Source organism: Eumetopias jubatus, unplaced genomic scaffold, assembly GCF_037043125.1.
Source record: "Eumetopias jubatus isolate StellerSeaLion01/CBP00866 unplaced genomic scaffold, mEumJub1_p1.0 scaffold_3, whole genome shotgun sequence".
NCBI lineage: Eukaryota > Metazoa > Chordata > Mammalia > Carnivora > Otariidae > Eumetopias > Eumetopias jubatus.
Window position 1 is genome coordinate 65,691,176 of NW_028274809.1, and position 130,134 is coordinate 65,821,309.

General features: G+C 36.2%; 1 protein-coding gene across 7 annotated transcripts; it reads left to right on the top strand.

The window, feature by feature from the left end:
- Positions 1 to 43,559: 43,559 nt before the first annotated feature.
- Positions 43,560 to 119,175, top strand: LOC114223140 (sodium channel protein type 1 subunit alpha). 7 transcript variants are annotated; one of them, XM_028121912.2, is made up of 26 exons: positions 43,560 to 43,823; positions 54,681 to 54,799; positions 56,908 to 56,997; positions 58,555 to 58,683; positions 60,590 to 60,681; positions 61,577 to 61,846; positions 65,469 to 65,532; positions 66,033 to 66,174; positions 66,832 to 67,038; positions 69,301 to 69,585; positions 70,531 to 70,911; positions 72,151 to 72,283; positions 73,085 to 73,323; positions 74,874 to 75,047; positions 76,037 to 76,393; positions 77,831 to 78,313; positions 93,901 to 94,021; positions 95,726 to 95,880; positions 97,623 to 97,796; positions 100,291 to 100,413; positions 107,463 to 107,744; positions 110,162 to 110,215; positions 111,731 to 111,868; positions 113,933 to 114,037; positions 115,574 to 115,844; positions 117,998 to 119,175. In XM_028121912.2, the coding sequence occupies exons 1-26, from the start codon at positions 43,560 to 43,562 to the stop codon at positions 119,173 to 119,175; spliced, it is 6,030 nt and encodes a 2,009-aa protein (XP_027977713.1). The 7 variants fall into 7 exon arrangements, with proteins under 7 accessions (XP_027977713.1, XP_087878252.1, XP_087878255.1 ...); XM_088022126.1 differs by having other exon boundaries at positions 70,531 to 70,878; XM_088022129.1 differs by having other exon boundaries at positions 70,531 to 70,827.
- The last annotated feature ends 10,959 nt before the right edge of the window (positions 119,176 to 130,134 follow it).

Consider the following 130,134-nt stretch of genomic DNA (forward strand, 5'->3'; position numbering starts at 1 on the left):
CACCCAATTCTCTCCTGGTGGAAGAAGAAGACAATGCTTTTTTCACAAATTATATAATTTGTAAAGATAACAAAGATTCATAGAATAAAGTGACACTTAAAGAAAAATGCAAAAGCAACACAAGATATTTGCTATGCTTGAAGATAGCTATATTTACTTTTAAACTTTCTCATCTTTGAGTCTTTAGGGGTTTGATATGATAAAGCAATTGGAAATGAAGGAGAAACAAGAGGAAGCAAGAGTGAGAGAGCCATAGGGAAAAAGGGAAAGAAGGAAACGGAGAAGAGGTTGAGAAAGAACACATAAATCAGGCTGGTGAGAAAATATTCAGTGTTTGGCCACTAGATGGCGATGTAATATAAGGTGCTACCTCCACTTTTTTTTTTTTTTTAAACAAGCTATTTGCTGATTTGTATTAGGTACCATAGAGTGAGGCGAGGATGAAGCCGAGAGGATACTGCAGAGGTCTGTGGTGCATGTGTGTGTGTGTGTGTGCGTGTGTGTGTTCGTGTATGTGTGTGCTGCCTCAGTGAGACTGCAGCCCTTGTAAATACTTGGTCACCTTTTGCAAAAGGAATCTGAACAATTGCAACTGAAGGCACGTTGTTACCATCTTGTCTTTGGGAGATGCTGTTCCTCATTGCAGATGGGTAATTTTCCTTTTTATCAGGTAAGCCGTCTGGTTGTTTCGTTGTGATCTTAGTCATATTCATTCCCCCGTTATTCCTGCGGAAAAAAAGCCCGTGGATATACAGTTGGAGCTGAGCAGGAAGTCCATTTTTGTATGTGAATTCGGACCCATGGTCCCCCTCCTCCCTCTCTTCTCCTCCCCTTCTCCTCCCCTTCCCCTCCCCCTCCTCTCTCCACCTTCCACGAACTGAAATCAGGTTTGTTTTGCAGTCAGCATCTTGGTACAAGATGGGATTCTTTGGCCTGAAATAGCTTGGAACCTGGCCAGTTCTTCTTGCCTTTGCTTGCCTTCATCCTATTCAAGGTCTCCTTTTGAAGCCCCCTCCTTCACCCGTGCTTTAGAACTGGACTAGCTAGCTGTGAATAGAGGTCATATTGTTCCTAAGGATGGAGCAAAAATTAGATCTCAGTGTTAACCCCACAGGAAGGAAGGAGGTAGCAGGGCTATGCTGGAGCTCAGCACTGCAGGGGTGTTCAGCCTCCTCGGGCAGAGGCTGGGCTTTGGAGGAGAAATGCCTCCTACCTTGGACAAGAAGGGAACAATGATGCATTCCCCCTAACTCCGATCGAACCACGCCACAAAAGGAGCTTGAGGGAAGTGGGAGAGAGTCCCTTCTTCTGTGGAATGCCAAGCAGGAAACATCGAGTTACTTTTAATTAGACAGAGGTCATGATCAGCAGTGATATTGCAGATGCTGTTCGGTTCCCAGGGTGAACCAGCTGGCTTTTCCAAAGTGCTCAAGAAAGGTTTCCGGGTGGACGGGAGGCTTTTCAAACATCTTTGTTATCATGGATTCCCGCTCTCCTACCTGTTTGAGGTATGTGTTTCAAGACCACCCCCCACGTTTACTTCTCATATTGCTTTTTGTTCTCTTCAGTTACTCGCTGAGAAGCGTCACTCCTCTTTAACAAATTGGTCCAAATAGAGTGGTGGTAGGTGCTTTTTCACGTGTCTTGAGAACCGAGTCAAGCCAAAGCAGGGGAATGCTTTGTCTGTGCGTGTGACTAAATATTTTCTGAGATGCAATAGCAAACTTGCGAACTGCTGGCACTGTTGCTCTCACACTTATAAAATGTGTGTGCTTTCTTTTCCTATGGATTTACAGGTTCACATGGTGTTTCTGATGCGCTAGTGTAGTAACAGGACAGAGGTCTCCATAAAGCCCTTTAAAGCATCCCAAGAGGATGATGCCAAACAGAAATAGGAAAATTCCATGCTGAGGCTGGTGATTCCGGCTTGAGTTTCTCCTGTCCGGAGCAGTGGGTAGCTTACCTTTCCTATTTGCTGCGAGACCCGGCACTCCAGGGTGATGCAGCTCGGGGCTTGGGCACGTTCGCTGGACGCCTGACACTTCTCTTTCCCCTCAGCTGGGCATTTTGGAAGAAGAGTAACTATGGTGAAAAACTCCTTTAAAGCTCTCCTTTGTGGCTGTTGCCCTTGTAATTGCTAGGAAACCACTGCACCCCTCTTCTAGGAGCACTGTTGCCATTTAGGCCTTCCTCCACAAAGCTCCTTGAAGAGATTTTTAGATGGTGTCTATTTTAGGAACATAATGTGTAGACAGGAATGGATGGCCACAGAGATTTACGGGAAAACAATTTCGTGGAGAGGGTGAGGTAACATTATAAACCACTAGGACAGAGAACACTGGCTGGTTATATCACACGAACCCAGCAATGCAATTCGTTTTCATAAAACTCACTGCAACTCCTTTGTTGCAGTGAGTTTTCATAAAACTCACTGCAACTTCTTTGTATGGCTTTTTTTTTTCTTCCCTCTTCACGTTGTTGGTCTGTTTTTTCAATTTTTTTTTTTTTTTTTTTTTTAGGTAGCCAACATATCCGGAATGCTCCTACTAATAAAAGTAATTAATACATTGGATTTGCCGCCAGTACTAATAGTCTCTGTTTACATGGCCCCTTCTTGCTGGGAAATTTGGTACCTGGGAGACTCATTTATTAGAGCAATTTTCCTTTAAGGCATGGTGGAAAGGGTTTCTCCGTCCATGGGAGGGAAAGGGAAGGCACAACTGGAGCCCTAATTAATTATACAGTATCCAAGAAGGCACTGGGGACCTCAGCCAGGATTCTCCATTAGCAACTAGAAATGCCAGGGACAAAGGGAAAGACCAGAGACCCATAAGTAAACCTTATTGCCACCAACATAGGGAATGAAAACTCCAGAATCTCCTAGAGGAGTCCAGTAAGAAATATTCTAATTCCTTGCATAGAGAGCACTGTCAGGGAACCCAGAGACTCAGAGAAAACACAAGAGCACCTTCTCTGGGCGTTGCAGAAAAGGAAGGGGGAAATCTGGGGCTTGTTTGGAGTTACCCCTAGGACTTCACAGACCTGGCAGTCCTCCTGGGATTATACTGGTATGACTCTGACATTTGAAAGCACCCCTTCAAAATTTAGCCTGGGGGCCTGCCGGTACAGGGTATTATAGGCCAAACCCATCACTTCCTGCCAGGTAAACAGCTACCTTGGAAGGGGGAGGGGAGGAGAAGGAGATTACAGGGGAGGGTGAAGAGGGACTGAGAATGAGCTATTGATGCTTTTGCAGTTTTCATCTTTGGGTCAATGGGGCTGTGATTTGTGAGGTAATCACTACCCTTTGAAATTCTGATTAGTCAATTCAGCATGTTTCACATCTCTGTTTAGATTATACCAGTGAAACGTAGGGGTGGGGAAGGGATTTGTTCTCCAAGCAACTGTGGTCAGAAAAAAAAAAATCAAACCAAATTTCCCCAAACTTGCTTTTCCAACTTTTTCTCTTGTCCCTGTTCCTAGATTCCCATTTATTAACTCTTTTATTTAGCAAAGATGCATAGCATTTACTCCATCCCAGCCACTGTTCTGAGCAGACCTTTACAGATATTTTGCCACTTAATCTATGAGGTAGGCGCTATTATTAATCAACACTTTATGGATAAGGAAACCAAGGCCTAATGAGGTTAACTTTCCCTTGGTGAGAGAACAAGTGCAGAGCCCAGACAAACCCAGACAGGCTGGCTGCAGAGTCCGTGCTTTCAACCGTGCCCGATCACTCCTGTGATGGTAGAGCTAGGATCTAGCCCAGATAACCAGGACTCAGGTAGTGCAGCCTGTATATGGCGGCTGCAGTTCTGATGTGGAAACGCTGGGGTTTAGAGCCAACGGGCAAGAAAGAATTCTTGAGGTGACTTTGGTGCAAAAAGGTGGTTTTATTAAAGCACGCAGACAGGACCCGTGGGCAGAAGGAGCTGTACTGGGGTCATGAGGAGTGGCTGATTATACACTTCAAGTTGGGAGGGGGTTAGGGATAGCGTAAGTCTCTAAGGAATTTGGAAGCAAGGTTTCCAGGACCGTGAGGGGCTAGCTGTTGTTGGGAAAAGGTCATTTACTGCTGTCTAGTAAAGCCTCAGTCATGACACCCTTCAGATGTGTATCAGTGGTCCAAATGCTTGGAGGATGATTGCTAACATATATCTTGGGGGGTCGAGATAGAGTTTCCAAAGGAATTCTTATATGTTAAAGGAGCCTCCGAGGATCCTGGAGGTGGGTTGATGTTAAACTAAGATTGCCTTTTGCCCTTAGGGAAGACTTGACATAGGCAGTTGAGTTCCTAGAGGAAAATCACTCTGCCTGTCCCAAGGACCTGTCAATGGGCTGTAAATTGTAAAGATTCTTTTGCCTTTGTTCCCCATGTTAATTCATCTGAAATTTCATATACTTTGATTTAGAATGATTTCCTAAATATACTATACTCATTCATTGGGGAAAAAAAAATGTGTCCTCCTATAGTATAGGACAGTTCCTATACTAGGTACAGGACTATGGTGAATTAGACAAAATCCCTGCCCACATGGTGCTTTCAGTCTAGTGATGGAGTTGGTAGACTTATCAGTGTGTAAGGAAATAGCAGAGAATATATGTTCTTTGAGGAAAAATAAAGTAGGGTAAGGCAATGCTGAGGATGAGGGGGGCATGCAGAGAGATAGCAAAAGAGGTGCAGAAAGCGATTTTTACCTGAATGAGGCGAGAGAAGAGCATTCAGGCCAGAGGGAAGAGAGAGAACACAAAGGTCCCCAAGGGCACAGTGTCTCACAGGTGTAAGGGGTGGTACCCGCCTTGTTAGCAATCCTGAGAGGAGAAGAAATGGAAGGACCTGGAGCCACACAGGTGACCAGCCAGATCTGGGGGGCCCTGGCAGTGTGCTTAGGGCTGTCATTGTCCCTGGCATTTATAAAAACAAACCAAGGAACAATGTCAAGTAAATTTAAGTCGCATATTTAATGGTAACAAATTACTGGTAAAAAATAAAAAACAAAAAACCAACAATATAAACCTAAACCACTCATTTTTACACACCAAAAAATTTTAACAATTTATAAAGTTCTGTGAAAAATTCCGTTTCCTAGAATGCAGTGAAATTGGCTCAAAAAATGTTTAAACGGCGCTACTTGATGAAAAAAATCTGATTGTGATTTTTGGCTAGATGTCTGCAAATAATCAGTTAAAATTAAAAAACAAACAAACAAACAAAAACCCCAAAAAGCAACAATGCCCCAAGCAACCAGTCCATCTTGCTTTACACTTCAGCACTTTCCCCTGAAATGGCTAAATTTGGGAGGTGTGGGCTGATGGTAAGGATGGAAACCCGTCTGTCATCCTCCAGGTTCCTTAGGACACAGTAGACGCTCAGAAGTGTTTGAACAAATCTTTTTTTGCAAATGAATTAACGGGATCTCAAAATAATACGGGAAAATATAAACAGCTTTCATTTTTATCTATATTAAATGTTTTCTTATGTTTTTATTCCTTCGGAATTCACATTCTAATGGTTTATCTTTTTATATCTCCTAGCTGTTTGCTCCCACTCCCTCTCAGTTACCTGCAAACATTGTAATTTCTCTCTAGCAGGTGGGAAATTCCCTTCTTAGAAGGAACCTTGCTTTTAACTCTGTAAGTGGCAAAAATCCTCTCCTTCTCTTAGGGCCTCTTCCTCCTTTGGTGTTCTGCCCACAACCTTAACTTGAACTGTGATGAAAGCATCTATAGTTTTTGGCTTTAATTTTTTCTTTTGTCATTTGTGCTTTTGATGTCGTATATATGAAACCATCACCTAAGCCGAGGTCATGACAATTTATTCCTTTTTTTTTCTATTCTATTTATAGTTTTAGCTTTTACATTTATGTCTGTGATTCATTTTGAGTCAATCTTTGTAAATAATGTGAGGCAGGGATCCAACTTCATTCTTGTGCATGTTGATATCCCTTGTCCTAGCACAAGTTCCTTACAGAACTTGAGCTTGTCCATGCACCTGATACACAGTAGGCCAATGTCTAAGACATGGGTTTTGAAGCAAAGAAAGCTTTATTATCAGAAGGGGAAATCGATGAGAAGGCAGATCATTCCCAAAATTGCCTTGCCCTGTTGAGCCTAGGGACAGCTTCTATATGTTTGGGGAAGAAGATGAATACATGTGAGGGAGGTGAGGCATCTCTTGAAACCTTGAGGCAGGGGAGGGCTTGAAACAGTCTGGAGGTAAGCATTCTTCCAGACAATGAGGTGCCATTTGGGACCTGGTCTGATCAGGTACATCAGATAATTTCCAGACAAACACTACCCTCCGGTACCCATTAGGTTTCCACAACCAACGGGTACACAGGGAATAGGGGTAAAAAGGCAAGGTTAATGAGTGATCATACATGAGGTTAAGAGGTGCACAAAACATAATTAAGTAGGAAACAAAACAGAACGCAGGGCTAAGTTAATACTGCAACTAATACAACTGTAGTTTGGTTTATGCTTTCAAAACAGGTCCGGGACCCAAGGGTTTGGCTTCAGATTGTTGGAAAGACTATTGTTTCCCCAATGAATCATCATGTTACTCTTGTTGGTCATGCTGTATGTGGCAGGCATCTATGTTCTTAGCACCAATTATTATACATCCTGGTGCTATGGCTGCCTTTTTTCTTTAAGAAAAGAGCAGTGAGATTCTCCTTTTTTGAGAATCCATATAACTTTAAGTATAAGAAAATTGGCCCACATACCTGAAATGGTTAAACACTTTTATAACCTAACTTCATGTCAAATTTTTCTCATAACTGAAAGCATATTCATTTGTGACTCCACTGGAAATTTAACAAGATAATGAGTAACGAGCTAATGTTTTTGCAGAAAGATTACTAGTAGCCCCAACTTATGCAAACATTATCCATGTTCTTTATATGTTTCTCGTCTGTTTTTGTTTCATATTTATGAAACCACTGGGGGAAACCGTTGAACTTGAAATAGAGGAGTACCATTCAAGGAGGGTTGCTTGTTGTATTGGTTTGCTAGGGCTGCCATAACAAGATACCACAGACTGAACTACAGAAATTTGTTTCTATGAGAAACAAATTTTGGAGGCTGGGAATGCAAGATCAAGCTGCTTCTCAGGTTTGGTTTTTTTCTGAGTCCTCTCTTACTGACTTGCCAATGGCAGCCTTCTCCGTGTCCCCACATGGTTTTTTCTTTGTGTGTATGCTTTTCTAGCATCTCTTTTTGTGTCCAAATTTCCTCTTCTTATAAGGACACCAGTCATATTGTAATAGAGACCACCCTCACAACCTCATCTTAACTTAGTCACCTCATTAAAGGCCCTGTCTCCAAATACAGTCACATTCTGAGGTTCGAGGGGTTAGGACTTTGACAATGAATTTTTGAGGGGGACACAATTCAGCCCATAGCAGTTGTCTTAGGTACACTCATGACTACTAAAATAATGAGCAAAGAAGATAGAAACTGATCAGTCACTTTTTGTTGTTGATAAAATTATTGTTGTTATACTAATGGTGAGTTTTCATTATTCATAAGTTTCTCCCACTGGATAATGAGGAGTTGTCTGTATATGTGTTAATAGTCCGATAAAGGCAGTTAATTAGGTTTCTGTTTCAAGGGGGGTGATGAATAGCAAAGTGGGCAGAAGCAAAAGAGTGGTGGCATTGATCACACTTGTGTGCCTGTAATGTCATGTTTGTACTCATAATCTATGAGAAGTTTACTTAGCTCAGGCTCTTACTTGTTTCAATGAGAAAAGTGACATAAAAAGATATAAAAATTAGGAATCCATGAAGAATTTATAAATAATTCATTTCAAAGTGGTTCAAATAAGCAACTGAGACTGAGATTAATTTAAATATAAAAGTAATACCTTAGAAAGTTAGAACATACTAACTTTACTACTTACTACATACTAAAGTATGTACTTTAGTACATACTAAAAGTTTCTAATACCTTAGAAAGGAATTGAGGAGTAGTTGAAATCTATACTGGAAATGACAAGAGTAAGGAAGGCCATGATGGTCGGTTAGCCCTTACTTGGGACTTTCTGGTGGTTCTGGTGGACTTTTCTGGTGGTTTCTGCAAGGTGCTGTTAACTCCTAGGATGAATTTATTTGACTACCTTAGGCTTTTTTTTTTTTTTTCTTTTCTCTCTTCCTTCCTTCCTTTCTTTCTTTCTTTCTTGCCACGTGGATTAGAAATTAAAATTCCAGGAAGTGAGCCTCTGGTTGGTCAAGTTTAGATTATAAATCTGATCCCCTTAGTTAAGGGTGAACTGCGCCCTTCCAGTGACAGCCCTACCAAACTATTCCCTGTTTAGGAAGAGTAATTCCACCCAAACAAAATTGAAAACAGTCTACATATACAAAGTTAGAAAAATGGTTAAATTAACCACGGTCCTTACAAATACTGAGATTTTTTATAGCGCCATTAAACGCAATGTTTCAGGAATGTTTACTTCTCTGCACCCAAGGTATAATGGGTACATAAAAAATACCATACATGTATCTAGTATGATCTCAGTAATGAAAAACAAGAAGCAACAGTGTTTTTACTTAGGACAAGAAAAACCAGGGGGCGCCTGGGTGGCTCAGTCATTAGGCGTCTGCCTTCGGCTCAGGTCATGATCCCAGGGTCCTGGGATCGAGCCCCTCATCGGGCTCCCTGATCCGCAGCGAGCCTGCTTCTCCCTCTCCCACTGCCCCTGCTTGTGTTCCCTCTCTTGCTGTGTCTCTCTCTGTCAAATAAATAAAGTCTTAAAAAAAAATTAAAAAAAAGAAAAACCAGAAAGAAATAGTTATTTCCAGTTTGAGATGGTGATTTTTATTTTCTTCTTTACAAGTTTTCTTTTTAAAAAAATAGAATATTACATCTTATTTTTCTTATAACAAAAGTAATACATGCTTATTACATAAAGTAAGAAGGAAAAGTATAGAAGAATAAAGATGATAAAATGACCCCTACTCTATACAAGCAAAATTGTCACTATTATAATTTATTTTATATGCCAAAGTATTTTTTGTACAAGTTCTCCAAAATAAGCAAGTGTTGCTTTAAAACCCAGAATAAAAGTTACCATACAGGGGAGCCTGGCTGGCTCAGTTGGTAGAGCGTGAGACTCTTGATCTTGGGATTGTGAGTTTGAGCCCCAGGTTGGGTATAGAGATTACTTAAATATAATAAAATTTTAAAAAATGTTAGCATACATTATTTTTCAAATGCACTTGGGTAAATCTATTTTGCATAAAGATCCTTATTGGATCTGTATCAAAATAGTAAACTCAATATAAAGTTATTAAATTAACAGTTGAATGTTTGAATATTTTATCAGCCAACAAACTCTCTATGATAAAATTAGTATTCTGCAAATTTTGTAACAACAGATGAGCTTTGGGAAGGGGTCTAATATAAAGTTAGCCTTAAATGTCAAAGGAGTGTTGTTCTAAAAATTGTGTAATTTGGTAATCTAACTTCTCCCTTTAGAATCCAGCAACATTTTAGGAAAGTCATCTTATATTTGTGACACACCTATTATGTGCAATGGATTGTTTTAGTAGAAACTGACCTCAGACTGAGAACATCAAAAACAGACAAAAAAACCCCTGTAAATATTTTTGCAGTTTGTACATAATTTTTTTTAAAGATTGTATTGATTTATTTGAGAGAGAGAGAGAGAGTATTATGAATGAACGGGTAGGAGGGCCAGAGGGAGAGGGAGAAGCAGACTCCCCGCTGAGCAGGGGGCCTGACGTGGGGCTCTATCCCAGACCCCGGGATCATGACCTGAGCTGAAGGCAGACGCTTAACCCACTGAGCCACCCAAGCGTCCTGTACATAAATTTTTAAACTACTTCCAATAAAACTCATCAAATTGGCAAAATCAGTTTATAAGATTATCAAATAGAATAATAAGAATATATTAACAATATGTACTATTGAGCCAGAGGACAGGGTGGAAGCCAGGAGGGTCATCATTAGTATACGCTGCATTTGGAGATGTGGAATTTTTCGTGTGGAGAGTAGAGTGAGGCAAATCTGTGTGAAGAGGAATAGATGGTTAATGGCAAGCCTTAGATGACAATATCTAGATTATTTCTAAGCAAATACTAATAATTTTAAAATCAAAGAGAAATACTGAATACAGAAAAGAAACCAGTGTTCAGGATTTCCAATCATATATTCATAGGGGAGAAAAAGCTAAGAGAATTCTGTCACATGAAATATTTCAGTCTAAGAAATTCAGTGGATTTGAAAATCCTGGAAAGAGTTACTTTGAGACTTGACAAATGCTACCAGGCAGCAGTTTTCCTATTACCCTGGAATGTGATACGCCATTTAAAAAGGCCAGTGGTATTTTGGGCTATGCATGTCCGTGTTGGTTCAAAACCAAAGAGGCAACAGACTGGTTTCAGGTCTAGAATGCCATCATTTCAGTAGGCCTTGGCATTTCAGGTTTCCAGCGATTTGAGGAGTCTGGAAGATTGCACACCAATATTTAAGGCGTTTAGAGGTTTATAGGTCAACCTGTGTGAATGAAGACAAGACTGACTTTTTGAAGACATTCCAAAAAAGGAAGTTAGGACATAATTAAGAACTTAAATAGACATCAGTAAGCAAAGAAAAAAGAAAACACAAGGGTGGGCTCCATAAACCTCCCTACGGAATCACAAAGAATGGAATCCCAGCTCGCTCTCCTCTGGGGCCAAACCTTATCTTATTCTCCTTTACTCTCCTTCGCTCTTTTTTTTTCCTTGTCATTTTTAGGCATTTTGCTGAGATCAAGAGTCGGATGCTTAACCAACTAGGCGACCCAGGGGCCCGTTTTTGCATTTCGTTTCTAACACTCCTTACACTCTGTGGTTACTAAAAATATTCCCACAATCATATTCTCAATATGTTCATAGTCTTTTGATGCATACAGAATATAATACAAAAAAATGGAACAATTATGATTTCAGCAGTTATTCTCCAAAATGTGGTCCACAGACCCCTCTGAGTTCCCTTGAAAGCTTTTAGGGAATCGATCAGGTCGAAACTACTTTCATGATCACACAAAAGAATTTTTCCTTTGTTCACTATATTGACATTTGCCCTTACGGGATACAAGAACAATGAAAACTCCTTAGCCTTAAACTTACCAATACAGCGGCACCAAACTGTGCTAGTCGTCATTGTATTCTTCATTGCCATTAGCTCCCTGTAAAAACAGGTAAATAAATAAATTCACTAAATTAAAAGCCAGTTATAATATTCTGTGTGCTGAAAGGGGAAATACACATAGAGAGTATGCACCACATTCCAAAGCCTGAGGGTGGTTGACTCCAAGGAACGCACTCTGCCGTTGTTAGAGTTACAAACGGAACTGGCTGCTTTTCCATGAAAGATCGTTTTTGCTTGAAAGAATGACTGACAGACAAATTGTGGTCATTCACACTTGGCTATTTGGCAGATGATTTTTTGAAAATGAAGTGAGCCTGTCATTTCAGGAAAAACAACGGAGAATATTTGTTACCAATGGCAGCACTGGAGCTTTCAAGAGAAAATTAGAATTTTTGAAAACTTCTATCTTAACTCCAGCAGCTTCTCAAAACTTAAAGGATTTTCTGATGCGATTAGTAGTGATGTTAACAGATGGATAATGAAATGTTTCAACATTTCAAAGACCTGCATAAGTCAGTCAGTGGATACATTTACAAATGAACAATGGATACTGATACAAAATCACACAGGGATAATGGATCTATTCAAAGTGTAAGATAGACCAATAGATTTTAGTGTAGCAAAGTACAAGTTCATTGATAATGGTTTCAGATTCCTGTTGTCTAGTTTCTGTAGACTATCGAAGAAGACTGTTCATATTTATGTGAAAAGGCTGTTGGGGTGCCTGGGTGGCTCAGTCGTTAAGCATCTGCCTTCGGCTCAGGTAATGATCCCAGGGTCCTGGGATCGAACCCCTCATCGGGCTCCCTGCTCCGCGGCGAGCCTGCTTCTCCCTCTCCCACTCCCCCGCTTGTGTTCCTGCTCTCGCTATCTCTCTCTCTGTCAAATAAATAAAATCTTTAAAAAAAAAAAGGCTATTAAAAATTTCAAACTGCAAATCTATGTGAGGCTAGATTTTCTTCATCCAAATGTAAATTATAATGGATTGAATGCAGAAGCTGACTTAAGAATCTGGACATTAAGCCAGACATTAAAGAAATTTACAAATTTATAAAATAACACCCCTCAGATTTTTTCTTTTAGAACTATGATTATTTTTCACTTAAAATATTATTTTTGAGCATGTGATTGGTTTGTTATTGTTATTTGTAAATATTTTCATGATTTCTCTACTGTAATTTCTATTATCATAAATATCAATAAATTTAACCCACCTAAAAAAAAGCTTTTTGGGGTCCTCAATAATATTAACAATATAAAGGGGTCTTGAGACCAAAACTTTATATGACAAGGATGAATTTGATAATTCATGAGATTCAATGGTACATTTGTGTACATTTCAATGGTACATTTACATTATAATCAATTATATTGATTATATTCATTGATTCATTGATTATAAACAATATAATTGATTATTATAACAATAATGAGATTATTATAATGCAGGTTAACTCAGTCCCTGGAAGTTATGCTGATAGAGAAAATATTTGTCACATTATACCAGTAGGTTTTCCATAACTGTAATATGAGCTGTACACATCATCAGTTTAGTTCAGTAAGTTCTAGTAAAAGTGAACAAAAAGTTTTGCAAAGTAAATCAGAGATCAGAAAAAATAAATGTTCTAACACTTTATTATTGTTATTGTTATTATTATTTTAGGGAGAGAGAGCATGCGCTAGTGAGGGGGAGAGGGAGAGAGACAATCTCAAGCAGACTTTCGCTGAGCGTGGAGCCTAACGTGGGACTGGATCTCAGGAGCCTGAGATCATGATTTGAGCCAAAATCAGGAGTCCGTCCCTCACCCGACTGAGCCACCCAGGCGTCCCAATGTTCTAACACTCTTGTTTGGACTTTCATCATCCTTCAACTAAACCAACACAAGAATGTTCTGTTGGTCTTCATCTTCCCTACTTGGAGTCAGCCCTCCACAGTCAGCAGTGACCTTTCTAACAAACGCATCAAATCACCACTTTTTTGAAACTCTAAGTGACATCCTCGGGTAAAAACCAAATTTCTTTAGGATGGCCTCTGTGAGCTGTCTAGGTTTCTCTCTTCCCCATGGCCTATCCACCCTACCATTAGTCTTGCTGAACTAACTGCATTTCTGTGAATATCGGAAGCTGTTTCTGTCTCCGAGTCTTTGCCGCTGCTTCCTTCTCTGCCTGAAAAGCCACCGCCGCTTCTCGCGAGAAGGACTCCCTTCCCTGCTGTGAGGTGGCTGTGTTGCTGGTGTCAGCTTCTGTCGCAGCAGCAGAGGTACTTGAGTGTGCATGTTTCTCAGCCTCCCTCTGCGGTCCTGTATGTTCTTTGCGACACTGGCCAATCTAGTGTCGGCTGTGACTATCAGCACTGCCTACTTCTTTGATTACTTTCTTTTTTCTCATTTTGAAGCATATGTTGTCTTCTTACTTGAGTCTAACTTTTAAAAAAATTATCCAAGTATTATTTTTTATAGTTGTAAAATTTATAGTCATTACAGAAAACTTAGACTATTTAGAAAAGTATAATGAAGAAAATAATATTCACAATCTTAATATCTTTTACATGATTTTTTCTCACAATAACAATAGGGTATTGTCTTTAATATTTTAATATTTTCCTCTAAATAATTTTTATTCTTCTTTGCATTATAGGATTCCTGCAGTGTTTTAATTTAGTATCAGATGTTATATCTTAAACATTTTTTATGCCATCAGAAATAATCCCAAACTATAATTTTAATGGCTCCATATATTCCATCATTGAGCCTTACATTTATTTCATTATTCCTACAGTCTATTGTTCCATATTATATTTATGATTAGCATATATGCTGATTGCACAGTCTGATGGACAAGTGAGAGGAAATATTGACCAATAACATTGATTTAGCTTTATAATAATATTCATAGTTAATGGACCCTGGAGTAGAACGTTCAGGATGTTGGTCAGAGCAAGAAATAATTTTTCCATCACTCATTTTTTTCATTTACTATTCATTCACTTAACAAATACATATTGAGGACCTACTTTGTATAAGACTAGTGTTAAAGACTATGTGTAAGACTGCCAAGATACTTACTCTTAAGTATTTAGAGTCTAAATAAAAAATATGAGCTGGGTATATAAATATTGTCTTTAGAAAATGGAATTCATTACTTCTTTGAAACTCTGAACATATTTTATACCATCTTTAAGCTTCAATACTACAGATCTTAAAATCAATGTTCATATTTACATGTACTAGTCTCATATAAATTGAGTACTGTGCCTTGATGGGTCATAATGGGATTCAAAATTCCATATTAAATTTAGAACAAAGATTTTTCTTTGTCATAATGCTCAATGTAACACCAAAGATAGTTAATAGACATTCTGTGAGGAGTAATAATTCTTGACTTTAGGAAAAAAGAAAATCAGGTAAAGAAATATATTTATGTCCTTTACTATAAAATGTTCTGTATTTTAGCCATTGTTTGTTATTATAGCTATTGAATTTTGAACTATTATGCTTTTGCACCTCTCACCCTTGAGAGATGGTATTGTTATTCCAGTTATTTTATTGACTAATTCAGCAGCTACTTATTGTGTGCCATTCAGGAGGAAAGAACTTTGTATGGTATATTGATGAATTGAAAGATGGATGCTACTCTAAAACAGAAAAGGAGACATATTCACGAGTAGAGATAAGTAGAAGTCAGCAAGTAATGCAAGAGTTGCAGGTAAATGCTAATGGGAATTCAAAGATGACTTGCTATTCGTTTTGGAGAACTGCCAGTGAATGAAGAAGTTAACAGTCTATATAACAGCAAAAATGCCTCCACATTGGCCTATAAAAGTAGTTAAGGTGATCAACAAAGAGTAGGCACTAAGTATCTGATTGGTAAAAATAAATGAAACATAGGTGGCTAATAAGAAGTATAGCCTGTGACAAAAATAATTATGAATAATAATATTCATTGTACAAGACATGCAGTTACCAATTTATTGACCCTCAGCTTCAGGTTCACCCTTTGGTACCTAGCCAGCCATAGTATGTTGGGCTCTTTAAGCATTTGTCCTTTACAGTAAGTTTTGTCACTGATGTTAAACTGTCAGTAGAGGACACTGAAGGGGCATTGCAAGAGGAGGGGCCTTCTATTTCTTGTTCTAAAAGTTACATTTTGATTTTACCTGCTTCTAGTGCATGGTCCACTAGAGATGTGTGTGTGTGTGTGTGTGTGTGTGTGTGTGTGTGTGTGTGTGTGTGTGTGTCGACATCTGGAGAAGTTCTTCCCAGCCACATACCCAGTTTGGGCAGCCCATTGGTGACTTCACAGCCTTCCCAACACAGACACCACAGGCTCCTGGACTCAGACCCACAGTGGTGCACCATTCCTCCTGAAGGCCCATTCACCAGCCCTGGAGGGTTGTTCTTCCTGGCCCTACAACTGTGGTCCACTCTGGCTCGGGCACCCCAGCAAACGACACGGTCCTGTAGAAACAGGGCTTCAACCACAGAACCTTCCCGTGTTTATCCTCCTTTGGGTGCTCTACCTCAGCCCTAAGACACTCTTTAGGCCTTTCTTAAATCTTCATAGTGATTCTCCTTTCATAACTTAATAACTCTTCATATTCAACTTTCTCTGTTTTAGTATGTGGTTTCTCTCTCCTGATTGGATCCCATACTGTTGCTACAAGTTCTTTTGCTCAGTTAAAATTATTGATTTCCAAGTTCCATAGTTTGTAGCAGTAAAAACTTAAATTTCATGTCACTATCCCTGAAAAAAAAAGTTGGACAGGTGTGACATATAATCTTCTCACTTGGCTTCATGGAAGATGGCTTTTTCACTAGGGAATGTTAAATACAGTCTACCACTCCCATTCAGAAATAAAAATTAGGCATTCATTGACCAAATAAAGTCTCATTAATCCTATTTCCAATTAAAATGCTTAATTTCATATTGAGTTACCAATATAACAGATGTCATAGGATTGTTTTGACCAAAGTAAGCCAAATGAGATGGATTTAAACTATTTTCATATGGTCATAGGTGTGATAATTATTTTAATGTAAAGGGTTTCAATAAAGTATAAGTATGTATGCAAAAGTTTTAATAGGTATGAAGTCTGTAGTCCACAAAGTCATTTGTTAATTATAACTTTGATTTCACTTCTTTCGCCAGAGTTTTCATTTACATTTAGGCCTGGTGTTAGCCATGTTAACAACTAAATTCAGTCCCTCATTTTAATCCTTTGATAAAAGGGGGAGACCCTACATAAAGCAGTTTTAAACATTTTATGATTGATTTTTTTAACTCACAAATGGCAGTTTTTTTATTATTATGTTATGTTAATCACCATACATTACATCATTAGTTTTTGATATAGTGTTCCATGATTCATTGTTTGCATATAACACCCAGTGCTCCATTCAGTACGTGCCCTCTTTAATGCCCATCACCAGGCTAACACATCCCCCACCCCCCTCCGCTCTAGAACCCTCAGTTTGTTTCTCAGAGTCCATAGTCTCTCATGGTTCATCTCCCCCTCCGATTTCCCCCCCTTCATTCTTCCCCTCCTGCTATCTTCTTCTTTTTTTTAACATATAATGTATTATTTGTTTCAGAGGTACAGGTCTGTGATTCAACAGTCTTACACAATTCACAGTGCTCACCATAGCATGGCAATTTTACCTCAAAGATTTTTATTTTTTTTAATTTTTTTTTAAAGATTTTATTTATTTGTTTGACAGAGAGAGGGACAGCAAGAGAGGGAACACAAGCAGCGGGAGTGGGAGAGGGAGAAGCAGGCTTCCCGCCAAGTGGGGAGCCCGATGCGGGGCTCGATCCCAGGATTCTGGGATCATGACCTGAGCCGAAGGCAGGCGCTTAACGACTGAGCCACCCAGGCGCCCCAACCTCAAAGATTTTTAAAACAACCAAAACAGTAACAGCCAGGCTTCAAGTTTATTGACTCTGGGATCTTTTAAATGTGAAAATATTTACCAAGAATACCCACTGGATTGGAGCAAGGTACACCAAGCAAATGTGTACAAAATATTAAATGAAGAAAAGTTCACATTCTTTCCTCTATAGCGAAATTCCTAAAAAATAAGATATAAGACATAAGACATTCCCCCTAGGACTTAACTGAGGTTCTTTGAAACATATCAGAAATAAACTGAGAAATTATCTCATTTCCTTTTAGAAGTGCTCTCCCACAGATGAAGTATTTTCTGTTATTTTTATTCCCTGAGGAAGTACTTTCTCAGGACCAGATATTAATTGTTTCCTTTCTCACCAGCAGCCTTGCACTTTCTTATAAACAGCAGGCTGGCAAGACAAAGTGGCCAGTTCACTTCGAAGATGAGGAAACTTTTCCATTAAGGGTTGTTGACCGAGAAATATCAGCTGAAGATCCCATACAAAAAAATACACCTTATTTTAGCTTTAAGAAGGATTATTCTAAGAGAAGAAATAGAAAATGTTATAAGGATATGGGTGCCAAATGGAACCTTAGGAGTGATCTTATCCAGCCCTTCCTTTTATGAAACTCTCATGTCCGATCAACTTCAACGCCACCTTTTATAGATGAAGAAAAATTAAGAGGAGTGAAATGTTATCTCTGCTCACTCAAGTAAGGATCTGCATTTTGAACAGTTTCTTCTGTATCAACCTCCCAATTCCTCTGTTTTCTCCACACCTATTTTCTCACAAATCTTGATCCTCTGCTTCGTTCTTTTTCTCCAGCATCTAAGATTTTTTTTCCTTCTTATCAAAATGCTCCTTCTCCCTCTATCTAGTTACAGTAACATCTTGTCCTTCTGTTCAATCAAGCTTCTTGAATGAAGACTCATTCTGTGTCTCCATTTCTTATTGCCCACTTACTTTTTAAACCACCGCAATCGTTTTTTGTATTTCTAGCAGTCTAGAACTTCCATACGTTCATAAGATGATGAAGGACAGCCCTGTTGGTAATCCAATGGACCCTTCGCTTCTTCCCATCCTAGATTATGCTGTACCATTAGACAATGGTAATCATTGTCTCTTTCTTACTCTCTCTGCCCCAGTTTCCTCTTCTAGAAAATGGGGATTGTTTCTGCAAAGATTAGCGGTTGAGTCTTAAGAATGAAAACATTCTTTTTTGATTAATGCTTAGTTTCATCATTTTCATAAGAAAGTTATGACAAATTTGTGTCTCTGCTCTTTCTTCTCAGTTCTTTTCTCTACTATCCATAAATACCACCAATAAAATTAACTGACTAAACTGAGTTTGATATCAAATCATTCACTCATTTCTTTCACACAGCAGGTATTTATAAGCAGAGTGCCAGGCACCCTGCCATGAGCAGAGATATATTTCCAGCAAATCTGATATAGTGGAAGAACATACAGGGGCAATCTGATGAATCAGTATTCATATCCCAGCTCTCGCTGAATACTCTATGACTTTGATTAGGGTTTATTTCTTCTGACTTTTGTTTTCTCATCTGTAAAATAGGGACGAAGATACATATTTGCTATACAAATTGTATAGTAAAATCTAAAGTTCATGTTCATCAAGTACATAGCACAATGCTTGGCACTGTGTCAATGTGTTTAAACTATTAGCATTCCATTTTGAATTTTTTTCCTAAGTGATCAAAAGACCATATTAGCCTTACAGGTCCTACATGTCCTCAGCCCTTTTCCTTTGTCTTTCTGGAGAATTTCCTTTCATTTTATAAAACCCATGTCAGCCACCACCTACTTAGGAAGCTTCTCTTAGCAACGTTTCTACTCCGCCCCCATCCCGAAAGAATTGATCATGGCCTCTTCTGTGCTTCCTCTGTGTCTCATAGATAACTTCCTGTTCCACGTACACAGTGTAACAACTGTGTCTCTTCTAATATACCATCCGCTTCTCCCGAAGAGACGCCATGTCTTTCATATGTATATCCCAAATTTGAAATCAGGCTTAGAGCCACGTAGGCAACCCAAGAATGACTTATTCTTAAACAGATTCAACTATGCTTTAAGATGCAAAAGCCTTCCATTATACATAAAATAGACAACATCAAATTTACTGAAGTTTTATTTGGTAAATGATATTTTCTCTATACCTATTACATCTGAATAACACTGAGATATAATGTACTTATTACACGATCTAAATAATTCTGCATATTTTTAGCAAACAAAATTATTTCTTTAATTCAGTGTCTTCTGAATGCTGGCATATATGTTGTGCATTATGAATAAGCGTTTGATATGCTTTTCTTAGAGATAACTATCAGATTAAAATGTTCAGACTTTGGTTTTAAACTAACAAAGATATGCCCAAGATATGCCTTCAGTTTTAAAGTGAGGTTATTTCTTTTTTAAGCACATTGATTCAGATAAATACAGTAAGATTATTTCGTCATTTGTTGTAGTTTTTAAAATTTAAATATTTCTTATTTATGTCATTGTTTTAAATCTCAGACAATAATTTCTTAGCTTTGAAAAACTACGCCAAATTAAGGATTGGCCAGCCAGACTGGTGTTTCGACATGTGATCATTGTCATTTTGGATATTAATATAATTCTTTTTTGTTATTATTTTATGGAATATGCCATCATAAAGCTTTTAAAATGTTAGTATCCTAAAATGTAGAAATAGAGAAGATGTTTGGCTGGCAAATAGTTTTAATGTTCAAGCATATAAATTTACTTACTGGCTTTTATAACTACAAGTGAAGAAAATAAAATAAGAGTTCTCTTTCATGTAACTTTAATGGGTAAAAGCCTTACAAATCATGCACTCATATTGCTAACTTAAAGGGTGGAATGCTCTACTTATAAAAATGTATCTTTCATCATTAATCCCCAGCTTTCATATCAGAAATATGAAGGACTACCACAGTCAAGAAGTTGAACTTTCAGTGTCTTAATGGTAACAGTGAACATAGACTATTAAAAGGCCTTCTATGAAAGAATTTATATTTTATTACATATTACCATATATATAATATAAAAAGAGTGTATGAACATGTGTAAAGTATGCATTCAACATAAATCCAAAGCTGGATTTGGCATTGCAAATTCTTAGAAGCTTTAAAATATCTCTAAACTTTATTTCCCACAATTATTGGTCTATGTCATATTGCTATTTGGGTAATTTCAAGTTATTCAAGATGATTAACACTGATTCCATGATATCCTGGAAAAATATATTATCTATACCCTATTGAAATTAATTCAAAAACTATTACTGTTTGATAACTTTTCACTGATCTGGATGTTGAAATTGAAAATAAAAAATTTAAGGGACATGGAGTAAATGATATTAAGAGCTCTGAGGGATATAGGAATGGGACTAGAATAACCTTGAAACTTTTAGAAACTGGTTTATAAAAGGCAAGAGAGACTCTAGTGTTAAGTTTAACCATAATGTAGTGTATTTTGAATCAAAAAAAAAAACTATACAAACAACAAGATGGTGAAACTGATTCATCACATACTGTAGAATCAACAAGGCTCTTGTGTCTGAAAGAAGTCAGTTATATTTGTTGTTTCTGATTAATAGCAGGAAGAATAGGAGGGTCATAGGATATTTTTATATGTAAAGATCAACTTAAAAAGATCAATTTTCTTGTTTCAGTCCTTTTTAAACAAATATTAAATTGATTTATACAAAGACATAGGCTAAAGAGAGATATTCTATTACTAAAAAACGTTACACGGAAATTTGTACTAAGGGAAATGTATGCAAAAGTCAGGCATTATCTTTATGCTATTCTTATTACCATGTTTCTGTTACAGTGTCTAAGCAGATCAGTGAACTTGGGCAGAAACTGGAAAGGAGCAAATGAACAACGCAAGTGATCATATAGTATCCATGCTACTGGAGTAAAATTTTTTCAGTTTAGCAGAGAGAAAACTAAGGGAGACACAATAGCCACCTGCAAGTGTGGGCAGGCTTGTCATACGGGGAGTATGTGACTGAATTTTTTATCTCTGTAGAAAGACAAATCACTGGAAATGGGCATCACTTGTAGCAAGGGAGAGTTTTGTTTGTTTTCTGTTCTACATCCGAAAATGATTTAATCTGACTTACAAAATCAAATACAATATAAATCAGAATAATAAAGACCAAAGAGTTAAAAAGAGTGTAAAGTAGAAGTTGTTAAAAGCTGAAAAGTGATAGTGCTTTCTGATCTTGAGTTTAGCTTGTGCTTCTAACCGCTAAAGAAAGGGGTCGGGTAAGGGACGTGGTAGATTATGTGGACAGTCCTCATTGTCTGCACAGGAAAGTTAATAATTAAAAGGGAGCACCCTGCAAATCTCTTATAGCCCTATGTTCTCTAGCATTTAACAGCATAGCTATGTGATTTAGTAGTTCCTTAGGTGATTGATTGATTGATTGATTGATTGGGTGATTGGTATTTAGTGATCCTTTTTTGTTGAATATCATTCTACTACATATGCCTAGCAACTGTGTGCCTATGCCAACTGAACAGAAATTTCTGGTATTTTTATCCTATCCAACTTATTTTCTGCATTTGGCCCTACTTTGAAACATCTAAAACACTAGGTATTTTTATGCTAAGATCTTTTGAATTTTGAAGTGCCACATTCTGAATGTTATTCCTTATTGCTGCCAAAAGATTATATAATGATGTATAAAACTGTGACTTTATGTGGAAAATAAATTTGGCTCAATTTAATATTCCGGGCACAAACTTAGTGTCAGCTGCACTAAAACTTGTTCTTTCTGGTAGATGTTCTACAAGATCTGAGTTGATCATTTAAAAGGACACTTTCAAACACTCACCTCATTAAGTGGCTCAGGGATTCCATTTGCAGGCAGCGCATTGTGACAGATATATCTGTATACAGTTCTCCCCCAAATAAGTCATTCTCCAAGTGTCTTTCTTTAATGTTGAAGGTATAATAATAATGGCTGCCTTTTTTTTTTCTGGTCATAATTTTTATCCATCTTTTAAAACATAGAGCTCTGACATCCCAATTAGGTGCTTGTCCAAATGCTTGAGATTATGCTAAAGACCTTTTGCGGAAGATTTTGGCCTGGAAGGATTCTTTTAGTCCACTTTTATGAATAAAATGGGATGGCTCCATTGCTCAGGGACATAATCAGTCAGGACAATAAATGTTTCTAATAAAATATCAGCTGCCTGAATTTCTGGTTTTAAAACAAGAACACTGAACTGTGAAACAGTAGACCCAGATCCAGATCTCGAACTTCCTACAGACTCTCTGACTGAGGCTGGTCACTCCATCATCTGCAACATGACACTCTACCATACTTGCATGTCCTCCTCTGTAAGGCAGGCAGTTAAACTAGAATGTTAAGAACTTTTATGTGCAAACTGTGTATACATGTCAGGGCATATTTGTTTCCTTTTTTTTTTTTAAAGATTTTATTTTTTGAGAGAGAGAGATTGAGAGAGAGAAAGCACGAGAGGGAAGAGGGTCAGAGGGAGAAGCCGACTCTCTGCTGAGCAGGGAGCCCGATGCGGGACTCGATCCCGGGACTCCAGGATCATGACCTGAGCCGAAGGCAGTTGCTTAACCAACTGAGCCACCCAGGCGCCCAGGGCATATTTGTTTTCAAGGATTAAAACCATATTTAAGTTAACATAAGTAAAATGGATTATTTATTGAAAATCCCATAGACCAAAACATAGCTAAGCCAGTGAAGAGCCTGAACTGGAATTGAGAAGTCAGGAACCAAATAAAAATAGCCTACTCTTTGGTTGCACACTTAACTTCTTGTTTCTGTTGATCTCTTTGTTGCTATATTGGCTGATATCCCCTGTTCCCTCATGGCCAGACATCGCTTCCCAGCCTCAGCTCTAGATCACTCAGTTCCGGTTCCCATAACATTCTGACTCACTCAGTCAGTCTTAGTCCAATTTAAACATTCTCCAGAAAAGAGAATCCTCTTGGCTCAATTAAGCTTATGCAGTGGCTTCCCTGGATCAGTGTCCTCATTTAACCTCCCAGGCTATGGCCATGGGAAAGGGTTAAGAAAGTCAGGTGGTACAAAAATGTTTGTCTAGGTTTATCTTTCAGCGCAGGTTACACTTGGGACACAATTTCCAAAAAGGAGTGAGGGCTGGGTAAGCACCTGAAGTGTGTTATTATAAGAATTATTCACATTTTAGAGATAATGGAATTGAAGCTAAGAGAGGTCAAGAAATTATTTTAATGTCACAATTCTACTAAGGACTAGAACCAAAATTTGAACTGAAATACATTCTTATTGTAAATCCAGTGATCTCAACATGAAACTTTCATGGTTGAGAAGATAAAGCTCTAGGTCAGAAGTGACCCCTTCCAACATTTAAATTAACTGTACCATGGATTCATCTCTAGTTAACAAATCAATACTTGCATGAATTAACTCAATTGGTGAGGTGCCAAAAGCTTGCTTTTGATATTTGTAAAGGATGCCTTACCTAGTCTGTCTTTCTATACAAGTGATTCTCCACACTTGCCCATTGATCAAGTACAAGCTCTACATCCTAATCAACTGGACAAGTGGGTTAAATGCAGATGCTGGGCCCAACTTCAGACCACTGAAACAAATTCTAGGGTGGGATCTTGGACTATATGTTTTCTCAAAGCTCCCCAGATGATTTTTGTAAATGCAATGGTTTGCGTCCTCAAAGTTCAGTGTCTATTAGAACAATAAGCAATGTGCCATATTATTTTAATTTTCCACATATTTTCACTTAATTAAAATGTTATGTTACATTCTTGAATTTCATAGAAAGGGGAAGTTTTATTTGAATAGGACTCTGAAAAATTTCATTGTGGCTATATGTTGGGGTTCTCTTAGCTTAGTGAGAACATGCATGTTAGCATGAGGTGGAGAAGAGTGGCATCATACTTCTTATGATCTGTGCACTGAACAGATGGCCTGGAGGAAGCCACTGATTGATTACAAGTTAATTCATGTATTCATTCATTCAAAGAAACATTTACTGAACACAGTGTGGCACACATTTTGGTTCTCCAATACCTCAGAATGATTATGCTTATATTTCTAGGGGAGTTGGAGAAGAACGTAGGACCCAAGAGATTTAGTTGATTTAGTTCTTGTTGATTATTTGCATGATTTGCCTTTTTCCTCAATGCTGAAGTTGTCTTTTCTGCCAATAGTGAAAGGGGTCCTGACTTGCCTGTGCAGCCAGCAAAATTTATCAGCTTGTGAAAATGCTTAAAGTGCTGAGTCATGCCTGCCAATGTAACAGGCCAGTCTGTCCCTTCCCTGCAGCTCAGTGAATGTCCTCTACCGCCACCACGTAATCCCTGTGTTTTCATAACTCTGTTTCTACACTCAAAATGAGCCTCAAACTAAACAAGGCATTCAATAAACTTATCAGTATTTTCCTTATTCAAATCAGGAGCATCTAAGTCCCTCTGTAAGGACCCTCTGCTTTGTTACTAGGTAGAAAAAAATATTTAAAAGTGCTATGTCTCTAGTTTCTAAACATTGCTAAACAATTTCCTGAGGTAAATACATTTCCTTGTAGCCAGTGTTTAAAGGAATTAGGGGCGCCTGGGTGGCTCAGTCGGGTAAGCGACTGCCTTTGGCTCAGGGCATGATCCCAGGGTCCTGGGATCGAGCCCCGAGTTGGGCTCCCTGCTCAGCGGGGAGCCTGCTTCTCCCTTTGCCTGTCTCTCTGCCTACTTGTGCTCTCTATCTCTTTGTCAAATAAATAAATAAAATCTTTAAATTAAAAAAAAGGAATTAAGTTAGATTAGTTATGTGATTTTTCTAAAGGGAAGAAAAAAAAAGGAGAAGAAAGAAAAGAAAATCTCTTTTTCATCTCAGCTGACAGCAAGCAGTACAGCTCCAGAGAGAAATGATTTGATCTCCAGCTTCTCCACAGCATCTCGATAATGCGTTAGTATGCTTCTGCAAAGCTGTGTCTTGTATAACTTTCCCCATCGGGCAGTCAGCTGTTTAGCTCGCCTTCCCATAAAAGTCATTGTTCGAGAAAGGGCAAAAAAATAAAAATACAATGCAGGTTAGTTCATATGTCCTGACATGTTTCATGTAGATTATGGTACAATAAAATGCTTGTAACTGAAAGAGAATGTAATTGTAGCTTTGAATTATTTTGGTAAATTAGGTTATTTTAAAACAGAAATCTTAGGAAAATGGAATTTTAAGCATAGATTATTTAGTTAGGAGTAACAAATAGCAATATGAATAAACATAATCTAATATATAAAATATTAGATTTGTGGTGACCGCTACTATTCTTTTCTGGGTAGAGTGTTACATGGGACAAACAATATTGTCCAGAGGCCAACTCATAATATAATATAAAATATTAGATTTTGGAATTTAGAATATGTTTGGGGATTTTTGCTTTAAATTATGAATTTTATTTAACAATTATTCAATTAACCAAAGGTTTTGGAGGGCCTGTTAAGGGTGTTATTCTTCTGGGTGTTACCAAAGGTAAAAGGGGGTTTGTGGCTGAGGTAAATATATAACATATTAGTTTCATTTTACACGGATCTCTGTCTTGTGCTCACTGAGTGGTAAAGACAATATAAGCCAGGACTGTGGTGACTGGGGAAGGTGTCAGGGCCTGATGGTTCAAGGAGAGCTAAATATTGCCAGATTCTTACTCACCCTTTCCCTTTTGCTTGGAATGCACTTTATCACCTCTCAGACTGTAGGCAGTATATAATTGCTTTATCTCTTAGAGGTTTGTGACTCACACAAGTGTTTAAGAGCATTTTTCTCCTTGTTATTATGGTTATTCACGTTCAGCAGTTTCTTCCTTCATGATCTGAGTTGCCTTCTCTTTCTTTCATTCTTGAGTTTGTACGCATACAGCCTCCTGAGTCAAGAGGAAAGTGATAAAATCAACAAAGGGGACAAGTCACTGATGTAGAAAGACGCACTACCCAAGCCTTTAAGGATTGTTCATACTCTTTATAATAGAAGAAACCTGACTATCTAGTGTGGGAGGAAGGACATATTATCTATGCTATGAATTTGCTTTTTAGAGCCTTCTATTTGACATTTTTGTTAAAAATAGAAGCCAATATTATTCAATTTAACCACCATGATTTACACACATAGTGAGGCCATAATGAAATTAGTAAACTTGATCTGTCTTGCTGTTTTATTTTTATCGCCATCTCTCCACCACTGATGAAAATCTGTTTGTCACTGTTTTAACATTTAACCATTTTCCACTTGCAAAAAAATAAAGCCTACTACTGATGCCCCTCATCAGTTAAGGACTGTCTTCAAGAACAATTCTAGAAGGAGTGAGTTCTTTCTGAGGCTACTACCTTAATCTCTGCCCCCATTCTATCTTTTCTCCCTGGCATTTGATTATTTGATCAGAAAATCCCCACTAAAATTAGTTCATCCATAAGTATCCTTCCACTGAAACTAACAGTTCCCACCCAACTCCACACGATACCTCATCCCACAAAAGAGAATTCCCAGGCCCTCTGTCTGATGGATTGAATCGCTTTGATACAGAGAAATGAGTTAGACATTGAGAAACAAGCAGTCTCTTTAAATTAATTTACGCTGATGTACGAACAATTCATACTTAGCAGAGATATTTGTCTTTTAAAAGGGAATGCTTGTTAACTGAACTAAAATGTTAACTAATTGAATTTTAGGCAATGTGAAAAGAATTTTTAGCAGAGAAGCCTTTCTTCAGATTGAGGGTTGCCAGGTTTAGCACACAAAGGCAGGAAGTGTGAATTTCAGATAAACAATAAATAATTTTTTGTGTAAGTATGCCCAAAATATTGTATGGGATAAGATTATACTAAAACAAGTGAATCTGCTGTTTATCTGAGGTTCAGATTTAACTAGGTGTCGTATTTTTTCTGGCAACCGTATTGAGATTTCTTAAATTATCATGGCAGTTGCTAGTCTCCTCCACGGCTTAAACTGGCCCTGGCTCTCCCTACCTCCAGTCAGGTTAGGATTATGTTTCCTCCATCTAGCTAGCACTCCACCCAGAAAAGAACAGCAGCTATTGCTACAAATCTAGCACTTTTCTAGGCCAACTCTATAACATTTTAACAATAAGAATGCCCTGCCTGCCCAGGAGCTTTGGGACTTTACTGGAGGTGGGAATGGAGTAACAGGCGAGAAATATTTGGGAATTTAAGCAGAAGGAAAAAGAATTTGAGTGTAAGCCTTGGTGGAACGTAATAATGGTATTTAAATTATTTATAAGGTTTCATTTAACGAAGCATATATTTAAATGACTTCAGCTGCCACCTGCTATTGAAGGTAACAAAAAGAAAATTTTTCTCAGTACTTAAGGAATGTTAGAAAACATTTTGAGATGGAAGAATAAAAATGTATCCAAAAAGCATGACTTTTTTTTTTTAAGAATTTGTGTTTTAACTATTTCTTTCCAGTTCTTCATCACTGACGTCTGACAAAAGGCAGTGGCCACCACAAAAATGGTTAAGTGGAAAGAATGTGGGACATGCATTGAACTTTAGGTTTTCTTGTCTCACATGTTTATTAACATTCAGTTTGATGTACCAGAAGTATCTTTAAATGATACAGGCATTAAAATGTGCCTCTAGATTAGAGAAAAATCACTCTGGCCTGATAATTTTGTGTGAGACAGTGAATACAGATGACACAATGGTTGCCCAATTATTAAAACATGGTTTACTGATAAGAACTCAGCACAGCATTGCAGTTCGTTACACACGCGCACACACATTGACTTGACTTGGGTTAGGAAAGATGGCTGGTTTTTCATGCTTCAGTGTTCAGTGTCCATTTCCTTCCTCTCTGGGACTAAAAAAAAAATGAATCCACTAAGATCAGAAATACCTAATTCTGCAAGTGGCCTAAAGTCTATTTCATAAGGCAGCCTACCAAAGAAGTTTGCTTACATTCCAGTATTTCCAATATTGTTCTTTTCCGCCTTGCCAACTTACAGCCTTCCCAGCCCCGCCCAGGACCTTGTACGTGGTATGCAATCAGGAAATATTTGAGGAATGAACAAAACTGATTGCACATCCCACGCGTCACAAACGAGACAGGAATAGACCTGGCTAGGGCTCTGCTCTGACAGACGTGCTGGACATCTGGTAGTGTCCCCACTCTACAAATCTGTGCTCATCATCAGCTGATGGACACTCAATCTATATAAAACTATAACAATACCTAGAGGGTCACTTTAACCCGGACCAGGATTCCACAAAAGGAATATAATCAGAACGACTGAAGCCAGCCACACTACAGACTAAAAGCTGCTACCCTAAGTATTGCATATAATAAGTTAAGCAAATTTTATTGAATAGATAAGTGACATATACAGAAAATTCAATATAGTGAGTTTTTGAATCAGGATGTTATCTCTTTCATCTTTCAAGATCTGTTTTCTGTCAGTTCTTTCAACTTACCTTGTATCTATATGGTTCATCTTTGAACAGGAGTTCACAGCAATAATTGCAGATAATATTATTACTTTGCCTGTAATTGTTCCATGTTCAGATGTTATATATCTGAGGTTGTTTCATATGAATTACCTTGAACGGGAAAAGTAACTTCAAGTTGAGTTTATGCTGAAGAAGAAGCCCCCTGAGCAGAATTCCACACTCCAGGACATTTTCTGTCTGACACCATTTAAACACCCTTCTAGCTACAGCAGCTCAAGGACTGCTCTTGAACTATTTCACACCCTGAGTTGTTCAGACAACACACGTAAAAGTGAAGGAGGAAAGCCATAAATAAAAATTAAAAAAATAAAACCTATGAGTTTTTAGGGACGCTAATACCTAGACATTCAGTAAAGATTCTACCAAAGTCTAATCATGCATGCCATGAGATATGAAAGGTTTATATATTGATTGAAAATATTGCATTATTTCCCTGAAAGGGTTATCAAAGTAAATACTGGTAAAAAAGGGAGCATGACAATTTTTCCCCCAACATCTTGTGTTAAAATGCTAGTGCCTAGTGCTGACTTCTTTTTTCCTCAACAGGAATTGTACCGAGTAAGCCTGATTTTTTCTCTCCCGTTATTGTCCCATAGCAAAGGACAAATGCTGACTCTAGCACTATTTCCCTGGCTGCTCCTTACGGCTACGTAACTCCCACCTTTACTAGCAACAGGCACAAATGACTTGCACTGCCTGAGAGACAGAGCATCAAGAATACTGGCATTCATTCTGTCTGGATCTTTGTGAGATTGATAGTAAATTACTTTTAGGTAGTAGTTTTTGAAAAATATTGAACGGACTGCTGACATTTCTACAGACAGAGGGGAAGGGTGAGGAGTGTGAAGAAGATGAGTAACAGAACTGAGATGAGCGGCTGAGGGAAAGGGCAGAAATGGAGCATCAAGGAGAGTTGGAAGAGAAGAAAAGGAGCAAGGAGAAAGGGAAGGCGAGCAGATGAAAGGACTGGCCACTGTACTTCGGCTCCCTCCATAATCCACTCTGTTGAAAACCTGCTGTGCATAACCTGGACTTAGGTAGGCAGTGCCTCCCTCGGTCCCAGCTACACAGGTGTGGGAGGCTTTCCGTGCTTCCATCACACACTCAGTATCTCCAAATCTCCAACCACAGACACAGCTCGAAGAGACTTCTACTCTCTCTCTCTCTCTCTCTCTCTATCCTCCCAAACCTCTGTGGCCAGACCACTCATCCACCAAAATAAGAGTATTTACTTTCAAACATAGAATTCTTACTTCTTTACAAAGAGGTTTTAATTTAAATAATTTGTTTATCAATAAGGCTCTTACTGCGTATTCTTAATACAAACTAATCAAAGTTGTGCCGGAGAATATCCCTCGGTTATCCTGAGTAGGATGATCAGCAAGAGGCCCTGAATTTCACAAGGTTTATAATGTGGGCTAGCGTCTTCTAAGGGAATAAACCCCATCCTAATGATATTATGTCCTTCAGGCAGAACCTAATAAACTAGAGCAAGGCTGAATCTCATTCAAAATTTGTGTTTGAGAGGTATTATGTTTCCGTATCATTTGTTAAACCAGTTTAGCAATCTGGTCATTGATTAGTGGCTTTTGCCGACAGGTCAGTTAGCTTTGCTGGGTTAAATCCACCCCGAGGTTTCAGTGATGTACAAACTTGTTAGTGGTTACTGGCTGGCTCTGGCAGCTCTGTCCACGGGTCTTCCCACCCAGGACCCAGGCTGAGGGAGCAGCCTCTGTTTGACACATGCCATTCTCAGGAACAAGGGAAAAGAAGAAGGCTGGGGGGAACCACAACATTGCTGAGCTTCCGTGTGGTTGAAGGTTACGTTCGTCTTCTCCCTTCCCATTGGCCAAAGCAAGTCGCCTGCTCAAAGGGACAGTGGGGCAAGGAAGTACAGTCCAGGAACATTGCCTACCCAGTGGGGCTGCGAGTCACAAGGCAGTAGGTGGAAATGTATCCTCCCGTTAGGGGAAGAGTTGATTGCTATCTACTGCAATTGAATCCCGCTGGGGCACTCATTTCACCCCTTTGGGTCCATTACACCTGCTGCAGTGTGCAATGCTCCACGTAAAGAGGAGTTTGGGGCGAGACTAAGGTTCTCCCTGTCATGGATCTCTCCTGCCATCTGTCCTTCTCTGAAACGCTGTCACCTGCCTAGGGCGCCGCCGTGCTCTTCCCCATCTAGAGACTCTAACTGTTCACAGAGGCAGCCCCCCCCAGCTCTCTGCTCTGGGACCTCTAACCTCATGTCTGCAATGCATGTCGGAGTTGACCCAAAGGAAGGAAAGTGTGGACTTCACGCAGCTTCTGTTTACTGCTCTACTAAAATTCATGAGGTGATAAAGACCTTACCATTCAATCTGCTCGAAATGATAAAAATTGTATATATATATATATATATATACATATATATATATATATATATAAGCAGAGCACACACAAACTTATCTTTCAATAAATGGTGCCACCAGGTAACAAGTTTTTTAAAGGCCGAGGCTCTCAGTGCAAGTCGAGGACACAAACGTGCCAGAACTTTCTACCGTCAGGGCATCTTCTCATCAGGAATACACTAAGTACAAGATATGTCCTGCACTGGGTAGTAGTTGAATGGGTTCTGGAATTCAGGGAACAAACTGATGGTAGAGTTAAAGGCATCATATGGAAATAGCAATTGCCGGTAAGACTGGACCCAGTAAAAGACTTTGCCTAATAAAATTTACCACAGGGCAAAGGAAAAAAGAATTGAAGGCAGGATGGTATCTATTAGAGCTAAATTTGAGTAGGAAAGTTCTCTGTGGCACAAGAATACAAGTGTTTGGGCCACAACAATATATGTATGGTCAAGCACGTTGTGGGAACGGATTTGAATGAGTCAGTGTATTTTTTTTTTCCAATTCATTAAATACTGCCTCAAACATATTGTCAAACCAAGATATATTCAAAGTTAACTCCAACTGATGGGATTGGGACTTTAGGTCTTATTTTGTTTTTCTGAACACTTAATTCAATTATTATACAGTGAGGTACAAATGCCTAATAGCTGCACAATTTTATTAATAAAAATGTAATGCATTGTATATTTCTCGATTCTAAACATCCCTAGAATGTAGTGTTTTATTTTGGTTCAACATATAGCACTTTTTATTCCACTCTTTGTGTTAACTTTGCATTAGCATCTGAGGTAAATATAGACCATCTCTTCAACAGAGTAATAAATGATGTCGATGTGAACAAAATAGTTTATTGATATTGGATCGACCAAGGCACTAGTGGATTGAGTGAATTTTGGAGTTTGTGTTTATTATTCAAATGCCCTGAAAAACACTCTTGAAATACACAATGTAGATGTCAATGTATAAGATAGGTAACCTTATTTTAAATGATATCTGCATATAGCATGAAAATTTAGGGATGGATTACAGACATTTTATGGAATGCAATTTTATTTTTACATTTTATTTATTTGAGAGAGAGAGAGTGATCATAAGTGAGGGGAGGGGCAGAGGGAGAGGAAGAAGCCGACTCTCTGCTGAGCCGCGAGGAGTCCGATGTGGGGCTCGATCCCAGGACCCCAGGATTGTGACCTGAGCCAAAGGCAGATGCTTAACTGACTGAGCCACCCAGGCACCCCAAAAATGTAAATGCTTTAAACACATGGATGAAATGTGTTGTTTAGTGAACCTCAATTATAATACTTAAAATGGGTATTTAAAAAACCAAATGAAATAAAGACTTTTTAACACACATACCAAACCAAATTATTTCTAGAAAAGAAATTTGTAAAACAATATTTCCTAGGCTTGTGAAACTCTATGTAAAAAGCAATTTCTTTCTTGGGTGTTAAAAAAAAAAAGAGTTATGTGAGATCACAACCGTAAGAATAACATTTTACCTAGTTATTTTTATTATTATTGGCAGCAACATTTTTTAGTAAAATGGGTGGCAGATACACCACAAAACCAACTGAAACACTTCATGAATTGCCATGCCCAGATGGTCTATGTGCCCAGAATAGTAAGGGACTGTACAGGAGCTGACAGTCATTTTGGCAGAAGTCTGTTCGGTTTCTCCTCAGCATGAAAATCAAACCATTTTAAAGACAGAATTGCAGATATATGAATTTTCCCCACCTCAAATTATACAGTATAAGGTGATCAAGATGCATAAGTGTTGTATAATTATAACTTTGGTGTTAGGAAAGCTTTGGGGGAAATTGAAGTGGGGCAGATGAATTATAGACAGTGATCTGCTCAGTAGATAACTAGGAATAACCAGGTTTAGCAAAACATAAAAAAGTTTTTTAAGAGTGGGGGATGGGCTAGATGGGGGATGGGCATTAAAGAGGGCACTTGTGATGAGAACTGGGTATTGTATGTAAGTGATGAATCACTGAACTGTACTCCTGAAACCAATATTCCACTGTATGTTCACTAACTAAAATTGAAACTTAAAAATATAAATTAAATAAAATAAAATGAAAAGCAAAAAACAAAGGTTACTGAAGTAAAATATAAATTGACTGTGGACCTATAGTTCATCAGGTTTTAAACTGGCATGATATAGTTTCTAAATTTAAATATTATAATCACCTTTTTTTTTTATGTCTCCTGTTTTTCAGATTTTCTAAGATAGTCTCCATTTCTGCCAAAATACTTTATTTACTAGATTTGTTTTGGGTGTCTCTAAGGAATATAATTTGAGTGAATATTAGTTTAATGTGGCTATTTATATTTGCCCACATTTTACTGAGGTTCAAGATCATGTAAGTACTTGAAAATTATTTCATAACTATTAGAAATGGACAGGCACTGGTGTGGGAGTCAGGAAATAAAAATTCTGATTCGAGTTCTGCCATTATTAAACTGTGTGACCCCGGACATATCACATACTTATTTTGGAAGTAGGAAGCACAAAAATTCTAAAAAAAGAAATGTCAATTTTGCTTTGTTCAGTTTTTCTGTTAAGTGAGAGGGATGAATTAGATGATCCCTAACTCTTCTTTAAATGTTTGGCATTTCTTCATTTTATGATGACTTCTCTTTGATGCTCTTAAGACACCTTACTTAACCTTTCAGAAGTTCGGAGGTTGAGGCAAACTAAGTCATCTCTACCTGAAAGCCTCTCTTGTAGACTCCAGTGACCCATTCCTCATCAGCATCAAACTATTACAGTAAGAATTACATCTATTCTCCAGTCTGTAAAGAAAAACTTAGAAGCTACAACCTGAGAAAACATAAAGCTGTATGTTTAGTTCACTCATCAGATGGTCAATTGATTCTTTTCCCCCTGAACATTTTTTCCAGGGCCAGGTAAAGCATAAACTAACAGTAACTAATTTAATAACTCATAATGCTAGAAGCTTGAAGGAGAAGATGAGGATTGTCTCACCATGTTGGTGGCAGGAGGGGCAGGCAGTCAAGACAGGGGATTACTTTTAGGGTTTAAAAACAACATGGGATTTAAGGACACTGGGGAAGCAAAAATACCTCATCAGAAGTTAACGGTTATGCTATTCTTTGCCTAAACCCACGATGACATTAGAATGCAAAGTTGTGGGTATTAGTAGTCTCTTAGGGGGAACATTAAATAGCATCTGTCTTTCTCACCCACATTCTGAACCAAGAGAAAAATTAAACAGAGGACTAAGATAGATATGTAGCAAAATATCACCTTTATATCTCATAGAAGTTTGCTTGGAGGATGTAGCTGTGTGTGAAAGCCCAAAAAAACCCGCACACCAAACTCCAGAGTTAAGCAGAACTGTACACCCAGGCCCAGGTTGTCATGGATACAAGTGCTTTCCAAAAAGAAGTTACATAGTCATTAACTTATAAGAGACCAAACTTCTTCACATACAAAGCATTTATAAGATTGCCTTCATGTTTAAGGCTTTTTGTGTGAAATGCCGCAATGAAAATGAAATGCTTCATTCTGAGCTATTGTAGACATTTCCATTTGGGTGGAAAAATTCAGATGCCCAAAGAAGTCTGAACTATGAGACCTTATGAATTAAGTAAGATTACTTTAAATGAAGCTCTTTTACAAAGGTGATCAAAACCATATCGTTCACCAGTCCGGGCCACCTTAGTATAAAAATCTTTTGGCTGCGATACACAGTTGCCCCAGTCCAGTATGTAATACATACAGAATTTTCTACAGAAAAGAGAGCTACAAAATGTCCAGAAGCAAAAACTTCATCCAGTACTAGAATGTTTATTATAATAATATATGTAAGGAATTTGGAACGTCTTAGAAGTGCTACGGAATATTTTCATTACTAACTTTCTGATCTTACAAAGCCTCCCCAAGAATGTGTAGTATTACTAAAATGTAATTCTAATGGTACTGATTTAGCTTCCCTTTTTTATACCCGTTTCGTATCATCAGAATGCATCATTTCTTTTATTTATCATTTCTACATTCTGATAAATTTCTCCTTTTATTCGTCTTTCACCCACATTAATTAATATTGGGCTATTACTTTATTTCTTTCCAGTCACAAATCCTATTTTATTTTACAACGTTTTTCAACAGCCTCTGGCTTCCATTTATTTTCTTTTGGATTTTTTTTCTTGTCTTCTTTAGGACTTCTTATCTCATTGTTTGCTACTTTTGTTTTGCTTGTCCTCCTAAAGAATCATTCTTCCATTTTTCTTTTTTTTAAGATTTTATTTATTTGAGAGAGAGCGAGAAAGAGAGCATGAGCGGGGGCAAGGGAGAGGGGGGCAGAAGGAGTTGGAGAAGCAGGTTTCCTGCTGAGCAGGGAGCCCGATGCAGACTCAATCCTAGAACCCTTGGATCATGACCTGAGCCGAAGGCAGATGCTTAATCATCTGAGCCACCCAGGAGGCCCTTCAATTTTTCTATTACCCATTATGCTACTTATTCCCAACATTTTTTTTTTATTCTTTCAGATTTGCTCTCTGTTAACATACACTTCCTATTATGTTGTGTTCCTAATTATGATTACTTCTTTTTTTTTTAGTTTTCTTTTTTATTTTGTCTAAATGCATATCCCTATTCCTCTTGAAAATGCACCTGTGTCTTTGAAGTCTTTTCACTAAGAAAGTGAACGTGTCATCTTACCTCTATTGAAAGTTAGCAAGGGCTCTTCTGTCAACCCAAACACACATATAAATGCTGGTTCTCTCATAAAGAAAAAGGTGTAAGCCAAAATCACAGATTCTGTGAGGTTCCCCCCTTCCATATCGAATGAGGTATAATTTCATAAAATTAGGACCATGTATTTAGTTATACATTTTTGCAGCAAAGAATGAAGTTTCCTTTCAAGTGTAAATGAAAAACTCATGATTTATTTTTATATTTTTTAGCAAAGTATGTGCAAATTCCAAATATAATTTAGAAGTTTTTTCTATAGTGTTACTGACAAAATATTAACTTGTATCTGATAGTTTGTAGATACTCCATAAATAAACTTACGGGGTGGGTTATAATTTAAAATCTTTTATTCATATAATTAATATAAGGTTTATTTTTAAATAGATATTTGAATATAATAAGGTCTACTTAGAGTTGCAAAAACCCTTTCATTAATCTCAGTGTGATGTCATTATAATGTGCATGAAATTGCTCATATATAAATGTAATTCCAGTGTCTGAACTAATTTATAATTACACATAATACAGTTGAAGTGATCATATTTATCAAAGTAAAATGCTTTTCTTCTATCTTCCTGGTTGTTTACTTCTCCAGTTGGAACTCATAGCCAGTAATCAGGAAGATTTGTCTGGGGGGCTTTTCTCAAATGGACTATTTCTGGAAAATAGGAAGGCTTTTAGTAACTTTCTGTTCCATCTACACAACTTCATGGGCAATGGTCTCCAGCATAGCATTCCTTTCGAAGGGCAGTGATTGGCCACTGATCATATATATTTAAATGATCATATATATTTAAAATGTAGCTATATACAAAATCCAAACATATACATATTAAGGAAGTTGCAAAAGCAGTGAAATGGAAAGGGTGAAACCAAATGGGATGGTCAAAGATATACCAGATAAATGCTAACAAGAAGAAAGTAGGAGTCATAACACGGTATCAGACAAAACTGTCTTCTTTCAGAAGGAAAGATATAAAAGTGAGACAAGGACGATATATGGTAGTAAAGGGTTCAGTCCACTCCAAAGATCACACCAAATAACATAGCATTAAAATTCATAGAACAAAAATTACAGGGACTACAAGAATAAACAGAAACACATTCAAAACAGACTTTAATTTTCCTCTTTCAACTCATAGTAGATCAAGTAGAACAAAAATATGTACAGATACAGAAGATCTAAACAAGGTAAATTTAACTGAGATATACTGACCTCTATAGCTTTAAAACAAAGAAAACCTCTTCTGTGTTCTTGGCAGGTCATTTAAAAAAGCAACCTCTATTAGGACAAAAGGGAAATCCCAGTAAATTCCAGAGAACAGAAATGGTACAAATTACATTATTGGATTATAATACAATAAAACTAAACATAAATAAGAAGAAATCTGTCATTTGGAAATTGTAAATACTTCCTCTTACACAGCTCTTACAATAGAGAGAAATTTGAAAGCAAAGTTAATTTTAAGAATTTTCTGGTTATTTTTTGTTTATTTTTCCAAGTTTGTGCCGTTCTAAAATTTTCTTGTTATTTTTGTGAAGGATATATTTAATTTATTAATTAATTTAGGAAAATTTCATATCTTTATTATATTGTATTTCTATCCAAGAAAAGGATATGTCTTTCCATTTATACTGTTTTAGGTTTATTCAAAGATTTTTTAAAAATTCTTACATTGTACTTATGAAATATGCATTAATTATGTTTTCCCCTTTTAAATAAACAACTTTTTAGGTTCACATAAAAATTGAGCAAGAAGTACAAAGTTCCCATATATGCCCAGCCCCCATATAAGCACATCCACTGTCAATATCACACACCAGAGTGGTACTTTTGTTACAATTGATGAATCTACATTGACACATTCTTATCACTCCAAGTACACAGTGTAGATTACATTCACTCTTGCTGTTGAACATTCTGTGGGTTTAGACAAAGGTAAAGTGACTTGTATCTACCATTATAGCATCATACAGAAAAGTTTCACTGCCCTAAAAATCCTCTGTGCTTCACATATTCGTTGTTCTTTCCTCACTGACCCCTGGCAACCACTGATCTTTTTACTGTCTCCATAATTCTGCCTTTTCCAGAATGTCATATAATTGGAATCATACAGTATGTAGCTTTTTCTGATTGACCCTTCCACTTAGTGCTATGCACTTAAGTTTCCTCCATGTCATTTTGTGGCTGGATAGCTCATTTCTTTTTAGTGCTGAATAGTATTCCATTGTCAGGATATACCACCATTTATCAATCCATTTGCATTTTCAGGACATCTTGATTGCTACCACATTTTGGAAATTTTTATTAATAAAGCTGGTATAGACATTTGTGTGCAGGTTTTTGTGTAGACATAAGATTTCAACTCATTTGGATAAATACCAAGGAAGGCAGTTGCTGGATTATATGCTAAGAGTAAGTTTTGTTTTATAAGAAGTTGCCAAACTATCTTCCAAAGTGGCTATACCACTTAGCATTCCAGATGGCAATAAATGAGAGTGCCTGTTATTCCACCTTCTTGTCAGCATTTTGTGTTATCAGTGTTTTAGATTTGGGCCAAGAAATTCTAATAGGTGGATAGTATTATCTATCTCATTGTTGTTTTAATATGCATTTTCCTGATGATGTATGATATGGAGCATCTTTTCATATGCTTATGTGCCATCTGTATATCTTCTTTGGTGAATGTCCATTAAGGTTTTTGATCATTTTTTTTTTAATCAAGTTGATTGTTTTCTTGTTATAGAGTTTTAAGAGTTCTTTGTATATATTTTTTTTCTTTTTAACTGAAACAAATGTGTTTACTTTATTTCTAGTGAAGTTGAATAAAAAAACAGGTTCTAAACAAACCTGGGAAGGTGTTGAAGCTAGAGAACCTAGGAAATATGTTACTCCTTAGTTGCAGCCTGGTTGTAGCTACAGGAAGAACTTCAGACGCAGGAACACAATGTAACCCTTCAGTTTTGAAATGTTGCTAAGTCTTCTTGTGCTTCAGAAATGATTGCCCCTGCCCTAAAGAAATGAAAATCATCTCTGCCATTATGTGGAAGGGTGGCCCAGATGGGAGCTTCTTAGTATATTTTGGATAAGAGTCCTTTATTACTTTTATGTTTAGCAAATATTTTCTCCCAGTCTGTGGCTTGTCTTCTCATTCTCTTGACATTGTCTTTAACAGAGCAGAAGTTTTTGATTTTAAATGAAATCCAGTTTATCAATTATTTTTTCCCACGGATCATGCTTGTTGTGTTTTTATCAAAAGAGTCATTCCCCAACCAAAGGTTATCTAAATTTTCTTGTATGTTCTCCTCTAGGAGTTTTATAGTTTTGCATTTCACATTTAGCTCTGCGATCCATTTTGAGTTAATTCCTATAAAGAGTATAAGGTCTGTGTCTAGATTCATGTTTTTGCATGTTGATATCCAGTTGTTCCAGCACTTTACCTTTGCTCCATAATATGGCCTTTGTGCCTTTGTCGAAGATCTGTTGACTAAATATATACGGGTTTATTTCTGAGCTCTCTATTCTGTTCTGTTGACCTGTTTGTCAATACTTTCACCAATACCACACTACCTTGGTCACTGTAGCTTTAGAGTAAGTCTTAAAGTCAGGTACTGTCAGTCATCCAAGTATTTTCTTCTTCAGTATTGTGTAGGCTATTTTGGGTCTTTTGCCTCTCCATACAAACTTTAGAATCAGTTTGTCAACATCCACAAAATAATTTGCTAGAATTTTGATTGAGATTGCATTGATCAATAGATCAATAGACCAACAGAGATCAAATTGGGAAAAACAGACATCTTGATATTATTGAGTTTTCCTATCCATGAGCAGGAAATATCTCCATTATTTAGCTCTTCTTTGAGTTCTTCTATTAGTTTTGTGGTTTTCCTCGTATCGACCTTATCCATAATCTTTCAGATTTATGCCTAAAAGTTTCATTTTGGGGGCACTAATGTAAATGATTTGTGTTTTTAATTTCAAATTCCACTCGTTCATTGATGGTGTATAGGAAAGCAATTTATTTTTATATATATTGATCTTGTAGCCTGCAACCTTGCTGTACTTGCTTATTAGTTCCAGTTTTGTTCGTTTTTTAGTTAATTCTTTTGGGTTTTCTACATAGAAAATTTGTTATCAGCAAACAAAGATACCTTTATTTCTTCCTTCTTAATCTGTATATCTTTTATTTCCTATTCTTGTCTTTTTTTTAAGATTTATTTTTCTTTATTTATTTGAGAGAGAGACAGCACAGAGGGAGAGGGAGAAGCAGGCTTCCCGCTGAGCAGGGAGCCCGATGTGGGGCTCGATCCCAGGACCCTGGGATCATGACCTGAGCCGAAGGCAGAGGCTTAACCATCTGAGCCATCCGGGCGCCCCTCCTATTCTTGTCTTATTGCAGGAATTAAGACTTCCAGTTCAATGTTGAGAAGGAATGGTGAGAAGGGCTATCCTTGTCTTGTTTCTAATCTTAGAGGGAAAGCTTCTAGCTTCTTTTTTTGTGTTTTTAAATGCATGTTGCTCCTGTAAAGAAAATCTATTGAGTTCCTTATGTTTTTGAAACCAGACACTTATTCTCTTACTACTTGTAGGAGTTTTTCAGGTGTTTACAGAATATGCAAATAAGTACAATTTTACTTCCTCTGTCTTTATTATTAAGTGCAATTGTTTCTCATGTCTAATTGGATTAGCTTGTACTTTCAGAAAATTGTTAAATAATACTGTTGATTTTTTTTTTCTTGACTTTAATGAAAATAACATCTAGGATTACTTTGTAAAGTTTGTTGCTGACTTTGGGGTTCATACAAATGAATATATATATTTATATTTTTAGCATACCATGAAGGTAGCATTATGTATTGGTGAAGAAGTTAGCTTATGCTGTAATTAATGTTGGTTGGAATAACTAAGGGAAATAAAGAATCTATCTTATTCCATCTAGAAAACAAATTCCAAATAGACAAAAGATTTAAATTTATAAAATTAAAGTATAAAAAATGCTGAAAATGCAAGAAGAGAACATGATCTATCATATATCCCTCCACTCCCCCAGGGATGGATGCTTTCCTCGACATTACACAAAATCTAGAAGCCAAAGAAGAGTTACAGTTAGATCATCATGTTAACATTTAAATTTCCTAACCTGTAGCACAGAAACGCCACAAACTCAAAAAAAATAGATCTTTTTAAAAGGCCCCAAGTTAAATTGTTGATGCCATATCTAAAAAGTTGATATAGATTAAAAAGGAAAAAAAAATGAAAGCGTGGACTGTTATTTAAATAGGAAGTCACAGAAAAGAAAACTTAAAAACAGCTCTTAACCATATGGAAAAAAGTTCAGCTTTTCTCATAATAAAACAAATGCCAATTAAAACTATAATATGATCCCATTTTTGTCCCAATCAGATTGGAAATATTGAAAATATAATAACACATTATGTGGTGAAGATGTAGACAAATAGGCACAGCATTATATTGCTGTCAGGGGATCCGATACTTGATAGCGAGTAATTTTGCAATAATATCAAAATTGAAGATTCGCGTTTTACACAGCCAAGTCCATTTTTAGAAACTGATACCCTAAAAATGTTCACAGATATGTGAAAATATGTGTATGAAATATATTAGTTCCAGCCTTATTTAAAATAGCAAAAGATTGGAAACAACCTGAGTACTCATAACTGGACAATTAATTCAATAAATTATAGTACATACAAACAATGGAAAACCATGAAGCCAATAAAAAGAGTTGAGGCTATAAAAATTGACAAGGAATGAACTCTAATATATATTTTTAAGTAAAAAATGAGAGGTGCAGAAGAGTTTGTAAACTAAGATACTATGTGTGTGTTTTTTAATAGAAAATGTGTGAATATGCACACACTCATGTGACTAGTGTTTACCTATTACATACCTGGAAAAATATACGGAGACAGATAACAGTGGTTACCTCTGGGAGCAGAATTAAGCATTGGAGAACAGGTGGCAGGAAGAGTTTACACTGTATTTTCTTTTAAATGATTTTGAGTTTATGTCATTTACACATATCTTCTGTCAAAGAACGAATTAGTTATAAAGGGAAAACACCTGTGGCATAATACTTCCCTTATGAGAAAATGCACCACACTTGTTATCCTGAAACTTTTATTTCCAGATAAATAGCTGCCAGTGTTTTCCTGATGCCTTATGGGAGAAGTAGAGTTTTAAGGTAAAAATATTCCTTTTCCATTCATTTAAATTTACTGATTTAATTTTTCTATTCTTCCAGGCCCTGAGCTGATTACAGGTAGACTGTAGGAAGCTCTGAAAGTTTTGTTAGTTCACTTAGTAGACAGAAGGTATAAATTTAGACTTGAATGTCCCGCTTGTTTCTGGTCATCCACTGAAAAGTATGGTCATAAAGCTCACAGCAGTAGGAATGTCCTTCAGTGAAATTTGAGGGCCCTCTAGGACTCCTCACAAAACAATTATGGCTGCAGGTTTATTATTTCAGTTTATATCCACCAAAGCTGCAATTAACTGCATCGTAGCTTGTTGACCTTAATGAGTTAACACAGCTTCCAAATAAAACTCATGGCCAAGCAGGAGCTTAGGCTCTGAGTTTTGGCTCCATAATATCTGTGAAATTTGAGCTCATATTAAATATACCTTGAAACAATACATTTGGGATTTGGCTCCTGGCATCAGATCAGATCTGACTCTGCTATATGGAGTTGAGAGTTTTGCCTCAGGTCCTCGTAATATGTTTAGAACTACAGGACTATAGAATCAGCAAGAATAACATTATTGCTTTAGGGAAGCAAAACACTTCCATTCTTGTTGCGCTTATGGCACCCTGGCTCCTTTCCGCTCATTTTTTCCTGAAACAGGAGAATTCTGCTGTCTTCTCCCACCTGGGGCCCAATCCAGGAATTTCTTCCCAGCTTAGTCTTTTTCTCATTCCTAGTCACATACACGGCATTTGTCCAACACTGAACTGCCTCCTTCTGTGTGTGTCCAAGAAAGCCAACGCTGGCATGGCTAACGACGTGAGCAGGTCACACGCAGTCCCAGTTACCTCCTCAGGTTAGACCAAGACTCAGGTCTGTGACTCAGGCCGTAATGACTATTTGATTGGTTATACAGGCTGGCAGAAGCAAACTGTTTTGATCAGCTTGGCCAGGAGCCGCTTGTCAGGACTGAAGGGCTGGATTTTATATCCTCTCAGAGACAACTCCCTTTCCACTTCATCCTGTTGATAAGCTCTCCATTGCCTCTGTGGGGATACATCCCATCCTCATCTGGGTGGCTCAGGGAGTGAACAGCCCATTAGGGACATGATGGTATTTAGCCTAATGTACTTTAATTAGGGCTATAGTTGAATCACTTTCTTAAGTTATGGCACGGTTCCTGTATCGGCAAAACACAAGAATTAATAAACATGGGACACTTAACAAAACCTGAGCTAGAAAGCATATCTGTTAAGCCAAAGCCGATGAAGCAGAAAGTAGAATGATGGTTGGGGGGTGGGGGTGGGGGGAGGAGAGTGGATAAGCAATGGGTGTGAAGTTGCAGTTATGCCGGGGGAATAAGTACTAGAGAACTGCTCTACAACTTTGTGTGGGTAGCTGACAATACTGTCTTGCACACTTAAAAATGGATTGAAAGAGTGGATCTGGTGTTAAGTGGTCTTCTTACAAAAAACATATATTTAATCATTATATTTCAATTTAGCTGGAAACAAAAATCCATTCCTCTAGTTCATACTTAATGACCAGTGTTTAGACATTAAAATCTTCTCTTAATCTCCTTAGAATATCTCCATCCTTTTTTTTTTTTTAGGACTTTCATATGCAGAGTAAATGGTAATTAAAATGTGCAGGATGACAAGATGGAGCAAACAGTGCTTGTACCACCAGGACCTGACAGCTTCAACTTCTTCACCAGAGAATCTCTTGCGGCTATTGAGAGACGCATTGCAGAAGAAAAGGCTAAGAATCCCAAACCAGACAAGAAAGATGATGACGAAAATGGCCCAAAGCCAAATAGTGACTTGGAAGCTGGAAAGAACCTTCCTTTTATTTATGGAGACATCCCTCCAGAGATGGTGTCAGAGCCGCTGGAGGACCTGGACCCATACTATATCAATAAAAAAGTGAGTGCTTTTTATCAGGCATATTTTACTGCTAATTGCCTACTGCATACCTTGGACTATTATAGCATCAACATGTGCCAAATTAGCAGAAAGTCCTTCTGTTTAAGAAATAAAACACATTTGTGTGTGTTTTATGCATATGTATCCACAAGAAAGAAATTGATTATATCATAACAGATGGAGCTGTCCCAAATGCACCACAACAGGTACCTAAAAATAAATGTATGATGTAGGCAGGCAGCTAATTTAACAAATTAAAAGTTCTCCCCAGAGACTGAATTTCCTATACAATTTTATGTGTTTTCTGCTCTTGAAAATCCTGAAATTATCAAAAGTGATAAAGATTTCAAAAATATTAGTATTAATTTCTCATGGAACAAAATTTGATGCCACAAGGGTTTCAATTTCTATATTATGTTATATATAATAAATCAATTCCCTGCAGAAACTTTTTCCTACTTAGAAAAGAACATTCCTATACAAACTACAGTTTTAAAAATTATTCAGAGCAAATAATAATGTACTTTTTCCACTTGGATCCATGTATCTTTGGAAAGTATCATGTTTAGCAGTAACAGCCATTAAAACTCAGTTGTATCGGGGCGCCTGGGTGGCTCAGTTGGTTAAGCGACTGCCTTCGGCTCAGGTCATGATCCTGGAGTCCCGGGATCGAGTCCCACATCGGGCTCCCTGCTCGGCGGGGAGTCTGCTTCTCCCTCTGACCCTCCTCCCTCTCGTGCTCTCTATCTCTCATTCTCTCTCTCTCAAATAAATAAATAAAATCTTAAAAAAAAACACCTCAGTGTATCAATTAACTGAACTATGAAACAAACAACTGAATTGCTGTATCACAGTGTTAAATCAAAATTTAAATAATGAAAGTTATTCAGCCATTTTTCTCAATATTATTAATACATAAAATAAAATTTTGCTTAAAATATTTTTATTTCAAAAAAATTATTTAGGTTTTTGGTGAAAGTATATTGATACTGGTAAGAATTAACAAAAATATAGTATTCTGGAAGAACTTATAAAATGATATTTAAAAGCCTGCATTTTCTGTATCTGTGCTTGAAATGAATACCTTGTATTAAGGACCCAGTCTTTCATTATGACCATGATTTCACTAAACCAAGAAGGAAAGTGTAGAAAAGGATAAAATTTTTAAAAAGTGTCATATTGATTTTAGATTAAACTTATGACTAGTTAATGTGCAACATTTTATTATCTTTTTCACCTCTGTGAACTCTTCATAGTAGGGTGAGGCAAAGAGATTGTAACTGAGCAAATAAAATTTTTTAGTTAAACATGAGCCCTAAAATATCCTCCAAACTTTTAGGGACCCTCTTGGTTGCTGGCACAGTTCTATATCAAGTTAGTCCTTACTAAATGTGTAAGCTTGGCGATTTTATTATGTGGATTTGAGACAGTTTTACAAATCGCTTCTTATTGACTACTGTAGTTTCAGAGGTAAAAAATCTCACTATGTTCAGATTTTTTTTTTTAACTTTTCAGGATGTAACTAATTTTAGTACTTAATTTCCCTTTTTAAAAACTGCTTTGCCCATTATACAGTAAAGAAAGAGATAAAAATCATTTTCTATAGATTTCATTATCTTTTATTTAACTTCCCTCTTTAACAGTATTGTTAAATCTTAGCAGGTAAGAATTTATCCATTTCATAACTACCATTTAAATTATAAGTTGCACTTATCACTGTCAGTCCTTTGAAAATTAATTTAATATAATATCTGAAAAGCTAAAACCCAAATTAAGCAAATGATGAGGGGTTTATATTTGTATAAGGAAAGCAACAATGCAAATAATTCAATTATACAAACATTTTAACTTACTTGAAATTGCTTCGTTCTTGAAGTAGTGACTGACTCTGATGTGTTTCTAAACAGACACTCACACCGTAGAGTTTGTTTCTTTATTTTTTTAGCCTGTTTAGAGGTGCTGTTATCATGGGTGAGGGGGCTCCATCCTCAGCCAGGCTTTTGCTACCCCCCCCAACATCCATGCCCCCTCTTTCTGGTAATAATCACAACCTAAAAATTATTAAAGCTACCCAGAGTCTACCCCTTCCTCAACAGGGCTGAAATCTAGCATCGCAGCTCATACACCCTGTCCTTATTTGTAAAACAGTAAATGAATACTTTGAGAAAGACCAAACTAATACATGTTGACAAGGGCAGCAATTCCTTATGTGGAAACCAGATTACCCAATCAATCTTTCCTTTAAATTAAAGAGTTTTCTGACTGATAACAGTTGTTGTCTTGAGGGAGTGTCCCCAAACAAAACACCCCTTGATTGGTTTATAACAAATGATACATAAGAAAGGATATGAAGGCAGGTAGAAAAGGAAATTGTGCAAACCCTTTCAAATAGTTAAAAGAAAGGTCTTCAAACTGAGGATGAAAGACCAGCTCTGAAGGAATGACTAGTCAGCCAGATTCTTGTGCTAAAGTAACCCTTATAAACTTTGTTAGGTTCACATTCCAAGTTGCCTCTAACATCATCTATCCTTATCTTCAAATGTACATTGTGTGAGGAAGGAAAAACATTTTGGCATTTTGGAATAAATCACATTGTGCAAGCAGGACAACCTGATAAGAGAAATATTGTTATCAGGAAGGAGTGTTCCCCAAGGTAAGGCAAGTCCGTTGCCTTAACACTGGGCTGACATCAAGCAAGTCTTCAAATGTAATCCATTCAACAGCAATATAAATGAAACTGCAGCACTGAAACCCTTAGAAACTGACATTGCATGCTTAGGACACACTGCTAAGCTATGTGTTTAAAATTTCTTTCTTTTACATTTTCATGTTAAGACTTTCTATAGTTGCCATGACACTGGCTTCCAGTCTTAAATTTTCTTTCCATAATTGGATTATTCCAGTATTGAGGAGTAGCCTTAAATTCTAAATTAATTTGCTCTGACTAAAGTTGGAATGCTTAGAAAATTAATAGTCTTTTAAAAAATAATATTTCTTTTGATATTTGATAACCAATTTTATTTTCTGACTTGGGTATCTGAGATCAGCAGGGTGATCTTCATTAAAACAGTGGATGACACACACACGGTTCACCTGGCATAGACAAAGCATCTAATGGTGGAAATGTCACTGGAGAAAATGCTTCTTGGGATGAAATTTCCCACTATTCCTGATAACGGGGATGTGGATTTTATTGCCTGAGTGAGTTGGAATATACAAATATAACCTTCCCTAAGGTTTAACTCAAGTACGATAATTAATGTGCCATTTATATCTATATACAAAGTCTCTAGTTTCTTTCTTATTAATATATAGAATAAACAAAGCAAGCCTACAATAAAAATGGTTGCAGAATCTATTCCTTGGGTTATATTTTAAAATACAGTGGTATCCATATAAGAAATTTATATGTAGGGAATAGGAACAACACAAACCACACTAAAGCCCTCTGTGATCTTCTAAAAAGACAATGTCAGTAAGCTTATGGAAATGTCATTGCCAATGGTGTATTTTCAGATGGCATATGCCCACATATTTTTATCTTCTTTGCCCTAGTTTAAAATGTGCAAGTTATATAATGTTCGAGAGTTCTACTAAAATTGTTAAAGTAGCTTAATCCATGGTCAGTGATGTTGTAGTAACAACTGGAGAGATAGTAGCAATCATCTCATGAACATTCCTGATGCATGGAAGCATTTCCAGACCCTCAGAGGTTTTAAGCCTTCAGCAGTCCATGGTAAGAACCAAAAAATAAAATAACAGTGCTATCAGAATACAATCACAGAATTTTTCCATCTCATGTTAGCTGTGGTCCAGTGCTCTTCAAAACATGATTCCAGGTTGGGTTCCTTTTGTTTGTTTATTTACTTCAGCTATGTGGCAAGGCACATTTAGCTTGTAAACACACACTTTATTTTTCCTTATTTTTTTTCACTTTTCTTTTCACAGCTTGGGTTAATTTTGTACCATTTGGCTATACATTCAAATTCTTCACCTACTCTTTATTACAGAAAGCTTCTTTCTTCTCATGTTCTTCTAAAAGTTACAGATGACTCATTAGTACCATGGAAGAAAATATCCTTTGTGACAGTGTCCTGGAAATAGAATGAGGTATTTTAGATCTGTAGTGAAAATGGATGTTTGTTAATTATGGAATATAGATATGTATCCAGTTAAAAATGTATTCTTTCCTTGATTGTCTCATGGGCCATCTATGAACAACTTATTCTCCCTTTTTCTCAGCTCTTCTAAAAAAGATGTGTACTGCCTCTTTATTGGAGCTGCATGAAGGGTCATATATGAATTTGTGATTTCAAATTCATGCCTGGTCTGTTATTGCTACAGGAATTTTAAATTGTTATATTGGGTAGAGGGAGTTTTTTGTTTCGTTTTTAATTGGGATTAGGGAGTTTTTCTTGCAGAAGTAACTTAATAGAAAAGTAGTTTAATAGTAATTTAATCAGAAAAGTAGATGGTAAATAAAAGCTTATGATTCCATAAATTGTCTTATGAACAGGCCCCAATTTATAACTTTTTTTTTTTTTTGGCATATCATTAGCTCCTCTAGAACTAGCAGTCCCCAAGGCTCTCCCTTCCACCCAAGGCACTATAGTTGATTTCCAAATCTTTCTCCTCTTCATCCATTATTTCTTCCTTGTGCCCCTTTCTTCCTTGTCACCTCCCCACCTCTGGCTCAGGAACAATCCCCAGATGATGATGATGATGGTAGTGAAATAATGGTTAGCATTTATTAAGCACCTGCTATATTAGGAAGAAACCATTCAATTGAGAGTGACAAAAATCCAACAGAAACTAGTTTTTGAAAACGAACAAGCTAACTAATTAATTAATAAATAAATGTATGTGTGGGGCGAATCTCGTTTTAATATCAAAGGATCCAGCAGCTAAAAGGACAACAGCAGGACACAGTCCTTTTCCATTTTGGGCTCTACTTTCTCCTATGCGGGCTGCATTCACGGGTTGACTCTTGCCACAAGATGGCGGAAGTCGCCACAGGTAGCCGCAAGCTAACATCCTACAGCCTAAGAACCCCAAGAAAAAGCTCACTTTCTTTTTCAAAAGCTCCAACAAAAATCCCAGAATCGGTTCTAATTAGTTCCCATGACCTCCTCTGAACCGGTTCCTGTAGGCTGGGGTATATGATGGGCTCATTGACCAGATTAATGGCACATGTTGACTTACGTTGCCAAGGGGTGGGTCAGCACCACCCGAGCCACACGGGCAGACAGTGTAGAGCAGAGGTGTTCTCCAAAATTTCGAGAGATGGAGCCTGCTGAAGAAGCCATGCCAGGCAGGCAAAAATTATAACTCTGTCCTTAAAGCACTACTATCAGGATATTTACAGTTCCTCTTCAATCCTCATGTCCTTCCAAGATAACTCTTGTCTTTATTTCAAAATAATGAAACTGAGGTGAAGTAATTTGCCTCAGATCACAAAGCTATTAAGTAACGCACACTAGATTTAAAACAGATCTGTCAGCTTCTGTGGCTCATGGCCAGGCCACTTCGGGTGTGCAGTCTTTGCACTGATAATGCCGATGGAAAAGAAAAGTCAGTAATAGAATATAAATAAGCTGATTGCTGCTTTTCCTGCCTCTCTACTCACACCACTTTGCAAGCTGTACCCCTCATCTCCTAGGTTGGCAATATTTCCCAAACCCGACTTGTTGCTTCCCTATTTCTCTCAATCAGGGGCATGTCCTGTCTTTGTAAAAATTAAAATCTTTAAGACTCCCTAGGTTTATATCAACTTCTAAAATAATTAGAAAATTACATTTCCCACCAGATTCTAATAGGGTGATAAACACTTTTTTTTTTCAAGAGGACAGATTCAGGAAACTTAAAGTATGTGCCTCTGTAAAGAAATGCATTTAATTTGGGATTTGAAGGGTAGTAAGGAGAGGAGAGAGAAGTCTTCCAGGGAAAGGGAACAGCGTACAGGCAGACATACAATATAGCTGGGCTGTAATAAGTAGGAAGAGAGTAAGATGTGGTTGGGGAGGTGGGCCAAGGCTAGATAAAGGTGCTCGGGAGTGCATTATTAAAGAGTTTGAAGTTTAAGGGCAAAATGAATTGTCAGTAGCACTTAAGTTACAGGAGTGACATGGTCCACTTTTATCTTTTTAACGATCAAGTTGGGAGTCTTTTTGGAAGCTTGGTCTAGATTTTCGACAATGAAGACCAAGAATAATGGATGGGATTTGAATCTATTTTGGAGGTGTGCAAGTATCAGATGGCATTGTTTTCTTAATATGAAACTTGGGAGGAAAGATCGAGCAATAAAGTTCCAATGTGAAAATTGGTCCTGTTTTCAACTACGCAATGTGTATGAGACCAGACAAACACTTTTAACCTTTTAATTCTCATATTTTTATGGCACTTTAGAATTCACTAAGGGCATTCACATCTTTTCTATTCAGATGTAGAAACCAACAGGGAGTAATCTGCTCAACCTTCTGACACAGCAAGTCTGCAAGAAAACTGGGCCTCAAACTAGTCCTCTCCAGTCAATGAAAAATTGAGCATATAATAATGTACCACACCCACAGTATAGGCTGAAGTTACAGGCTGGAAAATATTTGACCCCCAGATTGTATTTGCACCTGTGGTTACAGTTTCTCCTCTCCCAAGGTGAAGGCAGAGGCAGCTGCAACCCTGACTAAGAGCCCAGCGGGCACCTCCGGTGGGGTTGTCTCCAGCACTGGCCCCACCCGCACCCCAACCATTACACCCAGCTAAAGCCCAGGGACAAGCAACTTTACAGACTCCTCCCTGGGTACAAATTCTTCTCTTTTGCGTGAGCTTAAAACAGAGATTAAAAAAGAGAAGGAAAAAAAAAAAACACTGTGAGGTATTGAGCCCACAAATACATTTGGTTTGACTCATGCAATATTATTTATTTTGAATTAGTTACCAAGATCTATAAATCAAGAGATTACACACACACACTCATGCATACATGCGCACATGTATGATCTGCTTATTTTAGGAGTTCTCTTATAATATCAGGTCTGGCATCACTGGTCTGCATACCAAAAAATTGATAGGGACCTCCCACCACCTAGCCTCTGGGGCATTTTGGCTTGTGATCCCTGGCTTAAAGACTACATGTGTAATTAGGGGAAGGCCAGATACTAAAGCTTGGGTGTGCCACAGGCAGGCAAGTGCCGCAAGTTGTTCTTAGGCTGCTTATCCCTAGCCTAAAGGGAAAAATAGATAAGACCAGGATAGAAAAATAATGTTTAAATATTGCCTGCTCCCTTCAGTCATCAGGTGGTAAACCCGTGAGAAAGCTTTCCATCCCCCAGTGAGCGAGAAAAGGAGGGAAATCTTGGCCTGAATCCCCAGGTTATCACAAAATAGGCAGGGAAGTAGGTAAGACCTTTTAGAATGCCCACAGTGGGGAGAAAGAAAAAAAAAAAAGTATTAGATGCCATGGAGTTGGCAGATGAGGAATGTTGCCGGAGCTATGCATTAATGAAATCTCCTGACTTTCTATGAAGTTCTTTACATCCAGAACTTCTGAAACATCTCTCCTCCTGCCATGTGGCTCTCAATTCAGCCCCTCCCTTCTAAATCTCTTCTCAAACCACCAGCTGAGAACCAGGAAAAGGTTGAATCCTCTTTCTGGCAGAAGAGGGTGCCAGGGAATTTCCCTCGTTCACATGCCAGGGCAACAGCAAGGGGAAAGGTGCATCTGACAGCCCAACTTGGAATTCTTTTGCTATTTGCAAGTCACAAGTTCTTTTACACGGTGATAAGATTTCATAGTACCATTAACACAGGATTCCTTTTCATTAGGAGTTACAGAGGCTTTTGAGTGGTATGTAAATATATATGTCTATGTGTATATGTATGTATATGTATATATTGTTTCTGTGGGAAAATATATTCAAAGTTTCAAACAACTGATTTCCAAATATACTTTTGGAGCATAGCGTATGTACAAGTTGAAAATTGTTTAATTTAGAGGCTAAAGCAAAAATTTAATCAACAAAGAGTGTATTCTATATTTTCTGTTGTTCATGATCATTGCTAACCTTCCTCTGTTACTTTTGCCAGGGCGTTTACTTTAAGAGCAGGCAAATGCATTAAATTTAGAGGCAGTCCTATTATTTTGGTAATTTTTGGATAATGTTTAGATAAATATAAAATTGGGCCTTAGACTGAAACTATTTACTGTAAGGAACATGGCCCCTAGATCGAAAGAAGAGTTAAGATAGTGGACATCTTTAGAAAAAGAGACTGGAAAACTGTGGCTTGTTAAGTTCAGCATCCACCTTGGGAAAAAAAAATTTATAAACAAATCACTTTCTAAAAAACTCAGAGACAAAAATCACAGATTCATAAATAGCAATTTCTACTAAACTATTCTAATATAATTGTTTCCTTATTGACTATACAGCTAGGTCAAGGGGAAGGATTTTATTGCATGTGTACAACATAATCTTTGACACTTTGGGCAACTTTAAGTGTTGCCCATTAACAGATACGGGTTCACAGCTCTGCTACTGAAGAATCACCTAAGGGATTTACTAAAAATACACAATACTAGGCATACTGAACTGCAATCACGGCAACTTTATGAGCTAAGAATATGTATTCCCATTTTTCAAAAGAGACAAATGAGCCACAGGAAAATGAAGTAACTTGCCTAGGATCGCACTGCTGGAAGGCTGCGGAGTCACCTTTGAGCCAGACATCTGACTCCAGAGTCTGCACTCTCAATAACAACAGGAGTTCAAATAAATCCTACTTCCCATTTTCCTACTGTTGCTCTCCAGATTGTCAGACTGTCGAGTAAGAGCGGTGTTTGCCTTTAAGATCAGAACTGGTTGTACCTTGCTGAAGAGAGTTGAAGCAAGCTGGGCAATGCATGGTGTACGTCTAGGTCTGTGTTGCCAAATGCAATAGACATTAGCCAAGTGTGGCTACGGTACTTTACATGTGGTGAATCCAGATTTCGAAGACTCGGAATTGCTATGAAAAGAAAAAAAAGATGCAAAACACCTCAATAACTTTTAATATTGATTTCACGAAATGATAATATAATGGATATAGTAGGTCAAAGAAAACATTACTAAAATTAATTTCACTGGCTTCTTTACTGTTTAAAAACATGGCTCTCAGAATATTTAAAATCACATATGGGCTCAGGTTTGTAATTCACATAATATTTCTATTGGACAGCTCTGATGTAGGTAAACCTTCGCTTATCCTTCTAGATTTTCTTCTGTTGGCTGACATAGTTGAACATTTACTAGTATATAAAATTCTTGGGGTCATGTCTCTTTGTTTTCCCTGTAAACCGTAGCACAGAGCTTTGCAAATATTGTGCCAAACAGTTCATAACCATCTTTTGCACTGAAGTTTAATTAAATTAATATTTGGACCTGAACTAGTTCCATGATACTTTCCAGGTGTTTGCCATGCTCATACATATTAACAGCTTATCATATAGGAGCTCAATAAATGTTACTTGAGTTTAATTATTTATGAAGCGGTAAGTGACAAACCTGACCACCATCTAATGTATGAAAAGTTCTCCTCATACAAATGTATCCTTAAAGTGATATTTCATATATGGAATCTCCTTTCTGATTCAGTCAAAACGCTATGTTTTGAAATTTGTTCTGAGATACATGATTATTCATACGTTAAAATGTTTCATGAGTTTTCTATAGCCATGGGCTCTAAAGAGAAGCCTATTTCAAGCTCGATGCTATTTCTCAGCCTTTTTCCTCCACTACCAATTTTGAACTTTTTCTTTGGTATTGAAGTGACTTCGTGCAGTAAATATTATCCTGAGGAGTTGTGATAATGAAATTTTTATTGAACTAATTAGATTCAAAAGATGCTAGGGTACTTCACTCTAATAAGCCATCCAATACATTCTTTTAAAAAGTCAATACTAAACTATACATTTAGAATTCAGTTAAGATGGTAAATTTTATGTTACATGATTATTGGTAAATGCCTTAAGAAACACAGAGTCAGAATCGTTCATTATATGTTATTTATGTTACTGTATGTTGCCACTTTATTTTTTTGTCTGAACACTGCTAATTGCTTTTAAATATATCTAATTTTTGGAATGTGATTCCATTCGCATTCATGGATCCTAGGTTCTTTGGGGGCTTTGAGCTTTTCCTCCGTGCTAAAAAAGCACTGTATGAGATGAGCAGTCAATTGGGATTAGAATTCAATGTGTCAGCTAACTCAGAAATCCCAGTACAGAATTTAGCACTCCTGGTCAACAGATACTCTCCAGGGAGCTTGGCTTTCAAAAATCAATTATTGGATCGTGTCCCTCTAACTCAAGAGCGGGTTTGATGGTGACTGTTTTTATTTCCTATTACCCATGGAGTGATGATATTTATTTTAAAGAATAAGGGGTTAAAAAATAATTTCAAAAAAATGTATTAGTCCTATTGAATGATTTTGCATTCTACAGGACTAATTTTCAAGATATTTGAATTGGGAAGGCTGAAATCACTACAAAAGGAATGTAGTATCTTATGAGTCTTAGGATGAAATGAAATATGCACCCAATTTAAGATTCTCACTTAACTCAGGTGTTTAAAATATTAAGACAATAAATAAATTCTCTTGGCTAAATACCTTATGTATGATAAAATTGCAGGTAAGTATCAGGTACAAGGTAAGTGACACCCTTGGATGTCCTCTCTAGTTAGAGATCCAGTGACAGCTTGTCTGCATGGTACACATTAGAAGTCACAACATTGGAATAGTTCATTATGACAAATAACAGAAGTAGGCAATAGAGTTTAAATGGTTTATACTTTTATACTTCTATGTTGTGTTCCTATCTTACAGACTTTTATAGTATTGAATAAAGGGAAGGCCATCTTCCGGTTCAGTGCCACCTCTGCCCTGTACATTTTAACTCCCTTCAATCCTCTTAGGAAAATAGCTATTAAGATTTTGGTACATTCATATCCTTTTCAAGTGATCAATGTTAACTATTTGTGTGTAAAAATCTATAAGTGCTTTGTAGCTAGATATAAAACTGGCTTGGGAAATGTCATATTCTATGGCTTTTATCACTCATTTTGTATCTTCTTTTGTCATATAAGCCTTATTCTTACAGTTTATTAGTCACATGGATATCTCTGAAACTTACAAAGTCTTTAATATTCTATACATATATCTTTCAAATATATATGATACATCACTCTGTAACCTTTTGATATATAGATATATAGATATATCTTCCTAAAAAATACTTGTATGGATTGAGTCTTACAAATGTAGTGTAAGGTGGCTATATTTATCCTTACCATCATTGTACCAAGTTTGTGATGATCTAGAATTTGCAGTGAATAATGATATAATAACAGAGAAATCTATTTCCAGAGCCAAGTTTAGACATATCTATTATATAAAGCATTTTAGTGTACCTTAGAATAAACCTTTAAGTATATTTTCTGTGGGAGAATGTCAGGGATCTTTGGCCAATACTTAGTTAATTCTTGAACTTTCCTAATGAAATCCATGAGGAAATACTGCAATATTGGCTGAATTTCAAATTCAAGTCATTGAATTATGGCTCTGTCATGGAAAACTGATTGCTTAGTAAAGACTCTGGAAGTTAATGAAAGAAGCTGAGATTATATTTCCAAATGGTCTTTAGGGATTTGACTTTGAGATTTCCACTGGTGTTAAAAACGGACTCCAACTAAATTAATCTATTCATATTCATTGGCAAAAAAAAACAACTTTATTTCTGATTATGTCTCCTTTGACGACTTTGGTGATAATAAATATAAAAATACTGTTGTAATTTTCATAAACACATACTACCTGATTTTTTTTAAAAAAAGATTCTAAATCTGAAAAGGCCATTCTATTTTTAACCTGATAGCAAGTGATTCCTTGGTGGTATAAATATAATGTTATTAATATTAAAAGATTCAAAACATAAAAATTATATGTTCAAGGTTTTTACATTCGTGGAGGTTACCTTATCCTAGTTTGTACTCCTAGTGCCATCATGTGGTCATTTGGTGAAAACTTCCTTTTCAGTTATGGAAAATTTTTGTTTTGGCAGTAAACTGTAGTGGAAAGAATATTTGATATGAAGGCAGGAAACTTGTGTTCTACTCCTCAGCCAAGTTATCTAATTTCTCTAGAGCTTAGGTCTTATTTCTCTGATTTCTGAAATATAGTGATTACACTAGGTGTTTTTCAAGGTCCCTTTCAGCTCCATAATTCTGTTACGTTTAGTCATTCGTTTGAGCTAACACTTGGATTGTATCTACTAACATTTAGGCCTGTGCCGACTACCCTACACATTTTAACTCATGTAATCTTCACCTCAAACTGACAAGGTCTATACTTGATTAGCTACACTGTGGGAAAGTCAGTGGAGACATAAGATTCCGTGGCAAGTGACTTGCCCAAGATCACATTTATGTTGAATTTTAATTACATTCATATCACTTTAAGTCCTGGCCTTCTGGAATTTTCACTTTTATTCACATTCAGTATGGCTGCACTTGAACAAATCAGTCAAAATGGAGCAATCCCACGCTCAGCACCATGCTGTACTTTGACTACATATTTCTTAGTGTATCAAACTTATTCTATAGCATGTATTTAAGAAATTACAATATTGCATATATGTGCCTTCCTTCCCAATTTACTATTTTAGTCACCTGAATTAGTTCAAATTCAAATTAGTTCAAATCAGTTTTCCCTGCTCAAAATCTGTGCCACTCCAGATTGCACAGTTTTCCCACTAAAGTTCTCTGGGAAGTAAAGATATTGATTCAATAATAGTATCAAAAGCAACGTTTTATACTCAGATCAAGCTTTCTCATACATTATCTCACTTCATCTCTACAACTGCTTTCTGAGGGTGATATTATTGCCACATTTTAGAGATGACAAAACTGAAATTTAAAGAAATTAGATAATTGCCCAAAAACGTGTGAGTCACTGCATCCTGACTAAACTCCAGTTTGAGCTTCCAATGTTAGTTTTATATAATATAGTACATGGATTTGGATTTTCTTTTGTGTGTTCCTTAACAATTACCTACATTATTCAGCATGCTAATTATGTGCACTATTTTGACAAACTGTGTGTTTATGACAATGAGTAACCCTCCTGACTGGACAAAGAATGTAGAGTAAGTTCAACTGATATTTAAACCACCTACTATGTGAGCGCGCGTGTAGAGAGAACTATATAGATATACAGACGTATAGGATTTTGAAACTATGCCTCAATGTACTTTCCAAACAAAACGGAAGAGTGTTTTTATTAAAGCCATTTCTAAGCCCACATACAAAGCAGGAAGACAAATGACATTGGCCCTCGGGCCTGCTGCCATTAGATCTAATATCTGTCGTCCGCCTATATTTGATGGTGATCAGAATCCCCTCACCCTTGTACACTCACCGTTTTTCCTTTAGGATCTATAGCAGCCAAAGCAAATGTGATGAAAGCGATGGCAGAAATAAACCAATATGGTAGATCTGGATTCCAGTTAAATTCCAGATGAAGTCAGTGAGTTCAGAGTTTATCGGGGGCTATTACACAGGCCATAGGAAGACCGTGTTAAGCCTCTTCGAGTTTTCATTGCCATCGAGCACATCCACTTCATGTCAGGCCTCTGTCAGTTTTAAGCGTTGTCATCAAAAAATTCACTGAAAAAAAAAAAATCCCCAAATTTGGGATTTTACAACTGGAAAATTCAATAAACTGAGGGCTACACTAACTGAAGTAAAAGTAATGGTAGTGTTTTTGAAAACTGGAAGCATTACTAACTGCACTGACGGCGTTGCTCTGGGTCACCTCTGAGGGCAGAGAGGCTGGATTTGTGTTACGGGCTGCTGGGGAGGCTCACCCTGCCCAGTTTGTAACTACTATTGCCCTATGGTTGCTGACCCTGAAAACAACAACCACGAGGGCATTCCCAAGAGCCCCTTCCCTTCCTGGACACTTCCAAGTTGGAGCCAATCAGAAACAGAGATCCTACAGGAAATCATAAAATTTACATACAAAGAATACCTAAAGTATTGAAGTTAACATGTGAGGTCCATCCATCTTCAGTCCCCCTGGTTTCTGTGACTTTGATCTCTAACTTCTGAGTAGAAGGTCAAAACTTTGGAAACATCTAAATTTCTGAATTAGCCCAACATTTTATTCTAGGTTAAATTTTCACCTCTTACGACCCTAGAATTATCCCATTTTGAGGTTAACAAAATCCTTTTTCCAAGTTAGTTAACTGTCTTATTTGTAGAAAGACAAAACCACAATACTTGCTAACTTGTCGGTGTTCTCGCATTCATAAAACATGATTGAAATTAGCTTTTTACTTTCTAAGGGAAAATCATTTTATGCTTCTGCAATATTATTATCCATCATGTGAACGTACTGGGTAATTTTCAGGAGGTTCTTTCTATTCATTTATGTCAATACCAAGACATCTCAGACAGTAGCTACATAGACTTTATACAGCATGTATTTCCTACTCTGCCTTTATGACACTTTAAAAACAACTCTTCATATCTTAGGGAGTGAATTTAAATTTAGGGGTATGTTTTATGTCCATGAAAATAACATCAACCTGCTTAGATTCCTTTTTTAATATTCTCTATTCCAATGGCAGAGTGATAAGAAATTGATATGCTATAAAAGAAAACTATTGCTTTATCAGTTCTTTTTGGATACTTACCTCCAGGTACACCTTCACAGGAATATATACTTTTGAGTCACTTATAAAAATTATTGCAAGGGGCTTCTGTTTAGAAGACTTTACTTTCCTTCGGGACCCGTGGAACTGGCTCGACTTCACTGTCATTACATTTGCGTAAGTGCCTTTTTGAAATTGTAAGATAGAATATGGTTTGGCTTTCTATGCGTGCTTATGTTTTTAAAAAGTAAGCTTGCTTTAACTGAAAAATACCTTGGTGTGATTTATACATTTAAGCTCCTGATTTGGTTTAGCACAACAGAGGTCAAAGTGGCATTTCATTTTGGCATATAACCTCTGCAGAGGGTTGAAGTTACAGTTTCCACGTGTAACAAACATGTCAGCAGACCTCAAAGCTGCCACTTGTTCAACACACACACAACCGCCTCCCACATGCACACAATATGAAAGCACAGGTGTATTCATAATCCATCAGTGAAAATGACTTTAAAAAATTATAGCCACAAACCACAGCTGGCTGCACAAATTTTCATTGACCTTATCTATATTATGTATTCTCTCTGTCTTCTTTTTTTTCAAGATTTTATTTATTTTTTTTTTGAGAGAGAGAGAGAGAGCGCGCGCAAGCAGAGGGAGGGGGAGGGACAAGTAGACTCCACGCTGAACACAGAGCCTGACTCATGGCTCCATCTCACAACCCCTGGGCTCGTGACCTGAGTGGAAATCAAGAGTTGGATGCTTCACCAACTGAGCCACCCAGACACCCCTCTTTCTGTCTTCTTTTATTAGTTTGGTAGAATAATGGAAAATAAGCATCTATGAGCATCAAAACCTTCTGACAGATAAAACTAATGGGAAAAAATAAGGTACTTAATATATTATGTATCTAATATAGTAAATTATTATTTCATCAGCAAAGTGATTTTTAAGACTTACGGGCAGACACATTCTCTGTCTCTTCCTATTCCTCACCTGATCCCATTTCTTTCTTCCTCTTTTCTTTCCCTCTGCAATTTTTTTTTTTGTATCATTCTTTACCCTCAACATAAACCTTCTTATCTTCATCTCCCATCCAGATACACTCAGTAATATGCACAATTTTTCTATCCATCCCCCTTTTTTTTCTAGTGGTAAACTCCCCCAAGGAAGAACAGACTCAGAAAAGTAATTGAAGGCCATTCAGGAGTAGGTGAAATTAGTGTGGAGGAAGGTGGTCCACCTGCCCTCACCGTTCCTTCAGGAGCTGATTTTCTTGGTCTTTGTAGGCACAATGGGGTAGACAGGAGGAGAAGTAGGGCTGACATACTCAGGGCTCCAAATGCTGCCTGTCTCATCTTAATTCCATAACTAGTTAGGATAAGCCAATTCTTCCCCATTCCTTCTGGCCACAGTTCAAAAGAAAGCATATTGGGACAATTGTTTTGTGAGACTAAAGTAGCAGTAATAGGAGGGACACCATTGAGCCCTCAAAAAATCTTGTTCTTACCTTGCCCAACTTTCACTTAGGAATTGCACTAGAAAAACCTTTACATGTACAGATAGTCTGTAAGGCAATCTGCTTTTTCCTGCCTAAATTTCTCTTGGATGATTCCGTGCCTTTTTTTGTTTTCTAACTGAAACCCTCAACCTCTAGCCAAGAATTATTTTCTATTTACTCAATTCTCCTTAGTTACACATGATGTTGATTATATTGCTTGCCAAAATAGCAACAGGATTATATACTTTATGAAGTTTACACCTACAAAGAGCCTTAAATTATGTAGGTTAAGAAAACAAAATTATCATTTAGAATCACCAAGAAAGTCTTTATAAAAGGCCCAAGCGAATAATATAAATCCTGCTTAACTCTTGAATAATTCTGAGTTAATTCTACAGGTATGTAACAGAATTTGTAAGCCTAGGCAATTTTTCAGCTCTTTGAACTTTCAGAGTCTTGAGAGCTTTGAAAACTATTTCTGTAATTCCAGGTAAGGAATGACTGGTGTGAAGCACAAGGCTCCTTGTACCTACAGCTCTTTCTTTGTATCCTGTTATTGTGTTGTGTGTGAACTCCCTATTACAGATACGTGACAGAGTTTGTGGACCTGGGCAATGTCTCAGCACTAAGAACATTCAGAGTTCTCCGAGCACTGAAAACAATTTCAGTCATTCCAGGTGAGAGCTAGGTTAAAAAATGGGGCTGACCCATCATGATTTTCAGTGACAGTTTCTTTGCTTGGCAGCATTACAGAAAATCAGGAATCATAATAAAGTAATCAAAATCATAATCAAAATCGAGTGCTTTACAGGAAATAATGCTTATTATTTGGACCTAAGTTTTTATGTTTTTCCACTTTTTATCACCGTAGGAGTTTAGTAGTGTTTTTCATGAGATACTGAAATATACAGTCTGTGTGTGATTTGTATTTAGAGATGCCATGTTTTGTTTTCTTTTTCTCCATGTCAGTTGTACCAGGGATTTGGTCCCTATTGAATGTACCAATTTGTAATTTTTGTTCATTGTAGGTATTGATGATGATGTATGTACAATGTAAATCCTAATATTGCTTTAAAGAAAGGAAATAAGATAATGAAGAATAGCGTGAGTCTGCATAAAGGATTTATTATCTTGAAGTGTAGTTACACCCCAAAGCACCTCCAGAATTATAGCAAAACTTTTCCTACTTATAAATAGGCATTTAAAAATATGTATTCAGGTAATTTGCTATAAAACTGATAACTGACCCTAAGGAAAGTATGGGTGAATTTCATTAGCAAAAAGGAGAAATAGAAGAGCCTTTTCTTAATATAGGCTTCATGAAGACCATGAACCTCCCATTATTTTCTCTCAACATAATGGGATATGATCTTCATTTCATTGTTTGGATCATTACGTTTCTAGAGCTTATCCCCTTAGCACTTTAGCCTACCATGAAGTGTTGCTTCTCCACTAGCATTACAATTATTTTCAGACTTACACATGGAATCTTATGTTTTCAAGAAAATTGTGTGAGGCTTCTGTTATTTCTGACCTTCTAAGTCTTCATAGTCATAGCCTTCTTTCTTTAAGGCCTGAAGACCATTGTGGGGGCTCTGATCCAGTCAGTGAAGAAGCTCTCCGATGTCATGATCCTGACTGTGTTCTGTCTGAGCGTGTTTGCGCTGATTGGGCTGCAGCTGTTCATGGGCAACCTGCGGAATAAGTGTGTACAATGGCCTCCCACCAATGCTTCCCTGGAGGAACACAGTATAGAGAGGAATGTAACTATGAATTACAATGGCACGCTTGTCAATGAAACCTACTTTGAGTTTGACTGGAAATCATATATTCAAGATACAAGTAAGAATTTTTGTTATGTGAATTTATTTTTTCATTGTTGACTTGCCTTCCACCAAGGCATGGAAAATTTTCTCAAAATCATTGCATAATTGGTTGTGATCTCTTAATCACCATATCAATGGTTTGCATATACACTTAATTATTTTACTGATAACTGTTCTGATTTTGACTCCTAAATGCCATTTTCTGTCGTTCCATTATATGGGAGGCTGAAAAATTCAGCCGCAAAGAAAGTAAGTAAAATTTTCTCTTTTATGTAGTTTTAGTATTTGCCAGTGGCAATGTTTCAAAAGCAGACAGAACATAATTCATGGGGAAAGGGACTGTCTTTTTTAAAGAAAAGTATTAAATATATAAAACTTAGTCTTTAGATGGGCTTGTATCTTTGTTATTTTAAGGTGATGAGTAATACTTAGGAAAAAAAATCAAAGAAAAATCCTTAGTGACTGGTTGTGTGGAACAAGTACGATTAGTCATAAAAAATTACTGGTAGTTGGATAATTCTTAAAGTCATGATATAATAAGAAACCTAATCAGTGTCTTTTTATAGTTGGAGATCTAGAAAATCTCTTGGATGATACAGATTAACTCTTTCATGACATTAGTGATAGGCCAACAAATAATTTACAAATAGTTACAAATCTCTAGATTAAGAAAAATACATGTCAAAGCAATACATAATATGTCCCGTATTCACTTCATATGATGCCAATAAGTCTACTGCTGTCACCAACTCCCTGAAATCTGCTATTTTTTTTCGCTTCATCTAAAATCAAGGAACTGACTATGAGGATGTCACTTAGAGTTTGTTCTCTCTAGTGAAAATGTGCTGGACTCTATTTCTCTTAGAGTCAAAGTAAAAGAAATCCTAAATATCTGAGGCATTTTCAGCTCTATAAATTTGTATTCATCATTTTGCCTAACAATACTCCATCTGTTGAAAAGATTATTTTAAATCAAATGCAAATATAAATAAAATGGTTTGTCTTTGAAAGTAATAAAAAATTAAATTTATTAAAATTAAAGATAGGGATGCCTGGGCAGCTCAGTCCGTTAGGTGGCTGCCTTCAGCTTGGGTCATGGTCCCAGGGTCCTGGGATCGAGCCCCATGTCCAGCTCTCTGCTCAGCAGAGAGCCTGCTTCTCCCTCTCCCTCTGCCCTTCTTGTGCTCTCTCTGCCTCTCTCTCTGAAATAAATAAATAAAATCTTAAAAAAAGTTAAAGATAAACTTTATGCCTGAAAGTTGTATTTTCTTCAGATTAAGTTTCTAGATCATTGACTTTAATGGATAAAACTTCATTTATAAATACCTGATATCAAAAATTCATCCAGAAACTATCATATTCCTTTCACTTCATTTCATTTTATTTATTTTTTTAAAAGATTTTATTTATTTATTTGAGAGAGAAAGAATGAGAGATAGAGAGCACGAGAAGGAAGAGAGCCAGAGGGAGAAGCAGACTCCCCGCCGAGCAGGGAGCCCGATGCGGGACTCGATCCCAGGACTCCAGGATCATGACCTGAGCCGAAGGCAGTCGCTTAACCAACTGAGCCACCCAGGCGCCCCACTTCATTTCATTTTAATTGAAAAGTTAACAAATACTATCTAAATTTTCTTGTCTATGTTCAAAGAAGTAAAGACATTAGCAATGGAAATATTTCCCATTATGTGTTTTTGTGTCCTCTATAGAACTATGCATAGAATAAATTTCAAATAAATTTCTCTGAAAATTTAACACCTAGAAAATACTTCTTTTTATAAAATCCAAAAATTTTTCTTCTTAAAACTTGATTATAGGGATACCTGGGTGGCTCAGTCTGTTAAGCATCTGCCTTTGGCTCAGGTCATGGTCCCAAGGTCCTGGGATTGAGCCCCACATCGGGCTCCCTGCTCAGCGAGAAGCCTGCTTCTCCTTCTGCCTGCCACTCCCCCTGGTTGTGCACTCTCTCTCTCTCTCTCCCCGACCCCAACAAATAAATAAATAAAATCTTTAAAAAAACAAAACAAAAAACTTGATTATTTAAATGGCATGATCTCATCCATTTTTATAGCTGTGTAGTATTTCATGTGTGTGTGTGTGTGTGTGTGTGTGTGTGTGTGTCTGTGTGTGTGTACACCACATCTTCCTTATCCATTCTTCTATTGATGGACATTTAGGTTGCTTCCATATCTTGGCTATTGCAAATAAAGCTGCAGTAAACATAGGGGTGCATGTATTTTTTCAAATTACTGTTTTCATTTTCTTTAGGTAAATAATAGTGGAATTAGAGGGTATTATTTCACTAGGCAGTGAAACAAGTCAGATTGGAGGAAGACAAATACCATCTGATTTCACTCATAAGTGAAATCTAAAAAAATATGATAACGAATGAATAAGTAAACAAAAAACAGATTCAGACCTGTGAATACAGAGCATAAACTGATGGTTGCTAGAGGGGTAGGAGTGGGAGGTTGGCCAAGGTGGGTGAAAGGGAGTGGGAGACACAGGCTTCCAGTTACAGAGTGAGTAAGTCACAGGAATCAAAGGCATAGCATTAAGAATATGTCAATGATATTGTAATAACAGTGTGTCAGGACAGAATGTAGTTTTACTTGTGAACGTAGCATAATGTATAAACTTGTGGAATCACTATGTTGTACACCTGAAACTAATGTAACATTGTCAACTTAAATTTTTAAAATGGTGATTTAATTCGATACGTTTCTCTTTTTGTCATCATTTTACTTATTTATTCAATAAACTTTATTGAAAGGCTGCTGGGCCCCAACAATAGTAATATAGAAGTAACTAATGATCAGACTTTCTTTCAAGGAGTAACAATATTTGTAAACAAATAATTACAATATAGGACAATGAGTACAATAATAATGGAAGTAGCTACCTATTCTGGTAACACAGTGAGAAAAGTTCTTAATTTTGCCATTCTTTAATGGGTAGGAAGTAGAGAATATCAAGGAACAATTCACCAAAGAAGTGTCATTTCAACTTGATATTAAAACAATCTAAAGAATTTGTCAGAGAAAGAAAGCTTTGAGACAATATTCACCTCTAGTACTTATTTTAGCCTTACTATTTAATATTTTTCATTTCATTTCTTTTAGTAGTTGACATGATTTATGCATCTTTTGCTATAAACTGCCTATGATATATTCTGGAAGTTGGTAGGTTGTAAGTTATAATTAACTGTTAAACATTTATAAATAGTGTTTAAATATACAGAAGAAAGAAAAAAATACAATCCCTCTATTTTCAAATGTGTGGCCCTTTGGAAGAACAAAGGAATTGCTGTCATGCTTATCTATTTTTACAGCATGAATTTTTTATTTTTCACAAGGTTGGTGGAAAAAACATTGATATCTTTTAAATTTTTCTGCTAGCACCTGTGATTATCACTAATTTTATATTCACAAAGAACAAATGCTTTCTACTATTAAGTATCCAATCCCTTTAATATAATACCTAGTATTTAGAGGGATAAGTGGCAAATACCTGTGTCTCTGAATGAATTATATAATGTATTTTAAAATTACTCTATGAATCCTAAAAGTGAGGCCTGATCTCGCTTTCATTTTGCAGTGTAATGCAAATGCTCATCATTTGACTTTCTTTTTTCTAACCAGGATATCATTATTTTCTGGAGGGTGTTTTGGATGCACTACTATGTGGAAATAGCTCTGATGCAGGGTAAGCCAATAATTTGTGTGTGTGTATACTTTATTAATACTTATTTGCTATAATTAAGGTTACTTCTAAGGTGAGGGATTATTTACAGAGTAGGCAAGTTTTTATGTTTCATAAGACAAGGAATAATACTTTTGCTTTAATGCTGTGTTCCTTAGGATAGTATATGTGTGCTAGAAGACAACTCTAGAAGCTTCATTGTAGGGAAAATGAGCTAGGGTATGCTAAAATGCTAATTATCAAAAGAAAATAGGTTTTTGTAAAATATTATTTAAAATGCTAGGCAATATTTTAATGATGACATCAAGAGGCTAGTCAAACTATGTTATGTCAAAAGCTGGGAAATGTATGTTACTTACTTATCATGCTTCTATCCCTTGAGATAACTTCTATCCCTTTAAATAACCAATTTTCCTGGGTAGACAAGGTTATAAGTATAGCATGCTATCAGAATAAAAAGTCAGCAGAACTTCTTGTAATACTTTCTTTTGTCCCTTTTATAGTCAATGTCCAGAAGGATATGTGTGTGTGAAAGCCGGTAGAAATCCTAATTATGGCTATACAAGCTTTGATACCTTCAGTTGGGCTTTTTTATCTCTGTTTCGACTGATGACTCAGGACTTCTGGGAAAATCTGTATCAACTGGTGAGAATCTGAAGACATACATACCGCATTTGCGTAGACGTGTATAAGAAAACCATCTTCGTTATGAAATCCAGATCACAGCACAATATGGTAGAAGGAACAGAACTTGAAATTAGGAGATTTGAGTTCCTTTATCCTATTGATTATAACACACAGTAAGCATAATGATGACAGGGCTAGCGATTCTCTCTCATTTCCCTTTGGCCCAAAACCTATTTCCCACCCTTTTCCAGACACAGGTCTTCTCAAATAGAAGGTCCATCTTCCCCTCCGCCCCATCTGCCCCCTCAAGTATTATTCCTCAGGTGGCAGGTGATGAAAATCAGCAAGCAGACATAGAAAGATAACTGTGATGTCTTCCTTGACTTTTACCACAGGCTCAGCTCTTTGATGGAATCTCGATGGTATTTTATTTGATTCCGTTTTATTCTTGGTGAGTCCAAGAATTCCCTCCTAGAGATCAAAATGTGAATGCATGAGTTAGGGGAAAAGGAAGCAGAAGAGGATAAAGAAGCAGTCGAGGAGGTAGAAGGGGGTGTGACCCTCATAATTATTATTTATGTCGGAGTCCTACATGACACACAAGTAAGTTGAAAATTGAAGCCACTAGTTAGTGAAATGATATTGAAAAATAATTTTAATTGTTCTTATTGTCAGACGTTACGTGCTGCTGGAAAAACATACATGATCTTTTTTGTGCTGGTCATTTTCTTGGGCTCATTCTATCTGATAAATTTGATCCTGGCTGTGGTGGCCATGGCCTATGAGGAACAGAATCAGGCCACCTTGGAAGAGGCAGAACAGAAAGAGGCTGAATTTCAGCAGATGCTTGAACAGCTTAAAAAGCAACAGGAGACAGCTCAGGTAAATTCACCAAATCAAATATGTCCTGTCTCGTGGTACTATTCTTTTTTATTGTTTTGGTTGTTACAAAACTACCAGAGAGAAAGTGAGAGACAGATAATTGTTTGACTCTACTTAACAGAAGCTGGTAGTATGGTGGATTAGAAATGATTTCTACATATTGATCATCTATAGATCATTTAGTTTAATTTTTCTAAGATGTCTACAATATTGACCACAGTGGAACTCTCTCATGCCTTTTTTTTTTTAACATTTCTTGGTATAATTCTTTTTTTTAATTTTTTTTAAATTTTATTATGTTATGTTAGTCATAGTCACCATACATTACCTCATTAGTTTTTGATGTAGTGTTCCATGATTCATTGTTTGCCTATGACACCCAGCGCCCCATTCAGTACTTGCCCTCTTTAATACCCATCACCAGGCTAACCCATCCCCCCACCCCCCTCCCCTCTAGAACCCTCAGGTTGTTTCTCAGAGTCCATAGTCTCTCATGGTTCGTCTCCCCCTCCGATTTCCCCACCTTCGTTTTTCCCTTCCTGCTATCTTCTTCTTTCTTTGAACATATAATGTATTATTTGTTTCAGGGGTACAGGTCTATGATTCAACAGTCCTGCACAATTCACAGCGCTCACCATAGCACATACCCTCCCCAATGTCTGTCACCCAGCCACCCCATCCCTCCCACCCCCCACCACTCCAGCAACCCTCAGTTCGTTTCCTGAGATTAAGAATTCCTCATATCAGTGAGATCCTATGATACATGTCTTTCTCTGATTGATTTATCTCACTCAGCATAATACCCTCCAGTTCCATCCCACGTCGTTGCAAACGGCAAGATCTCATTCCTTTTGCTGGCTGCATAGTATTCCATTGTGTATATATACCACATCTTCTTTATCCATTCATCTGTCGATGGACATCTTGGCTCTTTCCAGAGTTTGGCTATTGTGGACATTGCTGCTATAAACATTGGGGTGCACATACCCCTTCGGATCCCCACATTTGCATCTCATGCCTTTTTAATGTTTTAAAATTTTTATAACTAAAGGGGAAATTTGATTTTGGAGACTTCTCAGCTGAAAAACTTACTGAATGGGTACACTGGCATTAGGAGAAAATCCTAAGAGCCATCTTTTCTTAGAAAAAAAGTTTTGGTTATCATCTAAAAAAATGTTCATCTGGCTCCTAAAAGATAGTCTGTTCTTTTCTTTAACCAAAAATATATTGACTTTTAATATGGTTGCTTGCTTGCCTTTCTTATACAGTAAATAAAGAAGTGATGAAGTACTAAAATGTTCTGTGACAAAGCAGTATTCAACAGGCATGTGAAAGTCACCAATTTTGTGGAGACAAGGTCACCTACGGATTGTTTGTTCTTATAGTGAGGTGTCGCTGCTCATCGTACAATAAAATGCCTGTCCTGTCATTTCCATCTCCCCTCATGCTTTCTTTGCATACAGCCTCGGTGTCTTTCCTTCAGAATAAAGTTGTTTGGGGAATATTAATTTATTGGCAAGAGTCCCTGTATTGAGGGTACTCTGAGAACAATGGTAATAATCAGAAAGTGCCAACTGAGTACCAGTACAAGCTATGATCAAAAGCATTGTTTTCATTCCATGCCCACGTGTCCAGCAAGAACCAGTGCTGAGCTAAAGAAGCTGGAGATGGTATTTGGAGAAAGGAATGTCTTGTCTTGCTTAGTAGAAACTGTTGACTGCCCTTTCTCCAGTCTTCTGGATTATGGAGGGGCAAGGAAGGGATTTTATCACCTATACATTTGATTGATAATATTTTGGCAGCCCAGTTTCAATAACTGGGCAGAGGACCTCAGCTTTTTATTGCATTCCTCCTACCTTGGGATATGACCTCAATTAAGTCATTAGCTTTTCTTCCATGCTGCAGTTTCTTTTTCAGAGAAAAGACAGTGCTAATTAAATACCAATTTTCAGAGTGAATCAAATCCCAAAAAGTAATATAAGTTTATGTTCTTGTTGATGCCTGATTGATCCTTTTGAATATGTGGCCTTTGCAGTGTGATATAAACACAATAAACGTTAACACAGATAAAGCCACGTTAACCCTGAAAGCCTTCATTAGATAGGAAGTTGCGGGGGGGAGTCCCATTTATACTGCAGAGCTTCTTCTTTGGGCGATCAGCTTGAGTCAGCTAAGTGTATTTTTTAAATATCATGCAAATACTTGAGCTTAAAAAGATAGTCTTCGCTAATGCCATACTAAAACCATTTCTCCTTCATGTAGCAGGCAGCGGCGGTCACTGCCTCAGAGCATTCCAGAGAACCTAGTGCCGCTGGGGGGCTCTCTGACAGCTCATCCGAAGCCTCCAAGTTGAGTTCGAAGAGTGCAAAGGAAAGAAGAAATCGGAGAAAGAAAAGAAAACAGAAAGAGCAGTCTGGTGGGGAAGAGAAAGATGAGGATGAATTCCATAAATCTGAATCTGAAGACAGCATCAGGAGGAAAGGGTTTCGCTTCTCCATAGAAGGGAATCGATTGACATATGAAAAGAGGTACTCCTCCCCACACCAGGTACGGCACCACAGAGTTAAAGGATGCATGGATGAAAATCAGAATGCTGAAGAGAGGGGGAGAATTAAATCAGACTTACGAATTGTCATCTACTGAATTGACTGCTATGTTTATTACATTTAAACCTATCCTTTCTTCACGTAGCTATGAGAAAATTTTACTCCACATATATGTAAGTCTGTGGCTTTCTGTAGTTGGGATCACACTGGGTTGAAAGTCAGAAGACCTGGATTCTCATCCTGATACTATCTGCTGATACCTTTTGAAACTAACGCTGTTTATTCTTTCTGCTCCTCAGCCTCTTTAATGAAAACAAAAACCAACAAAAAATGTGGATACAGGGCTGGCTGATCAATAACTTCTTTTGGTTATTTTATGTTGGTTTTTTTCCCCTAACTTTCTTATAAACCATATGTGCTTCTGAAAATATCAGGTGTGGTGTACATTCCCAAAAAGCACATTACTCTGAATTTCAGAAGTCTGTGGCTTACAGATGAAACAGGGATCATAATGAATGTAAAGTAATTTTAGAAAGATGGCCTAAAACTGTGAAAAGTGTTGGAATTCCTTGAAAGGGAAGAGCAGTAAGAACAAATGTGTCCTTGTGAAGGTCATGCTGCCAGGGTTTATTGAATGTTGATGGTGTCCATAGTATGTGCTAAGGATGGTTCCTTTTGAACTTGAAAAATGGTGATTTGGGGTTTTGATTTTTCGGTATCTTTAAGTTGTGATCTATCTCCCCATTCATAATCTCAAGGACTAGAAATCTTCTCTTACAAAACCAATTTAATTTGAGCACATAAAGTGAGAATGTTAATCAAAACGAGTGAATCACATTCTCTTATGAATACTGAAATGTCCTTCAACTTAATCTTGCAAAATTAAAAGCACATTTCAAGCGGCTATATTAATATGATTGTACTTTTTTTGGTTCCAAACTTTTAGTCTTTGTTGAGCATCCGTGGCTCCCTATTTTCTCCAAGGCGAAATAGCAGAACAAGCCTTTTCAGCTTTAGAGGGCGAGCAAAGGATGTGGGATCGGAGAATGACTTTGCTGATGATGAGCACAGCACCTTTGAGGATAACGAGAGCCGGAGAGACTCCTTGTTTGTGCCCCGACGACATGGAGAGCGACGCAACAGTAACCTGAGTCAGACCAGTAGGTCTTCCCGGATGCTGGCAGTGTTTCCAGCGAATGGGAAGATGCACAGCACCGTGGATTGCAATGGTGTGGTTTCCTTGGTTGGTGGACCTTCAGTTCCTACATCGCCTGTTGGACAGCTTCTGCCAGAGGTGATAATAGATAAGCCAGCTACTGATGACAATGTAAGGAAGTTTTAAATAGTTCAGGCATGGCTGGCCCATTATTGCTGCACCAGCCAGTGTTTCTACAGAATGGAACACTTTGAGAATGATTCCTGGTTGGTCAAGCTGTGAATGCACCTGCATCTTGTAATACATTTAATAGACTAACCAACTAAAACTTGAGGCCTCAACACTCTCTTGCATAACACCGAATGCATTTACTTATTAAACACGCTAAGAATAAATTAGACACAATAATAAATTACTGCCTCCAGTTGGTGGATTTGTTATATACCCATACTGAGCTTAGATAGCAAGACATCCTCTAAAGCTTTGGTATAAAAGTAAATGAATGTTTCCTCTGTTTAAGTATAAAGGGTGTATAATAAATCTTTCCAACAGATTCTTCACTATAGCTCTGACTTATTTTAGAAGATTTTCAAGAACACTGTGCCTACATAGATAGCTTCATTGTTATCTTAAAATTTCTAGTATTCACCTTTGTCTTCCTAAAAAAAAAAATGCTGATATAAGTCTTCTCAAATTGAATCTAAATGACAAGACATAAATAAATCGTTAATACAGACAGATAAAAGAATTGTCTGTACAAACATATGTTACGTGTTTGTGAATGTATACGAGGATGAGGAATTTCTGAACACATGCTGACTCTTGGAAGTATATCAGCATGATGAGGCATGACTAAGTCAGAATTAGATGACTTATTGCTTTGGTACCCTGGATGAAACTGTTGTCCATGCAGCATGTGTGTGTTTTTCACATACAGTTTGTGTTGTCAATGACCATCTATGTCTTGTGTACAGAAAATGAGGTGGCGGCTACATGTGTTGTAATCATTTGTATTTCTTGAAAAATAAATGGCTACCTTTTCAAAATAAAATGCCTGACCATTTATATGACTTTTCAGGTTGTTAGTTTTGTACTATTAGTTCAGAAATGGGGCGAACTGTTAAATATGTCTCTCAAGCGATTTATTAACTATATCAAAATTACACCATGTCTCGTAAAATTACAAAAGTAGAGGGTTAAAAAACTCAGCTTTTTGCTGTATGACTAAATGGTTGACAGTTTGGATATTCCAGGTTAATGATACAATAAGTCAGCAATCTCTGCCATCACTAGCTAAATATGAAAAGTGCATGGTGCATGTGTTTCATGAAATTCACTGTGTCACATTTGGTTCTTTGCTTAGCATATTGCTCAAGTTAATCATTTAATACACTAGCATTTTCTTTATAGGGAACAACCACTGAAACAGAGATGAGGAAGAGAAGGTCAAGTTCTTTCCACATTTCCATGGACTTTCTAGAAGATCCTTCCCAAAGGCAAAGAGCAATGAGTATAGCCAGCATTTTAACAAATACAGTAGAAGGTTCGTTACACATTCCATTTTCATTCAGTTATTTTCACTAAACTTATATTGTCTCACTTGAAACAAATATCTCTCTTTGTAAGTTGGAAACAATACATTCTAAAGAGAATATAGTAGATCTTATTTAAGAGTTATTCCTTGTTATACCTACTCATATATTCTAGGAGCTTTAAAAAAGTTACTTAAGCACAATGATAGTGAAAATCTAAAGCACGTTTTCCTGTGTGTGGCAATTCCTTGAAAATGCAGAATAAAGCAGCTCTGTTAGAGCTGCTAATCTCAGTCATTGTGACCCTCTCTTCTGTTCCATTTAGCTTAGGACTTCAACATCATCCTAAATACTATCAAGATTGGAGGGGAGGAGTGGATCGTTTCACAGAAGAAAACAAATTTAAAAGATGATTCTTGGCTCCTATAGATTCCTACCCTCTCTCTCACAGGTTTAGGTTGACAGTTTAGCCAGATATTGTCAGAGGATTACACACAGTATCTACATTTCTGCAACTCATGTTCCTATTGAAACTTCATTTAAAAGACCATTCACTTCAGGCCGGGTGCTGAGCCATATTATCAATGCGTACGAGAAAAATACTATTCTTTGCTACCTCTGCTCTATGTGTATGTCTGATGAAATATCTTCAAGTGTCTAAAGAATAAATTCTATAGTTTTTTTAAGTACAAAAGAGGTTGACTCTGTAGCAAATAAAAGTGTGTTGATTACTGAAAAACAAGTCTAGTGGATCTGAAATAAATGTGTGTACAAAATATATCTTTTGGTTCTTTTTTTTATTTTTAATTTAGAACTTGAAGAATCCAGACAGAAATGCCCACCCTGTTGGTATAAATTTTCCAACATATTCTTAATCTGGGACTGTTCACCATATTGGTTAAAAGTGAAACATATTGTCAACCTGGTTGTGATGGACCCATTTGTTGACCTGGCCATCACCATCTGTATTGTCTTAAATACTCTTTTCATGGCCATGGAGCACTATCCAATGACAGAACATTTCAATAATGTGCTTGCAGTAGGAAACTTGGTAAGCATATTGGAAGGTAAATGTGTTCAATCATTGAATTTTCTGTTTGAGAAACTGTTTCCATTTAATAATAGCTTAAAGCAGTCTTTCTTCCACCTTTCCTACCTCCTGGCTTCCAAAAGATGAAAATTATATCTAACTAGCTACACCCTACTTTTTGCTAACCATAATAGCGCTTAATGTCAAAGCAAAAACTGAGGAAGAGAGCAATAGGCTTAGGCCTACAGTACTACTTGAAAAGTCAATATTGATATTTATAATTTTTTCAAGATACAGAAGCAATTAAGGACATGCTTTTTGAAATGATACTATCACAGTTTCCCTAGCTGTAGAAGGCTTAAAAAAAAAAAAAAGGTAGATCTTTTTATTTTGCTTAGTCATCATCATTATAAGCAAAAATTTAACAACTCAAAAAGGTATTCAGCTTTTCCACTTCCAAGATCTAAATAGGACCTGTATTGTTTTATCTATCTATCCTATATCAAAACCATCAAATATTAAAAACCTTCAGTACATTTTGTGTATTGTTTGATTAGTAAGGCCATTTTTGGTAAAGGTTGTCACCTAAATCCTTCTCTTCTGTGCTTAAAAAACATGAATTATTAAAGTGTTTGTCAGTTGACTCAAGTTAGGAATACTAGCTTTTATTTGAAAGAAAGCTAGCTTGAAATAGCTTGAAATACTAGCTTTTACCTGAAAGAAAGAGGACTTTAAATTAATGTATGTATTTTTTATATTATTTGTTTTGAGATGTAAGATTTTTGATGGTAAAAAACAAAACATGTAGGAGCACCTGGGTGGCTCAGTCGTTAAGCGCCTGCCTTCGGCTCAGGTCATGAGGGTCCTGGGATCGAGCCCCGCATCGGGCTCCCTGCTCCGCGGGAAGCCTGCTTCTCCCTCTCCCACTCCCCCTGCTTGTGTTCCCTCTCTCGCTGTGTCTCTCTCTGTCAAATAAATAAATAAAATCTTAAACAAAACAAAACATGTAAAGCATCCTGCATTGTAGTATTTACACTTTTAAAGCACTGGTATTTACACTATGGAAGTAAATTTATTTTTTCACATGCTTAACAAATTGATAATAGTAACGCACATATTATAGTAATAGATATACGCGTATAATAACGATTGGATTTGAGGAAAATGGGAATATGCCTATAGATAAATGAAAATGTTCATGGGCAAGATATCATGAGTATCTGTGCTGTATAAGGTCTGGAGGGACAGGCAGTTTGATGTGATGGAAGTTAAAAACAGATTTGGACCCAAATCCTAGTTTTGCCATTTTCTAGTTGTGTGATACCAGGCAAGTCACTGGTAAAGTAATGTTTGTATTACCTGCATTAGCCACTTCATAAACTTCTGTGGCAATAAAATGAAATAAAGTAAATGAGACCTTTCTTGTAAACTATAAATTACTACACAAATATATCTAGTAATAGAATCATTATGAGTAAATTAGTATAAATATTTTGTTCTATGAGCAAATACTAAGTCATTCTACTTTATCATTATCTGATGGAATTAAAGTAACTTTGTTTTGATTGTAGGTTTTCACTGGAATCTTTACAGCAGAAATGTTTCTGAAAATTATTGCCATGGATCCTTACTATTATTTCCAAGAAGGCTGGAATATCTTTGATGGTTTTATTGTGACACTTAGCCTGGTAGAACTTGGCCTCGCCAATGTGGAAGGATTATCAGTTCTCCGTTCATTCCGACTGGTAAAAAAACAAAACGAAACAGCAACAAAACCAAAACCTGTCCAAGAGCCAGGGTTCTTACGTAGTACTCTCATAGGTTTTACTATGCAACTACTAATATTTTTAATTTTTGTGTAACATTTGCATTGTCAAAACTATCCCTAAATGGAAAAAAGAAATTATCCCCACTCATTTAGAAAAATCTTTATTTAAAAAAAAAGCATAGTGAGGTAAAGTTAAATATATAACTCAGTTGCCGTTGTGACTAACTATTATTTCTAGAGATGACTACAGTTAATATTTCTGGATTGAAGAAAATATTTTTAATGAAAATATGTCACATTTTAATAGTAACTTGAAAATATAAACAGCCCTTTGTATGGTGGATGGTAATCAGATGCAATGTGGGCATGCAGAAAATTCCTAATTTGACCTCTGGAAAATATGCTCCTTCCCTAAATAAGAAGAGAAAAATCTGTAGGATTACTTACTATGCCCTTTGATTTATATATATGTCCTTGCAAATCAGGGAAATAATTATAGGTGTGAGAAATCTCCAAATTTTTAAATGCAGGCATCTAGCTATGTCAGTACCCCAAAGGAGTATTAATGAATAATAAACAATTTCCTCTGCTTATAGCAAGGCTCAATATGGTGTCGTTTTGCATGCTATTGATAAGTGAGTATCTTTTCAACAGAGATTATAGTGATTCAGATGTTAATATTAGTGTCAGGCCTGGTATGCCTTAGACCCACTTTCACCAAGCAAATTAAAGACTGTTGGACCCCAAGTAATCTTGAAAAAATTCACTCTTAGGGAAAATGATCTACATGATTAAAATATGGTTGGACAAGATTCTTCCTAGGGGGTCCAAAAATTAGCCATGAGCCTGAGAGAGTTCAAGGGAAGGGCAGATGTTGTAAGAGATTCAGTATTAATCATTTCTTGGTAAACCTCAATATATGTAAAGATCATAATAATATATATTAATTTTCTTTTTATTTTCCAGCTTCGAGTTTTCAAGTTGGCAAAATCTTGGCCAACATTAAATATGCTAATCAAGATCATCGGCAATTCAGTGGGGGCTCTGGGTAACCTCACCTTAGTGTTGGCCATCATTGTCTTCATTTTTGCCGTGGTCGGTATGCAGCTCTTTGGTAAAAGCTACAAAGATTGTGTCTGCAAGATCTCCACCAGCTGTGAGCTCCCACGCTGGCACATGCATGACTTCTTCCACTCCTTCCTGATTGTGTTCCGCGTGCTGTGTGGAGAGTGGATAGAGACCATGTGGGACTGTATGGAGGTCGCTGGTCAAGCCATGTGCCTTACTGTCTTCATGATGGTCATGGTCATTGGAAACCTGGTGGTATGTACCCATTTAAGATATCTATTTCAGAAATAGATTAAGAGCATAATAGAATGGTGACCATTTTGTCCAAAACAAAAACTATGATTTATAATTTATAAAGTCTCTAGGCTTGGATATGCATATAGTCTCACTTTGACAACACAGCAATATAGCTGTGACCCTATAGTTTTTGTTTTTGTTTTTTAAAGATTTTATTTTATTTATTTGACAGAGAGAGACACAGCGAGAGAGGGAACACAAGCAGGGGGAGTGGGAGAGGGAGAAGCAGGCTTCCCGTGGAGCAGGGAGCCCGATGCGGGGCTCCATCCCAGGACCCTGCGATCATGACCTGAGCCGAAGGCAGGCGCTTAACGACTGAGCCACCCAGGCGCCCCGGCCCTACAATTTTTATATTCAAATTAACTTTGTCAGTCATTTCATCACATTTAGTATATGCATTTTAACAGAGTATCCTACTGAAGACAGGCCTTGAGGGATATGCTGAGAACATTTTACAAATTCAGAGAAAAGGGAGGGAGACGTCCGAAAAAATTTTTAAAGAAAGCTTAATCTTACTTGCCAGTATAGGACTAAACAGTGGTGTCTTTAAGTGTTCATAATGATTTTACCATTTCCTTGCCTCTTCATGGCATATAACATTCAATCACTCTATGTCATATGACAGATGCTTTAGCCAACCTAGGTTAATCAATTTTCTAGTGGTTCTCAGTCAAAATAAGGGTGGGCTAATGAGACCTGAGATTACCCAAATGGAGTAACTGGTCAATTCTTCTCTTAAGTTGGAAACATGAATTACTCTTTATAGTATAGAAAAATTTAATATATTCCAAAAGATACATATATTAAGTGTCAGTTTTATGGAAATATTAGAGATTATTTATAAACAGTTCTCCTAATTAATCAATAGTGGAGTATGAGAAAGATAATAGGTTAAGAAAATAAGTGCCAATGCCTATGTTAAGATACTGATTCTTATTCTGGACTATAATGATTATTTTTTAAAATTTATATCTAACTCAGTATCTCTGTTTATCAAAAAAGGAACTATAGAAAGTATTTAAGTGCGTAATTGCAAACACCAGTGATTTTTAAGGTTAGAACTTTTGTATGGTACATATTTCAATCTGTTTTCTTACAATCATACAATTTTAAACATAGCTAAACCTTAGGTTAACTCATTCAAATTCTTCATTCTCTAAGTGGGAGAATGTGAGACCAACAGAAATCATGTCTTTGCCCAAGGACGTGGAGTGAGGTAGCTATTGAGCCAGATCACAAATTCAGATTACCCAACTTCTAATCACTGTGCTATGGTGTTTCTTTCTTACCTGTTAGAACTTAACAGTTTCCTCTACACTTAGAGGAATAAGTGACCTCAATCTGCTCTTCTTTACATTGGGGTAAAATTATAATCATGTCTGTGTTATTTTTAAGGTCCTGAACCTCTTTCTGGCCTTGCTTCTGAGCTCATTTAGTGCAGACAATCTTGCAGCCACGGATGATGATAATGAAATGAACAATCTCCAAATAGCTGTGGACAGGATGCACAAGGGAATAGCTTACGTGAAGAGAAAAATATATGAATTTATTCAACAATCCTTTGTTAGAAAACAAAAGATTTTAGATGAAATTAAACCACTTGATGACCTAAACAATAAGAAAGACAGTTGTATGTCCAATCATACAACAGAAATTGGAAAAGATCTTGACTATCTTAAAGATGTGAATGGAACCACAAGTGGAATAGGAACCGGCAGCAGTGTTGAAAAATACATTATTGATGAAAGTGATTACATGTCATTCATAAATAATCCCAGCCTCACTGTGACTGTACCAATTGCTGTCGGAGAGTCTGACTTTGAAAATTTAAACACAGAGGACTTCAGTAGTGAATCAGATCTCGAGGAAAGCAAAGAGGTAAGATTTTATAGATGTAGGTAGGTATAAATCTATATATATATATATATATATATACATGTATTATTGCCTGTATATAAATATATATGTGTGTGTGTATCTTGCTGCCTTTGGGTAAATCAGGTTTGTGGTGATGAGACGGGGAGAAAAAGAGTACAGAGATATAATGGTAGGCAGATCCTCATCTCATTTCCCATGTCCACAGATAATGGATTCAGGGGGAAAAATGATAGATCATTTTTGTAAAACATTGTATAATTTTTTTCAGGATATTAATTTGAGTTTTATCACAGTTCAAATGCTGTTCATTGAAGATTTGGGTTTTACTAAAGAACCAATGGAAGCTGATTTTTTTAAAATGATTTTTATTTTTATAAAGTTGGTTCTAAAGTACTGTTAAAATAAATTTGGCAATATTTTTTTTCTAGTCCAATTTTTATTTTGTCTTGAATCTTCAGATTTACATTTGATATTTGGTGAAGACTAATAGCTACCACATGCTCTGTTGTATTAAAAAAGAAACTTTTAAAAAAAGGAAATTTTATTACAAAGACCATCCGTAGCAAATACTTTTTCTGCAAAAATTTTCCATGATTTATACTGTTTTTGTCTGTATGGTTCAGGGCTAACAGGAAAAAATGGATCTTTTTATTAAAAAGTGACTATCCACTGAACCACTATGGCAGTTCTATTTCTTCATATCTGTATCATTTTATATCTTGGATTATCATTGCATTAATTGAAAATTTAAATATTGGGGTAGTAGAAACTTTAGAGACAATGTAATGCAGTATTTCTCAAATTCTGAGTCATGACCCAGTAGGAGTTGATAAGCCAACTTATTATACCAGTAATTTTTTTAATTGTAATTAAACAGAATAGATGATACCAGAGCACATGACGTGATGTAGGGAACACTGATGAATGAAGCTCCAGCTGCCTATGCTGAACTCAGATGCACTGCTTTCCTAATCAGAGGGCAAGCCCTGGGTCTGGGTGTGTGTGTGGGGGGGTGGGGGGTTGCCTGAAGTGCAGAGTTCTTAAATGTGAGTGCAGAGTTCTTAAACACTGTTTCAGCTCTTTGAAAGTGGTGATCATGAAAACTTCTGGACCCCAGGCAGAATGGATGGCTTCTTTTTTGGTTCCCAGAGATAGAAGGCAGAGCATAGGTAATAAACAACTCATGCTCTAGGCTCATACATCTCACAAAGTATCATAACATTTTGTTCTAGCTACTGATATGTATGCCTGTCTCTCCTTTTATACTGTGACATGCTTGAATATGTTTGCTACAAAGTAGGCACTCAGATTAAACTTTTCCATCTCATTTAACTCTGTTTAATAGAACCATTTTGAAGGATTCACATTATCACACTTGCTCTGATGAGAGCACACTTGAAAATATAATTTTATTCCCCATGATCCAGACTCCATTTTTCTCTTGATTCAACCTAATAATGTGTTAGATATTGCTGGGGTTTTTTTTCTTTATTAGACATTTACCTTGTCAATTTATGTTGGGCTTCTAGGAAAGCAATTATCCGTCATCTTTTTTCACAAGAACTGCTATTGAAATGCAGTTCAATCTCAACCAGTTGAATTTTTATATTCAATACCGAAACTTCTATTCATCCCTGTTACATTTCAGTTTCTTTCATTTATTTTTAAATTAGCTTTCTGTAAATATTCTTTTATAAATTACCATATTGTCACAAATTTCCTGGTACTTTAGTTCAGCATTTATTTCTTCCTTCTTGGTCTGAAATAAACCCATATAAAGTTATTTCTCCTCATTGCTTCCTTAGTCTTATATTGTATTCTCTTCAAAGCAAGGCACAATTTATATGATGCTCTTCTTTTAGTGGAATTATACTGATGACAGGTGCCTCAAAAGATGAAGGTTCTCTATTCTAAATTAGGAATGCAGCCTATAGGGTATTAAAGTAATCTCATCATTTTGGTTCTTTCTGTTTTAGCCTTTATTCTTTTGCCTACCTTCATTTATTCAGCAGTTACCATACACCAGACATTGTACTAGATAATGGAGGATACAAATGAGCCATAGTTTTGCATATATGTATGGTAATGATCACATGTGTGGTAATTATCATATACATATATATGCAAATGCATATATACATATATACACACATACATATATAGTTGACCCTCCAACTACATGGGTTTGAACTGTGTGGGCCCATTTATACACTGATTTTTTTTTTGATAAGTACTGAACTGTAAATGTATTTTCTCCTCCTTATGACTTTCTTAATAACATTTCTTTTTCTCTAACTTTATTGTAAGAATACAGTATATAATATATATACAAAATATGTATATATTAATCAACTGTTTGTGTTATCAGTAAAGCTTCTAGTCAACAGTAAGCTATTAGTAGCTGAGTTTTAGGGGAGCCAAAAGTTATATGTGGAGTTTTGACTGCACAGGGTGTTGGTACCCTTCACCCCTGCATTGTTCAAGGTCAACTGTACATATATTTGGATTTTAGAAAGATAATTCTCAACTTTTAAATATGAATTTCCATGTTGGGACATACTTTTATTGACTCACAATGTTACCTAGCATGGGCTCTGCTAGACCTGTTCCATTTGAATATGTTAATGTTTCCATGCTTGAATTTCAATAATGAGCCTTATCTATTATGGATCATTATTGAAATTATATCAATGCCTTGGGTTAAAGTTATAAATGGTCGTTGTTTATTATCCATTTCCTAAGCATTTGTTTTTAGACATGAAAGCCTATAATTATAATGTTGTTCATAATAGATTATTCTCTGGAGCCAGACATTGTGTTATATGATTCCATTTTAGCCAACATACCACATGGCCTTACCTGACTATCCGGTCCTCAATTCTCATCTCAAAAGTGGGGATAAAATCACCTTCATACTTTCTGTGGAGAATTAAATGAGACAATAAATGTGAAGTAGTTAGCATAGTACCTGACAAATTAGAAATATTCAAAAAATTGTCATTATTATTATTACTAATAGCATTCCCCACACTCTGTTGGCCAGTGTTTTCTTGTAAGAGTCACTAGTAACATATGCCACTGTTAGTCCTTTTGTGTTGTCTGCCTTCTGCCCTCTGTTATAAATTGCTTTACAGGTTTATCTGGAAAAGTGACAGATTTTGTATTTTCTGTTTCATTTTTAAATTGTCTCATTAAATTCTTGTTACGGTGGACTCCTTTAAAAAGTTAGGAAACTTTTTTTTTTCCTAAAGAGCATTCCAGTCAGAAAGAACAAATATACAGAAATCTAGAGACATGACACAACATGATGTATTTAGATACAATAATAGTTTAATGTTTCTGGGAGATGAAGCTACAGGAGTATACAAGGAGCAGACTCCTCAGTTTCCAGAAAATGAAGAACAGACTGCAGATGAAGAGACATGTAAAAGGGAGACCTGTATTTGTTTTGCTTCCCCCATAAGGTGTACACGTATGCACCACTGTCCCCCATTCCAGGACAAATTTGTCGGCTGTCTTTCTACAATAGTCCCGTGTTTTTCCCCAGATGTAGGAAAGGCATAGTATGGGCCACACTCCACACTTCTGTAAGTCCCAGCAGACCTCAACCCACAGAGTACATTCAAATAACCTAAGAAATTATCTTTAAAACCTCATAAAGGTTTCTTGACTCATGCAGTGGTAAGAATAATGGAACAGCTAGAAATATGGGTTTCCACTGAAAATTAATAATAAGGAATGGTGGCTTAGATTTTGAAGAGCTTTAAAAACTGGGCAAAACTGGCAATATAAAATCATATCTCTCCAATTAGAAAATAAGTTTCTTTGGTTACGGAGTGTATTTTATATAATTTTAGTCTTCTGAGGCCCCCACTGCAATGTTGGGCACAAATATGTGCTCAATAACTTGTTGAGTTTTGGTTGATTTGTTTGGATAATGAGACTAAAAGTCTGGTGGCCTTAACTCTACCGTGGGCAAATCACTAACTCTATATTACCCCATTTCCTAACTTGTAAAAGGAAGACAACTGTCCTCTGGTGCTTATAGGAATATCATGAGGATACAAAAGCTATTTGGAAGTTAAAAGTGCTCAAAAACATAAGGTGATAACAGCACAATTACTACTATAATTCTGTCTGCATAAATACTTTTTAACTGAATTGAGTTATTAAACTTGTACCTTTTGGAATAAAAACAATATATTACTAAACAAGTTAGGGAAAAAGTACACTTATTTTTGCAATGAGTGAGCCCTAGAATGAGTAGAAATGCCACTTGGATCTTTGTAATTCAGGTCATGCTAATAAAATATCACATGCACTGTCTCACTCAATCTTCATGCCAGCAAATAGATATTATTCCCATCTTTTGGATAAGGACATTGAATGCAGCGTTTAAGTAGCTTGCCACTGTCACACAAGTAGTAAGGACTGATCCTGGACTAGAAGAATCTAGGCAGTTGGCAACACAATCTATGTTCTTAACTATTATACAAAATCTCCTTAACAGTGACTGAAAAAATATTTTCTTTGGCATTACTTTAAAATTAATGATATTGTTTATTGAAGAACTAAGAATAGGTGTCCATTATAGAATTGGTCTTTTTTTTTTAAGGTTTTTTTTTTTAATTTATTCATTTGACACAGAGAGGGAAAGAGGACTCACAAGTAGTCAGAGCAGCAGGCAGAATGAGAGGGAGAAGCAGGCTCCCCGCCAAGCAGGGAGCTCAATGCAGGCCTTGATCCCAGGACCCTGGGATCATGACCTGAGCCAAAAGCTGTTGCTTAATCGACTGAGCCACCCAGGCGCCCCTAGAGTTGGTCTTAACTACCAGTACCTCTTCAGCGGGCATAGGTTAATGGCATAGTCACAAGTGTCTGAGTCCTCTCCCTCAGTCCTGGAGGATTGTCTTCCTTCTGCACTGGCCTGCAGGTTAGACCGATCTTCTGAATCCCATACTGACCTATGGAGGTCTACTTCTAATTATAGAGCATTGATTCTCTTGGACTTCGGTTACTCCAAGCTGTGTTTTAGGAAGATACTCTTCCGAATTTAATGCTACCTGGAAGAATCATCCATATCATTTGGAAGCACTTCTATAGTTGCATCCTTAGCTTATGGAGTGTTTGAGAATAGGTGAAACACTAACCAGGTCCTACTCACTTTAAGGCCGCAGTGAGTACAAAATGTTTATTAAGTGAATAAATAAATGGGTAGTGAACGTTTACTTCTAGACTCCCATTTGCCCTCTCAATTATAACATCTATGTTAAAATAATATTTATTGGCTGCTTTGTGGATATTCTTTCATTTAATACTTTTACCTTTACTGTATTTGGGTTAAAGAACATATGATAATTCCTAACTGAAGCATATACTGCTCAGCAGACTAAATTTATACTACCACAGAAAGGCCTACAGTGAATGCCTTATATGGACGATGTTCAGTTTTTAAATGTACCTGAGAGCAGGGGTTAGTGCATTTCACTTACCAAAGTACAGCCCACCTTCATCATGGTGCCTAGCATATAGTAGGTGCTCAGTAAATACCTGTTAAATAAAGAAATAAGAATAGGAAGTTTCTGGTTAATCCTGAATCAAAATGGATATGTACAAAGATTTTTGCAAAGATCCCAGTTCATGAACACCATGATAACATAATTTTCCCCCACTGAAAAGCATCACACAATATATCTGGGGATATTAAGAATCTCTGGGAGATAGGTGTGTATGCCCCCAACTGTTCTTTCTGTATGGTCTCTTCACAAATTCTCATGGTCTCTGAAGTAGCCACTACTGTCTCCATCCCATATTATGCTTTCTCCTTCAGAAGCCCTTCCCACAAACTTACATAAATGGAGAAGACTTCCATCCTAAAATAAAATAAAATCATGCAAATTTTAAACATTCCTTTGATCTCCTCTCTTCCTTAAGTTTCTGTCCTTGAATTCATTGCCAGTCTTCTTTAAAAGATAGATTAAATTATACTCACTGTCTTCCCATTTTCCACTGCTCAGTCACCTTCAAACATCTTCTTTCCGGTTTCTTCCGCTACCTTTCTCTCTGTCAAAAATCACTGATGTTCTCTTATTTGCCAAGTTCAGTGACCCTATCTCACTTGGTTGTCTGCAGTATTTCCTAATTCTTTAAGCTCTATCATTCCCCGGCTTCCAAAAAGCCAGGCTACTTTCCTCCCAACCATAAAAGCTCTCAAATGGCTTATGAGAAGCCCAGATTCATCCTCAACTTCTCTAATTGGAAGGCCCTCATCAAATTTACTGCTAAATCCTGTGGATTTTATCTCCTAAATCCATCTCCAATCTTGACCTCCCACTTCCGGTCCTATTATTTCATCTGTATCACTAGAATTACCCTCTGAAACACATTTCCATGGGAGGAAAAAAAGGCAGTCTTAAATATATCATGAGCAATTGGACAGCCTTGATCAGACTCATTTCATCAGTCTAATTCCCCATGACTCAGCTCAGTTCTAGTCACACGGTTCCATGAAGTTTCTGTCCTTGGACTCCATCATTTCTTGTTAGAAATTACCTTCTTCTCCTTGCCATTCTCTGCAAAATCTAACAAAACAAAATGACCTTTGAATCAATATTCGCGACTTTGTCCATGTATTCACTCCACAAAAATATATTGTTGCTCTCTTGCTCACTATATCAAACAACTCTTAATTCTGGAAAGCCCTCTGAATTTCCCCCAACTAGAACTACTAGCTGCATACAATGAAAGGTATGCATTGCATTCTGTTTCTCTGTTGTATATCTGTCTATCCTACTTATAATCTTGTGAGCAATTCGAGATTAAGAACTGTGGTCATACATATCTTTGTACTTCTAGTAACATCCACAGTACCTAGCACAAATGAGGTGCTGGATCAGTGTTAATTGGCATCATGTAAGTTAATGACATGTTTCATGTTATCAGTCATACCTTCTGAAAGTATACAAATGAATAAATCGAGCAAGACGCTTCCTAAGTCAAATTAAGTAAACAGTTTGCTTTTGGATGCTTCTCTCTGGGGAAGGAGCAGGGAGGAGAGAAGAAGGAGGAGAAAAGAAAACACTCAGATTTTTCATATAATTGCCTCACAGATGTTCATGGAGCTCTTTGTAGAGTCCCATCTGGACATTGGTTGGGTGTGTCCTTTCCAGCTCTTGTCTATTTCCTTATCCTGAGCTATAGTTTCTCAGGGCCATGATCTTTATGAGATGGCAACTATTCTATGTAAAGAGGGCTACCATCTAACCAGTGGCTACCCAAACTCCTTCTTCCTTACATCTGATCGATTACCAGGTACCACCAGCTCTGATGCATCTTTATCTACTCTGCATCTCCACCAGCTCCACACAATGGCAGACCTCCATCATCTCTCAGATTTAACTGCTGCAACCCTCACAAATATTCCCTCTCACTAGTCTAGTCTCCACATAATAAGTGGTCTTTCTAAAAGGCAGATCTGGTTGTAGCTCACCTCTCTTTCTAACCTTTCAGGAGTTGCCCCTTGCTTACAGTCTATACCACTTAACATGGCCTACGAGTCCCTGCAGAAAATGACCATTATGGACATGTCTAGCCTCACATAGTAGTAATCTCCACCTCTCCCTATCCAAGTGCACTGACTGGTCTTTTGTTTCTTAAAACTTCCCATGCTTTGTCAAGTTCTGATCCTTGTGCCTGTTCTCTCAATCTAGAATACTCTTACGCCATTCTCTTCCCCTGCCCCAACCCCACCCAACTCATCCTTCTGGTACCAAATGTTACTTTCTTCTAACCTCCCTTCTTAGACTGAGTTAGGTGGTGCTTTCAAGATACCCTATACTAACTCAATTACAGTGTGTGACAATTGTTTGCTCATCTGTGTCTTCCATCTGATTGTGAATGCATGAGGGCAGGTACTAGGTCTATTATATTCACTGTTTCCTTTTTCAGGTCCTAATCTTGTTGTTGTGCATGATCTGATATTTTTGGTAGTTGAAAGGTCAAATATTAGCAATTACACACATTACAAACTATATAATACTGTTATGAAACTCATTGCCATTTATCAGGTAAGCACATGGCAAGCATTTTCCATGTGTTATCTTGTTTGATCCTTATAACAATCATGTGACATCAGGACCATTTTACAAATTAGAAACTAAAGCTTAAGGAGGTGAAGATAATTGCTAAAAGTCCATAAAACCACTAATTGTGATTCAAACCCAAGCTTGTCTGACTCAAAACAGAACTCTTAACCCTTTCATTATATATAGTTACACAGTTCCTCCAGTCAGTAGACACTCATTAAATATTCGTTAAATATGTTATCATTTATCATGAAAAATTAATGTCAAAAGAACACTAGAGACTCTATGCCCTTTCAGCAAAATGAACTTAACAATGAAAAATACTCATTTGATTTACAACTTTGATTTCTAGCTTGGGAATTATAAATGCAATTTTGCAGACCTTTTTTGGTGTTTCTAACTTATTTGCGTTACAATAATTTTCTGTTGGTCCAATATATGATGAGATGTTCTATTTCTCTTATATCTAATCATCAATACAAAATTCATGTTTGACATACTTTAAAGCAGAATTCAAAGTATATTAGAGCTATATTCCTCCACTTTCCCTTCTGCCTTGGTGAAGTGTTTGACTAACACTGGATTTCACAATTGATAAGAGCAAGTTAATATTTAGTAAATTTGAATAATGCACTGAAGACTTCCCTTCCAACCCACAACTTGATGAAGATATCATCTGGGTTTTAGGGATGATGTGGGAATTAATGAATTAATATTTGACTTTTCCAGCTACTCTGTGGATAGGCTAAATCTCAGTACAGTGTATTTTTCTTTGATATTATATTGTTGCTTTGTTGAGATACTTTGATGGGGTCATTTAAATTTTCAATATGCTAGTGTATACTAGAAATATTTACTAATGCCTAATGTACACAATAAAATATTAATACTAATATTTTTGATGTAGGGCATCTCATTTATAAATGATTTGAGATATATATGTATTTAAGTATATATAACAACATAAAATGCCCACTTTTAAAATAAGACATGCCTAGCTTTAAAAATAAGTATTTTGGGGGCTCCTGGGTGGCTTAGTCAGATGAGTATCTGACTCTTGATTTCACTCAGGTCATGATTTCAGGGCCATGAGATGGAGCCCTGCATTGGGCTCTGAGCTCACCTCAGAGTCTGCTTGACATTCTCTTTCTTCATTTACCCCCCACCTTCCACCCTCTGTGGGCACACACTCTCTCTCTCAAACAAATAAATAAATCTTTAAAAATAAGTATTTTTTCAAAAAAAAAATATATATATATACATATACATGCACACACATATTCTGTATCCCTTTGACCCTTGAATTTGAGATTTATATTTTAATAAATTTATCACTTATTATAAATTGAACGATTAAACCCTATAAATAAGCTTCCTGTAGCAAAGTCTAAAATAAAAACATAAACATCGTAACATCAAGTCAGAGAACAAGAAAAAACCATTTAATCATTTACTCTTAAAAAATATTGTGGAGTATTTTATTTGCTATGCTTTGTTTTGCTTCACCCTCAAGGTCAAAATCATTTGCTACTGTAAAGAACATTTTTTAAAAGCAGGAATATTACATAAATCCACTGAGGAGGAAAAATGCTCTTACCATCAGTGTTGTCGTTATTAAGTGGTTATTGAATGCTCTGGCGTACAAGACAAAGTGGATGCTTTAGATATGAGGTGGTCCCTGCATTCTCTCAGCTTACTTATTAAGTCAGCCTGCAGAAAATACATGATCAGTACAGGTCAATGTAGAATTTAGCTTCACAGTCATGTGTGAAAATATACATATTTTCAAAAGAACTAGCTTGTTGGTAAATTAAAGTTTGATTAATGACTTAAATATGAAAATTGATTTTTAAAATAATCTATACTCTCAAAAACTAACTGTGAGAACCAAATGCTTTATTATTTGGATAGTGGACTTCAAAGTAGGATTAAATTTTAATTTAAAAACAAAAAAGGAAGAATTAATTGGCCTTATTGGGTTTTTTTTAAAGACTTTATTTACTTATTTGAGAGACAGATTGAAAGAGAAAGCATAGGAGCAGGGGGAGAGGGGAGGGTGGGGAGGTAGAAGCAGACATGGCGCTAGATCCCAGGACCCTGGGATCATGACCTGAGTGAAAGGTAGACACTTAAGCAACTGAGCCACCTAGGTGCCCCGCCTTATTGGTTTTTATTTTTTTTTCTTTTTTTAAAATTATTATTAACATATAATATATTATTTGTTTCAGGGGTACCGGTCTGTGATTCATCAGTCTTACACAATTCAGAGTGCTCACCATAGCATATATTCTCTCCAGTGTCCATCACCCAACCACCCCATCCCTCCTACCCCTCCCTTCCACTCCAGCAACCCTCAGTTTGTTTCCTGAGATTGTCTCTTATGGTTTGTCTCCCTCTCTGGTTTCATCTTGTTTCATTTTTCCCTCCCTTCCCCTATGATTCTCTGTCTTGTTTCTTAAATTTCTCGTATCAGTGAGATCATATAATACTTGTCTTTCTCTAACTTATTTCGCTTAGTGTAATACCCTCTAGTTCCGTCCACATCGTTGCAAATGACAAGATTTCATTTTTTGATACTGCATGATATTCCACTGTGCGTGTGTGTGTGTGTGTGTGTGTGTGTGTATACCACATCTTCTTTATCCATTCATCTGTTGATGGACATCTAGGCTCTTTCCATAGTTTGGCTATTGTGGACATTGCTGCTACAAACATTGGGGTGCACATGCCCCTTCGGATCCCTACATTTGTATCTTTGGGGTAAATACTAAGTAGTGCAATTGCTGGGTCAAGGGTAGCTCTATTTTCAGCTTTATGAGGAACCTGCACAGTGTTTTCCAGAGTGGCTGCACCAGCTTGCATTCTCACCAACAGTGTAGGAGGGTTCCCCTTTCTCTGCATCCTCGCCAACATCTGACATTTACTGACTTATTAATTTTAGCCATTCTGACTGGTGTGAGGTGGTATCTCATTGAGGTTTTGATTTGTATTTCCCTAATGCCGAGCGATGTTGAGCACTTTTTCATGTGTCTGTTGTTCATTTGGATGTCTTCTTTGCAGAAATGTCTGTTCAGGTCTTCTGCCCATTTCTTGATTGGGTTATTTGTTTTTTGGGTGTTGAGTTTGGTAAATTCTTTATTGATTTTGGATACTAGCCCTTTATCTGATATGTCATTTGCAAATATCTTCTCCCATTCTGTGGGTTGTCTTTTGGTTTTGTTGATTGTCTCCTTTGCTGTGCAAAAGCTTTTTATCTTGATGAAGTCCCAATAGTTCATTTTTGCCCTTGCTTCCCTTACCTTTGGCAATGTGTCTAGGAAGAGGTTGCTGTGGCTGAGGTCGAAGAGGTTGCTGCCTGTGTTCTCCTCAAGGATTTTGATGGATTTCTGCCTCACATTGAGGTCTTTCATCCATTTTGAGTCTATTTTTCTGTGTGGTGTAAGGAAATGGTCCAGTTTCATTCTTCTGCATGTGGCTGCCCAATTTTGCCAACACTATTTGTTGAAGAGACTGTCTTTTTTCCATTGGACATTCTTTCCTGCTTTGTCGAAGATTATTGTTGTCCAGAGTTGTGATGTCACCAGCTTTGCTTTTCTTTTTCAATATTGCTCTGTCTATTCAGGGTCTTTTCTGGTTCCATACAAATTTTAGGATTATTTGTTCCATTTCTTTGAAAAAAAGTTGATGGTATTTTGATAGGGATTGCATTAAATGCTCTAGGCAGCATAGACATTTTCACAGTATTTATTAAATCAATCCATGAGCATGGAACGTTTTTTTCATTTCTTTGTGTCTTCCTCAATTTCTTTCATGAGTATTCTATAGCTGTCTGAGTATGGATCCTTTGCCTTTGGTTAGATTTATTCCTAGGTGTCTTATAGTTTTGGGTGCAATTGTAAATGGGATTGACTCCTCAATTTCTTTCTCTTCTGTTTTGTTGTTGTATAGAAATGCAACTGATTTCTGTGCATTGATTTTATATCCTGGGACTTCACTGAATTCCTTCATGAGTTCTAGCAGTTTTGGGGGGGGAATCTTTTGAGTTTTCCTAAAAGATTGATATGATAAAGTATCATATCATCTCAAAGAGTGAGAGTTTGACTTCTTCTTTGCCAATTTGGATGCCTTTTATTTCTTTTTGTTGTCTGATTGCTGAGGCTAGGACTTCTAGAACTATGTTGAATAGCAGTGGTGATAGTGGACATCCCTGCCATGTTCCTGACCTTAGAGGAAAAGCTCTCAGTCTTTCCCTATTGAGAATGATATTTGTGGGTTTTTCATAGATCGCTTTTATGATATTAGGTGTGTACCCTCTATCCCTACACTGTGAAGAGTTTTAATCAAGAAGCGATGCTGTACTTTGTCAAATGCTTTTTCTGCATCTCTTGAGAGTATCATATGGTTCTTGTTCTTTCTTTTATTAATGTATTGTATCACATTGATTGATGTGCAGATGTTGAACCAAACTTGCAGCCCAGGAACAAGTCCCACTTGGTAGTGGTGAATAATCCTTTTAATATACTGTTGGATCCTATTAGCTAGTATTTTGGTGAGAATTTTTGTATCCATGTTCATCAGGGATATTGGTCTGTAGTTCTCCTTTTTGAAGGGGTCTTTGTCTGATTTTGGGATCGAGGTAATGCTGGTCTCATAAAATGAGTTTGGAAGTTTTCCTTCCATTTCTATTTTTTGGAACAGTTTCAGAAGAATAGGTATTAATTCTTCTTGAAACGTTCGGTAGAATTCCCCTGGGAAGCCATCTGGCCCTGGGCTCTTGTTTGTCGGGAGATTCCTTAGTGGTTATGGGTCTGTTCAGGTTTTTTCTATTTCTTCCTGGTTCAGTTTTGGTAGTTTATACATCTCTAGGAATGCATCCATTTCTTCCAGATTGTCTAATTTGCTGGCATATAGTTGCTCATAATATGTTCTTATAATTGTTTGTATTTCTTTGGTGTTGGTTGTGATCGCTCTTTCATTCATGATTTTATTTATTTGGGTCCTTTCTCTTTCTTTTTGATAAGTCTGGCCAGGGGTTTATCAATCTTATTAATTCTTTCAAAGAACCAGCTCCTAGTTTCGTTGATCTGTTCTACTGTTCTTTTGGTTTCTATTTCATTGATTTCTGCTCTGATCTTTATTATTTCTCTTCTCCTGCTGGGCTTAGGCTTTATTTCCTTATTGGTTTTTAAATCGACGAAAGTACTTGTTTGATAATGTTCTCGTTTTGCTGTTATCCAATTTTTTTAGTATTAGAGATGGGTTTTTGCCACACATCTAAAAATCTTTGCCTTCTCTCTTGGAGTAATTGTGTTATTATTCCAAGGAAATAAAGAATTTGGAGACAGATCATCTTTGATTTCAACAATGAAAAATATAAGGATATATTGATAAAAATACATAAAAATGGTTGTGAGTGTTTTAATACCATTCTCTTAGCTTCTGGTAAAACAAAACAAAGAAAAATTAAAGAGGGACACTGATAATTTGAATAATGTAATTAATAAAAGTAAATGTCATGGATGTATATATTATCTCAAAATTTATACATGTAGAAAATTCATATTTTCAAGTGCCCATGTATATATTTATATAAATTAACAATATATTGGATAGCAAAGTAAACCTCAATAAATTCAAAATAGAAGATATCATATAGGGTTATTATCTTGAGAGCATGTTTAGTTTGAGTAACATTAGGTACACTTCTACTTTCACACAGTATTTCAGGCAGACTATAGAATATAATTATGTGGCTTGAGAAATGTTTGGAAATTAATTTGTAAGCATGTGTAGGATCACTTGTAACTGGTAACATATTACATATGTTAACATATGTAATGTAACATACATAAACCCAATATTACATATTGGGTTGTACAAGAAGAATAGCTAACTTTAAAGAATATTCTTAAGAATAAAGTTTGATATATTGACAATAGCACTCTCATCTGTAGAAAATCCGAACTTGTTAGACCTGGAGTAACTCTGTGCATAAAAAAGGGTAGCAATTTATTTTATCATCATCCAGGCAGGACACATCAGAGGACGATACTTATGGAGGCAATTAAGAGGCATTCGATAAAATTAATTTCATATTATTTTAGGTTCACATCTTTTTACCTTATTACTCACAATGGCTGATTGGAAATCTGAAAGCCAGGTGACTAATAATGGTATTTAGTAATGGATACAAAGTTTGATATGGAGGCTGATATCTGGCACCATATGTGAAGAACTGTGATAAGCAAAAGGTGGATTTGGGGCGCCTGGGTGGCTCAGTTGGTTAAGCGACTGCCTTCGGCTCAGGTCATGATCCCGGGGTCCTGGGATCGAGTCCCATATCGGGCTCCCTGCTCGGCAGGGAGTCTGCTTCTCCCTCTGACCCTCTTCCCTCTCATGCTTTCTATCTCTCATTCTCTCTCTCTCAAATAAATAAATAAAATCTTCAAAAAAAAAAGGTGGATTTGTCCAAAAATTTTAAAGCCTTTTCAAGCATTACTTTAAAAAACTTCCCTGTGAACTGGGTGCTCTATGTAAGTGATGAGTCACTGAATTCTGCTCCTGAAACCAATATTACACTAGATGTTAACTAAAATTTAAATGAAAATTTGAAACAGACAAGAAAAAACAACCAAAATTTCCCTGTGAGTTGAAGTAATACTATATAACAAAGGGTTTTATTATTGCTTTCACATAAGTTACTATTGTGACATTTGCTTTATAACAAGTATATAATTAGTTTGGCAGAATTACTGTAAACAAAAATTAAATAGAACTCATGTCTACAGCTACCAAAAAGCTAGCTTGTTGCAGCTGATGAAATAATTTCCATAAAGATACTGAATATTTATATTATATAAAATGCCATAATGAATTTGTGGTGTGAACAGATGTCTTTGTTTTTCATTTTTCACTTCAAGATCGAATTATAGATTCTCTTCACCTGTTAGACTAAACTTGCTATTTTTTCAATGGATTATTTTCAGTTTTAAATTGATGGAAAAGTTATAAGTGTGTCAATACACTGTTTCAGAAATGGTGTGATTGCACACAAGACAGAGCATGGACTTTGGGCTCAGGAGTAATTCTCTCAAATATTGGCTTTCTCACTTACTGGTTATATGATGTTAGACAAAGTATTTAACCTGCCTGAGCCTTAGCTCCCTTATCTGTAAATGAGAACAATTACACTAACTTTCCTTCCCCCTCACCCTCCCTCTGGGGCTCCTCTAATTCAGTGGTTTGCTTAGTACCAGTTCCTGATGGCCATTTGTAACTTCGTAGCGTAACAATTTGATTTCATACTAACATTGTGAGTAATGGAAAAGGAGATAACACAATTTCCTTATCTCCTTTTCTGATTCAATCCGTCTTTTACTCAAACTTAAAATCTCTTTGCTTCAAAGAGAATCCAAAATCAGTTCATAGCACCAGTTCTTTCCTTCTAGACTATTAGTTGCTGAAATTGAGGTGACTTACTTTTTATGTCCATCTCATGAACAGAAACTGAATGGAAGCAGTAGTTCCTCTGAAGGCAGCACTGTAGACATTGGGGCACCTGCAGAAGAACAGCCTGTAGTGGAACCTGAGGAAACCCTTGAACCTGAAGCCTGTTTCACTGAAGGTAAGAAAATGACCTTTATGTTAATCTTCCATTTATAGAGTGCAGGGTTTTTGTTTGTTTGTTTGTTTAGCTGTTGATCACCCAAGATGGACCATTCATAATACAATAGAACCTTTAGTAGATCTATTTCAATTCCCTCCAATATGCTAACAGTTTTAAAATCTATTGTTATTTTTGGTTAATTCTGCCCGTTATGTGTAAAAGATCACAAACATGGAGAAAACTATTTTTAATGTAACCAAAACTAGTAATTTATATTTTTTAAATAAAATGGTGATTTCACAAGGAGTGGCATCTTAAACACCAATCAAAATTCTCATACACAGAATTTGCCTTAAGAATAACTTTCCGACTACTAAAGTTAAATGACTTGCAAATGCCAAACTGTGATTTTTTTAACAAAATCATCATTTTCCAAAGCTTACTGGATGAAGCAGGAAATAAGCACAGCCCACATCCGATATCTGAATGGTACCTAGTTGAGCCTGGTACAACATGGACAACAGTTATAAGAGCTTTGTTTTTCCCATGACTAGCATTTCCCATGGTCTGATTTTCTTGAGAATTTGACTTTTGAAGATATGAATATATTTGCATATTCTCTATTTAGTGATCTCTTCTTCATAGACTGGATATATATTGTTTCCCTCTATTTCCCAGTACAAATTCCACACATCACTCCAAGTCCTTCTCAAAACTACCTTCATCTAATCATGGTGGAAAAGAGCTTATTATTCCTTATTATGCCTCTCCACAGCTATTAATAAATATACCCATTTAATTCACCTGATAACTTTTGTATATTATCTTATGAGAGCTCTTCTCTTTCTGTTTTGAACTGTTGTATGTATCTTTACTGTCTTTTTCTCTCCATCCCTTCCTTCCTTCCCTTCCTCTCTTTTCTTCCAGCATACTTGACTTTTTCTTTTTCCTCTTTTGTTTTTGTTTTGGGGGGGCAGAGTTTGTTTTTTTGTTTTGTTTTGTTTTGTTTTGCCTTGAGGTGAGGTTCTTGAGCTTATTTCTTTTCTTGAAAACAAGAATGTAAGGTTCTTGGTGGCAAGGTCCCTGTGCTGTACCTTTTTTTTTTTTTTGCCTTTTTTAAAAAAATGTTATTTGTATCTTCCGTGGTGCTTACAAAGGTAATCACAGATAGTTTGAGTGAGTAAAACACTATAAGGAAGACAATGACAAATCAAAGCAGGGCCAAGCAATCACATTTTAATGGACTAAATTAATTTTGGGAAAATTATATGAGCTTTTCTAGAAACACCACAAGAAAACAAAGCAGTAACAAACCCAGCATTATTGGGGGAGTTCTACATTATTATTCCATAACCTCTTTAAAAGGGAAGTTTTCTATTTATCACTAATCCTCATTTTGAAATCCTCTACTAGAGTGACTTCAACAGAGTGCAATAGAATGACATAGTACAAGGCAAAGCTATTTTACATTTATTTGTACTTTACAAAGTTCTTTCTTGAACAATAAGAGTTGAGGCAGAAAAAGCAGGTATTATTAGCCAGGGAACTGTTTAAGGAGGCTGAATAATTTTCACAGCTTTACACAGCTAATGAATGTGCTCTTACTACTCCAGGCTTAGAGAGTTAACCTAGCAAGATGGAGATGGTAATTATGGTGAGAAGATGAATCAGGGACATGCTAAAGAATATTCATCTACTCCTGTTTGAACATTATACTTGCAGGCTGTGTACAAAGATTTAAATGTTGTCAAATCAGTGTGGAAGAAGGGAGGGGAAAACAATGGTGGAACCTGAGAAGAACGTGTTTCCGAATAGTTGAACATAACTGGTTTGAGACCTTCATTGTCTTCATGATTCTCCTTAGTAGTGGTGCACTGGTAAGTGAATATTAAGCAAAAGTGGTACAATATTAAGTTTAAGGTAATCTAATACTGATGACTTATTAATCATTTCTAATGCACTGTTTTAGTATCCAATACATTTTTTTCCCCAAACCCTCATCCTGCCACCATTTTCATTTTCATAGTGTCAGCCATTACCTCTGTTGGATAAATCTCAAACTGTTATCTTTACTTAGGACTTCTTCCTTGAATATATATACATCTGTATATCCAACCAACCATTCATCCATCCATCCATTCACTTACCTCCTGTCTACCCACCCACTTTTCTACCTGTCTCTAACACATTTTTCATTACCCCACATCCTATCTTCCAGATTATAGACTTAATGTTTTAACTATGCATTTCTGGATTTATTTCTACTACATATACATACAATTTCTAATAAATTATTGATTCACTTTTGCTTACTAGTAAGTAACCTAGAAAATTTGTCCCTCCAGCTTATTATAACCAAGGAATACAAATATTCAGTTGCTCATATTTTAACAAGAAGGTAAGCATGGCAACTCAGTGTAGTTAATGGAATTCCTGTGATGGAGAATATATAACTTTGGAGTTCTGATGACTATTGCCTCTGTATGGTATTATTATTATTATCTCTTTATGGACAGTCAATAAGTCCTTAGGGACCACTTCTCTGTCCCTTTTAAATTGTGTCCACTGTTCTTATGCTACTCAGGAAACAATGAATATTGGTAACAAAAAATACTGGGCAGCATGCCTAAGTGATTCATTTAAAGATTGCTTTCTCTTTATACGAAGATGGGTTTTACATTGAATTAATTTATATTTGTAGGAAAATCACTTACAAAAATATAAAGCATAACATACAGATAACATTTTAGGGAAACACTGGCACAAATAGAATACTTAAGTCATAAAGTAGATGACAGATAAAATAAGCTTGTCTGATTGAAATATAATCACTTAAGTTTCTTTAACTTACATTTATAATTAGAACATAAGCCTATATTTTCCTCCATATTTCTCTGATTACATAAACTTTGCCTGCATGCCACTTTATACAAGAAATAGTGTTTTGCCCCTGAAACAAATGTGAGACTTAGATGAAAAGTATAGAGGTTCATATTAGAAGCACACATATCATGATCTAAAATGAAATATATCTTCATCTTATCATCATTGTCATACCATATCTCTACTGAGAAATATAAATGATCAACAAAATGAAGGGGAGAGAGGGGGACAAATGAGCCCAACTATGTAGTAAAATTGGGCGATGTGATGATCAATTATAATTTCTGCTTTATGAAAAATATAAACCTCCACTTTTTATTTCTTCAACCTCCTTTTTATGGCAAAAAAAAATCTATGGGAGAAAGCAAAAGAAATGAAACAAAAGGAATAAATAACTTCAAGTTGGGGTAGCACCATCAGGATATGACATCAAGAAATGTGTCCTAAGCAAGTCAAATTAAATCATGAGAATTATGCTTTTACCTCTTTCTTCTGACTATAATATCAATAGAGAGTATAACTTTCCCCTGATTCATTAAAAGACCTTTGAGAGGAAAAAAATTTTAAAAACAGCAATAACTACTACTCCTCTACCCTCCTACTCCAATAGGATGTCATATGTATATATATGAAATCAGGGAAAACATATATATATACATATATATATATGATCAGAAAAATAGCTTAGAAGGTATAATAGTTTTAGAAAGCTAAAATATATAACTTTTCTTTATAGGCATTTGAAGACATATATATTGATCAGCGAAAGACAATTAAGACAATGTTGGAATATGCTGACAAGGTTTTCACTTACATTTTCATCCTGGAAATGCTTCTAAAATGGGTGGCATATGGCTATCAAACATATTTCACCAATGCCTGGTGTTGGCTGGACTTCTTAATTGTGGATGTAGGTATCCTCTGTATCTTTGTCTTTACATTCACAGTAGTTTGTCTGACCCATATACTAATTCTAGAACAGTGAATCTGAACAGTATACTGTGTTGACAGGATATGCTACCTACTAGACACTAACCTAATTTGCTGAATGATAGTGTTGTAGTAAGAAATAGGCTTAGTACAGTTTTAGCATTGGGGGGATGGGATCTATGGTGGTTGTCTGGGATAAGAAGAAGAAAAACAGCACAGCAGTTTGTAGGGAAAGTGGTGAAATAGGGTATGTGGCTTAAATTCCTTATATTGTGAGTCAGACGGACTTGCGTTTAAATCTCAGTCCCATTGCTGATGGGTTGTGTGCCAGTGAGTAAATTACTTGGCTCTTGACTCTTGAAACGATGACATTAGTACAGACAGTGATGATGGTGGGAGCTACTGTCAACTTTTAAAAACTCTCTTTGATCTACTCAGAGTTTTTCAAGGGGAGGTTTAAAGAGTAGATTATATAGATTATACTCCATTAGAGGCTGTAAAGCGTTCAGAGTGTAGGGAAAAACTCTGCTTCATGCAGCGGCAGGAGCTTCCCCTAGGATGTTGACTCAATTCGCCGCAAGCCTATAACGCGCCAGACAGCCCTTCACAGAAATTCCATGCCCAACGATTAATAATACTTCATCTCCCCTAAAACAGGTGACTGCCTCTGAGATTTATTAAACAAAATGTTTCATGCTATCAATTTGGCATAATTTCAGCTTCAGAAAAGTATGTCCAAAATATCGCAGATTTCATAGGCAACAGTTTTATCCCCAAAAGATAATAGATAATAATCCAGCAGGACTAGGCGGGTTTATTGCGGAAAGTATTTCTAGAGCTAAGAATCATGCATATGTTACATCTCCTGAATTCTGAACAAAGGCAAAGCCAGAGCTATTTGAAAAGCTTAGTAATGTTACTATGAAATGAGTAAATTGAGAAAAACCTCAAAAGAATAAGTGCTTCATCATTACAAAAGAAAAAAAATTCTAACATTGAGGCCTCATTAGAAGTTATATCATATTTCAACTCCTCATAATTTTTCACACTACATTTTAAATCTAAATATAATTTAACTCTTTCGAAACTCTGTGAGTTTTGCTTTTCTCTATTAATCTTATTACATGTCTGAAATTTCCGTGGAAGAATGATGATTTTATTATTATAAGTTGGGTTTTTTTAATTACTAGATTACAAGCACTTTATTTTTTACTTATTTTTTATTGAAGTATAGTTGACATGCAATGTTACATTAGTTTCAGGTATACAACATAGCAAATTTAATAGCCTGAAATATATTAAGAAAATAATTCTATAGAGATTTTGTCATTTTGCAATAATATTTTATTTTTCATTGATCTATTTTAATTATTTCATAAGGATCAGTGTATCTCTCTAAAAAATGCAAAAAAAATTTAGCACATTGCAAGTAATATAAAAAGTATATTTAAATATAAAGCAACTTAATACACTGAAAAATAGAAAATTTTGCAAAAATAATGTCCAGTGTATGTGAAACTGTCCAATATTAGCCACTTTCAAACCAAAGAAATTATAATTCTGGATATGGAGTTTTGGTATATTCTTTATTTAGAGAATAGACACCTAACATTTTTATTTCTTAGTACTCTCATATTTCATACAAATTAAGTAAATTCATTGGTTTATTTACTTGGCAAATATTTGTTGATTATCCATTTTCAGCCAGGTAACCACGGCAGAAGCTGTAAGTTAGTATAGAAAATTTTGAGGAAGTTTTATGATGGAATTATTTATTAAGTTACATTGTTTATGTAAGAATAAACTTTAGAGAAAACACAGGTGTTAGCAAGACAAACAAAAAACTCACCTTCAAAAATCAACTGCAAAATCAATGTGCCAAGTTATTAATTTTTGAGAGTACCAATTATAATTAGTTGAACCTACAATGCAGGATTGAGATTTCTTGCTTTTGTATTTTATCACTAGCCATACAAAGCCCTAAATTCACCACAACTTAATAAAATAAAAGAAGGATGACCAATGACCTTTTCTTACACCTGAATTTCTTCTTTTTTTTAAATTAATTTTTATCTAGTTTTTCATCAGGCTCCCTGCTCAGCGGGGGGTCTGTTTCTCCCTCTGACCCTCTTCCCTCTCATGCTCTCTGTCTTTCATTCTCTCTCTCTCAAATAAATAAATAAAATCTTTAAAAAAAAATTAATTTTTATCTAGTTTTTTTAACTAATTGCTCTACTAATAAATTAGTGTAACGATTAATAAATTACATGACATTTAAGGTTTTTTTATTCAACTACCTTTAATTAACATCCTGAAAGCACTTTTTTTGCATCAAGCTGAAAATACTTCCTTAAAATTTTAAAAGCTTTACGGAAAATATGCAACCATTTATCTTCTGAGTAATTATAAGCAAAAATTGTACTTATTATGTAGTAAATTGAATCATGATTTTATTTCCTTATTTATTGGTGCAGGTTTCATTGGTCAGTTTAACAGCAAATGCCTTGGGTTACTCAGAACTTGGCGCCATCAAATCTCTCAGGACACTAAGAGCTCTGAGACCTCTAAGAGCCTTATCACGATTTGAAGGGATGAGGGTAAGGAAAATGAAAGAACGTGAAGTATTACATATAATAAAAATTAAATTAATTACATTAAATTCTATAAAAGGAAAACCCATGCATGCAAAAGGAATGGCAAATCCTTGCAAAATTGCTACTTTTATCATTTTATCTGTTGCATATTTACTTCTGGGTGATATGCAAGAGAACTTAGGCCTCCCTTGAAATGATATAATATCATTTATCTGCTGTGCTCATTAAAATGACTTTATTTCCTAATCCATCTTGGGAGTTTCCTTACAAATCTGTATACAAAAAGAAGCAAATGCACTATTAAAGTACTATGTGTAACTGTATGATAATAATCCACTGAAGTGAAGTCTACATTATATGCTTCTCATTTGTGATGACCTAAATTGTACTTAATGAGTTTTATCAAAAATAATATGAATCACACACGTGCCTAAGTATAAAAGTAAAAGAAAACCATTTTTAAGTGTCAAAATTTTGTCTGTATAATGCCAAAGTTTGCATTATTTGAATATATTTAAGGGTAGATATTAAATATTGACTGAATTTTAAACTTTTTTTAAAAGTTATGTTTAATATAGCCTCAATTTATAACTACCTTAATCTTTTTAATTGATATAAATAGTAATACTAACTTAAAGATTCTATGTAAATCCACACAATTTTTCATGACAATAAATAAAGCATTTATAATATAATGAATAGAAAATATAATTTTGACTCATTACCATAGATGATTCATAAATCAAGCATAACTCAAATTTCACTTGAGTTACAGAAAATGTTATACTATTCCTTTCAAGGAAATATTCTTCCATTCCCTATGATTCATTACAGATTAGAAATGTTGCCATTATTGACCTATTATTTTCCATGTCTTGTTAAAATTCATGAAGCATTGGTATATAAGATGTATAACATAAAAAAAGTAGTTCCTTTTTTAAAAAAAAAGTCGAATTTTATTTTATCAAAACAAAGCTGCTTAATAAGTGTGATACCAGTAGAAAAACATTGCTTTTTTTTTTTTTTCCTGCCTAGGGTTTAGTTATTTATGGAAATTGAGCTGTATTGAAGACTTCCAATTACATCTTCTAGGTTGTTGATAGCTTTACGTGTTCTTTTAAAATAAGATTTATTGTAAATATCACTTTTTAAGAACATGAGACTTGTCTTTAATTTCCCTAACATATGTAGAAAGTTTTTTCCTCACTAGAAACAATTTAACACAATATAATACAGTCTTATTTTATTTCTCACAGAGATCTTCACATTTTTACTAAAATGTTAAAGGAAATTCTCTCCAGGGTATGTAAAAATTAAGTTTATTTTCTGATTAAAATGTCACTTTCTTTTGTTTCAGACTGGCCGTTTCAGTTCTTGAGAAAAATATTATTTTTATACATTCTACTTGAAAACATATTGCCTGAATCAAAGTAATACCTTTTAAATGTCTTCTGAAATCTGAACAATGCTAAGTATTTGAAGCTGTTATAAACATTTAGAATTTAATCTTTTGAAAATGTGCTAAATCCATGATTCAAGTGGCCAGATAGTCCCATGTTTAACACTTTATTTCCATAACAACATTGGTCTTGTGGGTCTACCTTTGATTTTTACAGAAATAACCTTATCTGTAATTATTAATCAATAATACCTTCTATATTATAAGGAGAGGTTAATGTTTGCACCTGAGGATTTTAAAAACATAAACTTCTTATTGATGCTGATAGGAGATGAACTCATCTTTAGGTTACAGGATTTATGAATATGGTTACTTGCCTCTGCGACAGCATATACACAACCCTAAAATGGCTGATCATTTCAACATGTGTTTGGCATTGTAGAGACAAAATAACCTGATTCTTGATTCTATTTTTGTGTTTCTAGTGTTTGGATTTTTTTTTTTTTTTTTTACTTTCTAAAAAACGTAAACATGGATAACGGTGAGGATAGAGATAATAATGATGAATATAACTGGGAAGTGATATTTGAATATATTCAGAAACTCTCATTTTATTCTTTTCCCTCCCTAGCAGCATAAAATAACAATAGCTTTGTCAGGATGTAAATCAAGCACTCATTTTATTTTTGTTGACTTGTCACGTTTTCAAGCATGTGCTTTTATGCAACATTACCAAATAAAGCATGTTGTATTTAGTGCTTGATAAGAAGTTAGAAAGTAATAAATTATCATCACGTTGCACTTTATGTTTTGCATGTTTTATGCACATTTCTGGCTGACAGCTTTTAAACATTTATTGTATTTCAAATTTCCAGTCCAAATTTTTCAACTTGTAAAATTGAACTGAGTGAATTGATGTCGTGAATATCTAGAGTAAAATAAAATTTGTACTTAAATTTGTATTTTTACTTTCCTAATCTAAGAAATCTTAGATATCTTCTTTTTCAAAAGAACTCAAGTCTTGATTGATAGGGAAACAGAGACCATCATATACATAAAGTAACACCAAATGTTCTGTCATAACAGATTTCTAACTAATTAACAAACTATATATTTCTATTTTATATAGGATAATCTTGCTCCAACTTGGATGGGGTGGAGCGCTGGTTCCTCCCCTCAGCCCCTTATTATGGGTACTGTATTACCCCTTTTGCTACCTTTCATCCTTTCACTGTGCCTTTGTGTAGTGGGACGAGGGAGGGGTTGGGAGGGGTCCTATCACACCACAGTAGGGAAAATACACTATATTCTAATCCCCTATTTTCAATTGTCTTAAATTTTCTTTTGAGAAAAATACCTTTGTGAATTTACCCTCTTGTGGATTTGGACACCAACTGTTGATATCTTTATTAAGTTTCACTGAATATGATTTAGTTATGTATATATGGAGTTTATCCATTTATGGGGAGATTATCTGATCGGTGAGGGTGGGGGTTTAGAATGAATGCGTGAAAACTTTAACTTATCAATTGATGATGCTGTTTGAGGCATAAAAACCCTTGCCATTTTTTTTACACTGGCCTGGGTCCTGAAAACGGCCATCCAGATACCAGCAGTCGATTCCCTGCCTTGTTGATATGTGTGAGAAGATGCTAGGGTTCAATATTCAAGCTTTCATAACACTGGTATTGATTATGTGATCATATTCATTTTTATTAAGTGAAAAGTTATGAGGGTTATTTTCAAAATGTAATAAGGCAAAAATATATTAAGAGTTGAGTCAGCCCATGTGATTTGTGTTTTAAATGGGGAAAAGTTAATGTAAAGAGATCCGCATATTTGAATTATACAGACTAGAATACCTACATAGAAATAAAAGAGAAATGTCTTACCATATGTATTAAGTAGAATTTAATGCATAAACTCACTTCTTGGCATAAGTCACTCCCAAATAACTTTTTAGGATCTTAGAAGATGTCACAATGAAAACATAAATGGAATCTATAAAAATGAATCTATATTTTGTTTATTCTTGAAGTTTAAAAATAATGTAGGAGAAGGAGAGTTTTTATTTTTGAAAGAGATAAAGTTGGAGATTTTGTTTGGATAATTGTATCATATCTTTCTAAGATAATTATCTTAATTAAAACCCACAACACAAATGTAGTCATTAGATTTAAAAAAAGATTCCATTATTCTTCATACTTAAAAATGTGTGATTTTATTTTGCCTTCTTTTGATTTTTATTCATGTAGTTTTTGTATTTAGATTAAAGAAGCATTAGAATCCATGAGTAATAGTATTTGAAGTTCAGAGATAATTTGTTCAGACAAGACATTTCTACATGTATCAAAATTCTTAACATTAATTTGTATACTTGTCAAACCTTCATTTTGTGTTGATTTAATAAAAATGCAGATAATGAACCAGATATGGAAAGAGTTTTTTATAAGAATGGATTGTGCTAGAATAGAGAAATTCAATTGATGATGTTTTGCAAAACATTTGTGAGAAGAAGCAATCTCTAGTATTAATTTATTAAGACGGTTCCTTCCTTAGACATCTTCTTTTATGCATCCTGAAACCTCAATCTGCTCTTTCCAATTTATTCAGGCCATTTCTGCCCAGTGCCTTCACCTCATGGGAACCAATTGCTGAAGTTCCCTAGAGTCTGAAAAGAATTAATACACCACCCTCTGTGCTGAACCAAGAAATGGCTTGGGGCTCTTGGGAAGAGACAATCCTTTCTCTGAACTTTATTGTTTAATTTAAAGAAATTTTAAATATGCTGGACCTTTGTATAGTAAATTTCCCAATACTATGCCAAATGTTTTCCAATATTTAGTTCTTTTATCTTCATAAAAATAAACCTTTTCTCTGGACCCAGTGTAGGCCAATGTTGCAAATCATTTCCTGAAAGATGCTGCTTCGGAGTACTTGCCTGTATCATGAATTACAGAGAGTTCATTTTAACACAAAACTAATCCCCAGTTTCAAAGAAAACCTCTCAGACTTATTGGCTAACCCCTAATTTTTTGTTGTGCCCGGCTCTTTATTCTCATCTTGTATACAAAGTAACGTTAAAAATTCTGCTTTCATCAGTAAATTCTAAGCTAATCTTTACTCCACTCATTCATTCAACCATTTTTTCCCTATATTCAAAGTACTCTGTTATATTCCCATATTCGAAGCATTAAAGACCTTGGAGAATTCACAAATATATTTTTGCATCTTAAGTTAGAAAAAGAAAAAGCCTCTTGTCTGTCAAGATTACAGGAACGCAATTAACTCGAATCCAGAGCAATGTGGAACCAGATAAATGGAAGCAACTCTAAGGAGAATGAGTGAGGTAGAATGGAACGAGCAAGCACTAGATGATACTTCTAGTCTACTTTCTGAACTTAAATGATCTTAGCTCATTTTTCTCATTACCAACAGAGAACACCATACTAAATTATCTCTATGGTCCTGGCCAGCACTGGAATTCTGAGTCTTAAATTCAAAAGAGGAAACGCTCATCTTTATTTTGGAAGCTAACATGGAGGGTGAAGTGAGGCTCCATGAAAGAAGTGCTACATGAACTAGACCTTGTAGAAGAAAGAAAGTTCCAGAAAGGGGGATACTGGGCAAGGGATTTCAAAGGCATCTCAGTTGTCTGGTAATTGTATCACTTGGGTTGGCATGAGGGTAGGCGGCTAGGGAAGTTTAAACTAGAAATGTACATTGTGGGGTGATTTGAATACCAACATAAGGAAAATATTTGATGATCAGTGGGGATCCATTAATTTTAAAGTGAGACTTAGGGAGGATAAATTCATATCACATAGATGAAAGGAAGGAGAAAGAGGACTCTGACAATATTGCCCGAATGAATTATTAGAGGCCAGAGCTAGGATGAACAGTGAAAGTGGGAAAGAAGTGACAGAGGTGAGAAAGGGCTTGAAGAAAGAAGTGTGGGACCTACAGATTGACATGAAAAGAACTTCAGGAAATAGGTATAGGTCACCAGTATTCTATGCAGGCTCTATATTGGCTGTTGTAAGTAAAAATGTGCGTTCTAACGTGTACTCTGTGTAGACACAATAAAAATAAGGTGTTTTTGTTTTTTTTTTTAATCTGGATGGTAGGCAAAATATTCAGAAAAGGAGGGAAATAACTAACTTGATTCCAAGTACCAAGTTTTGAATCCAAGAGAAATCTAAGTGTATGCACACATTTAAAATGATGTATAAAATAAGGATTTATTTGATCAACTGTATTACTGCAGACAGGCAAATGAGATAAGGTAAGGTGCCATGTTTCAGTTTGGTAGGCTGCAGAGGCTATATCACCTGGATCTGCCTGGATGACTCCACCAACCTAAAATGTTTATGCTATTTCCTTACCTTTGCCAACAGTGGTTTTACTGTTTCCTTAGGCCCACTTAGCACACTGTTTTTGGAACCCCAGAAGGTCTAGGGTTCTTTGCAAACTTTAAACACAGCTCAGAAGCATAAGGAATTGGCTCATGTATTTGTTTTTTTCAGACAGGCAATCAAAAAACTTTGCTCTAAAAATACACCAGCATCAAATTGCAGATAGAAGATATTTTGGTGCTTATTATTTACGATTGACAAGAATAACAGAAGTACATAGGTAGAAGTAACTTAGTTATCAATGTTCAAGTCTGAGGCATCCTCTGCCGCTTATGAGCATCTTAGGGCCTATCTCTGTCTTCCCTCTTAGCTACTCCCATGCAGCTCCCATGGGCACTGTCAAGGAGCGAGCAAGGACAGCCATCCCTACAGTGTTGCCAAATATGAAAACTCAGATCTTTTCAGCTGGGATCCAAAAATTAAGAAGGGGAAAAAAACATACTTCCACAGAAAAAGAATAGATCATTATTTAGTACAGAATTTGATGTTAATCACATCAGATTTGGGACCTATGTATGGCATCCCTCCTTTTCTTATTTTCCTAAGAAACCAATTTCTATTATGTTTCATTTAAAATAAGTTTATTGAATTAAACTCAGTAAATGAAACAACTGACATGACTGGAGCTTGAAATAAACGATGTGATGATCTAATGAAATACATGATGCTAAATTGTCTTGCTTCTTATGCAAAACTTATTATTAGTCTTAGCAATGCATGAATAATTAAGGACAAAACTATAGTAGGCATTTATTAATATTTTTATATTTATATATCTGAATTTTTAATTTATTAAAGTATATTGGCCAAACCAACTTGTGTCCAATATTTTAGTTTCATTATTTAATATATTGCCTTTTAAAAAATTAATCTTCTGTATTAGGATTTCCTACTTCTCTTTTTTCTAATAAACAACAAATATTCTAATTTCATCTGGCAGCAAATTCCTCTGGTTTTGCCTTTCTTTTAACCTTTTGGTACTTCCCCCTCTTTTTTAAACTTTTTTTTTCTTATTTCTTTTTTATATCGTCTATATTTGTTTCCCTAAATGTATTGCTTAAGAACAAATGGATTTCATTTTAAGATTTTTTTACGTTGCTTTTAAGTGTCCTAGAATAGTCTCGATACTAAAAAAAAAAAAGACAGAAAAAAGAAATACTAAAGATTATTAGGGGAATGTCTTTTCCTTTTTCATAAACAAGAATTCTGACGTTTCTTTTTTTCCATTTGTGTATTAGGTGGTTGTGAATGCCCTTTTAGGAGCAATTCCATCCATTATGAATGTGCTTCTGGTTTGTCTTATATTCTGGCTAATTTTCAGCATCATGGGCGTAAATTTGTTTGCTGGCAAATTCTACCACTGTATTAACACCACAACTGGTGACATGTTTGACATCACCGAAGTGAATAATCATTCTGATTGCCTAAAACTAATAGAAAGAAATGAGACTGCCCGATGGAAAAATGTGAAAGTAAACTTTGATAATGTAGGATTTGGGTATCTCTCTTTGCTTCAAGTTGTAAGTGAACACTCTTTTCTCTGAAATTTGTTTATTGTTTGGAATAATAACAAAGTAATGACATACATCTAAGTTACTAAGAAGAGAGTTTAGTTATTACAAAGAAAGTTTATAACATACTTTATTTCTAATTTTGATTTATGAGTACAAGCGTATGAGCCCAGATGGATGGCACCTTGGGTCCTTGTAAATGCAGTGCAGACATAATTGATAGTGACGAGCTATTTCACTTCTTCCCAAAGGTTTTATTCTCTTCCTGCCCATATTGCTCTCTCTTCCCATATGAACAAATTGATTAATCATTAAGTTTGCTATTATTTTTTCCTATTGCAACTGGAAAGCTTTTTTTTTTGCTGATGGATCACCCTCCCCAAACACACACGCTTCACACACCTGATTGGATTCTGATTGATAGGTGGCAATTAACTGCTACTGAGTTGTACGATTTGGATTGAAGATCAGGGAATGAATGATATTTAGCTTTTAGGGTTAGATCCTCATAGCAAAATGGAAATAATACAGGGTAGTACCTAAACACAGAAATGAAATACAAGCCGCTGTGGTCTCACTATAAAATGGCCTTTCAGTGCAACTATTTAAGTCTATTTTATCTAGATATTCGTGCTTCTTACTACTGGATTTCTAAGCCTGATATACACAAGAGAAAAATAGTTCACAGTGTATAAAAACTCAAAAGGTGGTAGCCCTTTAAGGATTTGCATTTGATGCTGCTTTTGGCAGGAGCTGCCTCACGACAAAGCAGTGGCTAAAAACAGAATCTAGATTGTTTGAAAAACACAGAAAGATCCTGCTCTATTTTGGCCACTGAAAACTCAGCTTTAAAAAAAAGGCTATAAAAGTTCTTCCTTTGTATTTCGACAGAGGCTTTAGAGCAGAAATCCATTTCTACTCACCAGGATTATGTTTTCATTTGCTCAGCCAGGAGACTAACCAAGCAAACAAACCTGCATTGGTCAAAACACCCTTGCATCTCTTTCAGAGGTGTCTGTACTATGATACCTTTACTCGTTCTTCCCACCTTCTTGTTGGAAATTCCTATTTCTCTTCTAGATGTTTCTGACTTACTCTGAATGTTTATGCAATTAAACTATGGATTTAAAAAATCTGGCAAGTATGAATTCTTTAAATATTGTAGTGGACACACGATGACATTTTCTTGAGAGTTTATCCTAACCCTTAATTAATAGCCACACTTGTAAATATCACTAAAGTATATCACTTCCTCCATAAAATTGAGAAAAGAAAAAAAATTTTCAAGCAATTCCTTAAAATGCTAAATAATTCTGAAAATGTAGGGTAAAGCTCTTGCATGAAGCCATTAAATAAATTCCACCACTGAAGAAACTCTGAAGTACTACTTTATAGTTGGCTTTATACAGAATCGCCTCTGTTGATGAGTAACTCATTGAAATGGTTCCTTGAATCACTTTCTATCCCTATACCTAGTGTGTAATGGACTTGTTCTCACTGACCTCAGCCATTGACATTCAACATTTCCCTCTCTGACATACAAACAGCTTCTGTTTTATAGCTAAGAATCATTAGTTTCTCCTCGCTGCCATCACACGCACCCTTCCTTGGCTTTCTTCCCATGACATCACCACTTCACAAGTGTTAGTGTTACGAAAACAAAGATGTGTTGGGATACAGTTGCCGAAAGCTTTGCTAGACCTGTTCACTAGCTAAGAACAATCCTCTCAGGTTTCCAGGGTTAAAATTATGTCCTATGACAAATAATAAATTACTATAAGTTATTAGACTTAGGATCTATCTTGAATCTAGAACATCAAGTGTCTACTGTATTTTTTCCATTTTTGCCCATATTAACTCACTTTCATTAAAAACTACAGAGGAAAAAAATAGAATAAAAGACTATTTCTGGATGCTATGCTTCAAAATTCTTAAAAGAATTGTTGCAATTGTGACTTTATATAATCCCATATGATCCTCAGAGTGTTATGATCAGGAGAAATGTTAAACTTTCAGTCAGTGTCATCACCTAGGTGATAGATTTCAGCAGAGGATTGGCGATCTAAATTGTAATTGTTTTGTTGCTACACATATTGTCAAGGGTGTTGGCATTTGTGAAGCTTTCTAAAAGTATTCCACCAAATTTCTACTTTAAATTAGCATTATTCCATTAACTCTAAGGAATTGAGAAGTATTTATGAGTTGATTATCAAGCAGGAGGATATTTCAAATGACCATTTTGTTTATTATGTGTTTTAGAAATGAAAAGCCTTACTAACATATGGTATTTGTCCAAAATCCATGTAAAATTTGTTTTGAAATGTCTTTCAAAAGTGTTCCTTTTTAAAAAATAGATAAGTAAGAATATTTATTAAACATCAGGTCTGAATTATTCCAAAGTAAAGCATGCATGTCCTTTTTAATAGGCCACATTTAAGGGATGGATGGATATAATGTATGCAGCAGTTGACTCCAGAAATGTAAGTATTCCTTATATCCTGCCTTTTTATAATATTGGTTAGGTACTAAAATTAATTCAACAGAGCATAGCAGCCAAATGGGATGATTCTATGATGACTATTTTAAAAAAGGAAAAAAATATGACTCAAATTAATATTCAAGTATAACAGTGTTTATCAGAAAGATCTTACTAAAATAAATCAAAACATTGTTTTGATAAGTGATGAATATTCTTCTGTTGAATATTTTTCTATTTTGCTTTCTTTTTATCTACTAATTATATAATCAACAATAGCTTTGGTGTGTAGGAGCAAATGTAAAAAAATATATGATTGCTATCAGTAATTGAAATGTATAGTTAATTCTCCATAAGTAGACAGTGTGAAAAGTTAGGGATGTTGTCCAGACAGCCTTAGATTTCTATAATAATCCCTTTCAAATTCATTTTTTACATGATTTTTGCATCCATAAATGTACTGGAGCCTTTACCAATGATATTATCACTTCAGTGGTCAACATTTCCTTTAAGTTTTTATCACCAAGGGAAAGACCTACTTTATTTGGTTTCTCCTATAATAGCCTCTTCCAGGCTTCAAGGAGAGAATTGAAACCCATGCTTATTCCAACTCTGCTCTTCAAAACTTTGTAAAAATTTAGTATGTTCTATTAGTCTTCATCATTCTGTTCCGAAATCCAATCTGTTTAGTCTATTATCACAAAAAATAATTTCTGTGTTTGTTATCTTTAACTGACCCGATAGAGCTCATTTATCTTTTTTGATGTACACTTCCCCTAAGTGGCTTTAGTTTTATGTTGAGTACCTTCCTGATAGCCTCCAGAGTTATGTTATTTCATTTGTTACTACAATTTTGTTTTGTATGTTTGGTTGGTTTTAACTCTGTTATCTTTAGAAGGACATGAATTTTTAGGGAACTACCTATCATGACTCATTTACCCTTTATTATGTGACATGTGGTAGCTTACTGATAACTTACTGTAAGTACAATCCAAAGACTAAATTATCAATTGAGGATTCATAAGATGGATGTCCAGTTATGTTTACTTAATCTAAAAAATTCAATGACTATTGTAATGTTAAAGGTATGATGCTGAACATCTAAATGAATAACTCAATTCTTGTTTGGCAAACAAATTCATGCATACACAAATGGTTGTGTCTAAGATAGCCTATACATATTTTCTGAAATAAAATTTTTCACTAATAATTTTTAAATTATTGAAATTCAGTACTAAAAAATTTACCAAATTTAGCACTCTACTATCTGAATAGCAAGATATTAGTTATATTTATAATTATAAAAATAGATTCTAAAGTGTTCTAATAATTACATTTTTTAACATGAAAATACCTCTAAAGGCTAATTTCAGAGACTTTGTAGCTGATTCAGAGGGAAAAAGAAAAGTACTGCTAAGTATTACTAAGGCATTTTCTTTTCTATTCTCATGAAAAAGCACCAACGACTTCCAGCAACAAATTGTATTGTGATATTTTACAAACTCTTCTCCTTTGGTAGGTGGAACTCCAGCCTAAGTATGAGGAAAGTCTATACATGTATCTTTACTTTGTTATTTTCATCATCTTTGGGTCCTTCTTCACCTTGAACCTGTTTATTGGTGTCATCATAGATAATTTCAACCAGCAAAAAAAGAAGATAAGTATTTCTAATATTTTCTCTCCCACAAAGATCATAAAATTATTTGAAATGTTTTCTCCACTAAATGAGTACTTTGATTCAGAAGCCAAGTGAGCATATATGTTAAAATCTATTTTGCATCCTTCCCTTTTGCCACCCACTGCCCATCTCTTTCAGACCATAGAAAGTCAAGAACAGCTGTGCTCCATATTCCTGTACATAACTTCACAAAACCTCTCACCTCTTTTTTTTTTTTTTTTTTTAGAGTCAGGGGCCACATTTTCAATCTTTTGGAAAAGAATAATTTTTTTAATAATAAAAAAAACTAGAAAAGAATCCAAGCATATGCCCTTTTTCCAAGGTCAACTTGTTTTATCCCTGTGATTTCCCTCCTAATTAGGAACTATACATTCTAGTGAAAACCCTTAGAATGTTTGCAATAAATTAAGCCTAAGATGTAAACTTCTCCTAGTGTTTCTTTTCCTTCATTGGTTCCTTGTATAATTTCCACTTCCTTCTTCCTGATATTTAATTATAAACTATTAGTTCCAGGTTGAATTGAATAGTTCTTTATTTTATTATTATCATTTGTAAAGCCCATTTTATCATCCTAATTATATATGCACAATATGGAAAATATGAAAAGTAAAGAAATATCATTACTTGGGAGTAATGTACACTTTTATGCTTTTCTGTTCACATTTTATGCTCTTCTGTTCATACTTTTTCTACATATGTTCTTAGTATCAAAATTATTTTATCCATAATTATAAATTCTTGGGGCACCTGAGTGGCTCAGTCAGTTAGGCCTCTGACTCTTGATCTCAGGATCATGAGTTCAAGCCCAGTGTTGGGCTTGATGTTGAGCTCGGAGGCTACTAAAAAAAAAAAAGGTGTTGCATATGATTACAAATTCTCTTTTTGACTTAACGTAAGTATTTTTCCATTCTGTTAAGTCTTTGTATATACATTATCGTAATTTACTTAACCATCTCCCAACAAATTGATGCTTTATGTTGTTTCTAGTCTTTAATGATTTAAATAGTGTCTTGCCAAAAGTCTTAATGCAAAAAAATGAGTCTTTAATTATTTTCTTGACTAATTTCTGAAGTATTTTGCTTCCCCCAAATAATATACCTGATCATACTCATAATCATACTCATAATAACATCCGTACAGATGTGCCCAGGTCACTGCAGCTTCACAGGCATCAAACATTCTATTTTTTAATACTTCATATTTGATAAATGAAAATTTGTTTTTAATTTTAATTTTTATGTCTTTTATTGCTAGTAGGTTTAAACATATTTTTGAGTGATTTTTGCCATTTTTATTTCTTCCTTTGCTTACTGTTCCTTCATCTTATTTATTCAGTATATTTTCTTATTATGACTGCTTCTGTTGTATGAGATGCTTATAGAACATTCCTGTCCCCATCCCCTTTTATTGTTATTAATATTCTGTGGTCAATGTCAGGCTTTTATTTCACTTATTAGCCTGAGTTGCAATCCTCTGTACCTCCAGGCCTACCACATCCTTGCCATACTAATGATCTCTGATGTATCCCCAACTCTTCTACCAACTTAGCCCATTTCCTTTTTATCCATTTGTTCCAATTCTTGGCAGAGTGAAAGTGGCTTCTTATAAGTAACTTTAACCCATCTTGCAATGTCCATACTATAATGTACTGCTACATTGGAGTAAGAAAATCATTGTCTTTAACTTCTGAAAAGCAGTATGTATAGCGTTAGAAACTGAGCATTTCATTTCTCAGTGAATCAAATTTTACCACTCACTGAGTATATGGTGTTGGGGAAAATACTTAGCCTCTCAGTTTCTGGGTTTTTTTCTGCCATAAAATAATAATGAAAATAATAAAGTCAATTTTAGATAATTAGAGAATTAAATAATATTGTAGTACCTAAAAAATAGATTTCTTATTTTTCAAATCCAAAATTCTAAGCATAATTATGTTATCCATTTCCTTTTTTAACTGTCCCTTTCCTGTTTTAAGTTTAACATTGAAAAATCATGTGCTAAAGGACACAGTTTTAACCAGTTTTTTATTTTTCTTTTCTATACTTTGGAGGCCAAGACATCTTTATGACAGAAGAACAGAAGAAATACTATAATGCAATGAAAAAATTAGGATCGAAAAAGCCACAAAAACCTATACCTCGACCAGGAGTAAGAAATACCAAATGATATGGGAAAAAATAAACAAAAACAAAAATCGCATGGGTTTTCTCACAGAAGAGATAGCAACTAACACTTCCAGCAGCAAAGATTAGAGCTTCATTAATTAATACCTTTTATGGTAATGGTAAAAAATTTTTAAAAAGAGAGAGACCACCAAAAACAACAAGAAACAGAAAAATGCACCCTATTTTCAGGGGATTTCTAATTACACAACTAGAATCCAAACTAAATGGCAAAGACCCATAAGTAGCTGATATGCACAAGAAAATGTTGATCATATAATTCAAGAGTAGTTGCCAAGTAATCTTAAAGAGAGGAGTAAACCTTGGATGGGGTTAAAATACATGCTATTTTCTGCTAGATTAACAAACTGACAAAGTGCTGAGTGAAATAACATCTTACTTCCATTTTATTTTCCATTAGAGGTACTGAGTGGAGAACAAAAGAATTCTAGTATCTACTGTTTGTATATATGGCTGTAAAGTTAGAAGTTACTAATGTCTTCAGAAGTCAGGGTCAATAAATAAAATTCATGATGATAAATAACAAATCTCAAGTTTCTGTGATGAGCCAACCAAACAACTCAGTGAAATGGAGAAGGCTTATCCCACACTGTATTGATTTTTGTGATGATGATCTGTGAAGTTAAAATAATTCCTGGGGTACATTAGGGAACAAAATAGTAGTGAATATTCATACTGTGCTAGCCGAAAGTTGCCTTCTTGGAAAATGATGAGAAATACATACTGTTCTCTGGTAAGTCTTAACACTGGAAGTAGAAATGGTGAACTATGTGTAGGAAAATGTAAGCTAGAAGATATCCAAAGTTCCTGGGCGGCCTTGGAAAATGAGCCAGACAATGGCTTGCAGGGACTAAAAGTGGCAGAAATGGGGAGCAGAGCCACAGATCATTGACAGAGACATTAATTTTTGACAACAAAGAATAAGGAATGTCATTCTGGTCTGATTATTCCTGTGTAGGCTCAGCATTCCATGTCAAGCAGCAAGGACTGTTTGGTGAAAGAACATCAATATTGCCATACCATAGGCTTTAAATGCATAATGTTATAGATGTGTTCTTGAAATTCCAAGCTCCCCTTAACAATTCTTTGAGAATAAGACAAATGGAATGTTAATAGATACTATGTTTTGAAATGGCTGCATGGTCCAACTGATCATGAGATATTCTGGTAAAACAAAATTAAGCAGGTTTCTTAATTTCTCATAATCTTAATATGTTAATATGCATTTTGTGCCTCTGAGTGAAGTGTATAGTATGCAATGTTTCTTATCAGAAATCCCCTTTTGACAAGGATTGTTATTTTGTGGAATACATATTGGTAAATAGAAATTTCGATAGCTAAGTTTTAAAAATTAATGTGTAAGCCATCTTTTACAAAATTCAGGGTCAGTGGTTACTGTGTATGATATTAGAAAGTTAATCAATGCCAAAAGTGCTTATGCAGATGCTCTTATGTACAGGAAAACTCCTCTGTTGCTAAAAGCATTTCTGTTTCCCTACAGAACAAATTTCAAGGAATGGTCTTTGACTTTGTAACCAGACAAGTTTTTGACATAAGCATCATGATTCTTATCTGTCTCAACATGGTCACAATGATGGTAGAAACAGATGACCAGAGTGAATATGTGACCAGCATTTTGTCACGCATCAACCTGGTGTTTATTGTGTTGTTCACTGGAGAGTGTGTGCTGAAGCTCATCTCCCTCCGCCATTATTATTTTACCATAGGCTGGAATATTTTTGATTTTGTGGTTGTCATTCTCTCCATTGTGGGTAAGAAGTATTTAAAATCTCTTAAGTTCTGTTTAAGAAAAGTAAAAGTTGGAACATTCAAGTTTAAGTTAGAGGTCATGCCACCACTCAGAAATAACTCCTCTGAAATTTTTTATGTATTTCATCCAGGTGTGTTTATTTTTCTTACAAAATGAGGATCCTACTGTCTGTACAGAATTGTATCCTAGTCTAACCATTTTAGATTATGCTGAATCTAATGGTAAATTCCCATTCATTTGAATTAGGAATGTGTTATTAACTAAGATAAAAATATTTGTGACATGTCGAGATTGAGTAATTTGTAAAACATCTAAATGCTCTGTTGAGAAGAGAACTAGAAATTTAGTCTGGTACTCAAGAGAGACACTACATTGGATATACAGATGTAGAGCCCTCAGGATATAGATAGGAGTGGAAGCTGGTGGCAAGATAAAGAAAGGCATGGAGTGAAAGAAAATAAAGATAAGAACAAAATGTTAGCAAATACAGATGGTAGTTTCTTTAAGGGTATCAGGTAGAGATTTTCTAGGTAACTTTGAAATAGGGTTATAGCAATGATGCACAAGGGGATGTGAGGTGGTATAGGACATCATTTTATCAGTTACACACTTCAAAGTCAGGAATGTACAACACATCACATGAGCAATAGCTCATCTCATTAAAGATACAACTCTAGCTCCAGAGAAGTGATGAAGTATTCATTCTTCCCTAAACCAGATAATATGATTGGGCCAACACTTTACCATTCAATATGGGGCACCTCTGTTGGGTAGATTTTCATTCCATTACCCCCTCTGAAGAAGTTGGTCTTATATCTAACCCATATGTTGCAGGTAGCTTTTGATTTCCACAACAATCTATGGTGTAATCAGTTGTGGAAAGGGTACTAAGGTTGTCTTCACCTCTCTTCTCTCTCTTACTCCATCTTCCTCTTTCTCTCCCTCTCTCACACACCCACACATACTTAGACTAACTTACTCTTTATAGAATGAGACCGTGTAACTTGAAAGCACTTGGTTTCCTGAACTCCTCTTCAGTTCAATCGTTATTTCATTATTTAAAAGGCAATTGGAGAAAAAGGCTTAAAAGAAACTGGCTGAGAGACTAACATTAGATATAGGAGACCAGTAAGAGCTTCAGCTTGGATCCTTTTAGATATGTACCAGAGTGTGTGTGTGTGTGTGTGTGTGTGTGTGTGTGTGTGTATAATACGTATATATATATATATATATATATATTATAGTGGAAATTTAGGCAAGTATCAAGTTCATGGAGAGATGAAAATAGCATTAAAAATTGCAGATACTTTTAGATGGATAAGGATTCAATAGGAAACTTCAGAAAAAAAATTATATTCATATAAGTGTGTACTTATAACCTTGGCCACTGCTGTTCAGATGGACTTCATAATTTTTAACTTATTTATTTTAGATTTAGTCTTGGAATTTTGTATAAGCTAAAGATAGTCTTTAGACATCCCTCAAAGACAAAAAGTATTGTAAAATTGTTATTGAATATTGTCTGAGCTTGGAGAGCCATAACATATTACCACAGACTGGATGGCTTAAACAACAGAAATTTATTTTCTCACAGTTCTAGAGGCTAGAAGTCTAAGATCAAGCTGCCAGCATGGTGGGTTTCTGGTGCGAGCTCTCCTCCTGGCTGGTAGATGGCTATCTTCTCGCTATGTCCTCATATGGCAGGGAGAGAGAAAGTTCTCCAGTGTTTCTTCTCATAAGGGAACTAATCCTGTCATGAAAGACCCATCCTCATGACCTCATCTAAACCTAATTATCTCCTCAAAACCCTATCTCCAAATACCAAGCATTGGAGAGTTAGGGCTTAAATTCATATAATTCATATGTTAAATAATTCATATGTTAAAACATATGAATTGGGAGGGGCAGTGAGGAAGAAGGGACACAATTTAGTCTATAACAAATATCGAGTTGAGTTTAATATGGAATTTCAAAATTAAGGTTTATTTATAATATATATTATATACAGTTATATATATTATATGCATGTCAAATTTAAGATTATGTAACTGAATTTCAGGCTCTAAACTTTACCTTGGAGACTTAACAGAACTGTAATTATTATTTTAATGCATAACTTCTTCAATGGTTGATATTCTCATTTTTTATCCATAGGCATGTTTCTGGCTGAGCTGATAGAAAAATACTTTGTGTCCCCTACCCTGTTCCGAGTGATCCGGCTCGCCAGGATTGGTCGAATCTTGCGTCTGATCAAAGGGGCCAAGGGAATCCGCACGCTGCTCTTTGCTCTGATGATGTCCCTTCCTGCCTTGTTTAACATCGGCCTCCTGCTCTTCCTGGTCATGTTCATCTACGCCATCTTTGGAATGTCCAACTTTGCCTATGTCAAGAGGGAGGTTGGAATTGATGACATGTTCAACTTTGAGACCTTCGGCAACAGCATGATCTGCCTGTTCCAAATTACCACCTCTGCTGGCTGGGACGGATTGCTAGCACCTATTCTCAACAGTAAGCCACCTGATTGTGATCCTAATAAAGTTAACCCTGGAAGCTCAGTTAAGGGAGACTGTGGAAACCCCTCTGTGGGGATTTTCTTTTTTGTCAGTTACATCATCATATCATTTCTGGTTGTGGTGAACATGTACATCGCTGTCATCCTGGAGAACTTCAGTGTTGCTACCGAGGAAAGTGCAGAGCCCCTGAGTGAGGATGACTTTGAGATGTTCTACGAGGTTTGGGAGAAGTTTGATCCTGATGCCACACAGTTTATGGAATTTGAAAAACTATCTCAGTTTGCCGCTGCTCTCGAACCCCCCCTCAATTTGCCACAACCGAACAAACTCCAGCTCATTGCCATGGATTTACCTATGGTCAGTGGTGACCGAATCCACTGTCTTGACATCTTATTTGCTTTTACAAAGCGGGTTCTGGGAGAGAGTGGAGAGATGGATGCTCTCAGAATACAGATGGAAGAGCGATTCATGGCTTCCAATCCATCAAAGGTCTCTTATCAGCCAATAACTACGACTTTAAAACGGAAACAAGAGGAGGTGTCTGCCATGATTATTCAGCGTGCTTACAGGCGCCACCTTCTAAAGCGAACTGTAAAACAAGCTTCATTTACGTATAATAAAAATAAAATCAAAGGTGGGGCTAATCTTCTTGTAAAAGAAGACCTGATAATTGACAGAATAAACGAAAACTCGATTACGGAAAAAACTGACCTGACCATGTCCACAGCAGCTTGTCCACCTTCCTATGATCGGGTAACAAAGCCAATCGTGGAAAAACATGAGCAAGAAGGCAAAGATGAAAAAGCCAAAGGGAAATAAATGAAAATAAATAAGAATAATTGGGTGACAAATTGTTTACAGCCTGTGAAGGTGATGCATTTTTGTCAACAGGACTCCTTTGGGAGGTCTATGCCAAACTGACTGTTTTTACACAAATCTACTTAAGGTCCGTGCCTACAATAAGACAGTGACCCCTTGTCAGAAAACTGTAACTCTGTGTAAAGGGAAGACGACCTCGACAGGAGGTTACTGTTCTCACTACCAGCTGACACTGCTGAAGATAAGAGACAAAATGGCTACTCAGACTGTAGGGACCAGTTCAAAGGGGTGCAAACCTATAATTTGGGGGTTATTTAACATGAAACACTTTAGTGTAGTAATTGTATCCACTCTTTGCATTTCAACTGCCACATTTGTCACATTTTTACAAAATCTGTTAGGGGATTCATCTTTTTTTTAATCCATATGTTGTTTATTATATGTGAATATTTTTGTAAATGGGGTTTCTGTTGTGAAATAGACAAAGGGCCTCTTCAATAGGTAAGCCACGGGGGGTTAGAGCAATCACAAGGCCTCCCATCTGCACAAAGGTGTGGTGTGCATGAGGGCATGCTGCACTTAGAGATCATGCATGAAAAAACAAGTCACAAGGAAAACAATGAGTTCTTAAATTCCATCCATGTTCCTGGGAGGAGTAATTGGGTGATAACTGGAGGTGCTTTGCTGATCTTGTTTTGTCAAATCCAGCCCCCAGACCAAGTAGATCATTTCTGGGGGGTAGGCCATTAAATCTTAGCAGGTGCAAACTTCCTTCAACTGTCTGGAGTCATAAATGTTGTGTTTCTGTGTATTGTATTTAAAAACAAAACAAAACAAAACTGAGAAATGAGCATTGCTTCTCCCCTGAAGACTGACCAAAAGAACCCTTTATAAATTTCTGCTTAATCCTGCACTTTGGTTAGCCATCTTCAGCTCAGCAAGGTTGACAACTGTATATGTTACTGAAATGCTATTTATTATGTAAATAGTCATTTTACCCTGTGGTGCACGTTTGGGCAAACAAATAATGACCTAAGCACAGTATTTATTGCATCAAATATGTACCACAAGAACTGTAGAGTGCAAGCTTTACACAGGTAATATAATGTATTCTGTACCATTATAGATAGTCTGGACGCTATCAGTGCATGTTTATATTACCATGCGGCTGTATCTGCTTTCTCCCACTGCTCAGAATCTCATTTATGAGAAACCATATGTCAGTGGTAAAGTCAAGGAAATTGTTCAACAGATCTCATTTCTTTAAGTCATTAAGCAATAGTTTGCAGCACTTTAACAGCTTTTTGGTTATTTCTAAATTTTAAGTGAATAACATATGGTGTATAAGCAGACTGTACAGACATGTTTAAAACAACAACAAACACTGGTTAACCTGTTAAAAAATGTGTTTAGAATTTTATAAGCAAATATAAATACTGTACAAAGTCATTTTATTTTCTTTTTCAGCATTATGTACATAAATATAAAGAGGAAATTATCTTCGGGTTGATATCACAATCACTTTTCTTACTTTCTGTCCATAGTACTTTTTCATGGAAGACATTTGCTAAATAAGAAAAGAAAAACAAGACTGGGTAGTTGTAGATTTCTGCTTTTTTATTACATTTGCTAATTCTAGCTTATTTCATAATTTTAAGGGGCAAAATATGTTCACAAGTCACGTCCAAATTATGCTCTGCAATTGGAAAAGGGTATAAAATTTTATTTACATTTTTGGGAGTGCCTGCACAAACTGATTGAAGGTAATGCTTTTTTTTTTTTTCATTTTTGTCCTTTTCGTTCTAACTTCTGTTCATGTTTTCATTGCTTAGGAGTCATGCTGCTCTAGATTGCTCTAAATATAATGCGGGTTTTGCAATTTTTTTTTCCCACAAGAACAGAGAGTAGTGAACTTACAGAGACAATTACATCAGGACATTCTGCATTTCTTACAGAAGCAAACCATAGGCTCCTTTTTTTCTTAAAATTACTTAGATAAACTGTATTTGTGAACTGCATGCTGGAAAATGCTACTATTACCCTAAATGATGCTAACCAACATTAAAAATGTGCAAAACTAATAAAGATTACATTTTTTTATTTTATTGTTTGCCCAGTTACTTTTTGTTAAAAGCATTTTATGAGAAGATGAAGGCATTTTATTCTACAAATTAGGGGAGAAAGGGAAATATACACACAAACAGGTCTACCTGAGCTGACAGTAAGAAAACCTGGGGTAGAAACGGGACTGGGAGGAATGACCTCCCAGGGTCTACGAGCAGTAGGGTATGCGCTTTGCTAGAAGGAACCAATACCAGAGCATAAGCTGGTGGCTCTATGTGGAAAAGAAGTATGGGAGCTAGAGCAATGGTGGATGGCCCTTTGAGGTACAAAAATAAGCCCTTAAATCTATATTTACAAAATTAAAAGTTGCCTTGTGGATATTTTGTTTGCTCCTCTAGAACCACTCTCCATGCTTCTCCATCCTGCTCTGTGGGAGGGTGATTTTGTGCATTACATCATTGGGCTCCTTTACCCTCTGGCTCCCAACTGGGAAGCACCAGCAAAGAAAGCACCAGTGGGAGAGAGTGAACTTGGGTGTTTATTCCCCAGATCCTTCTTTGCTGAGTTGCCCTCAGTTGGCAGTGGTGCACCCATCAACATATATACTTTGGGTCAGACAATCCCATTCTACAACAAAAGCTACTCTGGGGTGTGGTCATCACTCCCCTACTTGTTCCCTTAGACCTGGGGCTGGACTTCCCTATTCCTGGCAGCTTTCCCCCTATCTTGCTGACACCCTTTCAAATGGCCCCTTCATGAAAACATTCTCTGTTTCATCTGTCACCTGTCTGGAAGACACAGTAATTACATAGCTTCCTAAATGGGACAAACGGCAAAGATTTGCTTTAGGTCTGCTTGGAGACTCAATCTAACTGGCTATGGTAGATAAAAGTAGATAAAGGAACTGGAACTGGGGGACTACAGTAAAGCCAAGCAAAGAATTCTATTCGTAGATATCATAGAAATGTTACCAGAGCAGTCCCAATGGTAAGATTGACAGTCTAAAAATCTTATCTAAATGTAGGAGGAAAGAGAAGCCTTCACTTGTCATCAGGGTAGTACAATCTCTGTTGTGACTAGAAGCAGGGACACGGCCCTGACGGGCAAAGGAGCAGTCATGCACAGTGCTTCTCCTGTCCTCCTACACTTACTCGTCCCTTCATGATATCACGACAATTAATTCTGATTTATTAGTGGCTGAAAATAATTTCCAACAACGCAAATAAGGATTATACGAGAATCTCTACAGATTTTTTTTTTTAATACTCCATATCCGCACCACACTTACTGGTATTTTTCAAAATACAAAAAGAGCTGGTGAAACATAATCATAAATTACCCTATTCCTTTTGGTATTATTTTGCACAATATTTGTTGTGCCAGAAAGTAATATAAGGCTCAAGGAATAATGAGTCGCATCAGTGGGACAAAGACACTAGCTTGAAGGGGGGTTCCCACTGGCCAAACCCAGGGGAATTTGAGAATCAAAATAAATAACGATAGTAGTAGATTATAACCCCTTGAATAAAATAAGAATCTACAATGTATACTGATATAAATAAATGGAAAGAAGTAAAAATCTCTTTCTTACAGGTGAAAGTTAACTAACGAGTGTAAGAGAAATACTGGAGTTAGAAAGTCACCATTTGGCAACGGCGATAATGACAACTGACTCATGCAAGAATAATGAACACTAAACTCATGAATGAAAGTTTGATGGGGAATAGGAAAATTACACTGTCTCAAAGTATCTCTTTTTCATTAATTAAAAAATTTTAAGAAGAGTTTATAGTGGAGAAACCCAGAAGATACTACCTTCAAAGATATCATCAATTATAGGGCCAACTACACTGAAAAAGATACATCACACTATCCAGAAATAAGGAATTTAACTATAAGGAAAATCAAATTGAGGACATTCTGAAAAACAACTGAATTGAATTCTTCAAAATGTTAGTCATGAAAAACAAAGAAAGGTCAGGAACTGCCTGAGAACTAAACACAATCCGTGATTCTGTACTGGATACTAGACTGGGAAAATAACATCGATTATGGATATTGTTGGGAAAACTAAGTTTGAATATGGACTGTTGATTAATTAATATATGAACATTGATCTTTCTCATTTTATTAAGTCTAAGGCAGCTATTACATAACTGTAAGTAACGTCCTTCTTGGAAAATGCACACTAAAGTATTTAGGCGTGAATGGGATGATGTCTGCAACTCACTCTCAAAAGAAGATATGTTCAAAGGAAAATGAATTATGTGTATATGTGTATATTTAATATATAGGTAGATATAGAAATAAATGTGGTATATCTTTGGGGAAGGGAGGAATTTTTTGTTCCTGTTAAGTTACTGAAGTGTGTATGTATGTGTGTTCACTCTATCACTTGATTTTTGTGTCCCAGAATTGATCATTTCTACCCTCAAAATTAGAAATCCTATCTCTAATTACTTCAAAGAATACTGTATTTGAACTACAATTCTTTTTTTCTGGAAGTCATCTTTCTAAAGTCACTTAAATGATTACATTTCTTGCCCTTTATGATAATCCTTATATTGTCAAAAAAAGAAGACTTGAAAAGAAATATGTGACCTAGTGGTTAAGACATCCGTATTTGAAACCAGATAAACCTAAACTGGAACTTTATGATCTAAACTCTGGTGATTTTATCTATATCATAAAAGAAAGCAGCTTATTGGCTGTCTGAGCTGGGACAAGACATTGTAGGTATAAACTAATAGTCCAAACACAGTTCCACAGACCAGCACCCCCACGACAAGGTTTTCATATGCCTAGAGTTAAGCCAGAAAATTAAGAATAATGTCATAAATATTTATAAAGCTTAATGCATTCAATTTAAAGAATGCCATTGTAAAAATGTGTCTTTTATATTATTTTCAAAGATGAAAATCATTTTTATGTTAAAGTGGTTTTTTTTAGAAATTAAGGATGAACCTGGGTGGCTCAGTCGGTTGAGCACCCAACTCTTGGTTTCGGCTCAGGTCATGATCTCAGGGTTGTGGGATTGAGCCCTGTGTCTGGTCTCTGTGCTGGGCACAGAATCTGCTTGAGATTCTCTCTCTCGCTCTCCCTCTGCCCCTCCCCCTGCCTGCTCACACTTGATCACTCTCTCTCTTTCTCTCTCAAATAAACAAATAAACAAACAAAAAAAACTTAAAAAAAAGAAATTACAGTGAGAATAAACAATAGTGGGTTATTTGTTTTAATATTTTATTTGGCCACATTAAAAATTGGTGACTTTGGGCGCCTGGGTGGCTCAGATGGTTAAGCGTCTGCCTTCGGCTCAGGTCATGAGCCCAGCGTCCTGGGATCAAGTCCTGCATCGGGCTCCCTGCTCAGCGGGGAGCCTGCTTCTCCCTCTGCCTCTCTCTCTCTTTCTCTCTCTCTCTCTCTCTCTTTGTCTCTCATGAATAAATAAATATTTTAAAAAAATAAAAAATAAAAATTGGTGACTTTGTGTTTGTCCTCTCATTTGTATTTTATTGGGACATGAATTCAAAAGTCTAGGAACCATTGGGGTAGACAAATACTACTTGACCTCATAAATTTGTATATGTGTGTACCAAAAAGTTACCTTAGAACTATAGAAACTGTATTAAAGACAGCAAATAAGTTCTGTAATTGCATATTCTATCATGTGTGCACTGGAATTTCATATTATTATGAAAAAAGAAATGTTTCTTGATCACCACAAATTTATTAAAATATTTATAAACAAAACTATTATTGCTTCAATCAGGTGCAGCTGATAGTACTGCTCTTCCTGGCACATGGGAATATTCTTTGAGGTTATCAATGAACTGGCACTGGAGGAGGAAAATATTCCAGGCAGTCGAGTGTTGCTGGAGAAGTTGCATCACCAAGAAATGCTTACCATCACAGCTGAATAATCTGCAGTGCCAAATGCATACTCAGTGTTGTTCAAGTGCTTTATCATCCCCTCCGAACACTCCTACTTGCGGAGAGCTCTGCCTCTTACCAAGAAACACGAGGACATTGTCATGAACTTCCTCAAATTCTTTCCTCTCCAGTGAAAAATGTCTTCCTTCCCTCCCCTTCCCTCCCCTTCCCTCCCCTTCCCTCCCCTTCCCATTCCTTTTCCTTTCTTTCCTCCCATTCCCTTCTTTGCTCCTTGTCTTTGCGTTCCTTCCTTTCTCCTTGCTTCTCTCCCTGCCTCTTTTCCCTTCCTTTATCTGTCCGTAGAGATTTCTCCCCATTCATTTTCACACACTATGATAACTTGCTCCATAAGCTCTTTACCTTCTCTCATATCTTTATTCTCTCTTTTGGATTGATCCTTTCTGTCAGGGTTTGCACTTTCAAAACTGGTTCTTCCAATCTCGAAAACTAAATTTGCTCAACTCTGATGCATCTTTATGTACTGTTCCCTTATCTCATTCCTTTAAAAATTTACCTTCTGAAATCAGGGTTCTGTACTCACCACCTTCACTCTTGGCTAAAATTAAATGAAATACAGGTCCCTGTCATGCCGGTGAGAAAACTTGGCTGTGAATAATCTTGTTGAGGGCACCTGGCTGGCTCAGTTGGTAGAGTATGTGACTCTTGATCTCAGGGTTGTAAGTTTGAACCTCATGTTGAGTGTAAGAGATTACCTAAAAAAATCTTGTTGACATAAGCACATTGAGTTTTCAAAGTGTTATGCTGACTATTATCAATAACATTATGAGGAGAAGATGAAAATACTTACAAAAGGTAGATACAGGAACAAAGAACACTACCCACATGGAGCAAAGATGTACATACCCTGTTCCTGGTTATCATGAATTACATCCTCTCTATTTAATGTTTACTTAGAAGGGAAAGACATCCACAGAGCTATTCAACTGTTAACCGCAGCATTTTGTTTGTTTTGTTTTGTTTTCTAGGAATGTAGCCTTTACTTATAAGGGATGGAGGCCAAAAAGTTCTTTTTTTTCCCGAAGTTTTTATTTAAATTCCAGGTAGTTAACATATAGTGTAATAGTAGTTTCAGGTGTAGAATTTAGTGATTCAACACTTACATACAACACCCGGTGCTCATCACAAGGGACCTCCTTAATTCCCATCACCTATTTAACCCATCCCCCACCCACCTACCTCCCCTCTGGTAACCCTGTTTGTTCTCTATAGTTAAGAGTTTGTTTCCTGGTTTGCCTCTCTTTTTCCCCCCATGTCCACTTGTTTGGTTTCTTATATTCCACATATGAGTGAAATTGTCTTTCTCTGACTTATTTCACTTAGCATATACTCTCTAGCTCTATCCACAACATTGCAAATGGCAAGGTTTCATTCTTTTTATGGCTGAGTAATAGTCCATTATATATACTTATACAGACACACCTTCTTTATCCATTCATCATTTGATGGATATTTGGGCTCTTTCCATAATTTGGCTATTGTTGATAATGCTGCTATAAACACTGAAGTACATGTATCCCTTTGAATTAATATTCTAGTATCCTTTGAGTAAATACCTAGTAGTGCAAATCCTGGGGTAGTTCTATTTTTAATTTTTTGAGGAACCTCTATGTCTTCCAGAGTGGCTGTACCAGTTTGCATTCTTACCAATAGCATAAGAGTGTTCCCCTTTCTCCATATTCTTGCCAAAACCTGTTGTTTAACTGTGTTAAGTTTAGCCATTATGACAGGTGTGTGGTGATACCTCATAGTCTTGATTTGTATTTCTCTGATGATGAGTGATGTTGAGCATCTTTGCATGTGTCTGTTGACCCTCTGGATGTCTTCTTTGGAAAAATGTCTACTAATGTTTTCTGCCCATTTTTAACTGGATTATGTGTTTTGTTGGGTGTTGAGTTTTATAAGTTCTTTATATGTTTTGGATACTAACCTTTTATCAGATATGTCATTTGTAAATACCTTCTTATAACTTATAGGAAGTTATATTTTAAGTGTAAATTTTTCATGAAAAAAACATATCATTATAGAAAGTTTAATTTGCTCATTAAGATATTAATGAATTCACTAACCTGTGCTAAAGTTGCCAAAATGTGTGTGTGTGCGTGCGCACGTGCATCCACACACACGCGCATTTTGGGAAAGCATTAAGATACAGGTTTTATCTTCTTCATCAAGCTGTTTGATATAAACTGTGACTCTAACAGATTCAAATACTAAACCAATGCTGATATTTATTCTTCCAAAACACCTTCTTTCTCTCTTTAGTGCTCTCAAATCTGGGTCCTATTCCTGCCAGGCTACAACTAGCCAAATTCACTGATCTTTATTCAGTCGTTATTATATTTGACAGATTATTAGAATTTGATGTTGGTCATCACCAACACCCTTATTAAACCGCATCTTCCTCTGCCTTCCATAAAACTATTCTAGGTTTCTTCCTATATTTTAGAATCTTTGCCTTTACCATTTGGTAACTTTTTCTCTCCTTTGGTATTTATACAGCACCATCAGGTTTTTTTTGCTGAGCTGCTGTGGCAATTTCAACTTTCTATTTGTCTTTTATATTTGCATATTCAACTATCACTTTCTACTTAATAAGGCCAAAGTGATTTGACTACATTTTATTCCTCTCAGCCACCAACAAAACTACCCAGAAGTTAACCTGCTTTCCCATTATCTGTTATGGTGTGGGTTATCCTTCTAATTCAGCAAAATAAGTAAGTGCACATTACAGAGTATGCAGAGGGATAGATGAGTAAATCTAAGGGAGGATATAGGAGTAATTATGACAGTAAATCCTGGCCTGGGTTTGAAGAATAAGAGGGGAAGGGCAGTCTGAACAGCAGAAATATTAGAGAATAGTGATCAAAAGGATAGATTCTGGAGACAGATTGCCTGGATTCAAGTATCAGCTATACTGCTTATTAGCTGAACAACCTTGAAAAGTTTCTTAACCCTTTGTTGCCTCAATCTTGTTGTCTGTAAAATGATAATAATATTTTTATGAGGATCAAATGAGTTAATACAAATAAAGCTTTTAGATCAACAGTTCCAAGCATATAGTAATTACTATACACATGTTTGCCCAGCTGATGATGACCAAGACACATATGGAAATGGGAAACAGCATGGCACATTCAGAGCATTCACAATAAAGTGAAAGTGAGTATTTTTTAAAAATGTTTTATTTATTTATTTGAGAGAGAGAATGAGTGAGTGAGACCACAACTGGGGGGAGGGCCAGAGGGAGAGGGAGAAGCAGACTCCTCTACCGAGCAGGGAGCCCAGTGCAGGGCTCGATCCCAGGACCCTGGGATCATGACCTGAGCCAAAGGCAGATGCTTAACTGACTGAGCCACCCAGGTGCCTTGAAAAGTGAGTATTGACAGCAACTGAGAGGCAAGCAGGAGTCAGATAATAAAGGGCCCTAAGTGCATGTCAGGGCTTTGGCTCCAACGTATAGTAATGAAGAATCATTAAGATATTTGTAAAATAAGTGAAGATGCTAGAGAAGATTTTGACTTTAAGGAAAAGGAAAGGGAAAGCAGAGACATAATTTGAGAAGCTACAGGAAAGCAATGATGAGACACCACTAGTCTTACGTACCTTCCTCATCTCACTTCCTCCCACTGAAACCAAACCCAAACTTTGGGATTCAGTGATAGCGCCCTTGTAATCTCTTGATTTTCTCTCCTATGAACTTCCATGGGATTTTGCTGCATATGTCCAAACCCAGTTTTGAGAGTGCTATTAGGAGGAGGAGGAGACTATTAACAATTATGCAGAAGCAACAGGCATAAAAACAGACTCTTCCAGGCAAACCAGGACATAAGATCACCTCATATATGTCATTCGTATGGCACTTAAACTGCCAGGATGCAGTGGTTTGGAATGTGATTGCTTCCTCTGACCACCCTCCCTCTCTGCTTCCACCACAGGAACACACACAGCAGATAATGTCTGATAGGCAGAGACTGGCTTTAAATGCCTTCTTAACCTCTATAGAGCTTTAAACACAGAATATTTTCAGTAGGTATTTAGCAAATGAACAAATTAATTCATTTTTAGCATTGCTCAAAATAGTTCTATTTTCAAAAACTATTTACCCCTCTAAGATATTTTCCTCTTTACTTATATACTATATATTGTATAGAGAGCTATCATTATACACAAGATATATAAGGTAATAAAAAGACATAGATATAGGTATGGATATGTATATACATAAATATTTCTAAGCTATAAGAGTTCATAAATTGATTTTTAACTCTTTAGAACTTAAGGATTATATAATACTCACCCCATTCTTTGCTAGAGTGGAACTATTGAGCTTGCTATTTTAAATTTATTCCTCTAAAAGGAATTAGGGCTTCTGGACCTTGTTTTCTCTTCCACATCACTTGGCCTGATTCTTACCTGCATTATTAATGCCCATCTTTCATCAAAGATGGTGAAGAAATGTCTTGTTCAGCAGTATTTCCTGCAGTCATAGAAAATACAAATTTCTAAAGGCAAACAGATTGTGCCTTTGATCAACCTCAATTGTAGAGTGCAGCCATTTGCCTGACCTTAGGGAAAAGTCTGTTGAGTTATACTGACTGATAACTTAAAATAGGTGCAATGCTAGAGCAAACTATAGATGGTAACTATAAGATTGTGATCATAAAAATACGTAAGGAAATGGATAATAGGATTTGTGGAGAACGGTGAAAATACCTGGAAATAATTTTCTTCAGAGACAAGGAGAGTGAAGAAGGACTTCATTCAAATACAGCAGAGGTTGTATGATTTGCTAAAATAAAACTCAGTAGGGGCACACGTGGGTGGCTTAGTCGTTAAGTGTCTGCCTTCGGCTCAGGTCATGATCCCAGGGTCCCGGGATCGAGCCCCGCATCGGGCTCCCTGCTTCTCCCTCTCCCACTCCCCTTGCTTGTGTTCCCTCTCTCA

Bases quoted from the DNA above. Each gene is read 5' to 3' on its own strand.
- LOC114223140 (XM_028121912.2), top strand. From the start codon at position 43,560: ATGGAGCAAACAGTGCTTGTACCACCAGGACCTGACAGCTTCAACTTC. The intron at 75,048-76,036 runs GTAAAAAAACAA...TTTATTTTCCAG, and splicing joins TTCTCCGTTCATTCCGACTG to CTTCGAGTTTTCAAGTTGGC. The intron at 111,869-113,932 runs ATAAGTATTTCT...TCTTTTCTATAC, and splicing joins TCAACCAGCAAAAAAAGAAG to TTTGGAGGCCAAGACATCTT.